Source organism: Sciurus carolinensis, chromosome 3 (genome assembly GCF_902686445.1).
Source record: "Sciurus carolinensis chromosome 3, mSciCar1.2, whole genome shotgun sequence".
Classification (NCBI taxonomy): Eukaryota; Metazoa; Chordata; class Mammalia; order Rodentia; family Sciuridae; genus Sciurus; species Sciurus carolinensis.
The window spans coordinates 138,435,728-138,579,906 of record NC_062215.1 but is presented as its reverse complement, the minus strand read 5'-3'; the positions used below and the strand labels follow the sequence as shown (position 1 = coordinate 138,579,906).

General features: G+C 38.7%; 2 protein-coding genes and 1 pseudogene across 4 annotated transcripts; 1 reads left to right on the top strand and 2 right to left on the bottom strand.

Moving 5' to 3' along the window:
- Positions 1-30,421: 30,421 nt before the first annotated feature.
- LOC124980831 (phosphoglycerate kinase 1-like) lies at positions 30,422-31,638 on the bottom strand (annotated as a pseudogene).
- A 13,695-nt stretch (positions 31,639-45,333) lies between these two features.
- Nemp2 (nuclear envelope integral membrane protein 2) lies at positions 45,334-73,478 on the top strand. Its single transcript, XM_047547313.1, has 9 exons — positions 45,334-45,632; positions 53,310-53,425; positions 56,261-56,489; positions 56,614-56,686; positions 57,820-57,913; positions 58,732-58,846; positions 66,865-67,090; positions 70,222-70,398; positions 71,294-73,478. The coding sequence occupies exons 1-9, from the start codon at positions 45,542-45,544 to the stop codon at positions 71,430-71,432; spliced, it is 1,260 nt and encodes a 419-aa protein (XP_047403269.1). The 5' UTR covers positions 45,334-45,541; the 3' UTR covers positions 71,433-73,478.
- Positions 73,479-78,623: 5,145 nt separating this feature from the next.
- Positions 78,624-143,646, bottom strand: Mfsd6 (major facilitator superfamily domain containing 6). 3 transcript variants are annotated; one of them, XM_047545846.1, is made up of 8 exons: positions 143,309-143,646; positions 124,755-126,366; positions 103,940-104,037; positions 85,742-85,903; positions 84,614-84,712; positions 82,773-83,053; positions 80,967-80,991; positions 80,683-80,826 (listed from the first exon to the last, which is right to left on the bottom strand). In XM_047545846.1, exons 2-8 carry the CDS (start codon positions 126,311-126,313, stop codon positions 80,816-80,818), a joined length of 2,235 nt encoding a protein of 744 aa, XP_047401802.1. In that variant the 5' UTR covers positions 126,314-126,366; positions 143,309-143,646; the 3' UTR covers positions 80,683-80,815. The 3 variants fall into 3 exon arrangements, with proteins under 3 accessions (XP_047401800.1, XP_047401801.1, XP_047401802.1); XM_047545844.1 differs by lacking the exon at positions 80,967-80,991 and having other exon boundaries at positions 78,624-80,826; positions 143,309-143,644; XM_047545845.1 differs by lacking the exons at positions 80,967-80,991; positions 143,309-143,646 and adding an exon at positions 142,754-142,889 and having other exon boundaries at positions 78,624-80,826.
- Between the last annotated feature and the right edge of the window lie 533 nt (positions 143,647-144,179).

The following is a 144,179-nucleotide window of genomic DNA, read 5'->3' as shown; positions in this document are numbered from 1 at the left end:
AACCAGACCTAGTCACATAGGCAGGAAGGAGAGATAAGAGGGTAGAGAACTGGAGAACAAAAGAGACCTCAACCTATAAAAGATGTAGGGTGCGCTCACTTCTTGGGACTTTAGAACGTCAGCCATGGTCGACTTCTCCCTCCCGGGAGAAGTCTGTATTGTTACTACTTTTAAGTAAAACCTGCTTAATATGCTTGCCCTGGCGTGCTTCTCTAGTGTTCAAACGTCAACATTAGAGGGAGCAGAACTTGTCACCGGTAAACAGCAGTATCACTTTCATCCTAATCATTACTCAGGAGGCAACTGAGAGGGAGTTGCATTCAGTGATGCAATTTTCTAAGTTGTGTGGATCAGGAGGTGAGGGAGGTAGAATTGGAAATACCATTGAGGAGGGCATTCCAGTGTTCCACAACACCAGATGCCCCTGGATGGCAGGGAGAACAGAAGGTTCATCAAATACCTTGACTATGAGCCCTCAGTTGAGTGGCTTTTGTGGTAAAAGACATACTATTTCCAGACTGCTGATGGTCCAGATAGCCAAAAACATAGCATGGATTAGTTTCAAGGGCCACAGATGGCTGATCAGACTGGAACAGAAACACTAAAATATGAAAAAGTGTTAGTAGCAGTTAGCCCTTGGATGTCCCTGAGAGGGAATCAAAAGTCAACTGTCGCTGATCTGCCATAGTGGGTGGAGTCAATGTCTCATATAGTGCACAAACATGTCAACTCTTGGTAATGGTTTCAAGTATAGCAGGTAGCAGTATCCTCTGCATCAGGAACATACAGACCTTTACTTTATGCCCAGCCTGTGATGGGTCTGTAGCATGGACCCAGGCAGCAATGGTGACAATCTGGGTGGTACTGGCTTGACCAGCAGCTTGAGTCTTGATCTAATAAGATCATGGACTCTTGCCATAGGTGTGATCTGAAGAGTTCCATCAGCAGCCACCATTTATTTCCAGAGTTTGTATCCCTAAACAGGGTTGTTTTTAATCTGTCAGTCTTTAGTTTCTAAGTGGCAAACCCAACAGCCAAGTCACTGGCAACAGCCCAACAATCAGTAAAAAACATAAGAAATGTTTGTCAAGGATAGTATTGACCAGAGCTAAGAGAACAGCCTTGAGTTCTGCCCACTGAGCAGAGCAACCTCATCCATTTTTAGTTTTGCATCCCTGACACTGAGGTTGAGCAACCACTGTGCCCAGTGATTGCTGCCACATTTCAGCTTAACCAATCAGGCTCAAGTGTATAGGGAAACCGTAAAGCCCTTGGTCCAAAGCAAAGGCATAGTGGGTGTTATGGTTTGGATGTGAGGTGTCCCCCAAAAAATCATGTATGAGACAATGTAAGAAGGTTCAGAGGAGAAATAATTGGGTTTTGAGAGTCTCAACCTAATCAGTGCACTAATCCCTGATGGGATTAACTGAGTGGTAACTGGAGGCCGGCAGGGTATGGCTGGAGGAGGTGGGAACTGGAGCGTGGTTTTGGAGTATATATATTTGTATCTGGAGAGTGAAGTCTCTCTCTGCTTCCTGATCACAATGATGTAAGCTGCTTCCCTCCACCACCCTCTTCCTCCATGATATTCAGCCTCATCTTGAGTCCCAAAGAATGGAGCCAGCCTTCTATGGACTAAGACCTCTGAAATCATGAGCGTTCAAATAAACTTTTCCTCCTCTATAATTGTGCTGGTCAGATCATTTAGTCACAGCAGCGAAATTGCTGACTAAAACAGTGGAGATAGAGTTTTCTAGCAAAGGCATAGGTACAATTCTTATATGTGAAAAATGGATGCTGCTGAGGCTGAGCTGGCTTGTTCTTGATTGTACCATTTCCATTTGATAAGTGAAATTTGTTTGGCCCTTCCTGACATGTTAGTCATTGAATTCAAGTTGACTCACCCCAAAATAGGCATGCCACACCAGAGAGTCACATGAATTCTGTGGTCAGGCATTCAACTTGACAAGATCTCACATTACTTTTTCAAAAGGGGTATTCCTGGTAGCTACATTAAGGAGGTAATAAGTCCAAAACCCCAAGGGGGGAATCTGAATAGAGGCTATCTATCTCCCTCTGCCAGAGGTTCCTTCCAATCAAAATCATCAGTCACAAAGACTTATAGATCAGAGGGGGTCAATAGAGTCATTGTACCCCAGAGTAGAGAATATGTTATAACTTGCAGGACAGCTTCCACTGAAGCCTTGGTTTAGGTCCTCCTGAAAAAATGGTGAATTTCAAGTTAGCTCACGAAGAAATCAAATAGAATCCCCAAGTGAGGTATATACTGTCTCTAATACTCAGAGTCATAAGATGGGCCTTCTTTTTGGTGATAGGGGTTAAAGAGCGTCTTTCTTGAATGCCAAAGAAATTAAGTGCTGTGAATACAGTCAAGTGCTTCTAAGAAACTTCACTCGACCAACAGACCCCTGATTTTGCTTTCTTTTTTTTGATGAATAATGAGTTATATTTTTTATTTTTTAAATTATTTTTTAGTTTTACAGACTGCATTTTGATTCATTGTATACAAATGGGATACATCTATTCATTTCTATGGTTAAACACAATGTAGATTCATACCATTCATGTAATCATACATGTACATAGGGTAATGATGTCTGTCTCATTCCACCATTTTTCATAACCCCGCCCCCTCCTCCCTCTCATTTCCCTCTGCATAATCTAAAGTTTCTCCATTCTTCTCTCACCTGCCACCCTCCCTTTATATATCATCATCTACTTATCAGGGAAAACATTCAGCCTTTTGGTTTTTTGGGATTGGCTTATTTCACTTAGCATGATATTCTTCAATTCCATCCATTTATCTGCAAATGCCATACTATTATTCTTCTTTATGGCTGAATAATATTCCATTGTGTATATGTACCACAGTTTCTTTATTCATTCATCTGTTGAAAGGCATTTAGGTTTGTTCCACAATCTAGCTATTGTGAACTGAGCTGTTATAAACATTGATGCGGCTGTGTTACTGTAGTATGCTGATTTTAAGTCTTTTGGGTATAAACCGAGGAGTGGGAAACTGGGTCAAAAGGTGGGTCCATTCCAAGTTTTCTGAGGATTTTCCACACTGCTTTCCGGAGTGGCTGCACCAATTTGCAACTCCAGCAGCAATGTAAAAGTGTGCCTTTTTCCCCACATCCATGCCAATATCTATTATTGTGTTCTTGATAATAGTCATTCTTATTGGAGTAAGATAAAATCTTAGAGTCGTTTTAATTTGCATTTCTCTAATTACTAGAGATGTTGAACACTTTTTCATATATTTATTAATTGCCTGTATGTTTTCTTCTGTAAGGTGTCTGTCCAGTTCCTTGGCCCATTTATTGATTGCAGACCCCTGATTTTTTTAGTGTTCATCAGCCACTTTGATAATGCCAGTGTGATAATTCCGTAGTTAGGGTAATTTGTCAATTTGCCAATGGACAAGAAAGACATCATCTATGTAATGAAAGCTTTTGACAGCAGAGAGTGGAGGTACACTCTAAATCCTGATGCTTACATTGGCAACTAATTCATTTGTTGTTCCCATAGCGCCAACTATTCCAGAGACTGATTGCAACTGAACCCATTTTGCAGACTGATGGCAAAATAATGACTGGCACTTAAACATCAAAACTCTTGAAGCAAGGCTGTTTAGTACTCCTCTAGGGCATTACTGAACTCCCCAGGCATTCACTAATGTTTATGTGTCCCATTCACATTTTCTACATGCAGTTCTCAGGCAAATACTTTCAGGCACTTATGGAGAGGCAAATACAAGCATCAATTCCTATTTAGGCTGAGATGTAGACTCAGCAACAGCAGAACACTGAATCGGCCCAGAGGTCTCCACCCACAAAGCTAGCTTACTTTTCTCACTTTGAACCCTGCCCAAATACCATTAGCTGAATCTACATGTCTTTTCTTTATGCAGATCCAGGTAGGTTCCTGTATCCAACAGTCAGAAAAGTTTTCTCTACATTATTCCCCAACATACTGAGATGACTATGTATGGTCTTCAATCCTCATTGGGAACAAGAAGACCTTCACCCATCTCTAATCATTTGTCCTTAATATGGATGAGGTCAGTAGAGGGGAAAGAGAGAGAGAGAGAATCATTTTTTTCATCCTCATTCAACAACCTTATAAACCCAATTAATGACCTGGATCCTAACCAAAGTCTCATATATAGTTTCCCACAGGAATTTTCCTCTTCCAGGAAAATCTCTGCAAGAAGGCCAAAGCTCCCTTTTGGCAGTCAGGACTCACTGTGAAAAACTTTTGAGTCCTTTTTCTGTCATCTTCAAATGGATTCAAAGTTAGCATTACAGATTGCAGGAGGAATTGAACTGTAAGAAATTCCAGCTGTTGCCGTTCTTCTATCCCTGATTTTCTAAGCAAACCAAAGTTGTAATGATTTGTCTGGATTTTGCCCACATTGGTAGAAAATTTCCCTCCTTTCATGCTTAGTCTAGATATGTATCCCTGTAACTTGTCTGAAAGAGAGTAGAGCCATCTGCCACCCAGGAAGAATCTCAATATTGGCTGTTAGATGGGGTAGATTTGAGGTTGACCTCTCAGTTAGTGAGGAAGTTCCCCGACCCAGAGAAGGGTTGGCAACAAGCAGGGCACTGTTTAGTCGACTATCTCTAAGTTTATTTCCTGATACTCAGCCTGTAATCACCTTTCCAATTTCTTCTAGTGAGCAGGTATTATGGTTTGGATCTTAAATGTCCTCCAAAAGCTCATGTGTTGAAGTCTTGGTCCCCAGCTGAAGGTGCTATTGTGAGGTGATGGAAACACTAAAGGTGGGCCCTGGTTTGAGGAAGTAGGTCAATGGGGGCATGCCCCGAAAGTACATCGGGAGCCAAGCTCGCCTCCCCACACCCCCACCTGTTTCTACTTCCCAACCGCCATGAGGTGAGCAGCTTTCCTTTGCCCAAGCACTTCTGCCATGATGTATTGCCTTGTCACTGGCTTAAAAGCATTAAACCAAGTGACCATGGCCAAAATAATGAATGAACCAAAATAGATCTTTCTTCCTTAGAAGTTACCTCAGATATTTTTGTCACAGTGATGGAAAGCTGACTCATATAACAGGCCAAACAGTATGTGGCAGTTTAGTTTCTATACCATTCAGTCAACTCACTGAGGATACCCATGGACTTCCCCTAAATCCTAATCACTGGCCTGTAAGGTACTCATCCTTGCTCTTCCCGAAAGCTGTATCTTTGTCAGCATCTCTTTATCATTGCCAAAATCACAAAAGGTCTGACTTTGACCCTGTTTGCAAACCAATAAGCTAACCTGCTATAGTTTTATGGATTCTGGTAAAGAACTCAAGATTCCTAGATGAGAGATGAAGAACAGCTTTATTACTCACATCAATAGCAATATTCAGAGTATCAGGGTTTTTGCCTCTGTTCTTCAAGTTCCAGTTCTAACAATTACTCAAAAGGATCAGGTGACATCTGTTCATGCAGTAGGTTGAGTTACAAGAGGAGAACCTGAGCTTCAGGAACCCAAATCTTTTATAATGATCAGTATGTATGCCACCTTTTTTGTCCAGGGAGAGACACTATCTCTAACTTTCAAGATTTTTCACTATACAAACATCCTCTTAAAAGACCAAAGGCAAGTCAGTGCTTTACTCACAGGATATGCAGAGTTATGAGAGATCAATGCAGAAATGTCTCCATTAGGAGGAATAAATGTCTAGGAAAGCCATGGGAATGGCATTCACATACCAGGTAACTGGGAGTTGAATGAGTATCTCATGGTTTTGTGAACGATATATAGAGAAGGGTTGGGAGCCTGTGATTACATTAATAAATGTCCAACCTTCCCCAAGAGGTTAAAATAAAAATCTCCATGAGAAGAGAGAGAACCTGAGAATTTTAGCCTCAGAATGGACAATAGAAGTCAAACCATGTTAAAAAAAAATTAAATTCTTGAGTTAGAGATAATTATTGAATCAGTATGATGAATATATGGGGCTTCCCTTTATTAGATACTTTATTTTTATGTGTTTAAAAATGTTTATAATAAAATTTAAAAATATTTTACTTAAATAATTTAAAATAGCAGAATTCTCCATTGAAGAAAAGATGCATAGGAAAAGAACCTCCATTGATTATGGTTGGTATGGACTGTTTCTCCTCCAGAAGACCTCAACTATAATAGAAAGAAGAAATTTACATAAGAATTATATCTGTAGATAACTGAAATGGCAATTTTAACTTTAGAAATACTTGATATATTTTAAATATAGTGAAAAGAAATGGGATGAAAGAATGCTGGACAATCACATTAAATTTCCCTGGATGAGTGCTGTGTCCAATATACTAGAAGGATCTAATGTATAAACCATACAGTGCTAAAGTTCCAGTGTTCACGAGAACAAGGAGAACACAGGTCTTGAAAGTATTTATAACAGATACTGCTTACATTTAAAAACAAAGAAAATCCAAATGAAACTGATAGAAAGGGACTCTACCATTCATTCTTCTGTTGAGTATCAAGCAAGTTTCTGCACTGTGCTAGGTGAGCATAACTAAAAAGAGATCAGACTTAGAATTCTTTTTTTAAATCATGTTCTTCAATATTTCTAAAATGTTATCTATATATTATTGCTAGTTCTTTCATTATTCAGGATTTGAATGCATTTTTGGAAAGGAAATACAGAATGAAATCTGAAAGGTGACAGGTACAGTTGGTACAGTTTTTAACTGATGAAGATAATATGAAGAAAGACTGTGTCAAGTTTAGAGTATGTATAGAAAATATCTGACAATTGTCTTCTAATGAAAAGACAGAGTCTAAGGCAAATTAGCCTAAACTGTGATAATAAAATCATCATCTCTAAATTGTTCATTTGAAACCCTCAAAATGGATTCCACTATTGACTTTGTTTCTCTGGTCCCCATTTTGTAGCTTTCCCTAAGACCACAGACCACTGACTGTCACTGGATCTGGAGGGGCTGAGGAGAGCTCAGAGTGCCCAGACTGCTCTGCAGCCTGAGTCCCACATCTCTGAAAGGCAGAGATGAGTGAATAAACTGTAAATCAGAAATTTTAACAGAAAGAGGAAAATCCCTTAGGGAGGTGATCCCTGAGAAAGGACATTATCATTACTCTTGGTGAGGTCCAGAGCTGCTGTATACCATTGCACTACTTGTAGCCTGCAAGGGGACCCAGCCAAGGACATGATGTGGGGGTGGGAGTGCCTGGCTGGAGCTAAAATCTAGCTCCCACTTTGCTTGCAGGGCCTTGCACCTGTCACATAGTTGTATCCATCTGAAAGAAGGAGCACCCGTTCCTAAATCAAGTGCTCAGAGAGGATGCCATTTCTTATCTGCATAAAAGCTATATGGACTAGCTTCAGCTCTGAAGTGGGAACATCCTCAAATCCTGCAATACTAAAACTCAGGGACATCCATTGAAATTCTATGAAAGTATTTTAAAGATAAATAAAAGATGGCATTACTTTATACAGTGGGTAGTAAACATATGGAACTCATTATCCTCAAGATGTTGCATAGTCCACAAATATAAATAGGATAAAGAAAGATTTAGATAAATTCTTGCTTGTTAGATTCATATGAGCTGCTAGCGCATTGTTAGAAACACACAGGGAACATGTCCAAATGCTTTCAGGGAAAATACCATGTTTGTCTTCAGAGTGCCTTGCAGTGTTGGGGCCGTGAACTGAACACAGCAAATCTCTGGCTATCCAGGTTTCTCAGGGAAATCAGCAGTCACAAAGACTAAGTTTTCCAAATAACTGGGAGTTAAATAGCTATATTTTAAGTATTTTTTTTATATTAGCAAATTGTGTAAAAACCTTTCCAAGTGGTGGTATGGGCTTTTGGGTGAACTTAAATGGAGTTTGCCAAACTAACCTTTTCTTGAACACTTGTAGTTGTCATGAGGAACACCCATTATTGGGTTGGACTGTGAGAGAATGACTTCTTAGGACCCTGGGTTTCAACTGAGATGCATGACACTAGTTAATCGTAATATGGTCCCAGGGATCTATGGTGGTTTCCCCTTTCATTTATTTCAGTGTTTGAACTAATTTCAAATAAAATTTTTGGTCTTCCCTTCATTCTTCAGGTCTCTGTTTTCACTACTGTGAATGGGCTTGTGGAACAAACCTTTCACTCTAATTTCTGCTCCCTCTTTGACCTCAGAGGAGGGGTCTCTTCTGTCATGTCATCTCAGTGTGTAACAGACCTTACCTTACTCCATTATAGCCCCCAGAGACCAGGCTGCATTTTTTACATGCTTAACTGAAGATTATACAGAAACGGAAGGGAAGCACACTTTGGTACCACTGCTGGACTTGGCTTCAGATGAGCTTACCGCTGAACCCAGGGAGGTTCAGACCCATCCTGAGTTCTCCTAGGGATATGCCTATTTATTTTCCATCCCTGCCCAGCTTGATTCAACCTGAGAAGTAACCAATGCTATCTAACTCTAACCTTCCATGAATGTTTTCCAACATGTCTCCACAGAGACATAAAATGATTGTGTGTGTGTGTGTGTGTGTGTGTGTGTGCACGAATGACAGGAACAGTGGTGCTCATCCAGCAGTCCATCTGCTCCTCCCTATGTCCCCATACTCTTGTAGGAATGTTGTGCTTTGTGACTAGTTCTGGCTGGAGGGACATGAATAGAAAGTGACTTGCATTATTTCTGGATCAAATCATAAAAAAAAAAAAAAAGAACTCTTGACTCCCAGAAGTCTTTCCTCACGCCACAATAAACACTCAAGTTTCTTAGCAAGATGATAGTTGCTTGATCAATGCGTGACTCTCAAGTGACTAAGTAGAGCAGAGGTCCCAAATATAGTCTGTGCAATATCCAATGACATCTTACTTTTGATGAAATAAAGTATAGGCATACTCAGTAGTGTGCTGATATAGCCTAACAACCAGCTCTAGAGGAGAGGGAGGGAGGCCCTGATTTGTAGCATTTGACTATTATTTTCTGGTATAAATACTTCCACCATGATCAATTTCAATTTACCGATGTGACCATATCTGGCATGAGAAGTTCCTGAAAACTTAACAACTTCTTATAAATCAATAAAAATAGACTGCAGCACAGCATCAAATATATATCACAACTATCTCCCCAATTTTTCTCATAGAACATGTCTTGCTTTTAAACACCAAATTAAAAGAACACATCTCTTTCAATATATCATTTGTTGGCTCTGTTTTAACAGGAATAGTGTATATTTTCTCCATATAAAAAAAACACAGTGGAATATTTTAAAAGAAGCAATACATGAGAGAAGAAATACAATTAGTAAACAGAATCATGTGCACATACTTTAAAAAGTGTACTTGGGTAAATCCCAGAGGCTCAGGAGGCTGAGGTAGGAGGATTGCAAGTTCAAGGCCAGCCTCAGCAACTTAGTGAGACACTGTGTCAAAATAAAAAATAAAAAGGGCTGAGGACATGTCTCGGTGGTTAAGTTCCCCTGAGTTCAATCCCCGGTATCAAAAAAAAGTATACTTGGTTAAAAAGGGTAAGTTTTTCTGTCACTGATACAACAAACATTGTAGTATATAAGAGTTAACAAAATTGTATCAATTTTTTGATGATCAGCAAACTTTGTTTAGTCATTTTCCATCATAACATGATAGTCTGTTATTTACATGTATCCATTTTACTATGCTTTAGTTACCATTTAAGAAATTTGTTGGTTTAAGGCTAAAGAGTTATGAAGTCTAATTTTTCTCATTTAAAATAGTGGGAAATAGAGTTCTAGTCAACTTTTTCCATGTAGAACATCTGGTTTTCAGTAATAGACTACTGACATTTTGTGAGAAATGTGATTATATAAATAACAAGACCTTGAGCTCTTATGAGCTTTAACGCATGAATTTAATGACACCTATTTTGCCACTCAGGGAACTTTTTGCATAATTCTTGGTTTTTACTTGTGCTCCAGATGGACAACACTGCTGGAGAGCTAAGTTGTGGATGTTTTGAAGCAAGAAATTCTTATATTCTTAGTATGGTTTAAAATATATGGTATAACATTAGTTACTATCTGTTCTGAGATGAGAAACAGGGTGGAATTCAATTATTTCTGATTCATTGAAGCAAAATAAATGAGTAACTGTTTGGAGAATGGTTAACAACCTTAGCTACTCCGTGTCCTCAAATGTCTTTCCTTTGAACCAAGATTTTCATCTGTAACCTTCTCAATCTGTCAGTTAGAATGAGACTGAGATCCTTCTTACCACTGTCCCCAACACTAACACTTCCTTCCATTTGTTTTATCCTGGTTATGTCAGTATAGAGGAATCAGAAGACCATGTAAGCAAGCCCTCCCACCACAAAATACTTTTCCTGTCACACAGTTTGCACATTTTGCTGATCAAATTTTCTCCCTCAGCCTCTTGGAAATCCAGAATCTTAAAAGAGCTCGTGGGAAAGGTCACCTCTTAAATTTCTTACCATCTGATTCTTTTAAGAAGATTAGGACAATTGGTTGAGATCAAAGCCTTGAGAGAAAAAAATCGAAGATCTCTCTTAGAAAAGGGCATGTTTTAGCAAGAGTGAGACAAGTAGGTAGGAACAGATGAAAACAGCTTTGTCTACTTGACAGTGTAGCCTGTAATTCCCAGGAAGCCACTAACATTTAACCCAGTAGACTGCATTATCGCCACTGTAGGGTGACCCCAATCCAGCCCAGGCAGATCTTTTACTTTCTCACATATGCCCCCAGACAGAGCAAAACAATTATTAATTGTTTAATGGCACCACAAAGCTCTCTCTCTGTGTTATTAATTTTGTGGTTCCATGAATGGGGACAGTATTATATCTCATCTCCCTGAGGCACTGTGTACCCCTGTCCAGGAAAATAAAGGTGAGTACCTTGAATTTCCTAATGTCTTTCATATCCAGACTTGCTTCTTTGAGTGACATGTGAACAGAGCACCATCAACTTCTCTTAGAAGTACAGAATCCCAGGCCTACTGAATCCGAATCTGCATTTTAAAAGATCCCCAGGTGATTCGAGTGTGATCTTCTAAGGATTGCGGTACCACCTCTCAAACAAACACCTAGCATGTGTCTAAACTGAATGGTTAACAAGCATCTGAAAGTTATTGATTACTGATGCGAAAACTCTAGCAATCTTAATACCACATAAAGTTGGACTGGATCTCACATAGCAATAGTCTGCTGAAATTCTTCCTAAATACACAATAAATGGTCATCCTCCCTCACTTGAGTATGTGTAATAACATAATATATACCACTTCCCATGGCAATTTCTTCTAGTTTTGAATGACTATAGTTAGTAGAAGTTTTTTCTCAAATTGAATTAAAATTTGTTACCCATTGGTCTTCATAATGATTTACTCATTGCAGTTATTAATTCCATACAATATTTCCCATAGCTGGTTGATGTGTCCTTTATTATTACTAGAAAAATCAGGAACCAAGGCACAGAAATCTTACAGTAGGGATCCAGAGGCCATCCAAAAGCACACAGAGAAGCCAAGACTAGAAAATATGTATTTATAATTTATAGCTCTGCTCACTAGACTTGCCAAGAAACACTGCTCTGTGACCAACACTATGATAATATGTAAGTAAAAACATCAGTCCCTGGGAAAGATCATGGATTAGGGTGTGGTAAAAATCCAGAAATTTCATCCCTCCCTTCACATTTGGCAAACATCCTGAGGTCAGATTGGAGGCCAGAAGCCACCATGGGGAGCTGATCTGTTCCCACAAAGGAGACTGGACTCCTGGCAGCTGGCAGTTTTCCTTTGTGAAAGTCCTTACCCCTTCTCTTTGCACTCTCTTTTCTCTCCACCCCCACACTCCACACCCTACTGCACGCACCCTCCCACTCCATCAATAAAACCCCTCCCTAACATACATTCTGCACACACATGCCCCCACAGCTTCCTCTGCAAACACACCCACACATCTCTCAGACACACACCCAGGCAGCACCAGGCTTTCTGTCTCCTGCTGTCATCCCTCACTCAGCCTTCTCAGAGCACCTTAACACTGTGTCTACCACCCAGTACTTCCTCTTCCCATTATCTCCTCTACTTCTGATTACTGTAATTTTCCTTTGCCTCATCTCATCCCAGCCCACTCCCCTTTGCTCCTTGGGCCTGGGAATGCTGGCACTGTAATCTTGTTCTGCACATTTGTAATCTGTCACAAGCAGGAAAGTCGTCAGCCTGCATGTGCCTGCCTGTTCTGCAGCAAGGCTAGGTGGAGGATGGGAAGGAGCTGGCAGGCAGTTCTATTTCTGGAGACTAGAAAAAAACCCTTGTTTTCCCTCCCTAAATTACTAAATGAACCATCCCAACCTTGCAGTAGTCACCACCATTCCTCCTTCCCCATAACTCAGTGGCAAGTTTCACCCTGTCCATTCTTCAGAGTCACAATGTTGTGTCTGTCTGCAGTGGGTCCCTCATATCCTGTCCATGATGACATGTCACTCAAGGCCAATAGATCCCAGAGAGGATATAAAGGACAATGAGAGGGTATAAGGCTCTATGTTTAACCAGACCTTAGATAATTTTAATATAGACAAATTCCCTGGACTCTATGAATTGACATATCCCTGAAAACAAAATACTGAATCAATAAAATAAAGGACCTTTGTTTTATAGTATCTCCACGCTCCATCATACATGATAGCTTCACAGGATTTAAAAAGTGATCTTGGGCAAATTATTTGCCACAGTTCTCTGAGTTTCTTGTTATTCCTTGGTGAGGTGAGTAATAGCTGAGATAAATAAATAATAACAGGGGTGCTTTATTCATTCCATGCTAAGAACACATGAATTTTTAATAACAGCTGCTATTTACATGAACTAAATATTAAGCATATTTCACAACAAATTACACTGGACACTAAACAAGCAAAATACTGTTTTTGCTCACTGAAAATTTACCATCTAAAAAAATCATATCAATGAAACAAAAAATATCTGTGAATAAGTGATCAGAAGCAGTTTGGTCATTTTCTTTTAATGTTAAGGTAAAGTTCAGTGAATTTCCACTTTCCAAATAAGATCCTAATGTCTTTTCAATTCTGTCTTCCATTTTTCCTACTAACATTGTATTCTACCCACTGAATTTATTGATTCCCAAACACAATCTGTGCTTTTCAACAGAACTTGAGGCCAGGGGTCTTGTCATTTCTGCATTCCATCCTTCACAGTTCCTAGTCCAATGCATTATGCATAATGTTGAATTTTCTGTGTAAACATTTGCTGAAGGCAAGCTTCAAGAGAACAAGGCTGTTAAGATTAGGGTGGAGTTAGAATTAGCAAAGATCATTGAATAAAGAGCAGGCATGTCCTTTTTCCCTACAGAGTGCTTACCTTATCCCTGTAGTAGGCCATCGCCCTTTAAGTATTCTTGTTCAACAGTGTTTTTCCGTTGCCATAACTGCCTAATAACATTAATGCATTTCACAGCTCTAGGATGTGCTTATTCAACCTCGCAAGTCCAGGCTTCACCTACCGCTGGTCTGGGTTATACCAGAGGCTAACAGGTTGCTATTACCACATGTATCCAAAACACACAGGAAACCAGTCAGTATGGCACAAGTAGAGACTGGCACCAACCCTCCCCCTGCTTAAACTAGTTAATCCAACCCTCACTGGGGACACACAAAGTTTTACATGTTTCATTGATTTCTTCTGTCCTTCAATTCATCTCTCTTATCTCTCCCATCCTCTTAAAGCTTAGCTGCATTTTGCTGCTTCCTGATTTATTTCACCTGAGTGTAATGTATTATCTTAGGGACTCTCCTTCCATCAAGGAAACTTAAAAGCTAATGCTAGGTCTAGAAATCATTGTTTCCAGTCATATGGTTCAGATCATTTTGAGTCTGGTAATAACAATATCCATGATTCAATAAGTTGTCAAAAACTTTCCATGGTAGTGAACGTTATAAAGAGTAAACCAAAAAAGTAAAAATAAAAAGGTAAACCAGAAACTCTTCACACTAATTGTAAATATAGGTCATTAAAATTTACAGATGATCCTTAGCATCCTTTTTAACCATGAATTTTAATTCCTGACTTTCCTTCAAGACTCACTTTTTTAAAAACTAGAATTATCTAAGAGAGCAATTTTAATTTGATCTCATCTCTTGACCACTTTTTATAATCAGAGGTACTAACAAGCTGTGGGATGGCTCATAAGAGAACAATGAAAGAGAAGAAAGGATTTTGAACACTCCATAAACGGGATAATCAGGTCATGAACAGATAAGAACTTGAAAAAATAATCAGATTTTTGTAACCTTTAGTATTTTGTTACAAGGAAATTATAGATTTAGCATTCTACACCAGATACTTTGGACTTTAAGGTCAAAATAACTGAGCAACTTTGCAGAGTTGGGGGTAGAATTGGGGTGGGAGGGAGGAAGAACAATTTGTTGGGGATGGTGAAAAACTGACATTCTGGGAGCCCTTGTAGAGAATGTCCAGAAAGTAGATTAGTAGAAGCTCAGGGCTGGGAGGTGGGTGGGGTGGCAAGGTGTATGGGGTGGCAAGGAGGTTGGGGGGTGATGGTTAAGCAGAATGGGGTTTCTTTTTGAAGTAATGAAAATGTTCTAAAATTGATCGTATGATGGATTCACATCTCTATGAATATACTAAAAGCCATTGAATTGCATGCCTTAAATGGGTGAATTGTATGATATGTGAATTATACCTCAATAAAGCTATTAAAAGACACAGAAAGAGGGACAGAGTCAGTAAATGTTGGAGTTGGAGCGTTTCCTGAATCTAATCTAACTCATTCTATCTGACTCGTCCCACTTCAATTTTGAAACCACTTTATCCTTTCATAAGCACATGAATCTCAACTGCTCCCCAGCGTATTAGAGCCAAGAAAAATGAAAAAGGTATTTGAGTTCACGAGCTTTCTGGAGAACAAGCAGGAGCTTGAATTGCAGGCTACTGTATCTTGGAATCAATTTATTTCTTTTTATCTTGCAACAAATTTAAGAAAATAGAGATTTTGTTGTAAGAATAAATGTAAGGTTCTTAAATTGTAAGAAATTCACAGTGTTGTAAATAACAATAATAATATAAGGCCATAAACTTCTAGCTTCCTAGCTGGATGACATGAGACAGAGCACTAACCTTCCCAAGCTTTGTTTTTCTCCTTTACAAAATGAAGGATCTTATAATACAGTTGTGCCCTACTGATATTCCTTAGGGAATATGTTTTAAGACCTCCAGTGGGTACCTAAAACTATGGACAGTATCAATCCCTATATGTTATGTTATATGTACATTCCTGTATGTTTATACTGTTATAAAATTACAGCATTACTACTCTCGTATTTGGAGGGCATTGTTAAGTAAAATAAGGTTTATTTCAACACGAGTACTGCAACACTGAGATAATCCCTCTGACACCTAAGACAGCTATGAAGTGACTAACAGGCAGGTTGTGCATAGTGCATGTATACACTGGACAAAATGATGATTCATGTCCTGGACAGGCAGAGGAGGATGGCACAAGATTTTTGTCACTCTACTTGTAACAGCACATGATTTAAAACGTATTAATTGTTTATTTTTGGAATTTTCCATTTGATATTTTTGGACCACAGACTGTGAAACTGCAGATAAGAAGAGACTACTCTGAACAAGATTATTCTGAAGATTAACAAATATGTACACAAATGCCTGGCACAAAGAGGGCATTGAATGAATGATCATTATTATTGTAAAGGATATATATTTGAAGTTTTATCACTGATTCAACATCTTATATACATTGTCATTAATCTTGAGAAAACCTGTAGCAGTCAGGGTAGGCTGGGTTATGTTGCAGTAACATAAAGTCCCAAAGTCTCAGCAGCTTCAAAAAACCAAAGATGGATTTCTCACTCAGTTTATAAATCCATCACAGGTTGGCTTGGGCTTCCGCTCTGTGCCATCCTTACTCTAGGACTTGGGTTTAAAGAATGGGTATTTTCTGGAAAATTTCCAGTCATGTGGCAAAGGGAAAAGAGAGTGACACAAACTTTTAAAACGTGCCTGGGAATGAAATATGATACTTTTGCTTCCATTTCATTGGCTAAAACAAGTCACAAGGGCATACCTATTTTCAAGTGGGCAGGGAATTGCATTCCTATCTTGTGCATAGAAGATGGGAAAAGAGGATATTTGTCAATGACCTTAATGATTACCACACAACTTTAAGATAGAAACATTTGTAATCTCAATTTTAAAATAAGGAATAAACAAGGAATCAGAGGTACAAGAAAAATAAGTACTTGCCTGCAGATATAGCTAAGAAGTGTCAACATAAAAGATTCAGACTCAAGTCCTGGGTTTCCCTATGTTATTTCCAGCCAGACTCTCAAAACTGAAAATATTTTACCTATAAGAATATCTAAGTATGTCTCCCAGCCCACATTAAAAAAAAAAAAAGTGCACTTTTCTGTTGGGAACAAATGGGTAACTGCCTTCTCAGAAACCAATTTGGAACAAAAAAAACATTAAGAATCATAAAATGTTCACACACCCTTTGACCTAGTAATCCTAGTTCTGGGAATTTATCCTAAGAGAATCATTCCCAAAAGATAAAACAAAAATTATGCTTATGAAAAGGTCTATTGTAACATTGTTTGTAAAACTGAAGAACTGGAAAGAATCTACTCCTTCAGTAACAGGAAAAATTAAGTGATTTATTGATTATACACTCAATGAATTACTGTAAAGCCAGTACTTAGTAATTATGAAGACCATAAAGTAATATTTTAAAGACAATACTCGATATAAAGTTAGATAAAAAACAAAATAAAAGTGTCTTACTATACTGCAACTATGTAATACATTTGAAAGGCAAGCAGTATATCAGAACCCACACCTCCAGTTTCAGCTGGTCACAGAGAAACCCAGCTACATTTCCAAGCCTCCCTTGAATCTATTGCCATATGACTGAATTCTTGCCAACAGAATATAAGCAGAAGGAATATGTGCAACTTTCTAGTTTTATCCATAAAAATTATGATGCACATGCTCATGAGTTATTTACCCCTTCCTTAAAGAAAACAGGAGTGACAGAAGCAGGTATGTCTTAGTTCCAATGATGAAAGCCTAAGTTATGGAAATGGGAAATTTTTTCTTTTCTTTAAACTTCCTTGATTCAATTTTTGATATCAAAAGGTGAGAATTGTTTTTACTACAGTTAATGAAATTATCACCAAGATTAATCGTAAATATTGGTTTTCTGTGCATGTGTGTGGGTGTGCTAGGGATTGAACCTAGGTCCTTCCTTGTGCATGCTAGGCATGGGTTCTGTCACTGAGTTACACCCCCAGACCCAAATATCATTTTTATAAAAGGAAAGTAGGAGATAGTGAAGGAAAACTTACAGGGTAAAAACAGAAAATAATTTTTAAAAAAGCACATGAAAATGACATTTTTGCTTTAGTTTGGGTACTTTATCATTTTGAAAACCCAGAAATCATTAAGGAGAATGACTGAGAAGGGTTATGGGCAAGGCATGCTGCAGTGTTGGGGTTAGAAAGACTAAGATCCTATAAAGACCTACAGAAGACTGTCAACCTGAATGTGTGTGTGTGTGTGTGTGTGTGTGTGTGTGTGTGTGACAGGGGGTTCTATTATCCGTGCATTGGTGCAGTCTATTAAAGTGAAGAAGTGTGAGAAAGGGAGGGAAAAGAAACAAACTAGTTTTTGTTCAATTTTACCAATGCCAAACTTCTTTCTCGTTCATAATGGTACTATAGAAGGTAAACATTTTAATAAGAGAAATGCAAATCAAAACTACCCTAAGATTCCATCTCACCCCAATTAGAATGGCATTATCAAGAATACAAGCAACAATAGGTGTTGGCGAGGATGTGGGGAGAAAGGTACACTCATACATTGCTGGTGGGGTTGCAAATTAGTGCAGCCACTTGGAAAGCAGTGTGGAGATTCCTTAGAAAACTTGGAATGGAACCACCATTTGACCCAGTTATCCCACTCCTTGGCCTATACCCAAAGGACTTAAAATCAACATACTACAGAGATGCAGCCACATCAATGTTCATAGCTGCTCAATTCACAATAGCCACATTGTGGAACCAACCTAGATGCCCCTCAATTGATGAATGGATAAAGAAACTGTGATATATATATATATATATATATATATATATACACAATGGAATATTACTCAGCCATAAAGAAGAAGAAAATTATGGCATTTGCAGGCAATGGATGAAATTGGAAAATATGCTAAGTGAGATAAGCCAATCTCAAAAAACCAAAGGACGAATGATCTCGCTGATAAGCGGATGATGACACATAATGGGGGGTGGGAGGGAGGCAAGAATGGAGGAAGGAGGGACTGTATAGAGGGAAGAGAGGGGTGGGAGGGGATGGGGAAAGGAAAAAAATAACCAAATGAATCAAACACCATTACCTATGTAAATGTATGATCACACAAATGGTATGTCTCTACTTCATGTACAGAGAAACAAGTTGTACCCCATTTGTTTACAATAAAAAATAAATAAAAAAAAGAAAGTAAACATTTATTAGCTCAAGTAAAGTCTTATGGTTTAACTGCACAAATCAAGTTTGTTTTGTTTTGTTTTTGTTTTTTGTTTTTGTTTCTTGCAGTGCTGGGGATCAATCCAGGACTTCATGAATGCTAGACAAGTGCTCTACCACAAAACTACATTCTTAGTTCCCTGGCGTTTTAAAATATCCACAAATGCAAAGCCAGAAAATATTGTATACTTGGAAATTATACTTATTTATACATTTATTTTTAATTGAAAAATATTAACTGTACATATTTATAGGGGTACAGTGTTATATTTCAGCACATGAATACATTGTGTAATAATCAACTCAGGTTAGGTTATCCACCATCTCAAAAATTTATCATTTCTTTGTGATTGGAAATTCTTAATAGAGACTCAGATTGTCATGGCTACCTGTAACTTTGAAGAAAAAAGATTTAATTAAAGAAAATATATTGGCCAAGTATGGTGGTGCATGCCTACAGTACCAGTGACTTGGGACGCTGAAGCAGAAAGATTCCCAGTTTGAGGCCACCCTCATGAACTTAGTGAGGCCCTAAGCAACTAGTGAGACTCTGTCTCAAAATAGAAAATAAAAAGGGCTGGGGATGTAGCTAAGAGGTGAAGCGACCCTGGATTCAATTCCCATAAATATCCCCTCCAATACTAATAGCTAACATTTGTTGAACACTTATGATTTGCCAGACACTATTCTAAATACTTTACATATATTAACTTATTTAGTTCTCCCAAAACCTATTATCACCGTCTTACAAAAAAGAAAACTAAGTCTTGGAGTATTTAAGTAATTTTCCTGATTCATACAGTTAATAAACTGGAAGCTGGGCAGGCAACCTCAGAATCTGAGTTTTTACTCCCTACTTGCACAGTGTTAAATATAATTTATTAAATCCAACAAAAATATGTAATTAAGATTCCAAAGAAGGAATTTGCTAAGTGGTCTTCCTTAATGCTTATGTTAGCCTAACAGTATATATAAAACACCCAATTGACAAGATGGGTTTTGTTTGAAGGAGATTACATGGCCGTTACTAAAACATGTGAAAACTGCTGGTTGCCTACCAGATATCCATCCTCCCCTTCTTTCTCCAATTAATAGAACTTCCATTTTAAGCTGGCCACGTTGCCACCTAGCTGAAGACCACAATTTGCAACCATGTTTGTAGCTTTATGTAGTCATGTAACTAAGTTCCACACACTGAGACCCAATGGAATCAGGAAGTCTCCCTGAAAGGAAAGGCACATTCTCTTCTCCTCCATCCTGCCCCTGGGGTGTGGATGAGCTGACTTGGCTCCCTGAGGAGGAGCCTCAGTCCTTAGCAATGCAAGGGCAAAAGCTGAAGTTGTCCAGGATCTGATGACAGTGAAGCTAGAGTTCTGTGTGCAGTATTGATCTCATTACTTAACTATTCTTTGGGAGTCTCTATTAAGTTACTTGTAGATGAACTTAATCCAAATCCATTCATAAATGTAACATTATGTGTTTTCTATTCAGATTTGGCAACATCAAAAAGTCATTTAAAGACATGTAAATTTAACTGCAGTCCTCCTTCCATCTCTATAGCTTCATCCACACCCACTCCCAGATACCAAAATCCATGAATGCTCAAGTTCTTTACAAAAAATGGCATAGTATTTGCATGTAACCTAGGCACAACTTTCCGTACCCTGTAAATCATCTCAGATTACTTATAACACCTGGCATAAATGCTATGCAAATACCTGTTATACTTTATTATTTAGGGAACAATGAAAAGGGAAAAAGAGTATGTACATACTCAATTTTTTTTTCTGAATATTTTGATCCATAGTTGGTTGAATCTGTGAACACCAAGGACTGACTGTACTTCTATTATTAATTTAGTAAGTAAATAACTGAAAAAGATCGCCTGAATGACTATGAATTCTTATGAATATCTGTTTTTTATGGTACCCATGTAAGGCAGTGCTCTACAATCTCTTCTATGGTATGACACTCAAAGGAAATTATAGTAATTATACATTTCTGGGTAAAAAAGTTTGGGTGTTTTTGGCCAGAGGCTGCTAGCCCAGGGGGCAGCCTACCCCCCAAGAGCTGTGGGGCTCAAGTTAACCTCCAATTCCTGACCCCCAACATTTCATTGATAGTTTGGCTGGGTACTGCATCCTAGGGTTAAAAATAATAATTGTGTGTACATATATATATATATATATATATATGTGATATATACAATTCTTAAGGCATTGCTCATTGCTTTCTCTAGTTCAATATTGAAGTTGGGAAGTCTGATGTATCTGATTTTTATTTTTGGCATAAGACTCATTCTTCTTTTCTTTTTATGGAAGCTTTTGCAATTCTGTCATTATTCCCAGTGCACTTCTCAGAGATGTGCCTTAGCGTGGGCCCATTTTTATTTGTTGTGCTGAGTTCTTGGTAGGCACTTTCAAATTTGATATGAAGATATATGGCCTCTAGTTCTGAGAAACTTCCTATATATTTTCCCCTCCATTTCTTCTGTTTTTTGAACTCCTTCTAGTCAGATTTTATACCTACGGCATTGATTCTCTAAGTTTCATATCTTTTTTTTTCCCCCTCACTGTTCATCTACTCATGTTTTGTATCTATTTTTTTTTTTGCGGGGGAGGAGGGGGTAACAGGGATTAACTCAGGGGCACTCAACCACTGAACCACATTCCCAGCCCTATTTTGTATTTTATTTAGAGACAGGGTTTCCTGAGTTGCTTAGCAGTTCGCTTTTACTGAGACTGGCTTTGAACTTGTGATCCTCCTGCCTTAGCCTCCAGAGCCGCTGGGTTTACAGGTTGTGCCACCGCGCGGCTTTTTTTTTTTTTTTTTTTTTTAAATCCATTTTTAGTCGATTTCCTTAACTTTATCTTTTGTTTCTACTGAAGTTTTAAAAATTATATTTTAGTTTCCAGGTGTTCTCTTTTTTCTTAATTGGTATTTTATTATGCATTCTGAGTTTATTTTATAAATACAAATTTCATATTTGAAGATAAAATAGCACTTAAACAGTGTTTTTCTATTCTCTATAGTTTCCCCCTTGTGTTCACTGAGTCCTCTCTTTTAGGTTAAAGGCGTGCCTTACACGCCTGGTGGTTCTTTTTGTCTATTCATGTTAACGATGACGCTAAACAGCTGAAGAGGACCTCTGTGTGGGTGGGTGGGGTTTGTAGAGTAATGGACATCCCTTTGCATGGTAAGGAAGAAAAATTTTGTCTCTTTTCTGGGTCAGTTTAGCCTTTTCAGAAGAAAACCATTCTCTAGTTTCCTGCCTGGGGAAGTGACTCCTGAATAATTTTATTAGTAAGGTTATTTTCCATCAAGTCCCAATCAATACACACCTCCATATATTTATACATATGAAAAAAGTTCCATGAAACAATATTTAATTTTTCTACATGTTAGTATGCTGACATTTTCTATATAGTCTATTGAATTTTATTTTCTTTCACGGTTGTGGTGGGCCTTGCGATGCCCCTCGGCAGTGAAGGGACTAGGCACCCCGGTCTGGGAGTGTTGTTGGGGTGCTGTGTTCAGTTGTTGGTCCCTTTGAGGATTGCCTCAATGCAGAGCTGCCTTGCCTACGGTCACACTTTCTGTGACCACATCCATCAAGGAGGATGGATTCGTTTTCTAGGGCTGCCATAAAAAATAGCACAGACTGGATGACTTAAGCAATAAAAATTTATTTTTTCACAGCTATGGTGGCTGTCAACAGGTTTAGTTTCTCCACAGGCCTCTCCCCTTGGCTTAGATAGCCAGCTTCTCATTGTGTTCTCACAGGGTCATTTTTTTTTTTTTTTTTTTTTTTTTTTTTTGGTGCTGGGGATCGAACCCAGGGCCTTGTGCTTGCAAGGCAAGCACTCTACCGACTGAGCTATCTCCCCAGCCCACAGGGCCATTTTTTGGTGCATGTGTTCTTTGTGCCACTGTGACTGACACCAGTCTTCTGGGATTAGGGCTCCCCCACCCAAAAGCTTCATTTTGACCATATTGCCTTTTTAAAGAATTTGTCTCCAAATAAGATTACATTCTGGGGTACTGGGTTTTAGGACTTCAACATAAGAGTTTTGGGGGACACAATTCTGTTCATAACAAGGGGTAAAAGCCTGGCCCTATTGGTCTCAATTGGGACAACTCTGGAGAGCCATCACACGGAACTGACATCACAGCTATGTTTTTCCCTTTGTTCAGTTCTACAGCTTTCCAGACATTGATCCCGGCGGTGTCCCCTAACAGATATTCTGAACTGTCTCAAAATGGGTTTCCTAGGGAACTTGATGCATGAAAATGTTGATTGTGACCCATTAAACTGATTTCATAATGCATTAATCATAACTTATTTCATAACTCACAGTTTGTAAAACGCTGGCCTAGGGGTTAATTGCCTGACAAACAGAGCTTTGACTGTGGTGGGGAGATAGCACAGAAAATCCAACCATTCCTGATGCACACTTACAGTCTATTTCACTGTTTATATCCCCTTATCTGATCCCTTCTTCTGTAAGGCCTGGTTTCTCAGCTGCCCAGATTTCCTGGGGCAGGTAGGAGTAGACTGGTTGCTGATTTTCTCTGCCTGGGGCACACGAATAGTAGGTTGTTCCATACAAGCTTTCAACTTACCTCAAACTTATGCCCACACCTCACCCCCTGTCTCTGCCAAAACTGATAACTCCAAATCCTGAGCTTTACTTTCAGGTTCTTCACTGTAAAATACCTTACTTATGCCTTCTATACATTTTAGGCTGCAGCTTTCTCCCCCATTAGCAATGTTAACCCTCCTCCATTCTCTTCTTAACAAATAGTTTGTATTAGTCCATTTTCTGCTGCTATAACAAAATAGCTGAGACTTATTAATGTATAAAAAAAGAGGTTTATTTAGCTCACAGTTCTGGAAGTTCAAGGCACGGTACTGGCTCTAAGACTCTATCACATCATGGCAGATGGCGATGGCATGAGAGCAGAAACAAGTGCGAGAGGGAGAGATCACATGATGAGACCTGAAGCCAGGGAGCAGGGAAGGGTCAGGTCCACTCATATTTTATAATAGCCCCTCCCATAAGAACTAGCTGGGGGTCCCATGAGCAGTACCTTAATTCCTTCTGAGGGCAGTACCCCCAAAGACACAATTGCCTCCCGTTAAGTTCCACCTCCTAAAAGTTCTACCACCTCCTAAGGTCGCTTTCCTGAAGACCAAGTTTCCAAAACATGAGCCCCTAGAGGGACATATGCAAACTAAGTTCAAACCACAGCATATTAATTGAACCATCTTACCTACTCATAACCCCTCTTCTGATCTCCATTAAGAAGAAAGGTATACTGTGCTCATTGCGTGATCCTTAGATAAAAGTTAATAATTTGAGACTTGGTGGCAGTCATATCACCTCTGCAGCTGTGCAATGGATCAGGAGGTATTCATTTCTTGCTTTCCTACCTCCTTTGCATCTTTTTAATAGGTGAAATTATTGAGGAACTTTGCTTTAGATGAAGATATAAAATTAAATCATATAGAGAGCTTTCTCAAAAGTCCTGATGAGCCAATAATAGTTTTAAGATTAAATTTATTACAAGAAAGTGATAAAATATATATAAATGAATCAAGTTTTATAAAAGTTAAAGGAAAGAGTAGTTATATTCAAATTAAAAAAAAAACTAGTAGAATAAAACTGGCTCTAAAGTTTAGGGCTAATGAGAAATTACCAGGGATATGAAACAATATTTAGGTATTGATCAAGTGCTACTACACATCAGGCACAGTGCTAGACCCTGGAGAGATTAATAAGGTGAAGAAATAGTCTCTGCCTTCCCTTGAAGACTTCACATTATGATTGAGAAAGAAAAAAAAAAAAAAAAAAGAAGACAAAAAATATAAATGTAAACACAAAACCAGTTGGGAAATTCTCAAAATCCATTATTTTGCTGTTTCCTCTTAAAGAGTAGATTTGTAATACATCAGAATTGATTCTGTTCACACCATGTGGCATATAATCTGAGCTCCTCAAAAAAGATAAAAATAGTTGCCATGAATGGGAAGAAACTCCAGCAACATCTTTCTAATCCTTCACATTTTAAATACTGAGAGGTTTCAGGACTGAATCTCTCATTCTGGAATGTCAGGCACAGCAACACCAGGGTGACTTGAAAGGCCAATCTGGTAGCCATAAAAGAAGCAGAGGCTGGCCAGGGCCTCCCCTGGGGCCAGCTCCACAGAGCTGGAAGGCTTTGGCAGGGTTCTGAGGAGTGGGCGGGTCCTTCTTTCTGGTGTTGGCTCTGGAATTACTCCGGCATAATACACAGCCAATTAATCTTGTCAGGCAGACTGTTGATGCCAGCTATAGCTCAGACACCATCATCACAAAAAACCATCCCGATGAGCCATTGTCTCAATCGGTGCAACCATTCACTTCAAAATGTGAGTAAAATGTTTTAATTTGGACAAAAAGATAGGGCATCTGTTCTCAATGAAAAAAGTTACGACACTCCAAGTGTATATACATTTTGGTTAGAGTTTTCAAAAATAGAAAATCCGATTCTTATGAGGGAGTTTTGGAAAAATAATCTAAGAATAAAATAACTGTTTATCAACTGCTCATTGTGCTTAAAGCTTGCTAATTAAGAATTTCTAAAAACCAATAATAGCTATTTAAAAAAAAAAAAAAAAAAAAAAAAAAAAAACACCTCCCCAGAACAGTCCTGCGCTTTGTTTGCCTAGCAGTGGGAGTGAGAAGACCTCCACCTGTGTGAGGGCGGGAGGAGGAGCGGTGGGTTGTGGGAGAGGCCGGAGAGGAGGTGAGTGGTGCGGTCCCTCCCGAGCCTGCGAGCCTGCGTGGGAGGAGGCTGGGCCGCTGAGTCAGCCGGAGGAGGAGGGCGGGCACCTGTGGGCAAGGAGTGGGCGACAGGCGAGAGCAGCAAAGCCACTTCGCCTGTGAATGTCTGAAGGAAATAGTCCCCAGGACAGTACAAAGAGCATCAGAAAACAAGTACCAATTCTAGTCAAAAAAAAAAAAAGGAAAGCAAAGCTCCGCTGACAAGGCCGTTTTCCAGATCGTCGTTTTGAATTTTTCACTTGTGTTTTTCAAACCTACGTATGTGGTTTTTAGCCTGATACTTGGTAGTGAACCTATTGACGGAGATCCTTTTAGCTTATGTGTTGTTGTAAGAGTTGCTTGTATAAACAAAAGTGGCCCAAGGCAGAGCAGGGGAATGAGGTGGGGACTCAACACTGAGGTAAACTTAAATTTCTTAAAAGAATCCCACTATTATGTATAATTATAATGCACCAATGAAAAAAAAATTTTTTTGAAGAATTCTAAGGGAGGAAAAAAAAAGCCTTAAAGCCTTGGGAAGAAAGGTACTTTCTTCGTTAGTCAAAGGCATTTATATATATATATATATATATATATATATATATATATATATATATACATATATATATATATATATATATATACATATATATATATATATATATTTTTTTTTTTTGTAACTATAAAGGGGATTTTTTTTTTTAAATCTGCATTTGAGTCTGAAATGGAAGCACAGACTAATAACATTAGGATGAAAAGGATTCGCAGAGAACATCTTGATGAATTTCCACAATTTTCAGATTAACTTAGACTCAGAGACCATAAAAGGACTTGGCCAAGGAGTGGGTTGGGGAGTCTAGAACAGCTTGATAGATCAATCCGTCAATCAATGGAAAAGCAACAGTGGATGAAATAAATGCAAGAGTGCCAGTCCTCACCCACAGCAGCCTCCTGGGATAAAAGGGGTGTGGGGGAAGCTTGGAAGTAGAAGCTGGGGAGTGTTCCTGACCCTCCTGGGCAGGCACAGCTGGACTCAGAATAGAAAGAGCCCTACTCTGGCACTACTGTTGATAGCCATGGACAGCTGGAGGGAGGCTGGGGTTGCCTTGTCTGTGTAACTTGGTGAGTTTCCTGGCTAGGAAATAGCCTTAGTAGATCAGAACTTCTTAAGGTGGCTCCTATTCCATTTCTATTGGTCTCAATCTGTCTTTCCCTTTGAGTTAATTCAGATCTGTGGAGCTTGCTTCTTGCTCAACTACCCAAAAAGGGAAAGGAATATTTAGATTTTCTCTTTTCAGTCAGCTAAGTGAATCCTAAGTCAAAGATTTGTTGTCTGTCTCTCCTCTTTTACCAACTTTCTTTACCCTTTTAAAAACTAACTAGTCAAGGGGCTAGGGATGTGGCTCAGTGGTAGAGCACTTGCCTAGTACATGTGAGGCACTGGGTTTGATCCCCAGTACCACATAAGAATAAATAAATAAAGTTATTGTGTCATCTACAACTAAAAAAAAATTTTTTTTAACTAACTAGTCATGTAAATGTTTTCTGTGCATTGAGGACAGTCAGTCAAGGGTAAGATGAAACAGTTGGGCAACAGTAACTACACAGTAAAATAAAAACTAAGATGCTCTTATTTTTAAAAAATAGTTGGTACCCTCTAAGACTCTTCCAGAGGCCACTAAAGTACAAATCTTTCTGCTCACAGTACAATTAAGTAACTGAATTCATGATGTGATGAAAATATCTGTGATATTAATTGAAATACTAGCATTTTGGCATTTATTTTGTAGTATATATGAACACTGATATTTGATTTTTTAAAAATATGCATATCTGATATTATGGACTGAATTATGTCCCTCCAAAATTGTTAATGTAGAAATCCTAACCTCCAGTACTTCTGAATGTGTTTGTATGTGGAGACAGGGCCTCCATAGAGGTAAGTAAGGTACAACGAGGTCATTGGGGTGGCTTATGACTAGTTTCCTTATAAGGAGAGGTGATTAGGACACTATTATGGTTTGATTCTGGAATATCCCATAAAGACTGCTTAGTCCCCAATACAGTAATGCTGAGGTGGGCCTTTTAACAAACAATTGGATCGTGACAGCTCTAACCTCATCAGTGGATTAATCCAACTGATGGATTAATAATTAGAATGAACTACTGGGGGGTAGTGGAAACTTTTGGCAGGTGGGGCATGGTTGAAGGAAGTAGATCACTGACAGTGTGCCCTTGGTGACTATATCTTGTTCCTAGCACCTCTTTCCTTTCTGGTGCCATAAACTGAGCAACTTTCCTCTGCCACACTCTCATCATGTTCTGCTTCATTCACCTCAGGCCCAAAGCAATGGAGCAAGCCAACCATGGGCTGAAACCTCTGAAAACATGAACCAACAATATTTTCCTCCTTTAAGTTGTTTGTGTCAAGTATTTTGATCACAGCAACAAAAAGTTCACTAACACAAAACAGATTGCATGGAAAAGATCATGTGAAGATGGAGAGAGAAAACAGCCATCTTTAACCCAAGGAGAGAAATTTCAGAAGAAACCAAACCTGCTGATACTTTGATCTTGGACTCCTAGCCTCTGGAATTGCAAGAATTGATGTCTGTTGTTAAAGCCACCAGTTCTGTGGTCCTTTATAATGGTAGCCTGAGCAGACGAAGGCACACATTCATTATTTGCTACACGTTGCTTTCAGGTACTCTCTGAGAGAAGGTTTAGCCAAGACAAAGATTTCCCTCTCTCACTTACTCAGTCTTCTCAGGTGGAATAGCTGGAGAAGAGGGTCCTATTTGAAATAAATTGTCCTATGGAAGGAGGGGCAGGCCATAAGGAATGAATAGTCCTGAGGGGAGCAGAGAGGCTCCAGTACAGGGAAAGGAGTGGGCAGGCGCCTGGGGGAGAAAGGGTAATTGAATCTGGGAAACTCCCCTTCCTGTAGCTGCCCAATATCATCATTTATTCCTCCAGAAGGAAGATTAAAAAGCTTCTTAATGAGTATAACTCTGCTCCATGTCAAATATTAATGCAGTATATAAATTCTCTCCAACAAATATAGTATTTCGGTATTTAAAAATAGCCTGGGGTATAAAAACTGCAATTTTTTTTCCTAATTCTACTCGGAACTCAGCCCATTAAGCTTAGAGTTTACAGGATTAAGTCAGAGTGACTAAACTTCCTATACATCTTGGGGACTACTTATGCCAATGAACAGAATTTAGAATAAATCTATGGCACTATTAAACAACAGACACATTTCACATTCTTTTCATAGGGAATTTAATGGCTATAAACTCCTTGCCCAAAGTAGGCTTTCAATAAATATTTCTAAATCTAAAATCCATAAGTACAAAGATTTAATTCAGATAGCCAGTTATTTTTTTTTAAGAAAGCAATCAATGATTAGGCAAACATCACATTTTCTTTAATTTTGGAATATAAATAATGCAAGAGTGTAATTTTCAAAAAGACTAGATGACTAATAAACAAACATTGAAAATGAAAGAAATGCATTGAAAATGAAAGAACAGTCAGACATCGAAACTAGTTCAGTGAGTGTGTGAACCAGGGGTAGAGGCAGTTTAAAAAAGGAAGAATTGTAATTTGGTGGTGGCTACTAGCCTGTAGACCATTAAGCTCATGATTTGCCTCTGCCTATAGCTTCCAGCCCTCTGAAGCATTCCTATCTCAGCAGTAGGAACTGTTCTTATCTGATGACTCTAGGACTCAGCAATTAAGACTCCCGACCCCTCATTTTGCCTGGAACTTCAGTGTCTGTACCTACAAGTGACACTCTGCCTGATGTCCTGAGTCTGTTTTGTTCTCTGCATACTGGAGTTGGTACCTGCCTTAATTCATGTACCATGAGAATGTATACAGCCTTGGAGATCTGGCTAGAACTGCCACCACCTTAGGATGGAGCTCCTGGCTCGCTCTCGCCATCCTCCTCTACAGAACAGCAGACCTGTTCTGAATCCCAGAGTAAAGTTTGCAATTCTGCAACGCTGACAGATTTCCTAGGTGCCAGGCACCTCCCTAGGGCAGCCAAACCTTCCCTGCTCCTGAGTAGTCTGTCAGGGGTTAGGTTACTCTTCTCTTCCCACCAGAAATTCTCATGAAGCAAGCTGACCTTTCTTAACATACATAAAAATAGCAGAAAAGGGAGTTTGTGAAGTTAAACGAGCTATCCCAAAACACACGTTTTGGAACTAAAAGTTTCAAAACTAAAAGTTCAGGAAAAGAATTTTCACATAAAAACAAGAAAACAGAAAAACATTGAGACCAAATCTCTTACAAAGTGATTTCTAAGTGAAAAACAAAAGACACTAAAACATCCCTACACCAAAGACGTGCTCACAGAACAAATCAAAACCATAACCCTTTATTTCAAAAGAATTTACATTAAGAAAATAATACATGATCTGAAAATAATAATCCAAACTTTAAAAACTCAGAAACAAGATGACAGAAATTTGAAAATAATTAGAAATAAAAGAAAAATCATTTCAGAAATGAAAATAAGCTGGAAGGAATAGAAGAGCAAACAAAATGAGACACATTGCACCTTAAGAGAAATAGAAGATAAAATGGAGATTTTTCTTTTTTTTCCAGTTTCAATGGACACTTTTATTGATTATTTAATAGATCATCAATTGCTTCTCCCTAAAACTGGCATTTCATCTTGTTTCCATGCCAAGTAGTGAACAGTAACAAACTAATCAAAATAAGATACTTCAAAAAGAAAACTAACACAGTTCACTTTAACAGGCAAAATATAAATAGATGCACTCCAGAATGCAGGATGGCTTAGTCACTAAGAAATTTAAATGGGATCTTGAAGAATATAGGCAATTCCAGGGTGCAGTAAAGATGAGCTGAGATGCTGTGCAACTGTTTAAGCGTTCCTGGTGCTACATATCTTCGCCACTAGCTGAATCTTGATGTGGGGAGAGGTTTTAGCTAATGCCAATGCTAAGATGACTTAGGGGCTGTGCGCAGGAACCAAAAGGCAGGAAAGTACTAAACATTGCTGAGAGCATCCACCCCCAGGAAGGACTTCACCTTCCAGGGGCTCCAAACTAGCACCACCACCAGTGCTCACATGGCTGACTTTATCCTCTGTGTTGCATTTGGCACAGCAAGTGGCCGTGTCTCCGCCACCTATGATGGTGATGCAGCCCTGGAAGGAGCTTTCACCACCTTGTCCACGAGTGCTTCGGTTCCCCCAGCAGAAGCTTCCCATTCAAGAACACCCACAGGTCCTTTCCATGCAATTTGCTTAGCCCGACTGACAGCCTCAGCATACTTCTTGCTGCTTTCAGGACCACAGTTCAAGCCCATCCAGCCAGCAGGTATGCCAGAGGCCACAGTGGCTTGGTCAGTCTTGGTATTCTCATCAAACTTGTCAGCAGTAACAAAATCAACAGGCAAAGTAATCTTCATGCCATTCTTTTCAGCTTTGGACATAAGGTCTTTGACAATCTTGGATCCCTCTTCATCAAACAGAAAAGTGCCAGTCTCCGTGTTGATGAGCACCATAGGAAGGTAAAAGCCATTCCACCATCAATAATCATCTCATTGACTTTGTCCAGCATATTATCGATCAGCTGGATCTTATCTGCAACTTTAGCTCTGCCTAAAATGGCCAGGAAAGGTTGCTCTGGGCTCTCCAAGACCCTTGGCAAAATAGTTCAACTCCTTCTTCATCAAAAAACCACCAACCTTCTGTGGAAGACTGACTCCCACCATGGGGCTGTGGGCTCGGTGTGCAGTGCTGAGAGCATCATTCACATAGACATCCCCCAGTTTGGAAAGTGAAGCTCAGAAAGCTTCTGCTTTGGCTGGCTCAGCTTTCACCTTGTTCCCAGAAGCATCTTTTCCCTCAATGTGAAAGCAGGATAACAGACCCAGCTGCTGGATTGGCACAAGCTTTCTCTACTTCTGGGCCCACACAGTCCTTCAAGAACAGAACATCCTTGCCCAGTAAAGATTTTAGTTCTACAGCAACTGGTTCTAAGGAGTACTTGTCAGACATGGGAACACCATCAAGCCAGCCCAGGTGGCTCATAAGGACAACTGACTTGGCTCTATTGTCCAAACAGAATTTGATGCTTGGGACAGCAGCCTTGATCCTCTGGTTGGTTCGTTATCTGATTATTCTTCATAGGAAAATTGAAGTCCACTCTCATAGCGACCCTCTTTCCCTTCATGTTCATCTTGTCAAGACTCAGTGACATTTTGGCAATAAGGCAAGGGTGAGAGGTTGGAGATCGAGAGAAGGATAATGCGACCGACATACTACCCAGACGCGTACAGAATCGAGATTTTTCAATAAAAGTTACAAAAAAAATTTGAGAGAAAGTGACATATATTGAAGACAGACAAAGAGATTCAACCTCAGATAACTGGAAACACAGGGCAAATAGATACCAAATATATTAAAAATAGATACCAAAATATATTAAAAATTTTCCCTAAATTAAAAAAATATGAAACTACATGTTGAAAAAACACACTGTGTAGCTGAGAATACTAATCTAGAACAACCAAAATCAAGATATACTTCCATAAAATGAACAAACTTTAAGGAAAAAGCAAGTATTTCATTGGGTATCAAGTCAAACCCAGCAAGTGACTTATAAGGATAAGAAAATTCAATTATCATCAGATTTCTTTTACAAAAATCTTTTAGGCCAGAAGAAAATGGAGTAACAGATTTAAGAGACTCAAGGAGGAAAATGTAAACCAACTTTAAAAGGTTAATGTAAAAGGCACATAACAATACTTATGAATATGCAAAATAAGAGAATATTGTTCTTATTAGCTCTTCTTGAAGAATTGTCTAGTGAATGAATTTCAAATAATTAGGATGATCAGACATCAAATATAACTGTTGGTATGTATTAAAGACAGGTTGTGTTAGTCAGCTTTTCATTACTGTGACAAAATACTTGAGAAAAACAACTTAAAGGAGGAATGGTTTATTCTGGCTCAAGGTTTCAAAAGTTTTAGTCCACAGCCAGCTGTGTCCATTGCTATGGGCCTGTGCTGAGGGAGAGCATCATGGTGAAGAAGATGTGGTAGAGCAGAGCTGCTCATCTCATGGCAGTCAGGAGCAGGGAGGCAGAAATAGAGATTCCACCTCCTACAGTTCCAATCACCTTCCAATGATGCATCAAATTATGAATCTATCATTTGGATTAGTCATTGATGAAGTCAGAGCCCTCATGACCCAGTCACCTTCAACACATGAGCTTCTGGGTGACATGCCAGGTTGAAACCACAATACAGGGTTACCTGAAGAACTAATACTAAAGACAGTTAAAAGAGCATAATACCCAAAGGCAGTGTTCTCACATAATTAAGTATAGTACAGCTATAACAAATGAGGTGAGAGAGGGACGAGCATATGAATAATATTTCAAGGTGTTCTTTGTAATTATGTTGTTGGTGATATTATGTGTATTGTTATTCTAAACCTGTTTTGTACATAATGTGGAGTAAAGCAAGTGAGCAATTATAAGATAGTCCATTTGCTATGTTTTGAATGTTTTTGTCTCCCCCAAATTCATGAATTAAATTCTTAACCCCTAAGGTGATGGTGTTAGGAGGTAGGACCTTGGGCATGGGCTGAGGGGGTGCAGTGGTGATTAGGTCATGAGAAGAGCCCTCATGGGATTAATACCCAGGGAAGCTCACTCATTTCTCCCACCAAGTGAGGACACAGTGAGAAAGAGCCATTTATGAGCCAGCAAGTGAACCTCAGCCAACATTGAATCTACTAGCATCTCGATCTTGGACTTTCCACCCTCCAGAACTATGAGGAAAATGTTTCTGTTATTTATAGACTACTCAGTTTGTGGTGTTTGGTATTTTGATATAGCAGTCTGAATAGACTAAAACACTATCATTTCCTATATCCTTTGGAACTGGGAATCTAAATATGAAGGCAAAGAGATTCAGAGGTAGTATTAAAAAAAAGCATAGTCCTGAATTTTAATTAGAAATATTGTGATCATTAGGAATTTTTCCTGTAAAATTACATCAGTATGTATACTTATCAGATGATGAATTTCCCAACTCTGCTACTGAAAAGTCCCAGAAACAATAATCAATTCAGTAGCACTAAGCATTAGCACCCAGATTGTGGTCTTGAAGTTATATTTCTCACTAACATAAATCAAGACTTTTGGAAACATGACCAATTCCATGTCTGGGTTGGGAGGCATATAATAAGCCTAGAACATCAGATATCAGATATTAAGAAAGTTAATAAAAATTACTAAGCCATGTCCCTTAAAAGGACTTAGAGGCCAACTTGGAGAGAACCCTTCTGACCAAAGAAAACGGTGTGTGCTAAATAATAATAATAATAATAATAATAATAATAATAATTTTAAAAGGTAATAACTGCATTGATTGAAACCTTACCAAGTATGTCAAAATCCATGAGTTAATGATTTTTTTTTTTTTGGAAGTACTGGGAATTGGACCCAGGTACACTGTACCACTGAGCTACATTCCCAGTCCTTTATATTTCTTTCAAGATAGTTTCACTAAGTTGTCCAGGTTGACCTCAAACTTGTGATCCTCTTGCCTCAACCTCCTGTGTAGCAGGAATTACACATGTGTGCCGCCACACTTGGCTAACAATAATATTTCTGAAAACACAAAGTATTGTTTAGCATCAGGGGATAAGAAACAAATTCATTATCTTGAAAACCAGTGGATAAGGAGAAAGAACCTAGCATTATCCTGCCTTTTCTATTTGAACTGTATCACTGGATGACCCAATGGTAGATGGTAGATGGGGAGATATGACTTCTTATAAAAGTATTCCAACTAATAAGTGAAAAAGTAATAGAATTTTAGTATCACCATCTTGCAACTGCTAATGAGTTAAAGGATCTAGACATCAACAGTCATAAAAACAGCCAGATTTGATATGCAACCTGAGGAAAGAACACACCAAACCTACAGTTTTATCCAAAGGGATAAAACCAAGTGTGATGAAGGAGAAGTTTGACATTGGGACTAGGTACATGGAGGGCTTCTGGAGTAGCTAGAAAATTCTGTCTCTTGACTTGAGTGTTTGCTAAGAGAATGTTGCTGTGCAATAGGTTATTAGAGTATACATTTATTTTATATGGCTTTGTAAATCTACTTATTCACAGTAGATGTAAAGATTAAAAGGAATAAAAATCTATTTAACATAAATGATAGCTGTCACAACAAAGTGAGAATTTCAACAAGATTTTCTCATGTGTATTACTCAAGACTGAAAGTACTGAAAAGTATGTACCGACAATATTTCCAGTGATTATTATATCTATAAAAAGAGAGTGAAAACTAGGAAAATACAATAAATAACCAGGTGAAATAGTGAAATGTAAGGAAGGAAGAGTAGCCTTTAAATCCTAAAACAAATCAAAAAAATTTTCAGTGCGTTTAGGTGAGTTATTTGCTCTAAAGTGGGCTTACATTTTACATAGAGGAATGCAGTTCTGTAAAGCCCTTATTACTTGGAAGGTCTTAATATCTGAAACTTGGGGCATAAAAATGTTCCTTCTGGTGATGTAGCTCAGTGGCATGTAGCCCTAGGTTCAATTCCAGCCCTGTTAAAAAAATAAATAAATAAATAAAAAACCCGAAAACAACAACAACAAAACTTGTCCGAACTGTAGGGTTGGAGTGTAGCTCCGTGGGAGAGTAGCAGCATGTGTGCTTAGCATGTGGAGGGCCCTAGGTTCATCATCAGCAACAACAACAACTAATTTCCTGGACCTATTCTAAACTTGTTTATTTCCAAGGGAAGATAAGAGTCTTATATATTTAGATGACTTGTTTAAGCAACATTGTTGGGCAAATTATCTCTAAGTATGTGAGGAGAAAAGGGTGCCACCAGAATCCTAATGCCAAGTTCTATGAACAGCATTTCCTTTCTTATGGTTAAGAGGGACAGATTCTAACCTGCAGAATGTAGGCCCAGAAAAGAAGTCTGCTTTCTCCCTCCTTTCTGCTTTTTGAGCTGGTGTCTTAATGGCTAATCCTGCCCATCACTCCAAGTGGCAAATTATCTGAACTCCCTCACATCAGACCACTAAGGTTAGTCACTGTTCATTCTACTTCATCTCTACTTTTTTTTCTGCCTTTTTCTCTTTCAGCCAATCCTATTGTCTTACCTCTTTAAGAATTATTATTACCCACTCTCCTTTGCCTAATTTTTCTTCTCTTTCATTATAAGAGTAGAAAATATTTGCTACTTAGGAAATAGAATATTCAAAATAAAGATGTTCTGCCAATCTACTAAAGATGATCAATAGAAGAAAAATATATAATTGGTGTAGAAACAACTCCCATCTTGAGTAATATGTAAATTTCAAAATAGATTGATTCCCAAGTATTTTATTTTTTTCGATGCTATTGTGAATGGGGTAGTTTTCCTAATTTCTCTTTCTGAAGATTCATCACTTATGTATAAAAATGCATTGGATTTATGAGCATTGATCTTGTAACCTGCTACTTTACTGAATTCACTTATGAGTTCTAAAAGTTTTCTGGTGGAATTTCCAGGTTCCTCTAAATATATAATCATGTCATCAGCGAACAGGGATAGTTTGAGTTCTTCTTTTCCTATTCGTATCCCTTTAATTTCTTTGGTTTGTCTGATTGCTCTGGCTAGAGTCTCAAGGACGATGTTGAATAGAAGCGGTGAAAGAGGGCATCCCTGCCTTGTTCCAGTTTTTAGGGGGAACGCTTTCAGTTTTTCACCATTTAGAATGATATTAGCCATGGGCTTAGCATAGATTGCCTTTATAATGTTTAGGAATGTTCCCACTACCCCAATTTTTTCTAGTGTTTTGAGCATGAAGGGATGCTGTATTTTATCGAATGCTTTTTCTGCATCTATTGAAATAATCATGTGATTCTTAACTTTAAGTCTTTTGATATGGTGAATGACATTTATTGATTTCCGAATGTTGAACCAACCTTGCATCCCTGGGATAAAACCCACTTGATCGTGGTGCACTATCTTTTTAATATATATTTGTATGCGATTTGCTAAAATTTTGTTGAGAATTTTTGCATCGATGTTCATTAAGGATATTGGTCTGAAATTTTCTTTCCTCGATGTGTCTCTGTCTGGTTTAGGTATCAGGGTGATATTGGCTTCATAGAACGAGTTTGGGAGGGTTCCCTCCTCTTCTATTTCGTGGAATAGTTTGAGGAGTATTGGAATGAGCTCTTCTTTAAAGGTTTTGTAGAACTCGGCTGAGAACCCATCTGGTCCTGGACTTTTCTTTGTTGGTAGGCTTTTGATGACCTCTTCTATTTCATTGCTTGAAATTGGTTTATTTAAATTGTGTATGTCCTCCTCGTTCAGTTTAGGTAATTCATATGTCTCTAGAAATTTGTTGATGTCTTCGAGGTTTTCTTTTTTGTTGGAGTATAGATTTTCGAAATAGCTTCTAATTATGTTTTGTATTTCACTCGTGTCTGTTGTGATGTTTCCTTGTTCATTCCGAATTTTAGTAATTTATCAAAGTTTAGAATAATAAGTAAAACTCATTTGTTAAGTCACCATAAAATTTCAGATTACCATTTTCACACATTTATGAAGTCTTTTGGGATCTGTCAAAAATATCGCCATAGTGATTTTTTTTCCCCATCTAATGCTATTCCAGTTTTTGTCTTCTACGAAAGCACTTCCCACCATATGCCAGATAACTCGTTCCATCACTCTGAGAAAGGGTACCTATCGGCTAGTAACTTGCCAATGGGACCAGCAAGGCAGTCTGCTGGAAAGGGTGAAGATGAGAATTTCCAAGAAAGGTTTCACTTTTCTATGCAAGATTTGGAAGCAGAGGTAGAACCCCCACATTTGGCCACAGTCAGAGGATCCAGGGTCAGCTCCTATGATAGTCTTTTGAAATTACAAACAAAAACTGAAAGACAAAGTTCAACAAACTGAGATTGGTGAAGGAGAAAGCTAAAAACACCCTGAATTCCTGGTGACATGCTTAAATTGCTGAATCGATTTCTTCTGGAACTTAACTTCTTTGTGACATAATAAGTGTTTCATTGCTTAAGACATTTTTAGTTTTAAGTTCTGTTGCTTGTAGCTGGAAACATCCTAGCAATACATATCCTAATAATATAGGTAGAATTATTGACCTTTGGTAAGTCACAGTAGGGGATGGGAAGTAACTGAAATGTACTAAATAATAATTATTATTCCTCGTTATCTAACTTTGGAGACTTTGCTTAGAATGTGAGCAAAAACATATCTCATTTCAACTACATAGGCTTAATAGGCAAAAGTGATTGATTGCATTAGCAAAAATTAAAAATATATTAGAATTATTTATACATTTCACTTGCCATGACCTGTTTTGAGACATGACTAAACTAGAAATTATAATTTTCGTTATAGAAACAGTTCAACAGATAGACTCTCTTATATCAGTTTTTTTTCATAAAATAAAATATTAGGAGTATCCAGTTTACAAATTTCTTTCCAACGGTTCCTTACATTTTCTTGGACATTGCATTCCTGTGATCAACACACATCCTAGATTTACAAGGAGTGAAAAATCCATATAACAACTCCAAAATATGCTTGGATCTAGCCAGATATAGAATACAAAGTGACATGAAACTGGAAATAAAGGCTAGTCTGAGAAAAGAAAAGGAAGAAAGAGGGAACATATAAACAAAAGAAAATGTGAGACTAGTATCTATCTACCAACCTTCACCCACCCCTTTTTAAAAATATTTGAGTTATTTCCAAAAACATGTGAATGAAAGTAGATTGAAGAATTTTCTGGATAGATTGTGACTACTAGAGATACTCTAAAGTGCATGACCAGAAACTGAAAGCTAGAAGAAAAAATTCCTGTTCTGTAATTAAATTGAAGTTCTCTTGAATCATACATAAATATTTTTCATTGTCAATAAAGACAGTTAAAGAATGTAAACTAAAAGGATATCTGCTATTTAAAGCTTCCTCTGAAAGAAAACATGATTTACCTTCTCTCTGTATAAATCCCTTCATTAGAAATCACCCCAGTGCGAAAAAACAAAAAACAAAACCACAAGCAGCAGGCACCACCACCACCACCAGATTGTATAGAATGGCTGATTAAGAAAAATGCTTCCTAAGGGTGAGCTGGTTGCAAAGAAAATTTTGGCAGAAGCTCCATAGGAATCAAGTGAAGTGAAAGAGCAGGGTTGGATGGTGTCCAGGCAAGGAATAAACAAGGTTCTGATGCTGGGGAAAATGTATTTATAGCGCAATCCTAAACTTACTTCAATTTAACCCTATTTCTTTCTCTTGATTTTAAATTCTGAAAAAAACAAATAACTAATGATCAATTTTCTGTACCCTAATTCCTTAAATGTATTTTTTCAAAACTGTAACTAGTCAACCTTTCTGATTTTTAGATTAAAAAGTTATATATTTCTTTCCCCTGCAACTTTTTAGCCATCAGTCTCCAATTACCAGTCCCTTGAATTTTTTTCCTTACCACTAAGTAGTCAAAAGACTGTTTGCCTCATCATAGATGTAGATTCCCAGGCCATAGAATAAAAATGCTTAGAAATAGAACTCCTGTCCAAAACAAAATTTGACAACTACTGCTTTAAAGAATTCTACATCTCTCAATTTATAGGAGTTGACCTTTTTTTTTTTTTTTTTTTTTTTTTTTTACGAAGGGCCCTGGCAATTTATTTTAGAGGATATATATTATATATAATATATATCTATGTATATATGTCATAAATGATTTATATAATAAAAGCTATTATATATCATATGTAATACATTATTATATATGTTATGTATATTCCATATGTATATATAGTTTTCAGTACTGGGGATTGAACCCAGTATGCTCTACCCAGCTATATCTCCAGCCCTCTTTTTTTTTTTTTGAGACAGGGTTTCAGTAAGTTCCCCAGTAAGCCTCAACCTTGCGATCCTTATCTCAGACTCCTGAGTAGCTGGGATTACAAGTATGTACCACCATTCACAACTTTATATTACCTATTTCTTAATAAATCATATTTATTCTACTCCTCAATATCATTCATTCATACTGAAAAAATATCTTTTAGTTTTGATATGACTCAGTTGTTATTAAAATTAGACAACTACTATATAAAAAGTCAATGCTAAAACATTTCCTAAATGAAATATGCTAAGAAAAACATGATTGAACAAGTCAACTTCTATTTTAATCCTTTTATTCTTTCCTTTTATTTAGAAGACTTGGGCAGTCTGTTATTGGTTGTGTTTATTTGTTTAGGAACAAATGATGATATACAGCCTCTGTAATCTTTATGGCATTAACTAGTACCATTGCGGTAATAGATTAAATCTTTATGAAAGAACACAAAAATAGAACTTTTCCTATTTTGTTCCAAATCATTTAATTAAATGTTCTAGCTAGAAACCAAGTAAAAGCTCCTAAATAATTTCTGACATAAGCTGAATTTTTCTTCTGATTCATAGCAACTGATTATAATCCTACAGCAGTTATAGAAAATTAATTAGTTATAAAGAACAAGAACTCTAGAAATAAAAATGAAAAGGCTGAAAATTGAATTGTCATCTTTTTATGCTGTATGAATATAGTCTGACAAAACCAAAGAACTTAGGTCACTAAAATAATATTTTAAGAGTATCTTTATTATACATGGGTTTGTCAATATAATATTATAATATGAATTATATTAACATACACATATAATGTTTTATTTGTGATTACAAGCTTGCCCAAACTGCTACCTGTTATTAAGCAAGAATCTTGTAAAGTTCAAATTTTAGTCCACGGTCCTAATACTTTTGAAGTACTTGGGACTTAGAATCTCTGGAGGATGTACCCTAGGAATCTGCACTTTTCTGAACATTTATTACTGCATACTACTGCCAGCATTCTGACAAGGATGCCAATGTCTTCCCTAGCTATGAGATGCAGATGCTCCAAGATGTCATATTTCATCCTTTCTTGGAATAGACACAAGGTATTTATTAGAGTCCACAATTATGATCCATAATCACAAGTGAGCAACTGATTAACTGATTCAAAGGGGATGAATTTTGTCCTTTAAAAAAATTTTTTTTGTAGTTATAGATAAACAGAATGCCTTTCTTTTATTTGCTTATTTTTAATTTGGTGCTAAGGATCTAACCCAGTGCTCCGCACATGCTGGGCAAGCGCGCTGCCACTGAGCTACAGCCCCAGCCCAAACTCTGTCTTTTTTAAACCACCTCTTTGATGTAGAAATGTGTGGGCTGGTGACAATATCCAGTCACAATTGTTTACATCATCCTGGAAAATTTAATGATGACTCCAACAGTTTCCATATCGAATCACTGATGGACAAATTTCATGTTTTCTAATGAAGATATAGAATGTACCTGTATAATATCCCAGAAGACTTTGAACAGAAGATTCTGCAGGTGCCCTGTTTGTGTAGATTTTTTTAAAATTTGGTTTTATTTAATCACTGTAGTTTCTCCTAGAGAAAGTTACATGAATTTTGGTGTATCTTAAAAACAACAGACAGCAAGAATAAATTTCTTACAGAAAGGAAGCAACTATACATGAGGGTGTCAACGAACCCCAGAGTCTCCCTAAATCTGACTACGGTCTTGATTCTCTCTTCCTGTATTTCTCCTCCTCCTTGGTGTCTTTTTTTGTGTCACCGTCATTGTCATCACAAAGCTTAGACATATTGTATACCTGTTAACATCTCTGATATTCTGGCTTAAGCATTCTGCAACTCTTCATATAGCTGAAATTTGACTTCAAAATCTTTATTAAAGATTTAGTATAGTGTTTTTCTAAACTGTGTTTAGTATGCTCAGAGATCTTATTTTAGAAAAAATATTATGGTTTAAATTTTGATGGAGTACAAACACAAGCCAAGTATTTCACCTAGAATTTCTAAATACCCTAGAAAGATTATTAGTGGAAACAACACAGAATTAGAAGGGTAAAACTAGCCAATCCTTGGGTTTGAACACTGGGTTGGGAAATTATACTAGCTTTGTATTAGCTATCTATTGCTGCTTAACAAATTAAATCTCAGGTGGAAATAATAAATGTGTATTTTCTCACGATTTTTGAGGGTTAGAAATCTAGGTGCAGAATAAATAGGTGGTTTTGGCTTAGGGTCTCTTATAAGTATGCAATCCAGATGTCAGCCAGGGCTGAGGCTCTGTTGGGAAATACCTACTTACACACTTAGGTTTTGCCACAGGGATGCCTTCTCCCAGTATGGTAGCTGACTTCCCCCAGTGCAAGAAATGGGGTGTGTGTGTGTGTGTGTGCATGAGAGAGAGAGAGAGAGAGAGAGAGAGAGAGAGAGAGAGAGAGAGAGAGAGAGCGCATGCACGCTATGCATTCAAGTTAGAAGCCACAATGTTTATAATCTAATCTTGGAAGTGACATCTAATCATTTCTTCCACATACTATTCATTAGGAGTGAGTCAATATTTCCAGCCCACACTCAAGGAGAGGGACTTATATAAGGGCATGGGAACCAAGAGGTGGAGGGGATCATTGAAAGTCATCTTAGAGGCTGCCTGTAACAAGTTTCTTTGCTGTAGGAATTTTAAATTACAGTTATTTGTCACTTAACAAGGACAAGTTCTGAGAAATATGTCATTTGGTGATTTTGTCATTGTGTGAACATCATAGAATGTATTTACACAAATCTAGATGGTAGAGCCTACTACATACCTAGGCTATATACTGTATACCTTTGTTTATGCAGTTTATTATTGACTAAAACATCACTATGCATCATATGATTATATTAAACATCTTCAGTATCACTGTGAACATAGTATAGTAAGTTACATTTTTCTAAGTATTTAAAGTCCTTCTATCTGTTTTCATGCTGCTGATTTATGTATGCACCTAGTGTTTAAGGACTTGCTGCCCAAGGTATGATCCTTGGACCAGAGAGTTTATTATAAACACAGACTCTCAGGTCCAACCTGGATTCACTGAATTATGAATAATAGTCCTTATCTTGGCATCTACCTTTAAATATTAATATAGTTACTCAACTTTCTTTTGATTGGTATTCATTTGGTATATCTTTCCCCAAACCTTTCTTTTTAACTTGCTTAAATTCTTATATTTCAGGGTTTCTTATAGACTATATTTTTACTTTTTTGTAGACTTGTACAAATACATTTAGCTGACAATGTCTGCCTTTTGATTGGGATTTTAAGGTCATTTGCATTTAATGTGATTATAAAAACAGTAGAATTTAAGTTTACCAACTTTTAAATTGTTTTCTATTTGTCAATTTATTCTCTAAACTTTAACCCCACATTCTTGCTTTCTTTGGGGTTATTTTTCCATTTTATCTTCACTATAAGTTGATGAATTACATTGCTTTTCAAAATAGTGTAGTGTAGTGTTTGCTCTAGGTTTTTAAAAATGTTTGCGACACATTTTATTTAATTATATCATAGAAAAGAGATTGCTTCCATGGTTTTTGATATCATAAATAATGCTGTGACTAATATTTCTTTCTTTGTTTCACCTACAATTGTGACTTTCTTCTTTTTAAGAATTTTCAAGAGAGGGATTACTGGTCAAATGCATGAATTTTTCAAGGATTTTGCCACATGTTGTTAAGTTATTCAACAGAAATGTTACACCAGTATATTCTCTCATAAGTTTTTCTGCTGGTTCTTCTCTCTGATCACAAACTAATCCTGGAGTACTGTTAAGGTGATTCTTAGGATATCAATAGTGCCTGTAAATGTTCAGGATTCTCTTTCCCTCTCTATTGTGCCCATAAGTTCTTGTGGGGAAGGTGCTTAAGTATGGAAAACCCTATTGGGCCTTGGCAGGTAGAAAGGGGCTAAGAAAGGTAAGGGAAGACACAGGGGGAGAATAAGGCAGCCTTGCCCATAACCTGCTCAATACATAGTAATGCTGCCCAGTATCTGGTTTCCCAGGCTGGCAGTCTTGTATCAAAGATGAGGCACAAAGCCTTCAGTATCAGTAACTTGAGGTTTAAATGTTGATCAGCATTCTGCCCTTAGACAAGTTACTTTGTTTCCTCTTTTTGTTGTATATTACTAATGTGGGTAATAAATTGGGAAGAATATATTTTGCTGATACTAAAATGCATTTTTCTCTCTTTTAACATTTCTGAAATAAGAATGTATTATGCAACCAGTGATTTTGAAGTTATTTACAACTGTGCATTGTTTTATACTCAAGCAGTATTGTTTTTTCTTAGTGGTTGTTGTAGGCAGAATTATAAAAATGACCCTCCAATCACACTTCCCCTTGTATAATCACCTCCTTTTGAGTGACTGGAACCTATCCAAGGGATGAAATGTCAATCCAATAATGACCTCATGCTCATTTCCTGATAAGCCTGTTGAAATCATCAGTGCCCTTAAAAGCAGTGAGTTTTTCTGGTTCGTGGGTAAAAAGGGAAGTCAGAAAGATTTATAGAACAGAGATTTGAAGAGATCAGAGTCTGTGTTAGTCAACTTTTCATTGCTGTGACTAAAATACCTAACAAGAACAACTAAGAGAAGGAAAAGTTTATTTTGGCTCATGGTTTCAGAGCATTCAGTTCATGGTTGGCTGACTCCATTCCTTTGGGCTGGAAGTGAGGAAGAACATCATGGCAGAAGAGCATCGCAGAGAAAAACTACTCAGTTCATGGCAACTGGAAGCAGAGAGAGCTAGTCTAAGGTTTACAATATACAGCTTCTACTTATTATAATCTAGCTTCATGCACTATGAATCATTTCATGTATAAGAACCTTACTATATCTTACATGCATCCTTTCATCCTTTGCAGTATTGTTGTCATACATTTTAATCAAAAAAATCTCACAATACATTGCAACTACTTTTGCTTTAGATAGTTGTCTTTGAAACTGATTAAAATAATTTCAAAGTTTTATTTCTTTTCATTTTTGTCATTTCTAGAGCTATTTATTTCTGTTTATAAATCCAAATTTCCATCTGCCATCATATTCCTTCTGTGGAAATAACTTCTTTTAACACTTCTTGTATTGAATGTCTGCTGGACATGGGAGAAAAGCAACATTTGTCTTCTTTTTTTTTTAGGATATTGTAGCTGGGTATAGAATTCTGGATCAACAGTATTTTAGCCACTTTGCATAGTGCCATACAAAATTAAACCAAATCAAAATGAATGTGGTTAGGTCAAAGTGCTGTCTTGCATGAAGTAAGTGCATACCTCACCGGGGTACTTTAGGATTAATGGACTGAATTAGGGACTCTGCTGTTTCTCTGGGTACAGATCCTAAGGATCAGACATTGTGAGAATTCAAGTAACAAGAAAACCACTCCCTGGAAGAGTCCCTTACAAGAAAATTTCTCAACTTTTTGAGTGCATATATCATATACACATGGTACCAAGGGTTTAAAGGCAGTTGGCTAAACCTTCCTTTAGGCCAGGGAAGCCTAGTCCACCCTGTTCGCACCTTTAGAAAAAAATGAAGCTTAAGTAATTTTAAGATGATTTCTGTCACAGTGGGTTCTCTAAGGACTCTCAGCAGAAGGCCAGAATTAAAGAAAATGACTTCTTGTTCCAGTTAAGTGTGGAATATTAAAGTACATTAATGGATTCCTAGGGTCTTGAAGATCTGTTCTTAACGACCAATCACAATTTATCTTTATATTCGTTTCTTAACACACTGAAAGGTAAAACAAAGAAACTGGCTTTTATTTATATAAAGGAGCTTGCTAGAGCCCTCCCCTTCCCGGGTAGTCACAACGGGCTCTGGGGCCCCCAATCCCGCAGGCCACGGATCAGGCTAGTTTTAGGAAAAACTCATGGACTAGAGGCCCTCCCTCGCAGCCCCGCCTCCCCGTGCCAGACGCCTAGGCGACAGCGGCGGGGGCGCCGGGCGCAGGGCGCAGGGCTGGGCGGCGGGCGCGCCGGCGGGCTCCGCGCGTGCCCGAGGGGGCGGGGCTCCGCCGCCGCCGCGTGCCGGCCCCCGCCCCCTCCCGCCCCCTCCCCAACCCCTCCGGCTCCGTCGGGGCCGCGCACCATTTCCGCCGCCCGGGGTGGAGCCCGCCCTCAAGGGCTGGGGCCGCGCGGAGCCGAGGCCGCGGCGGGATGCAGCCACCGTCGGGGCGGTGGTGGCTGCTGCTCTGGCTGCCGCCCCTGGCCACGCTGCCCGCGGGCGCCGAGGAGGAGGCGTTGTCAGGTAACCGCGGGCACATGCGGCGGGCGCGCGCTCGCGGCTCGAGGGCGCGCTCCCGCTGGGCGGGGTGGGCGCTCCTCCCTCGGCCTCGGGTCAGTCCGGGGAGCGGCCTGCACACGGACGGGGCCGGCTTTCCGCGTTCTCGGGCTTCCCTGCTGTCTCTGCTGCCAGTTGGACACGTGATTTGAGGAATAGAAGCAACCGCTTGGTTCAAATCCTGGTTCAGTTCCTCGCTTTACGGAAGCATCGGAAACTCGGTCACACAGCTAGTTACTGGCTCAGCTGGCCCTAGACTCCAGATTTTCTATACGGGGCTTTTTGTACAGTACATCAATTTATGTCAAAATCGTATTTATTGCCATTCCTTACTAGAGAAGGGAAGAGCTGCAGCTTTCGAATGGGACCGAAATCCCCCCAAGGTACAGTCGTGACCCTTGGTGAGTCACATGATTGGTTACATGTAAACACGGACACTGACACCTCACAAGATTATGGCAATGTTCAATGTATACCTGGTGCACAGGAAAAATAACTATTTGCCCCCATGAAGCCAGTTTTTTTCAAGTTCAGTATTATTATACTCGGTGGTAACCTCTCAATTTTATTAATCAAAGACACAGACATACATAAAGGGTTACCAAAGTTTCTGTTCTGCCTGCAGCGTTCAGGATGCCCACTGAGTTGGTTAAATTTGAGTCTTTAAGAAAATTGACTGCTTCTGTTACCATATACTGAGACTTGCCTTTGCAAACAGGCTTTAAATGTGAATGAGGAAGCATTCACTATCCTGCCCTGGATTAGACTGTCTAAGAACCATTGCTGGTCTGGGGTTGTAGCTCAGTGGTTAGGGTTAGTCCTGCCTAGCACGTGTGAGGCACTGGATTGATTCTCAGCATCACATTAAAATAAATAAATAAAGGTAATGTGTCCATCTACGATTAAAAAAAAAAAAAAACCATTGCAGTTCTAAAAGTCTTTGGTTTTATGAGGAACCCCAAGATGAAACAGCTGGTACAGTAAATATCCTTGTCCATGAGGGATACAATCCAAAACCCAGTGGATACCCAAAACCGGAAATAGTACTGTACCCTATGTACTGTGGTTTTTCCTATATATATACCCACCTATGTTAAGGTTTAAGTTATAAATTAGGCACAGTAAGAGAATAACAGTAATAACTAATAAATAAAACTGTTATAGGAACATACTGTAATAAAACTTATTTAAACATAAATTGTTTATTTCTGGAATTTTCTATTTATACCATTTCATAATTTCAGACCACTGTTGACTACAGGTAACTGAAGCCTCAGTAAGTGAAACCGCAGTTAAGGGGGAACTATTGTACTTCCTCCTGTAAAGTATGGCCTATCTATAACACAAGAAGCTTGGATTAGATGATATTTAAGGTTCCTTCCTATTGTGAAATTCTGTCTGTACACACACACCCGTCTATGGAATGGAGAATATTCAGACCGAACCCAGCTTTCTGTCACCCTGTTTGGAGGAAAGTCAGCGGCAGTTGGCACAGGAAGCACAGGGTTAGTTGTCTGGCTGAAAGGAAGAAAAACTTCAAGCCAAGAGTCATCTCTAATTTGTAACCAGTGGGTGAGGTTGCAAGAAGTCATGTGTTTCCTGCAATGAAGGTCAGGTCATAGAAATGGGTCTAGATTATACCAGCAAGTTAATTCAGATTCACAACTTTCACATTCATCTGTTAAAAGGAAAATCTGTACTGACAGTTAAAACCAAATCTTAATGTACATTAGCATCAGTTATTTTCAGTTTCATTCTCATTTTCTTAGATAAAAATCAAGATTTATACTGAAGTTTGAAAAACAAACTGGGTTAATAGAATAGAGAAATTACTTTTTTAACTACACCTTTGAAAATGTGAATTAAAAAAAAAAAAAGCCCCACAAAAAAATCCCAGCTCCATCTGGAACTTGAGTGCATTTGAGCTTTTTACTTTTTGTTTTTTATGCGCTCATCCTTCCCTTTTTTTGCCCCCCCTCCCCCCAAAAAAATAATACAGGCAAAATGGTAAAAATGGCAGCATAATGTACTTATGTATGTTATTATTCCATTGTAATTTCATTTGAGGATTTTTTTTTTCCATATGAGAACCATGGAAGGTTAAATTTTCAGGATAAACTTTGGTGAATTTTTTTTATATGTGAGGTGGTTTAAGATCTGCTAAGATTTGAGAAGTGTTTGTGTTTTTTATTTTTAGAATATTCTGTAAGTAGGTTTAAGGACAAGTTTCGACTGAATATTTTTACCATTATCTATGGACAAACTAATTAAATATATTTGTAGATATTTAGAAAAACTAATAAAGGACAAAAATATTAAGGAGTAGTTTGAAATTTAACTTGTTAAAACAGGTGATATGTAGCTGTCCCTTTTAAATATCAGAATGTACAGTAGTACCCCCTTATCTAGAGGGAATACTGTTCCAAGACTCCCAATAGATGCCTGAAACTGTAGAGATTACTGAACCCCATATTTGCTGCTTTCTTCCATATATAATACCTATAATAAAGTTTAATTTATGAGTTAGGCACAGAGATTAATGATAGCTACTAATAAAATAGAAAACTATTATAACTATACTGTAACAAAAGTTATTAATACTTATGATTTATTCCTGAAATTTTCCATTTAATATTTTTGGATTATGGTTGATCATAGGTAACTGAGACTTGAAAGTGATACCACACATACAGGAGGACCACTAATGTTCTAAAATTAGATTAGTTGAGTGTTTATAAATTGAGTGGTATTTAAAGTGAACTAAGGGATCTATCTCATTGGTTCACATAATCCTGACTTGAATCCTGTGCTAATGTAGGTATCTAACGCCTAGAAAACCTGTGGAGTACTGCTGGGAGTTAAGGAAGGCAGTGCTCCTTGCAGGATGTGGAGACCAGACTTGCCATAGGGAAGGATGACATTCAGTGTTGGTTCCACAAACCTTCCCAAGTTCTTGGGAGATGTGGCAGAGCTGGGTTAGCCCATGCTGTCAGACTTTCTCCTGATCTGAATCACGTTTGAGAAGTAAATATCTCCGTTATGGAGCACCTTCCAGGGTGGGGACCTATTTCAGTCTCAAGTGTAATCAGTGGCTCTCAGAGGCACATATTGTTCCCTTCTGAGTAAATGGTTATCATCACATTTTATTATTTAAATTCCTAGAAATTCTTTTTCTTTTCCTGGATCTCATTATAAGGAGAGTTTGTGTACATCTACTGCCAGGAGGTTCTGTTTTAGCAGAATAAACCAGCAAAGTCTCAGGCTGCACTGATGAAGGCACCTGCAGCAGCACGAGAGCCTTCAGTGTCAGGGCGTGATTGGTAATAGAGTTCAAATAAGTCAAAATGGCTATGTTTTCTGTTTCCTACCCTTAGACAGTGAAATGTCTCTAGAATAAGATTACAGTGGGGAGGAGAAACCTAAGAAAGACATAACCTTCGTAATCAATCTAAGGTGAAAGAATCTGGTCTCTCTCGTAATGCAGCAGGCCAGTTATGATAGTAACCTTGTCATTGCTACCGTCTCATGTCTGGTCTCGTTGGCCCATGGCTTATGGTTCACGTGAACTCACTTCAGGCTAGGCTTGTGTCTTCTTGTGGCTGAGTTTCTGGTCACTTAGCTGTTTAGACATTCTTGTGTGGGTTGACTAAGGTGCATTCACCTTAGGACATAGGTGATAAGAATGGAGGGCAGCCAGAGGACAACATGAAATGCTGATACTTTGTCTCTACTCTCTTGGGCATTGTGTGAATTCCACATCAGTTTCATCTTGATGGCCAGAGGCCACCTGAGAATTCCAGGGGAGGCAATATGCTTTTAAGTAATGTACTTTCCTAATCTGGTTGAAGGTGGAGGGAAAATTCAGAGCAAGTTCTTTTCTTCTAACCAGGGGGTCCCTTACACAGAGTATGCTGATGTATAGCATATGAAGAAAACAAAGCTAAGATTAATGCCACTTCTTGTTTCCCCTGCCCTTGAGTATCTGAAGAGAAGCAAGAAGAGAGTCCCTAACAAGAGGCTATTGAGGGTAAACAGGCTCAACCCTCTCCTTAAGGGTACACTGATGGTGACGTAGGTAGAGGGAGGTGTAGCCAATAGCTTCCAACAAGGCTGGAGAGGGTGTCCTGCTGCATCAGTAGGTTTCAACAGCAGGGCCTAGTGTACCTACTCCTATGGTGCTGATTGACACTGACCAAACTCCTAACCAAAATTGGTTGGACTTTCTCTGGCTGGGCTACGCCCATTCAAATAATTCTCTGATCCTCTCAAATTGCTACATACACACCCACCACAGATATTTAAGTACTATGGGATATAGTAATGAATGTACACTATCCCAAACTCCACAGGAAGACAGTATAAGCTAATAAATCTATATGAATTATGAAGACAGAATAAAGCAGAATCAGCAGAAAGCAGGTGGAAATGGTTGGGTATGCAAGATCAGACAGTGAATCAGACAGTCCTTCCTGAGAAGGTGATATTGGAGCAAATACATCAGTTGTTAGAAGGTAGAAGCTCAGCCAAGAGCTGGAGGAAGAAGGTTGCATGCAAATTAAACTTCAGGCAGGGGTGAACTGGCACCTAGAGGAGGACCAGTATGTTGATGTGGCTGGAGCAGCTGAGTGGGAGGGAGGTGGAGGAGAGAAGGTCATAGGGGTACTTCTGTCCCTGTAAGGGAGGTTGAATTTTATCATGATGTGATAGGAGATAAAATATCTAAATATTGTTTAGAAAATAGTTTGTGGAGGGAATCGGGGGGCACTTCTGGAAAGCAGGAGGCTGCTACTACTGTAACCCAAATGCAAGATAAAATGTGACGTGGATAACAGAAACATTTACTCCCAAATTCAAACTACTGCACTAAACTTAAATGGCATTGTGTTGATCTTGGTTAAAGAGCTACAAGTATCAAATGATTTAGAAGACAGTCTTAGGAGCATATGCAAAAAACTTAATTTTATGGTAGCACTTGTTTACAAAGCTCAGGCCCCACAACAGTTATTTTCTCAGACCTCTAACAGAAGGGATCTGTTCTTTGGGAATTGACTCAGCCCTTGAAGTAGTGGGCCTCACTAGGAGAAGAGTTGCAGGGAGGGGTCCTGGAGGCATCCCTAAGAAAAGTGCCCCTAGCAGTGAGCACATGTGATGTTGAAATAACTAGCTGGAAGTAAATACTCCTATAATATTCTGGGACTCCTGAGGCTTTGGACCTGAGACCTCAACTCCTTTCATCTGCCTTGCTGAATGTGCCCCTTTCCCAACAACAGTAGATCCTCTCTTATCTATTGAAGATTCTCAGTACAAAGTTCTTAACTCTGGCTGCTCAGTTTAACTCTTGGTTCCTGGTAAGAGATCCCACAGGAGGCTGTGCAGAAGCAGAACATGGGATGGGGAAAGCCAGTCCAGAGACCTGCATGCCCCTCTTCTGCTGCTCACAGGGTGAGGGCTTAAGTTCTTGCAGTTCTGTAGTGCCTTCCTGCCTCTGCCCAGCTGTTAGCCCTTCTTTGCCGCTGGATTGTTCATCCCCTGTCATCTCCTTGCCCAGGAGACAGATGCATCTCAGACGTGCTCAGGAATGTTTCAGCATGGGCTGCTCTGTGTGTTCTAGCATTGTCCTTTGGGCTCTTGTGTGCAGACAGATCATACAAGAATGTTATCCTGTATTTAACAGAGAACTTCTCAAGCTTCCTTCTTCCTTCAAGGTATTTTGAAACCTGGCTCTTAACCTGGATTCTTGAGTTTACAGCTCAGGCTCTCAAACTGTAAAATAGTTGATATATTTTAAAATTCATGCATTACATCAAAATATTAAGAATAAAATGAAAGAACATTATTGTCATGGGAATATTGTGGGTCCTCATGCAATTTTCCCACTTCATGTAGCCTCCTAAGAACACTACTATTTCAGGAGGCAGGACCTTGCCAGGGTCCTTTCCCCAAGTCTGTCTTCACCAACTTCATGGTTCAACTTTTAATGCTAAGGATATTTCAAACCAGGACAGGGAACAATCAGGGAACTCGAATAATAATTCAAGATTATTTCCTAATGGATATAATTGTTGACTAATTAGCTGGTTATCCACTCCTTCCCCAACTTTGGTTGTTCTACCTTCATTTTAGGTTTTTCTGTAGAAATAGCTGACCATACCTTCCTTAGAGGAGTTCAGGATTGTATGTAAGGCCCATTTCTTTGGGTACCCAAGAGTGTTTCCTATACATGTTTCTTATTTGGGAGATATTTCCTATTTGATACTCTGTCTTGGATTCAGAAGAATTTACTTTGTTTACATCCAAACAGCAGTGGTCACAGATGAATGACCCCCATTACTTTATTTATTTATTTTTCTTAGCACTTACCACCTTAACCTTCTATAATAGTCTTGTTTCTCTCCCTTCTCCTTCTTTCTCTCTCCCCCCTCACATTGTTATGTTGTATTATATATGTGTAATTTTTATATATGATATGCAACATATATTTGTGCACATGCATACTCTCACTTTAGTATCTATATCCATCTCCAGCCAAATTTCATGCTATGCTATGGACCTGCCTATTTTAACTTAAATCCACCAGTGAAAACTATATGTCCAGAATAGAACTCATCTCACATTCCTCTTACAAACTTGCTTCTCTTCTAGTATTTGTCTTCTGTGGAAAGGTCTTCACTATCTCTCCACTCACAAGAAGACTTCATATCAACTTATTCTCCTTCACCCAATGAACCTCCATAGCCTATTGGTTTCACTTCTTAAGAGCTGTTGAATCTGTTATTTCTCCCTCCTCACTTAGTTCAGAGCTCCAGTAGCAAGGCCTCTTCCTTGCTTCCTGCTGTTGTTGATGCCTGGAAATTTCATAGTGCCTTGCTATTGGTGCCTTAACCCTGCCTAACCCTTACTGAACTCTTTTTAGTTAAGTCCTTTTGATTGCCACCAGTTTCCTGCTGAGACTGATATGTACCTTAAATCTTTCAGTGCTCTGCTTTCAGGATGAATTCACATTCCTTATGTGATGGTGAGCACCGCTTGCCTCTCTAGCAGCAGGTGTTGAGATGTCTCCATGTATCTCTCTGCTCCATTCTTATTTCTTGTGCCATTATATCAGTTAGCTATCCCTTAACTGACCTACTCCTGTGATTTCCTACATATTTGCCACCCTCAGCCCCGACTGTCTTGTTGCCTCCAGTCATCCATTTGTATTTCACCTTTTCTGGGAAGCCACCCTTGACTCCTGGCCTCTGCCTTAGCACTGTAGACGTGCTTGCTTTCTGTGCCTGTGTAGTGCCCTCCATGTCATAAGAGTCTACTCTGGACTAGGATATTTTATGTCTGTCTCCTGCTAGGTCCTGAAGACCAAAGGACTAAAATTACCCTGTAGAACAATTTATTAGTCCCAGAATGTTAAAACTGTTACTATTTCTCTTTGAATAAATTTTTTTTTTTAAATAATGGGCAATTAAATGTTTAAGAAATTAGAGCTGGGTTGTTGCTCAGTGATGGAGCACTTGCCCAGGACCTGTGAGGCACTGGGTTCAATCCTTAGTACCACATAAAAGTAAATAAATAAAATAAAGGTATTGTGTTGACCTACAACTAAGAAAAAAATTTTTTAAAAAAGAGATTACACTTTTTTTAATTTCTCAGTTCCAAGATGTAAAGCTTTGAAAGAAATGGATTTTATTCAAACTTCTGAGTCAAAATGTTACTGCTACAATCAATATTTCCAAATGGAGTGGACATCTGTGTGGTCAACTGTGCAGGTAGGGGCCTACTTATAAATCATGTCTTAAGGATAGCGAATTGAAATGTCCCATTTCAAGAATAAAAACTACATCTCGTATGTCATATAGCTGAGTGTCAGGATGATACTGACTCGAAGATCACATAGAGTGGCTCAAGGAGCAGTGGTGTGGAAAGGGTATGTTAACTCCTCTGTCTACTTCATCAGCCCCTCCCTAGACCACTCCCAGTGAATATACCATCCAAACCAATATAGTGTGGAAGTTGTGATATTAAAAGGAGTCATCAGAGTAGTTTTATTGAGAAGGTAACATTAAGAAAGATTTCAATGAAGTGAGTTATCAAGAGGGTATCTGAGGAAAGAGTGTTCTAGGCTGAGGGGACAAGTAGAAAATTCTTATCAGGAGCCACATGATATTGATTTATACTAAAAATATACATAACACTTTTATCACTTGACTAAGGTGGTATTTGTCAGGGCCTTCCACTTTAAAATTACTATTTTCCTTTTATTAATGAGTGAGTTTTTTGAGGAGATAATTTGGGAGACTATGTAGATATTTTTTTCCTCATCAACTCTCTAGCCCCTAGTGATGCTTGCCTATCATCATCTTATTTATCAGATGATCTTCTAATTCCTTTATTCCTTTTATATTCATTGGCATTCTACAAGAGAAGAGTTTTCCCTCCTCCTATTTATTAATTTATTTATATCCAGGTATTCTCATGAATTGTCAAATTCATTCAGTAGACTATAATTCATTATTCTATTTTGATACTCAAATTGTCCTAGATATGGTGAGTAGGAGCTCTTTCAAACTAGCTCCAGTGTCTTTTTAACTTGTGCCTATCATTTCTTTGAGCAGTACATATTTTCTAGCAAACAAAATGTTTCAGGCTTATGTTGTAGTTTCCTAGACCCAACCCTGCAATCATAAATTTTTCCAGGGTGCATTCGGCACAAGGTGTGCCCATTACTACTAGAATATCACTGTCATGTGTATGCACCCATACCCATATCCCTCAACATACATCTGTTTCTACCTACCTGTCTACATAAAACTATGAGATATAAAACATGGAGATATCAGAACTCATGTGAGCAATTCAGGGGTTAGGTTTTCTCTTATAAACAACTTGCTCTGGAGAGAACTCAGGGGTTCCATGAGAGATCTGGCTTAACCCCATCCAAAGTCTTCTCTCCCATTGAGCTCCCATTAGGCCCCATCCCTTAAAGGTCTCACTGCTTCTCAGCACTACCACACTAGGGTCCCAGCCCCTGATACATGAACCCTGGTGAACACACTCAAGCCACATCCAGACTGTAGCAAGGTCCAAGAGATGAGCCTGGGCCAGTCTTACATTAGGAGGTCAGGAAGAAGGAGGGAGCTGGCAGAGAAGAAAGAAGGGACAATAAGTGAAGAGGGAAGTGCCTTGAAAGCCCTGAGAAGAAAGTGAAACAGGGAGAGGGAGTGGTCAACAGCATCAAGTGCTGATGGTGGGTCCAATAAGAGGGCTGCAAGTCAATTGGCAAGCAGCTGAGCCACATGGGGTCACTGGTGACCTTGTCAGGGCAGCCTGTTGGGGTGAAAGCCTGGTTGATGTAGGTTAAAGAGAGAATGGGAAGAGAGGAACAGGAGACTGCAGGCATAAGCAAAAGCAACTTTTAAAAGGAGTTGTATTGGAGTGAGAAGCAAAATAATGGATTGTTGAAAGGGAAAGTGAAGTCCATAGAAGGTTGTTTTTCTATTTTAAATGGGAAAAATAACAGCATGTGGTATGTTCATAGGAATGACCTAGTAGAGAGAGAAGTGCTGGTAAGATGTACTTGAGTAGGGTAAGGATAGATAGGAATCTGATGTACAAGTCAGGGGCTTGCCTTTAAGGGAGTGTATTAATTTCCTCTGGCAGAAATTTCCTCCCACATGGCCAGAAGCAGAGTATGTGCCCACAGAACCTGACAGATGGGTGAATAGGGGAATGGGAGCTGGTTGACATTCACTTCTTGTTTCTTCCATTTTTAGTGAAGTAGGAGTAGTGAGAATGAAGATGGGAAAGAGGGTGTGAGAATATTGAGGAGGGTGATGTGAAACCGTTTGTTGAGGAAGGTAGGAATGGAGAAGAATGTGTGGTGTGAATGACTTTAGGTCCCACTTCAAGTTCACTGTCATGTATTCAAAGGAAGACCATTTTGCATTTTCCCAGCATATTTGGTGGCACAAATCCAAGTGTGGAATAGGTGCATAGTTGGATTTTTCAGGTGAATATGACAAATCAAGAGGGATACAAAGGAGTTAAGGGTACGTGGAAGGGAATGACTTATGCATGGAATTTTGCTGGGTAAGAAGGGAGTGCATCAAGGGGGTGAGGTTCAGGAGGAAGATGTTCAGGTCTATATGCAGTCAGGGCACTAAAAGGGGCATGCTAGAAAGATAGCAGAATGGTCAGTCACTGGAGTGCATGAAACATAGCATATGGAGGGGCTACAGTTTGTTACAGACAGAACCAGAGTGTGACGTAAAAGTGATTAACTGAGGTGGAATGGAGGACAAGAGTATACATGAAATACGGTTCCAGGAGCTAAGCTCCCTTGTGTGTCTCTTGGTCACAATGACTTGCCAGAAGAGGGGAAGAAACATCTACTTTCAAAAATGCCTGTGGTCCAGTGTGTGTTTGGATTAAATGCAGATGTGTAAGATCAACCACTGGGATCCTGGGCTCAGTACATGACCATGTGCATCTGTGTGTACTTCCTTCAACCAATTTGGGTTCTCCTTACTCCTGTGCTAATGTTTTGGGGAAGCTTGTGAGATCTTACTTCTGTATTTATGAATTTGTTTGCTCTTATTTTATAGGTGAAAATTACCAGTCCGGGCCTATTCCGTATTGTATATATCACAGAGATGCGTAATTGCCAGTATCCAGAAACCATTCTGTCTTTTATCAAATGTGTCATTCATAAGTTTTGGGTACCAAAAGAATCTAATGAAATAACCATAATCAGTCCATACGGGGAGACCAAGTGCTTCTCTGTGAATCCTGTCAGGGAGATTTTTATTTATACAATAAGAGTGAATCGAAAGAGTAAGTTTGTTTATTATATTTGACTTTCTGGATTCAGTTTTTCTGAAGTGACTTGTTTCTTTTTTTTACCAACACTGCATTGACACAAAATGTTTTTTGTGTGTTTGTCTTTTTTTTATTCCAGTTGTTGATTTCAGACTTTTCCTCATGTTTGTGGCAGGCATTTTCCTTTTCTTTTATGCAAAGACCTTGAGTGAGTGAGTATTCATTTTTACATTCTTAACTTTGTGAATTAAACGGGGGATAGGTTTTTTTGACCCTATTGTAAATATTTCCACACCATTATGCATTTTTGTTTTTGCTTTAGGTTTTGCAAACAATAGGTCTGTAGATAGTGTTTGAAAAATCTTTAAAGACAGCAACAGTTACTTGTATAGCATGGTACGTGTAAAGTACAAAGTGCTTTTACATACCTTATTTTATGTGTTAACGTATTTTGCTAAATTTTCATCACAACTATGTGTACTCTGTGTATTCTCATTTTATCAATGAGAAAACCAACACCCATCATAATACAGCTGGTTCTTATCAGGGCCTGGATTCATACTCAGGTTTTCTGATGCCAGGTATCTCACTCTATTACGTTAGAGCTACTTCCTGGATTTGTGGCTCTGATACAGAAGGTTGAATATAACAAATATCTGACTCTTGGATAAGCATGTTATTCTGATATTTTCATTTCTTGCAGTTTCTCTTGTGAAAAAAGTGATTTCTTTCCAATATTTCATTTCTTAAGTTGCTCATACTAGTTAGTGTCCAACATTTTTCAAGCATTCTTACCATTGTTCATTTTTAAGCTTATTCTTACAGTTAAGCTTATCCTTATAATTAAGTATGCTTAGTGTCATCCACCAGCTTTATAAACCCGAAAACTCATATATAGCAAGAAGAGTAAAGCTTGGACTCTGAGGTGCTGGGCTACAATCCTGAATCTTGTAGTTAGCACATACTTACTCGGAAAGGTCTTCTAACTTCCTGATGCCTTTTTAGTTGCCTCCTCAATAAAACTTGGACATAGATAACTATAAATACATGTAAAGCCCTCAGATGAGTGCCTTCTACCTGGCAGGTGCTCAGTTCTTGTTGTCAGATCACATTCTGAATATGTAAAATAATTTGGACATCCTGTCTGAAGTTAATGGAAGGCTATTTACTGTAAATTGCAAGACTGATTTCAACTTTAACAATACATGATTTAATTAGAGTTGCCCTCTACATTTTTCTTTCTTAGTATTCTTCATGGCTACTGTTGCCATGTTTTAACATATTTTTCATATTGAAAGTCCTTTTGGCATTTAAATGACTTTTATCTATCTACTTGTCTTGACAGGAGCCCTGTTTTCTATTACTCTTCGGGGACTGTGCTGGGTGTTGTAATGACATTAGTCTTTGTACTGCTGTTGGTGAAAAGATACATTCCTAAGGTAGGCATGATATGTGTCATTGAATAAAAAATGGAAATCATATCTGATAGGTATGAAATACTAATCAGTTTATTAACATTATGACAGTTCCTAATTCAAACAATGTTTCTTCATGGCATTAACTGATTTTAACATATATTTTTTCTGGAGAGTTCATTTTTATTTATTACTTTATTACTCTTACCTAAGTATTAGGTTATGTTGTTATCTCTTTTGAGATCTTTTTATTTTCTAGGTAGTATGGGTGTGGTTGGTTGGTTGGTTTCATGAGTAACAGGGGACTAATTCTATATTGAGAGAAAATTTCATCTTGGCAGAACTTAAGAATCTCATGATGCTGAATCTTGGGGGCTTTGTTAATAGTATTGCTTCATCTGGGAATTTTTTCATTATTATTAGTTCTCCAACACACCTTCAAAAACATAATGCCCTGAACTTAGTTGAGGATAAGTAAATATTATTTCATGATAACAATGTTGCATGATGGTTAAAGTTTGCAAAAACAGCAATATTTTGAGATAAATTTATTCTTTTTAATAGTCTTTCTCCAATTTTAATGTACCTGCAAACCATTTGGGGAACTTGTTAAATTGCAGATTCTGTTTCAGCAGTCTGAGAGCCTAAATTTCCAATAAGCTCCATGTCATGCCAGTGCCGCTGTTGTGTGGAACATATTGAGTAGCAAGACTCTAGAGAGAATCTGAGATTGTCTTTAGCTCAGTTTGATATAGATGTTTCTAATACAAAGTGTTTGTTTTCTTCTATTTTTATGAGAGTAAATGAACCAAAAATATGTTGTTATTTTCTTTCATACACAGTATAGCACCTTTGGGGCTCTAATGGTTGGTTGTTGGTTTGCTTCAGTTTATGTTGTGTGCCAACTGATGGAAGATCTCAAATGGCTGTGGTATGGAAACGGAGCATATATGTTTGGTATGTAAAACTTAAAAACAGCACTTTCTATTATTGGTGAATCTGAAAATATAACTAGAAGCCTTCTTTTTACCTATGTTTTTCTCCAGCATCTGAATTTTCATTTTGAACTGAAGGAGGTACCATTAAAAATAATATCTTGTTCATTTTATTCCCATAGTTGGTGATTTATGTTCACTTTGATCCCATTTTAAACAGTTTTTCCTATAATTTTTCTTTAGTTTTCTATGATCAAAAGAGTAAAAAAAGGTAACTAAAAAGTACAAATAAAAAAATGTGGGCCCGCCTGACCCCCACACCGAGGTCGGACACCATCGCTGAGCCTGCCTGCCCGCCTACTGCTGAAGGACGCTGCACTTGCCTCTGTGCTGACTCAGCGCACCCTCGCTGGGACTCCCCAGCTTCTTTGGAGGCTGGTGCAGGTGTTTTGAATTATCCCGAGAGGGTGGCCATCATCATCGGAAGGGTGGCTTCCTTCCTGAGACACCTACACGAGACTGGAGGCCCTTTGACAAGACTCAGGATTCAAGAAGAGGAGGTATTGAGAGGCTCGGGACCAACTCAGAGCAGCTGGGTGAGTCTCTCCCACTGGGTGAGGCTCCCTGGAAGGGTCAGTAGTCCCAGAATGCAGCGAACTTCATGGACTAGAGTTACCCAATGAGACTCCCCTGCTGGAGCCGTGAACCCAGACAACTGGGAGCATTGTAGAGGAGGACCACCCAGCAAGAGGCTTCAGCGCATAGTGAGGGTCCCAGACCTGGGCAGTAGGTCCAGTCCCCAGGGAATGTTGTAGAGGAGGGCTGCCCACCGAGAGTCTCAATCACAGGGTGAGGCTCCCTGACCCAGGAGGTAGGTCCAGACCCTGGGAACGTCGCAGAGGAGGGCTGCCCAGACCAGGTTGGTTCTGGACCAAAGGGAACTTCTCAGAGGAGAGCTGCCCAGCGAGACACCCATACCGGGTGAGTCTTCCCCATGGGGCAAGGCTTCCTCACCAGGGTGGTAGAACCAGAGACAGAGGTCCAGACCAGCCATGCCCCAGCCCACTGTCTAGTCCCCCTTTTGACTGACCATCGGTCAACAAGTGGAGGTGCCTCTTCCCACCAGAAGGAAATATACCCCACCTGAAAGCCACCACCCCTAGAGGGGCAGCTTCCTTGTGTATCACTCATTATCAAGTTCCTCCAAGACTTCAGGCTACTGAAGGCTCGGAGGTGAGTTATTGGAAATCTACAGGGACACTCTAAGTCAATAGAGTTTCACTACTAGAGGGATAGACAGCTGATCAATATGAGAAAACAAGGGAAGAAAACAAACCTAGATGCTACATCAATAAAATCCAATGACAGTATGGCAGAAGAAATATCAGAAAGGGAATTCAGAATGTACATAACTAAAATGATCAGAGACACAAATGATGAGATGAAAGAGCAAATGCGGGCTTTGAATGATCGCACCACTTAACAGTTAAAAGAGCAAATGCAGGAAGCAAAAGATCATTTCAATAAAGAGTTAGAGATACTAAAAAAAAAAAAAAAAAAAAAAAAAAAAAAAGACAGAAATACTTGAAATGAAGGAAACAATAAACCAAATTAAAAACTCCATAGAAAGCATAACCAATAGGATAGAACACCTGGAAGACAGAACCTCAGATATTGAAGACAAAATATTTAATCTTGAAAACAAAATTGACCAAATAGAGCAGATGGTAAGAAATCATGAACAGAATCTATAAGAACTATGGGATATATGAAAAGGCCAAATTTAAGAATTATTGGGATTGAGGAAGGCTTAGAGAAACAAACCAAAGGAACAAACAATCTATTCAAATGAAATAATATCAGAAAATTTCCCACATCTGAAGAATGAAATGGAAAATCAAGAACAAGAGGCTTATAAGACTCCAAATATGCAAAATTACAATAGACCCACACCAAGGCACATTATAATGAAAATGCCTAACATACAAAATAAAGACAGAATTTTAAAGGCTGTGAGAGAAAAGAATCAAATTACATTCAGGAGGAAACCAACATGGATATTCAGCAAAATTTTCAACCGAGACCCTAAAAGCTAGAAGGGCCTAGAACAACATCTTTCAAGCTCTGAAAGAAAATGGATGCCAAACAAGAATCTTATACCCAGCAAAGCTTACTTTCAGATTTGATGATGAAATAAAATCCTTCCATGATAAACCAAAGCTAAAAGAATTTACAAAAAGAAAGCCGGCACTACAGAACATTCTCAGCAAAATATTCCATAAGGAAGAGATGAAATACAATGATGTAAATCAGCAAAGGGAGGAACTACCCTAAAGGAATAGCCAAATAAAGGAGAAACCAAGTCGTGTCAAAACACAAAAATGAGTCAAATGACTCGGAATACAAATCATATCTCAATAATAACCCTGAAAGTTAATGACCTGAACTCATCGATCAAAAGACATAGACTGACAGATTGGATTAAAAAGAAAGAGCCAACAATATGCTGCCTGCAAGAGACTCATCTCATAGAAAGAGATACTCACAGACTGAAGGTGAAAGGATGGGAAAAACATACCATGCACATGAACTCAGCAAAAAAGCTGGAGTATCCATCCTCATATCAGATAATGTGGACTTCAAGCCAGAGTTAGTCAGAAGGGATAAAGAAGAACATTTCATACTGCTTAAGGGAAGCATAAATCAGCAAGACATAACAGTCATAAATATCTATGTACCAAACAGTGGCTCATCCATGTACATCAAACAAATTCTTCTCAATTCCAGAAATCAAATAGACCACAACACAATAATACTAGGTGATATTAACACACCTCTCTCACCACTGGGCAGATCATCCAAACAAAAATTGAACAAAGAAACCATAGATCTTAATAACACAATCAATAATTTAGACTCAACGGACCTATATAGAATATACCATCCAACAAAGAGTGAATACACTTTCTTCTTAGCAGCACATGGATCCTTCTCTAAAATAGACCATATTCTATGCCACAAAGCTAATGTTAGCAAATAAAAGAAGATAGAGATACTACCTTGTATTCTATTAGATCATAATGGATTGAAATTAGAAATAAATGACAATAAAAAACAGAAACTACTCCAATACCTGGAGATTAAATAATACGCTATTGTATGATGAATGGATAACAGAAGACATCAGGAGGGAAATAAAAAAATTCTTAGAGGTAAACAAGTGCAAAAAAACAACATATCAAAATCTCTGGGACACTATGAAAGCATTACATAGAGAAAAATTTATTTCATGGAGCGCATTCAATAAAAGAAGGAAAAAAACAACAAATAAACGGCCTAACACTACAGCTCAAAGCCCTAGAAAAAGAACAGAGTAACACCAAAAGTAGTAGAAGACAGGAAATAGTTAAACTCAGAGCTGAAATCAATGAAATTGAAACAAAAGAAACAATTGAAAAAATTGACAAAATAGTTGGTTCTTTGAAAAAATAAATAAAATTGATAAACCCTTAGCCATACTAACAAAGAGAAGGAGAGAGAAAACTCAAATTACTAAAATTCGGAATGAACAAGGAAGTATCACAACAGACTTGAGTGAAATACAAAACATAATTAGAAGCTGTTTTGAAAATCTATACTCCAACAAAATAGAAAATCTTGACATTAACAGGTTTCTAGAGACATATGTATTACCTAAATTGAAACAGAGGACATACAATTTAAATAGATAAATTTCAAGTAATGAAATAGAAGAAGTTGTCAAAAGCCTACCAACAAAGTAAAGTCTGGGGCCAGATGGGTTCTCAGCCGAGTTCTACAAAACCTTTAAAGAAGAGCTCATTCCAATACTCCTCAAACTATTCCACGAAATAGAAGAGGAGGGAACCCTCCCAAACTCATTCTATGAAGCCAATATCACCCTGATACCTAAATCAGACAGGAACACATTGAGGAAAGAATATTTCAGACCAATATCCTTAATGAACATTGATGCAAAAATTCTCAACAAAATCTTAGCAAATCGCATACAAAAATATATTAAAAAGATAGTGAACCATGATCAAGTGGGTTTTATCCCAGGAATGTAAGGTTGGCTCAACATCCAGAAATCAATAAATGTAATTCACCATATCAACAGACTTAAAGTTAAGAATCACATGATTATTTCAATAGATGCAGAAAAAGCATTCGATAAAATACAGCATCCCTTCATGCTCAAAACACTAGAAAAAATAGGGATAGTGGGAACATTCCGTAACATTGTAAAGGCCATCTACACTAAACCCATGGCCAATATCATTCTAAATAATGAAAAACTGAAAGCATTCCCCCTAAAAACTGTAGCAAGGCAGGGATACCCTCTTTCACCACTTCTATTCAACATTGTCCTTGAAACTCTTGCCAGAGCAATTAGACAGACCAAAGAAATTAAAGGGATATGAATAGGAAAAGAAGAACTCAAACTATCCCTATTTGCTGATGAGATGAGTATATATTTAGAGGAACCAGGAATTTCCACCAGAAAACTTTTAGAACTCATAAGTGAATTCAGTAAAGTAGCAGGTTACAAGATCAGTGCTCATAAATCCAATGCATTTTTATACATAAGTGATGAATCTTCAGAAAGAGAAATTAGGAAAACTACCCCATTCACAATAGCATCGAAAAAAATAAAATACTTGGGAATCAATCTAACCAAAGAGGTAAAAGACCTCTACAATGAGAACTACAGAACACTAAAGAAAGAAATTAAAGAAAATCTTAGAAGATGAAAAGATCTCCCATGTTCTTGAATAGGCAGAATTAATATTGTCAAAATGGCCATACTACCAAAAGTGCTATACAGATTCAATGCAATTCCAATTAAAATTCCAATGACATACCTTACAGAAATAGAGCAATCATGAAATTCATCTGGAAGAATAAGAAACCCAGAATAACTAAAGCAATCCTTAGCAGGAAGAGTGAAGCAGGGGGTATTGCAATACCAGACCTTCAGCTATACTACAAAACAGTAGTAACAAAAACAGCATGGTATTGGCACCAAAATAGACAGGTAGATCAATGGTATAGAATAGAGGACATGGACACAAACCCTAATAAATACAATTTTCTCATACTAGACAAAGGGGCCAAAAATACGCAATGGAGAAAAGATAGCCTCTTCAACAAATGGTGCTAGGAAAACTGGAAATCCATATGCAGCAGAATGAAACTAAGCCCCTATCCCTCACCCTGCATAAAACTCAACTCAAAATGGATCAAGATTCCTGGAATCCAACAAGAGACCCTGCATCTTCTAAAAGAAAAAGTAGGTCCAAAGGTTCAACTAGTTGGCTTAGGATCAGACTTCCTTAACAGGACTCCCATAGCACAAGAAATAAAAGCAAGAATCAACAACTGGGATAGATTCAAAATAAAAAGCTTTCTCTCAGCAAAGGAAACTATCAGCAATATGAAGAGAGAGCCTACAGAGTGGGAGAAAATCTTTGCCACTCATACTTAAGATAGAGTACTAATTTCCAGAATCTATAAAGAACTCAAAAAACTCTACACCAAGAATACAAATAACCCAGTCAACAAATGGGCTAAGGAAATGAACAGACACTTCACGGAAGATGTACAAGCAATCAACAGATATATGAAAAAATGTTCAACATCTCTAGTAATTAGAGAAATGCAAATCAAAACTACCCTAAGATTCCATCTCACCCCAATTAGAATGGCGATTATCAAGAACACAAGCAACAATAGGTATTGGCGAGGATGTGGGGGAAAAGGTACACTCACACATTGCTGGTGTGGTTGCAAATTAGTGCAGCCACTCTGGAAAGCAGTGTGGAGATTCCTTAGAAAACTTGGAATGGAACCACCATTTGACCCAGCTATCCCACTCCTCGGCCTATACCCAAAGGACTTAAAATCAGCACACTACAGAGATGCAGCCACATCAGTGTTCATAGATGCTCAATTCACAATAGCCAGATTGTGGAACCAACCTAGATGTCCTTCAATTGATGAATGGATAAAGAAACTGTGGTATATATATACAATGGAATATTACTCAGCCATAAAGAATGATAAAATGATGCCATTTGCAGGCAAATGGATGAAATTGGAGAATATCATGCTAAGTGAGATAAGCCAATCTCAAAAAACCAAAGGACGAATGATCTCGCTAATAAGTGGATGATGACACATAATGGGGGTGTGGGAGGGGTTAGTGTTAGGGTTAGAGTTAGGTTAAGGAGTGGGGCAAGAATGGGGGAAGGAAGGACTGTATAGAGGGAAAAGAGGAGTGGGAGGGTTGGGGGGAAGGGAAAAAATAACAGAATGAATCAAACAACATTACCCTATGTAAATTTATGATTACACAAATGGTATGACTTTACGCCATGTACAAACAGAGAAACAACATGTATCCCATTTGTTTACAATAAAAAAAAAATTGTGGTATATATATATATACAATGGAATATTACTCAGCCATAAAGAAGAATAAAATGATGGCATTTGCAGGCAAATGGATGAAGTTGGAGAATATCATGCTAAGTGAGATAAGCCAATCTCAAAAAACCAAAGGATGAATGATCTTGCTGATAAGCGAATGATGACACATAATGGAGGATGGGATGGGGGCAAGAATGGAGGAAGGAGGGACTGTATAGAGGGAAAAGAGGGGTGGGAGGGATGGGGGGAAGAAATCCTAAATATAAATGACAAATGAAAAATTCACTTTTTGGAAACAAAATCTAAAAACAACACTCATTATCCTTGTTTCATGTTATAAAAAATATTTTTGTTTGTTTTTATTAGAAAATAATGGATAGTGGGAGAACCCTTAGCATCAAATTTCTCACCTGTTTACCACCCCTAAGACAAAAGCAATTAATATTTGTTTTACTTGAAATTTTTATGTTTTTAGCTCATTTTATTTATTAACATAATAATGTATTTTAAAAGTAAATCACAGATAATGTGGTAGGCTCCCCTAAATTCTTTTCTATTCATCTCTAAAACACAAAGGCATTTTTGAGGGACTGAACCCAGGACCTCGTTCAGGCTGACTAAGCCCTACCCTCAGTCCCACTCTTGAGTTTTTTAAAAAAAATTAATAATTACATAAAGTCATCTATTACCCAGGCCATGTTAAAATTGCCCAGTTAACCTGATGACTTGTTTATATAAACGAGGATGTAGTCCAGAACCACATTTTCTATCAGTTATGTTTATAAATCTATTTAAATCCATAAAAATTCCTGTTTTCATCACAGCTGTATGCTGAAGAGAGCAAGCTGGCTGTCCAATAAAATGTCCACTTTCTGGATTTATCTGATGACTCCTTTGAGGCATAATTTAACTTGATCCTCTCTCGCCCATATTTCCTATAAACTAGAAGTTAGATCTGGAGGTCTAGTTACATACAAATTAAATGCTTTTGGTGGGATACACAAAAGGCAGTGTACACTTCGCCTTGGATCATAATTGGAAACACAGTATTATATAGTTACACCATGGGCAGTGATGGACTAGATTAGGCAGGTGTCCATCTGATGCCTTCACCCTAAAATTACATTTTCCTTTTGTGGCTTGAAGATTAAAAATAGGGTTAATAACAGCCTGTGATATCTATGGTGACTTATTTCTGACCAAAGCAACCATGATAACATTTACCCATCTATGACATTGGGTTAAAACCAAACAAGCTTAATATATCACTATTATAATGACTGCACATCCTGTATTATTGGAAAAGTCAACCTCAGGACTAGAGATGTAGCTCAGTGGTAGCATGCTTACCTAGCATGCATGAGGCCCTGGGTTCCAGCACTGAAAAAAAAAAAAAAAAAAGTCAGGCTAATATCTTATGTGGAAGAAATAACTAGCTGTAGGGGCTCCCTCCCCCGCAACCTTCATTGGAAAAAAAATTAAAATTAAGATTTTTCACAAATCTTGCTTTTAAGTCAAGGCTCTGCCAGGATTTTTACATAATTTTTCAAATTCAGATTTACATTATTATACCTTCCTCTGCTTTTCCAGGCTATGTTTTGGTAGTTGGATTTTTTAGTTTTGTTGCCTGCTATAAACACGGACCTCTTGTTGATGAGAAGAGCAGAAGTCTTCTGATGTGGACCCTGCGGCTTTCCTCCCTGGTTCTAATCTATGCTGGTGTAGCTGTGCCTCAGTTTGCTTATGCAGTTATGATTCTCCTTGTGTCCTCCTGGAGTCTGCGCTATCTACTGAAAACATTCAGTTATGTGAAGTGGTATGTATCTTTTTTTTTTTTCCAAAAGTTTTACCTTTTGAGTTCTGATTTTGTTATTTGGGGGGAGTTTTTTTTTTTTTTTTTTTTTTTTTTTTTTTTGGCATGTGATATTTAATTTCCTAATTAACTACATTTAGTCTGGAGATTACACTTTTAGAGCAGAGGAGGATATAGAGCTCTAAGCATCTCATCCCATCTCCATTTCTTGTCTTCATCTTTCAGAGGTGTACTGCCAATTACAAAGTAATTAGAGCTCACTTGAAATTTACTAAAATCATTGGCAAAATTAACTTGGGTTCTGGGTTACTAAAAATTTCTACTTTTATTCTGCATTTCTTTTTTTTAGAGCCAAAGACTGCTTTAATGTATTATTTGTGTTTGTGAGATGAGAGTTAGGAAAAAGAAATGAATCATAAATAACTGAAAGGTGTTATTCAGTCCATTGTATTAAGGACTTTCTTAAGTTTTAGGTTAAGGCTTAAGGCTTTTCAAAGTACAGAAGGAAAGATGTGGTAACTTCTGTTGTCACAGCTTTTGTTATGTCTCTTCTCAGTCATGGAGTCTGAGCATCTGTTTTCGGGTCAGGTGCACAGATGGAGATGGTCCCCATATAGGCCTATGTCTCTGTGTCTTTTAAATGACAAAATAGAGTTTGCCCAAGGACTAATGGGATATAAAGAAAGTTCAGAAATGCTTTCCTGCAGGAAATATCACTGATCTGAATCTAAAATCATGAGCCCATATAGCTCAGTGAATTAGTGTGCAGGGCTTTCCTTATAAACAGAAAGCCCCATTTGGCATCATCATGAGGCAGCAACTTCCAGGGTAGTTGGTGAGGCGGGCAAGGACCAGATCAGGGACATTGCAGCCATGCCAAGGAATCTAGTCTGGTTCTGTACATAGTGGAGGAATTGACCAGCATGAAGTTTAGTTAGTCTCTCTGCTGCCCAACCTAAGGAGTTGTAAGTTCAAATGCTTAGGGCTCAGGTAGATACTATGCCAGACAGAGGTGAGGCAGTAGGGTGACCCTGAGGACAGTGTATCCTCAACAAAAAGGGATAGTTACCACTCAGCTTGAGTAAAAATATGGATTCTACATTGCCAAATCTTCTGATTTTCTAGAAATACTGGAAATGTTTGGGATTGGAATGTGATTTCTTATGATTTTTAAATGTTGACAGTTAATCTAATTAAAATATATCCAACAAACAAAATCAAACCAGAGGGTACTCATGCACCAGTGGGATGTGGCCCATGTGTCTTCTGGCACAGAGGGTGGATAAAAGGGGAGGTCCCTGTGGCAGGAAACCCATCCTCAGACATCACAGTGGCTAGGCAGGCACTGATGAGGTCAAGGAGTAGGCAATGAGACTGGACTGGAAGGGGAAGTTAATAGATGTTTACCAAAATTGGCCAAGAGGAAGGAGATTCTATGGTGACAGGTAGTTTATAGATCTGGTGACTGCATGTGTGGCAGTGTCACAGGGTTAAAATGCACCAGTGACAGGAAGCTGCCTACACAGAGCGGTGGAGGCAGAAAGGCAGCAGTTCTAGTGGAAGGGTTGACACTGAGTGGATCTCTCTGCTCATCTGCCCATGGCAGACAGCGTCTGGGATGACCAGAGGTCCCTCTGTCACTCCACATCCTCCAGGCCCTTGGCCCTTTGCCAGGCTTATGGCCTAAGGAACCCAGGATGGAATTCCTTCCTCCTTCCCTTTAACTGTCTACCTGCCCTGCCAAGAGCAAAGTGCATCCCATCACCTGCACAATGGTTCTTTCATACATTTGCTTTGTGTTCCATACTAATAAAAATGTACATCAGTCCATCAACTTTGAATTCTGCTAGTGAATTATTATATGAAGAATTAGGGAATAAAACTGGTACTTACAGGTTAAATAAATCAAATAATGCCTTGATTTTTGTATACTACTTTCTAGTTTCCAGAGTTGTTTACACATAGTTTAATAATAAATGGTAACTACTCTTTTGATTATCTTTATTAAATACTACTATAGGCCACTTACTATGTTAAGACCTTTTACTACCCAAAATATCTCATTTAATCTGTAGTGACTTCATGAGGTAGATGTTACTGCTCTTATTATTTCTATATGAGCAAGTGAGACTCAGAACTGGTAAGGAATTGCCCAGGTTCATGCAGTGAGTAACCTCAAAGCCAGGACTATGCCCTAGTCTTCTGGCTGAGTCCAGGATTTTTCCTCTGGGAAACCCGGCCAGGACTTCAGAAAAGGGGAAGGAAATTATGTCAGTGGTTCCTCAATCCAACCATCCACCATCAGATGATTTTTAAATGGTAAAAGATTTTTGAGATCCTAACCCTCAAGAAAATATGTTTTTTAAAACCTCCTGATAATTCTGATGTTCATTCAGATTTGGAAATCCCTGGTTAAATTAAATTTAAAAGTACCTCAAAACATTTTTAAAAACTAATTGATAAATATAAACATTTTTAAGAGCCTTATCATCATTATTCTTTTTATGAGAGTGGAAGATACCTAAGTTTTTAGATTCCTGCATTTTATGAGATTTGGGACTTTCCTGGTTGGACAAAGAAAATTCCAGTCATGAGCCTCTTGGCATGTTGTGAAAGAGCTAACATAAATTACTGTACATAAAAGACCTTTATATGATATTTGCTCTTTCTCTAGGATTAGTGAGAATCACCACCACTAGGTGGAAGTGATAACCCACAAATGTAGCTTCTTGGTCTAGAGAGTAAGTGGTGTGTCCCATGGGTCTCCTTAAAAGGACATCTCAAAGACTTGCTTCTGTCAATGTCCAAGAGAATCAGTAGGCTAAGCATAAATAAGCCAGACTTATAATTGTCTGATTGTGTGATTAGAATTCACCAAGAAAACGACAATTAGTGTCAGTGTCAGAAATTGCTTCTGAAGGACCTTAGGACATTATTTGAGAGTTCAGGAAGCAAGAAAGCAAACATCAGGCCCAAACCACATATTCTCTGTAGCTCAGTCATTAACGACAGTGGAGAGCAAGGTGTGATCTACGAGGCCTTAAGAAGGATTACTGTTCCTAAGAGATATAGTTTTATAAATCCTGAGGATTGACTTGGACAAGAATCTAGCAACAAGATGCCACATGTTTTAGGAAAATGAAGTTGTGGTTTGCACCAGGACCGCCGGTAGTTAAGTGTCTTACAGAAGAAGAATACAGGGAACAAGCTGATGCTGAAACGACCAGCGCCCTGGAGGAACTGCGCAGAGCCTGTCGCCGTCCTGACTTCCCATCCTGGCTGGCCGTCTCCAGGCTCCAGGCTCCTAAAAAGTAAGCTTTGCTCAGCTACTCTGGCCATGGCTTGGGTTCAAATTATTTTAAAATCTTTTAAAATCATTTTAAAATCATTTACAGGTGGCACACGCCTGTAATCCCAGTGGCTTGGGAGGCTGAGGCAGAAGGATTGCAAGTTCAAAGCCAAACTCAGCAACCTAGTGAGACCTTGTCTCCAAATAAAATACAAAAAGGGCTGGGGATGTAACTCAGTGATTAAGTGCCCTTGGGTTAAATCTCTGGCACAAAAAAAAAAAAAAAAAAAAAAAAAAAAAACCCAAAGAACAGTTTTGAGACAGGAACTTCAGTTTAGAAACAGAGTACTTCCATGGATCACTGATAATGTTGAAATTGGCAGCAATTTTCTTTTCTCAGTACTATGACTTTGCAATACAATTGCTATTGTCTGAATAAATATTGATTTGATGAGAGGTATTGACATTAAAATAATGAATAATAAATCTAAACTTATAAACAATAGGAAAGAGGGCTGGGGGGTGTAGCTCAGTCATAGAGCACTTGCCTACAGCACATAAGGCCCCAGGTTTGATCCCAGTACTAAAAAAAAAAGAGAGAGAGAGAGAGAGAGAGAGAGAGGAGAGAGAGAGGAGAGAGAGAGAGAGAACAGAAGAAATTAGCAACAGGAGTGCTTGTATTTGGCTGCCCTGGGTCCTCATGAGTCTGTCTACTTCTCTACCCTTTCCCGTGATAGCTCTCTCTAGAAGGATTGCATAAGTCATTTCCCTGTTTATACCCAGAGTGTCAATGCCATCCTTTAGTGACACAGAGTCAAATTTAATGAAGGGGACAAGTGGCAAGGGTGCATGTTGTCTTACAAATAAAACTTTCTGTCAGACCATTAACTTTATTTACAACAAAAAACACTTACTAGATTTGCAGACTTTGTTCTTGGAGCAAGCCACCTGTCACCTGAAGAAATCCATCTGCATGAAGAACAGTATGGCCTTGGTGGTGCTTTCTTGGAAGAGCAGCTCTTCAACCTACAGACTGACAGTGTACCTGCAAGTTGACTTCATTTTGTCAAGGAAGTGAGTAAAGGCCAAGGATTCAGTTAAAGTTGGGCAAAAGGGATCTAATGAACAGTGGAAAAATCAGGTGCTGTGGAGAATAGCCATACTGGAAAGGAAAACTAATCTATTTTGAAAAGAACTTATTTTCCTGTTAAGTCCTGCTATTTATTGTACTGTAGTTAGCAACCAAGATTCTGTGGCAATTCATTGCCACTTACCTTGAAATCTTTCATTAGAAACAAGGAAATCATGTTGTTCTTCAAGGGACCAATAAGTATGAACAGGTGACTTGTCAAAACCAAGGCACTAAATCCTTACTCCCCTCAACCTGGGCCAGAAGACTCTTATTCTTCCTATATTTCGTCAATATCAGTGACGGAAGAGACTTGAAATACGCTGGGCCTGTGCTTTCCAAAGTATAATCCACAGGATACTAACAAGTGTTTTAGTCGGTGAAAGGATTCTGAGGTTAACTAAGATTGAGACAAAGTTAAGCAAGTACATTGCAGGACTCTCAAGGCCTTTAATAATACTAATGCACATTGTGAATCTTCTAAACAAAGAGAAATTGTATAGCAGTTTCTGCTTTAATTGACCCCAGAACCCTTTTTTATGAGATTAATATTCCTTAGAACACATTTTTGGAAAATGCTAATGATGGTAGAAGTGAGGTTGGAGGAGGTTAAATAACTCATCTGAGTATTTGAGGCAGCCCTGGTAGAGCTCTGGTCCCCAGATGCCCTGACTCAGGTAGAAGACTTTTTCAGATGCAGACTTGGGGGCCATCTCCCTACAGCCTGGTTCTCACAATGTTGGCATCTTTTTAAAATAATGGCCAACAGCCTATTTAATAACTGTGATAAACATTTATTAAGATTATATTTTAAAGTTTTGATAAGATTTATATATATGTGTGGATTAGAAATTAGAATTACTTTCTGTATTTTTGTATGTTGAAATTGAAGGAGACCTTTTGTAACATTTCAAGACTCATATACATTTGTAATAATTTCTTACAAAAAGAGATTTGCAGTATTTTTTTTTACAGAGAGCAAATGTTTGTTTCTTGATTCATGATGTTTCACTCCAGAGTGAAATAAATAACTATAACTGAGCCTTGACCTTAAGGGAAGGATGCCAGAACAAGTCTGAGATTTGAACACAGCAAAACAATTTATGGGTTAAGATGTTGTTAAATTGATTCTCTAAATATTGAACTCAGACTTTTTACTGTGATGGGATTATCAGGAGGAGGTTAATGGGAGAGATACATAGAGAATTTTGTTACTGTCTCTTTAGTAAAGCTTTTCTAAATTGTCGAGTAAGAATGTGGCTATCCATTTGTAACTTTCTAGATTGATTTTCAAAAATGATATTTCCTCTGTGAGGCAGTATGTCAGTGTTTACAGGTCTGCTTTTGCCAGACATCTTTTACTATTAGGAGCTTTCTCTTAAAAAAACAAAAAAAACTAGATTCAACCTGTGCCTTTACATAGACTTTGATTTTTAAAACTAAAGAACATATCTTCCATTCTGTTTTATGAGGCAAGCACTCTACAAGTGAGCTATATCCCCACCCTTCCATTCTGTTTTATAACTGTAAGGGGGATCTAAAATAATTTTTGTTGTTTTAATCTGATTTTTATTTTTGTGTAATTATATTTAGTGGCGATATATTACAAATATATCAGATGTATCAATTCTTGTGCTCAGCTAGTTCACCTCCCAAGAGGCAGTTTTTATAGTACAAAAATGTGTGTGTGTGAATCACGAACATCTGCTGGGACTGCCAGGGCTCATCCTAGCTGGACAGCACTGGGCCCTGCCTGAGCCAGGTTGGAGAAAGGCTTCACCGGAAAGCAGCGGCTTCAAGTGGGCCAACAAGCCTGTGAACCATCACAATAAAAAACTGCTACAAAAGAGAAAAAGAACAATAATCTCCAGGATACTGTTCTTCATGTTCACTTTTAGAGGAAATTATGGATTTGTCAGTTTCTGTTTTGTGAGTACTGTGAGAAGCTAAACAATTAAAAGCATTACTGGTGATATTTTTGGTGTATTTATGTTATTGTCTTTTGATTTGGGTTTTATTTTAGCAGTGATCACAATTCTAATTTCCATAAAGCAATGTACATATTTTTCCTTCCTTGCCTTCCTCCCCTCCCATTTCTATCTCCTTTCCTCCATTTCTTTCTTTTTAAAGGTCTTTAAGCAGTTCAGATGACGGTTCAGTAAAATGGCCCTACTTTCACAGGTGGTTCAGAGTTGGTGTGCCATCACAGATGTGCAGTTACGGAGCATAACAGAACCTTTGTCATGTTCTTGATTACACTCATGCCTGAGGCCTCACAAAAGCTCACTGTTGTTAGCAAGTTGACTATTTGACACCAAATGGTGGGTGAGAAACACATGGGTGGCCATGCTTAAACAACCATTATCATCAAATGTTATTTTTGAAAGGTTTTAAAACATGTTTTACATGCCACAAAAAAAAAAAAAAAAAAAAAAACCTTTGTAAATCAGATGTCTAGTTTGCCAATAATACTTAGGGCTGAATTATTAGGGAGTGTCCATGTGACATTTAGGACAATATTTGAATTTATGACTTTTTATAAAACTTGGAAATTTGAGAGATTTTAGATTTTTAAGAGATTTGAAATAGGTGATGGATTACATCAATACATCTAAACATATGGATGAATTTAGATCCTGAAATGTCAAGAAAAAGAAATAGGATCTTTTCTGTGCATCATTATTCATCGAAATTAGAGAGATGTGATTTTTTTTTAGTTTTTTAAATAAATATTTTTGGACCAACTGAAAGTAGGATCCTATTCATAGATAACATTCTGGATGTAGGATTTTGATAAGGCCTGCAGTAAGGCAGAGATGTATTTTTGATGACCCCGGGAGCAAGCTGCCCTCTGAGTCCCTACTAGGTGGCATGACATTGATGAGTTCGCCATGACTCTAGGTGTGACTCTGGGCCTTCTTGATGCTGAAACCTGACTTTTGTCATTTCTCCATAAGAAGACCTAACTCCCATTAGCCAATTCATGTAATCAGTCCAGTGAGTGACTCACAGCACAAAATATTAACTGCTCTAAGGAGTGAAATATTTGACTTAATACGACCAGCAGATTTTCTCTCAGATTTTATAAAAGGTCAGATTATGAGAAAGTTGCTTTGTAAATAGAAGCAGAAGGCAATTTGTTATATAATTCACATGTTTAATATCATAAAGCCTAAGACTCAAAAGTACACACCCTGCCAGTGGACCAGCCTTGCTAATAAATCGTGACACCTGGTCTGCTGGCAAAGATCACCCCTTCCTTTGTCCAAACCCTGCCAGTGTTTTCCACTCTATGACTGCTGGTTTTCTAATCTATTGTTTTTTTGACCCTGTATCCCACCCACTTCTGACAGGCATGTTTTTACTTAGGTACATTATTGGTCTTTCTCTGGCTTAGGAGTTAAGTCATCTTTTAAAGGTAACTGTATATTTTTTGCTATGATCTCTCAATATGATACTGTAACCGGTCATCAGAGATTTGAGATGGGTATATATTTACCAGGATAAACTTGGAAGGTGCATTCAGTGGGATAGCTGCTCTGTTTATTAAATAATTTGGGAGATAGGTTTGGTTTTTAGATTTAGTCCCATTTTTTTCCCCCAAAGATACAGTTACCAGAAGGAGAAAAGAGAGGAGTATCAGTATTTATTGGAGACCCATCAGCACTAATAGGAATCTTCTATGTCTGTTCATTGTACAACTGAGAAAAGAGCCAGAGAAGGTAAGAAAAGGTTGCTGAAGTGACAGAATTTGAGCTCCAGTGTGTCTGTCTCCAGGGCCCATGCCCTTTCCACTTCCTCTGTTACTGTCTTAAAAAAAAAAAAAAAAAAAAAAAAAAAAAAAAAAAAAAAATTCAGGATTGGGGTTATAGTTCAGTGGTAGAATGCTTGATGCATATGCTAAGGCTCTGGGTTTGATCTCCAGCATGGAAAAACAAATCAAGAAAATATCCCCAAGGATAATGTATTTGAGCAATGACTACATCTATTGATGTTCTGAATTTGCCAATTTTTATCCCTTGTAGCTATGTATACTGTAGACTATCGTCCAACTTGGTGCTTCTCAAAGTGTCTAGGGTAATGGATCAGTTCCATGCACAGTTCATCACAAGTAATACTTATGTAAGATCCACCAAAAATAAGTTATTAGAAAAATGAAATCATCTTTTAAAAAAAGACATACAAAATATAAAGTCAATGACCATGTGCCAGGCTGTCACAACAATGTCAAATTTCTATTCACATTTTGAAATGCTTCTATTTTAGTCAGCTTTGCATCACTGACCAAAGTACCTAACAAGAACAGCTTAGAAGAAGGGAAGTTTGGGGTTTATGGTTTCAGAGGTGTCTTTCTATAATAAGAGAATCCACTGTTACAAGCCCAACATGAGGCAGGGCATCATGGCCCAAAGGGTGCAACAGAGAAAAGCAACTCACCTCATGGTGATTAGGAAGCAGAGAGAGGGGAGAAAAAAGGGGAATAGAGACAGGGTCACAATGAAGAACAGTCCTTCTAGGGCACAGCCCCAGTGACCCACCTCCTCCAGCCAAACTCCACCTGCCTATAGTAACCACGCAGTCTGGACTGATTAGGTACAGCTCTCACAAGTCAATCATTTCACCTCATTAATACAGAAAGGAGCTTTTGGGGGATACCTCATCTCCAAAGCATTAAAACTTCATTTCTATTTTGTCATGTACCAGAAATACTTCACTAGCACTGGTCTAGATGTTATTATTCTGAGACTCCATTGATCTTTTCAATGAACAAAAAATTCCTGACCTTTTCGAAATATAAGTTTACAATGTAAAAGAGTAGCATCTTCAGCTAATGGAGAAAGAGCATGGTACATAATTTTTAAAGCGATTATACAGGTTTTTTTGTTTGCTTTTGTTGATACCTCTTAGAAGAAAAAAATGAAAATTATGGAGCAAATGTATTATAACCTCCTCTCTGCAGACCTTGCATATTATGCAATTATCATTAGCTATTTTTCCCCATCCTCTTTAACTTGTGTTTGGTTAATTTTATCTTTTAACTAAATCATATCTCCAACATTGTGTTTATGATGTATATTGGCTCTGAAAGCTTTATTGTACAGCTCACCAGATATAGGTAAATATATTTAGCATGGTACTATATATAGTTTGGAGCAACAGAATGTGATTATAGATTTAAATGTCAACAAAATACTAAAAGCAAGTCCCTAGTTGGAGAAAGGAGACAGCACTCCTCCTGCCCAGACTCTCTACCACACAGCCATAATGGTGTTTTTAAGGAACATGCATTGTGTTAGGGATCACCTTTAAACATCAGAACAATCTATAAAGCAGACCTATTAAAATTACCCATTTTACAGAGGAGGGCCCTGAGGACCAGTTAAGCTATGTGTACATATGTTATATCTGCACTGGTAGAACTGGGACTTAATTCCAGTCATTCTGGATCCAGAGTCCATATTCCCAACTCTAGGTACCGTAAGGTCCCTGAATTGTCATGTAAAAACTGTGACTTTCTTAGAGCCACTATGGAGCAAGCAGTCCTGTGTTAGTTGCCCAAAGCAGATAGGAGCCAGGTGGCTGCCCATCAGGACTGCTTCACATTTCCAATCCCAGACAGCAGCACATCTCCAGTTACTCTTACAAGCCACAGCCTGTTCTGGCATAAAGTACACTACTTTCCAATTCAAGAAACATGCCCCCTTTCTCTCACCTATTTTGTCCCCATCCAAGAATCAATCTGTCTCCCAACTGTCTGATTCTTCGGAATTCTTGAATCAGGCATTAAAGCTTCACTAAAGTAACACAGGAGTGGTTTAGGGCTTCAGAGTGCCTTTGTCTTTTTCTAGTGCACCACAAGGCTAAAGAATTCCTGAATGGAAAATTACCTTTTTTCTTCCAGTCATCTGTCACAAGCATACTCTCATCTTAACAGAATAATATAATTTACGGTTAGCTTCTCATGCAGAAGTTGAGGAAACTGAGGCCCAAAGGTCTCCCAAAGGTGATCTCTTCCCGTTCTGTCCGATATGGTAGCCTTGAGTCATGTGAGGATAACACCTGCTTAATAACCACATGTGGTTCACAGCCACCACACCAGACTGCACAAATAGAATTTATCATCTTCCTATTAAGTTCTACTGGACGGTGCTACTGTATAATGCCACTGCCTCAGGATGTTGAGCTGTGGTCATATCCACCCTTCCTGGCTCCCATGGCTCTGCTCTGGAGAGTCTCCACCCATCTCTAGGTTTTCTCTGTAGTTGCCAAACCATCCAGAGCGTAAGGGTCTGGTGTGCTCATAATGAACAAAGCACCAGGAGTTTGAAGGTGCTGGATTTCTGGTTATTTGAGAATATCTAGGAATCCCATAGAAATGAAACCACACACATGTATGTTTCCGGCACATGTGGAATGGTTCAGGCCAGGGCTGCTTTATGGCTTGCTGTACCTTAACAAAAGCAGGAAAAGGCTTCCTCTCCCCTGGGATGGAGGGAGGTGCTGGGGGGACCAGGACTTTGACATTAGGAGGATCTGACTTTGAATCCCAACCCTGTGACCTTAATCCAAAAATTTAAGCTCTGTCGGCTTCAGAATCCTCATTTTCAAAGTGGGGACTGTGATACATACCATGTAGGGATTTTGTAAAATAACTCTTCAGCATACAGCAAGCACCCAATCACCATGGTGTAGCAGCTCCCCTTTTCCCAGATTCACTGCTTCACTCCAGACTGGCTGAGAGGAATATTGCTTAAACAGTGGCCCCAGCAGCCCCAGAAGTACTGAAAGAAAATCCATGGGATGCTTTCAGCCCACTGCTTCCTGTGACCATGGCAGGATTCACAGGCCAGTAAAGGAACGTAGGTTTTTCAGGAGGTGACTATCATTGCAATGTATTATAAGCTATTATGCTGCTTAAGGTTTTGTGGAATAGTTCAATAATTAGCAATCAGCCTCTCTGGATCCACATAAACTCAGCACCCTGGGGTAATTTGCTATTTCTATGATCACAGGAGAAAGAGAAAAAAATAAGTCATTAAGGCAGTGATTACCAGCCCGGGCTTTGTGACACCCTGAGTATTTCTAGGGATCTCAAGAGGGGTTATAAAATTCTCAAATCAAGATTTAATTTGAATTCACTTTAATGTGTTTTAAAGTGGCATATGGCACTTTGAGGACAGGAAGAAAAAAGTCACAAAGTCCACAAACTCATGAAGGTGTCAGCTCAAAAGGCTGGAAATTACTGCATTACGGGATCAATTCCCACAGTAAACATTTCATAACAAAGGTGTGTTGCATTTGGTCTCATTCATTACAGAGTAAAGGACTTTTACTTGTTTGGTCACATCTTTTATCATTTAAGAAATATTTAAAAATGGTTTTTATTTTTACTTCAACATGTCCACTGTGCATTTCCAAAACAGCAGGCTTTTCAAAGAAATAAATCAGAACTGTAAACACAAGATGCAATATAAGTTTGACTTCCTACAGTCGATTTCACAAATCTACATACTGTACATTCATACGTGAGGTTCAGCCTGTCACCCACTTCATTTCTGTAATTACACAAGCATAATAAATACATCTGATTTTAAAGGTCACTTAAAATGAGTCATGATAATTTACAGTACAGTACGTTTCAGTTCAAGTGCAAAAATAACTATTTGCTTAACTCTACTTCTTTATAAGCTATGTTTTGTGGTGAAGCTAGACATCCAAGTGTAGAATTTCTCCTCCCTAATGCAGTACTGAGCAGAGCCATGTCATGGGGAGGCCCTGGCTTAACATGGTCCCGTCTAACCAGAGGCTAAAGCGCCAGCTGGCTTCTAATTCTGTTCCTTCCTCTCGCCCATGCTCATCCACGGCTGTAATGCACAAGACAACTGCCCTTCATTCAGCTGAAGCAGCATCCCTCTCCCCGACCCTCCACTTTCATTTTTAGCAGCAAGCTTTATGTGTGATTCACTGAACTATTGTTCTGATGATAGCTATAATATGTACAGTCTCATACCCAAATCTAATTTGTCCAGTGTCTGACTATATCATCTTGGGGAAGAGGACACTGAGATTTGTTTCTTTAGTCATTAGAAAGTACCTCTTATTACCACCCTTCCCATTCCCAATTTTTATTTACCACCTCACAAACAAAACTGACCCACTAGTTAAGATTTTATAAATTGTATCCCTCCCCCAGGCACTTAAATCTTATACTGTTCTTTGTAAATAGTACTGTGTAATTAAAGGAACCCTTAGGAATTCAGTGATTTTTTGTTTGTTTGTTTTCCATAAGCTAATTAGAGCCCAAATCACTCTAAAATAGTAAATAGTGATGGAGGCTATTTCCAGTATAACATATTTAGTAAACCCTTACTGGGTAAGCCACAGGATACTGAGTTGGTTGGTTTCTTTGAAATATTCCCTCATTTCTAGTCAGTCTCAAAGCCCATTTAAAACAAAAGGCATTTTTAGCTCAACTTAGCTTGCAGTAGTCACTGACAGCTTTTGCTGCTCAAAGAACTATTTTCAATATATACCATACATATATAAAAATATATTTGCTGGAGATATGCAAAGCTTATGATGAAACTTAACTCTTTTTAAAATTTTAAACAAAAAAGTATAAATACTACTTTCATCTGGTTACTTTTTAATTCATCTCACAATTTTTTAAATGGTTCTCTTCTGGAGAAACAAAATTATAGATGTACTGTTTCTTTCCAGTGGGCATGAAGAACACAATAATTAGAATAAATAATCAGAGGAGGGAAATTATTCCAATATTCACCTTGAAACACTTGTGTTCCCTCCACTTAGTGTAACTGCTGGTTTCCAGCCTTACTGCATTGGCCTCTACCAAACAAGAACTGAAGTCCTCACTGAATGCCATTTCCCTTCAGCAACTCCAATGGGACTACGGAAGTTCACCTTTCTTGCCATATGTACTGTAGCTCGTGTGTGTGCGTGTGCGTGCGCGTGCGCACGTGTGCGTGTGTGTTTTCCATGTTAATGAGTTTAGATATTTAGAAGCATATGCGGTACTGGCTCCTCTGCAGGAGTGTGTTGGGGCCTGGCCGAGGAGCCCAATTCCATGCAGGGTGTGAGATGAACAGGACACCTTCAGCGTCCTCCGGTGGCAGGCCGAGTGTGCTGCTCCCCACTCTTCTCCGCACGCGGGTCCACAGTAGGGTGAACAGGGCTAATCTGAGTCTGAGATGCTGCTGCGTCAGGGGAGGACTGGTTTCTAGGTGGGTCAGAGTGAGTCTCATGAGGGACAGGCTGGACTCCACCAGCTGGAGAATTTTCCTGATTCTCACTGGTCCCCTGGAAGGAAGAAACAGAAAGAATGTAAAACCAACCCTTTATATATGTTTTCAAGTAAGACACAGCAAACATGGGGAGATCATCCTAAGGTGCCCATTTCAGGGACCAAGTAATAGAGGAATAAGGATAGAATGTCTTACCTTTCATTTCTTTTCCTATGTGCAACTGCCAGAGCCGCATGAAAAACACAAACACTATAAGCAGACATATCTTGTGGATAAAGGAACATTATTACCAAAACCCCTGTCACTACTAGGTAAACAGTTCATATCATCAAATATTTAATGACTCCCCAGTCACAGTAAATCACTGGACAAGTACCATGGAATATGCGAAATGCAGGCCACTTGCTGAGACCAGGGTGTTCAAGAGCCAGAGGTTTTGTCAATAGTAAGTTAATGAGGGTTTTTGCGCCTTGGAGGAGGCTGGGAAAATGGTGTTCTGTAATGACGAGTCTAATGTATATTTGGAATTTCAGATAATCACTAAAAGTTACATAAAATAGAACTTTCACGTAAAAAAGGGAAGTAAGTGCACTCATAACCAGTGGTAAGTAACAGTATATGAATTCACTCTAGTATGTTTTGGTAAAATGCCATATTGGTTTTCAGGTCAGGAAACATGATTTCTAAAAAGGTTTGCTTCCAATAGCTGAATACAAAAAAAAAAAAGTTTCATTTTTGTTAATTCTGAAATATAGGGGGGGAAAAGCCCTTAGCACAATGATTTCTTCATAAGAACTACACCAAACCTGCTAGTTCTTGTTAATCTCAACCCACCCAGAAAAAAAGAAAAAAAAATTAGTGCTGCATAACCCTTTATAGGCTTCTGTGAAAATGAGGCTGAGCACAGAGATGGCAATGCGGCACCCTAGGCGGCAGACTCACCCATTCTCCTGCTCCCCTCCATGCCCTGGTACAATTCCTCCTGTGCTCCTCCCACCCCAATGTCCAGTTCTGGACTGAGCCCCAGATTCATGTGAGTTTATTATCCTAATAGATAAATAAGGAGGATCATGCACAAACTGGCATGGATACAGTTATCGATAAACAGATTTGCATAAATTATAAAAAGATTTTATGTTTACAAAGTCAAAATACCGTTAATGAAGGTAATTCAACAGATTTTCTAAAAAGGAAATTACCCAAATTATCCTTTAAGTCTTTCTCCTTTTTTTTTTTTTTTCCTTCTGAGTCCTCGGAAGCTACTCTAAATATAGAGCTGACATAACTTATCAAAAGTAAGTGGGAGACATGAATCTAAAATGGGGCAAGAAAATTTATTCCTTTGGTCAAACTGTTCACAGAACTCATACTCACTTTCCAAAGTCTAGAAACGGCTTTTAGTTACACAATTATTAACTATATCAACAGGGTTTGACTTTTCTAAGGGGAGATGACTCTTCTTAGGGACAAGAACAATTGCACTTTCTATTTTTCAGGTGAGGATACTGCAGAACCACTGTCCCCTGAGTTATGGGTCCTGTCAGACACATACAGTGATTCAGGTTATTAGTTAATTAATTCAAAATTAATTCAACTTACTGCATTCCTATGATATGTCATATTCCCACTAGAATGCTGGAACTACAGAGATTAGTAAATACAGTCCCCGAAGCAAGAACAATATGTTCTTGCTGCAATGGTTACCTATCGACACTGAAATTTTAAAGGAGTATACAATGTTGAAATTGATTTAATTTCTTTCAAGAATTATCATCTTCTTTGTAAAGCCTTCCTGAACTCCATAAGGCAGACTTTTCCTTCTATGGGACCTTGTAAACATGCCCTAACAGTTATCAGTGTTGAAATTGTTTGCATGTCTGTTGTTTCCCACTGGGCTTTCGATAAACCTTTATGAGTGTTAAATGAATAATTAAAATGAGTGAGCCCACTTGAAGTGTCTCCAGTGAAGGTAATGTTATTAGTCCAATGGAGGAACAATACCTGTAAAGGCTGTATCTCAGAAGCGCGGTTGTCTCTAGTCAGTTGCATCATCTCTTTAATTTGGTAGAGTGCGTAGACAAAAGTCACCCAGGGGGAGGAGCTGACCCCCCAGGCTGGTTTGTTCACATCTTCCTGTTCTTCCTGGTGCTTGGTTTTCTTGGGTGGAAGTCTAGGCTCAATGCGTGGCATGACATCTTCTGTCTGTTGCTGTACCAAGTCGATGGTTGCTATGGGAACAGGACTGGAGGGAACAGGAATCCTTTCTGCCAACATTGTCTTGTCTGGAGAGAAAATGATATTTAAATTATTTTTCAGTTTTCTACATATTTAAATAAAGGTAAAAGAATAAAATAAGCCAGGTGCAGTGGTGTACACCTGTAATCCCAGCTATTTGAGAGTCTGTTTGAGACCAGAGGTTCAAGACCAGCTTGGGCAACAGAGTGATACTCTAGCTCAACTAAATAAATAAACAAACAAATAAATAAGTAAACTGACAATCCTATAATAACAGTTCACTTAATAACATTAATAAACTGTTTTTACCAAGGAATTATTTTTTTAAAAATGTGTTTAGTTATAGATATTTTTTAAAAAAGTTTATTTCTGTGGTGCTAAGGATTGAACCCAGTGCCCCATGCATTCGAGGCAAGCACTCTACCACTGAGCTACAACCCCTGTCCACCAAGGACTTCTTTATGTGGTGTACAACCTCTTTGCTTGGTCTTCTCATAAGACTTAATAGACATTAACTTATATTTATTTAAGAAATCTAGTTTTTAATTTAACTTAGATATAACATCTGTGGAGCACAGGTTACAGTGAATGTTGCCTTAGGTTCCCTTATAGGATTGTGATTTTAAAGGTAAACATCAAAACAACAGAAGCTACCTTGAAGCCTTTCACTGAAGGCTTGAACTGAGACTTGTGAGAGGTATGATCCAGATGAGATATAAAAGAACAAAAATGAGAAAACCTAGTATCAGTCTCTTTTTCTGAGTAATTCAAAGGGATTAGAACCATCTCTGAGGTTTCTGTAATAAGTGAGTTTTTGTCCTAACAGAAGTACTTCAGATAGTTGAGGCCAGGGCTCATGGAAGGATAGGACACCCAGCGAAGACTATCCCTGTGCAGTCAAGAAGCTGAGCAAGAGTATCTGTATTCTACTGGTTGGTCTTTTTCATTCAAAAGTTGATTTAACCAGTGGTGCATGCCTGTAGTCCCAGCTATGTGGGAGGCTGAGGAAGGAGGATCACAAATTTCAGGTCAGTCTGGGCCATTTAGCAGACCTAATCTCAAAATAAAAAGATCTGGGGACAGCTCAGCAGTAGAGCACCCCTAGGTTCAATCCCCAGTAGGATCTCCAGTACTGCTGCCTTTCCCACCCCGCCAAAAAAGGTTGATTTAAATTGTTCTCATCTATACATTATACTTGATGGAACAATTTTACTGGTTCAGGGAAAACTTCAAAATTTCAGGTTTCATTTTCTTCAAATGAAGTTTAGGCATAGAGATTAGTAACACTTCCTATCCCTAGTAGTACAGTTACTATATAGCCTTATATGTATTTGTCTATGAAATCCCTTTAGACTACCAAGGAAATTTAAAATCAGTACCATAAAACAAAACAAGAATACCCAAGCTACCTTATATAACTAATATTCTTTGTAGCAGAGCAGGAGGCTTCTAACATGGTACACATGGATTCACTGGTATACCACTAAGGAAATCTGTCCGGGTTGGCCCACTGTCCACGTTACTACTTCTGGGTCTCTGAGAGGCACATGTAGAATTCCTTATGGTTTGGACCATTAGCAATATCAATAAAGAATGGAAATGTCTACCTTCCTCCTCATCTGGCACTGCCAGCCACTGGATCAGGGCAAAGAGCAGGAGTATCACCAGACAGGCCATGCCAATTCCTCGGAAGGTTGCAGCAGCCCCTGTGAAAGCAAACAGAGCACTAGAGGGTAATTCCAGGAAATGCAGATAACCCTCCTCCAAAACTGTCAATGCTCTAAAGTTCAGGCAAAGGAAACACAGCTTTCAGTGAATCAGAGGACAGTGCCCTTCCACCAGCTTCACCTAATGGAAAAACACAGGGTTGGGTATCTGTCAGGAGTCCTTGGTGCCGGTACTGGTTCTGTTGTTGGTCAATTATAAAACTGCATTTATAAAGGACTGTCTTTGAGTGCCTTCCATTGCAACCTCTAATATTCAAGGGCACTCTCTTCTTTGTAAACAGTATTTACCCACCTATTAACAAACAGCCCTATTAATCTACAGTGGGATGGCAGAGCTTATATAATGCTGCAAATTCACATGTTCCTGAGCCCACCTCACAGATGACTGAGTAGTCAAGGTCCCTACAGCAGAATGATCCCATTTCCACCTTGGATATTTCATTTCTCCTTCCAACAAAGGAGATCTGATGAGGCAGACAGGCTGTGTTAATACAAATGTAGTGACATGACCAAAGTCAGTGTACAGTTAGACTTTCCTTTTCTTTTTAAATATTTTTTTAGTTGTAGATGGACACAATATCTTTATTTATTTTTATGGAGGATCAAGGCCAGTGCCTCACATGTGCAAGGCAAGTGCTCTACAACTGAGCTACAGCTCCAGCCCCTGAATTTTCTTTTAGCTTTATCATCATCAGGTTTGGGGTACCATATTTCAAACCAAAAACATAAGTGCTTATTCATTTGTTTGGCTCCTTTGAAGTATCTGTGCAGCATCTCATTAAACTGTTTGTCAGAGGAGTGTGCACAATTATAGGCTGGCTTTAATCATCTTAACAACCTAACCACATGCTTTAGAATTTTAACTAACATGAAATCTAGAAACAGAATACAAATACTGGAATTTAACTTCTGGCAATCTTCAGTAATAATTTAGTATTTTGCGTGAGGTATTGCTAGAAAATTATGTTTTCGCCAAAGGAAAAAAAAAAAGGAAAAAGAAAGTCTTACCAAAATAATTGACTAACACGCCTCCAATCATGGCACCACATCCTCTTCCCAATCCCAGGTGAAGGCCCTGCAGGATGCCCTGAGCAGACGTCCTCAGCTCCGGGGGAACAGCTGCACTGAGGTAAGAAATACATGCTGCCCAGATGGCTGCATGTGTCACTCCTGGAGAAGGAAAGAAACAGAAAAACAGGAGGCATCAAACGTCTGCTTACAACTCCTTCGGTTACCCCTTTTAGAATAGGAATTATTTAATTAGGCACCTATTTTAAACACATGCATTCACACACACACATGTATATTTTATGGTAAAGTAGACATAACATAAAGTTTATCATTTTAACCATTTTTATACATACGGTTCATGGAATTAAGTACACTCATAATGTTCTGCAATCATCAACACCATCCATCTCCAGAACTTTTTCACCTGAAATGAAAACTACCTTTCTTTAGCCTCTCTTCTCCAGCCCTTGGCAACCCCTCTTCTTTCTATTTGATGAATGTGACTATTCTGGGTACCTCATAACTGGAATCATACAATATTTGGCCTCTTTTTATCTGGCCTATTTCACTTAGCATAATGTCTTCAAGGTTTGTTTTTGGTACTGGGGACTGAACTAAGGGGCACTTAACCACTGACCACATCCCCAGCCTTTTTTATTTTTTATTTGGAGACAGGGTCTCACAAAGTTGCTTAGGGCCTTGCTAAACTGCTGAGGCTGGCTTTGAACTCATGATCCTCCTGCTTCAGCCTCCCCAGTCACTGAGATTACAGGTGTGCACCACCACACCCAGATGTGTTCAATTTTTAAACACTATTGTTCAATAGTGCTACTATGAACAGTGGTATGCAAGTACCTGTTTGAATCCCCGATTTCAATTATTTTGAATATACACAGCTCAAAGCAGAGCTGCTGGGTCACATGGTCAGATATTTAACATTCTGAGGAACCACTGAACTATTTTCCACAGTAGCTGCACCATTTACATTCCCATCAGATATGAACAAGAGATCCAATTTCTCTACCGCCTTAATTTTGGATTTTTTTTCCCTTAAATAATGGCCATCCTAATGAATGCGAAGCAGTATTTTGTTTCTGATTTGTATTACCCTAAAGACTAGGAATGCTAAGCATTAGTGATACTTATTAACCATTTGTGAATCTTCTTTGGAGAAATGGCTATTAGAGTCCTTTGTCCATTTTTTAATTAAGTTGATTTTTGTTGCTGAGTTGGAGGAGTTCTTTAAATATTTTGTGTATTCATACTTTAGTGGGCACCTACTCTGACATTAAGATTATTTCCAATTTTTCCCATTATAATTAGCACCATGATTCATAAAGCTTAAGATATAGCTTTTTATGTACCTTAGATTTTTACACTGGCTATAATTCTACAACTGAGGTTAATAGTTCAGAGGATATGACAGTTTTTATGCTTTTGAGTATATAGTTTTAGTTTTCCAAAAGAGAGTAGAGAAAATTTATAATGCCTCATAACAACTGTATTTTTATCTTCATTATCTGTTGGAGGGAGAAAGAAATAACAGGATTTTAAAAAGTAATTATTTTAATATATGGTAACTTTGTATTGTCTGAATTAAAATATTCAGAGACATTGCTTTAAATGTAACTTAGATACTATCACAATAGATTTTATAGCTAGAGGGATTGAGAAATCAGCTGGTTCTGCCTCCATCAAGTCCTGAGCTCCTTCCCTAAAAAACATTGGAGATAATACCTTCAGAAATTCTACCTATGTTTTAGACTATTAAACTAAAGAGTCATTGTTCTTTTAAGATGTGATCTAACTTTTGTCTGCTTCTAATTAGAATGGACCAACAGGGTCTAGATTTGCTCTCCTTCCTGACATAACTAAAAAGCTGTACAACATATATGAGACAATGGTTCCCAAGACACTGGGCATCAGCAACAAAAGCAGTAATCCCTAAGAGATGAGAAACAAAGGAGGAGCACCAACTCAATACTGGAGATAATCTGAGAGGTACTGGCATAGAGGAGAATCACTGAGTTGGAAGATTCTAGCCACAAGTCTTCAGAGACAAGGAAGCTAGTGTGCCAGAGAACACCAGAGAGGAGATAGCCTTTCAGAGAGAAAACTCCAGAGATCTACCGAGGGCTCCCAGCAGAGAAAGTTCAGCAAAAGCATGTGCAGAAATTGTTCAAAGCTAAGGAAAGAACAACCCAAGAGTGTAACAGAGAATAATTCTGGGAACCACATGAGGCTGGGAATAGTACCTGCTTCTACCAGCCAAGCTGGAAAACCTCAGGCTTTCTGGGACTCATCAAGTACTCAAGAGGGTCTTGTGTTTGTGTACAACAATAAGCCCTGAACACTACTCTAGTCTCACCTAAATAATCTTAAAAGCAAGACCCAAAAAGATGATGCTATTTCCAAGTAACTTAGCTATGTCCCAGAATAAAGCTGAAGCATTGTTTCTAGGAATATAAAAATATCCAGCGCTCAGAAAGGGAAAAGTCACAATGTGTGCCATACAATCAAAAATCACCAGGGATAAGCTTATTTAAGTAGACCCATAATGCAATAAATGCTATTTTTACTGGGCAAATTAGACTATACACCTTGTAGTTGACTAAGAAATATCTAAACAATTTTCCTATCCTTTTTATATGCTTCAGTCATCATTTTAACTGTTTTTTGTTTGTTTGTTTGTTTGTTTGTTTGTTTCCTAGTGCTGCAGATCAAACTCGGGCCTCATGCATGCTAGGCAAGCACTCCTCCACTGAGCTATATCCAAGTCCTAACCAGATTATTTTTCAGCTAAAAAGATGGACTAGATCATTAGTGGTAGCATGCACACTTAATTTCCAAAGAAGTCATAGTATTTATTTTATCTAGCTAAACAATTGCAATTACCTCTAGATAATGCTGTATTTCTCAGAATTGAATAATGTCTGAATAGAATCTTCATTGTGAAAGCTGATACAGAAGTACATAATGGGAAGAGTTTCATTTATATGATGTTATATTTCTTTCTTTTCAGATACATACATTTTTCATTAACACTAGAATAAAATTCAAACTATGCCAAGAAATAAAATTAATTTATTCAAGACTGATTTAATTTAACAGCAAAATCCAAATCAGTGATCCATCTTTAAGAAGTGGCTTCCCAAGACCTGAAACCATATCACAAAGTTGCAGGTTAATTGCAATCAATCATAGGATTTACAAGTAGACAAAGATGGGCCTCCGTGTGTATGTGACCACATTAAAATATATTTTTATAAAATATTAAATTTGATTATAATTTAGCTTAAATATATTTGATCTCCTTGATATTTTAGATTAAATATAATTCTTGAAGTTACTCTCAAGTGTGAAGGCTTTGGCATACAAAAATCTTGTAATAATAGGACCTCTCTCTCTTTACCCCTCTTCAAAATTCTAAGTGTTGTCTAAAACTTTGAGTCTTCTAATGTAATCAAAGCATTCTCCAGCAGGGTGACTCTAGTTTGAACTATTTTTACAGCTGATTGGCTGGTATTATGTGAAATTCTCTTGACTGAGACTTCTAGAATTTCCTTATTGTTTTCTTGATTAGATAATTGGGAACTACATCCTTTAAAGTAACTCAGGGCATTAGCTGAAGGGAAATATAGTAAGGCCTACAGTAAAAATGTCTTCTCTGGTACTGAAGACAGAAAAAAAAGGAAAGCTACTCCTCCTAGGTCCTCCAAAATCTTCTAGGGAAGATGTAAGGTTAGAATTGGTTTACTCTCAAAAAACTTATTTCTAAATATCATGACAATGGAAGAATCAATTAAGCCCACTCCACTTCCTAGAAAATAAAGTAGCAATACTAAGCAACCCACAGAAGAGACCAGTTAGTAATACCTCCTTAGTGGCAGTTGTGCGGCTGTAGTTCTTATGTTTAAGCTTAGGAATATGCAACTCTCCTGTAATCTTATTAGTAATCTCAGACTCTGGCTAATATTTTTATTACAACTGTGTTCTGGTCCTCTAATTTTAGAAGATAAAAAGCAACCTAGAAATCTAAAAATTTTCCATATTTAAAAAAAAATTGAGGAAGCCTTAGCAACTGTGCTACCTAAAACAACTCTCCTGTAAAATTTAGGAGGTAATTAGCTGTCATAAAGCAGGAAAATAAAATGTTTCTACTTTCTTTACTTTTTATTAGTGATCTGTGCAAAGGCAATAGATGATCATTCTTTATGCAATGAAAAAAGAACATCTGTGGCACAGGTAGATGTTTACACCAGAGGTACAACATTTTAAACCTTTAAGTATGAGATAATTATGTTGGAAGATCCAAATAGTGAAAATAAAAAGATGTTACCCCCTGACTGCTAAGAGTGAACATACAAATTGACACCTAGCAAATATAATATTGTTATGAGTAACAAATTTTTTTCATCAATAATATAGTATTATTACAACTTATTCCAAAAGGAATTGTGCTACTTTGCACAGATTATTTCCTTTATTCTTAGGTAGTATTTTTTTCTTCATTTACCAAATAGAAAACTAAGATACCGATAGATTAGAGTGCCTTGTTCAAGGTCACAGAGATAAGACAGTAGTGGAACATGATAAGCATCTTAAATATCCAAGTTCAGAACTTAAGTGCTTACATACTGCACTATATGTCCTCTTAACAACTATTTCAGTATTCCTCAGAAAAGGTAGCTGTCAGCTTTGAGAGGTTTTGTTGGAATTTCCAGCATGCCCAACAATCTACCGTCTTGGAAAAAGAAAAAAAAAAGCTATTCCTATTCCTTCTGCCTTCTTCCCTTCACTCCCTAAATAGCTGATATATTATATATATCATCAAGTCTTTAAATGCCCTAAATAACTCTTTACCTTATAATATTCAACACTGGCATCTGATTCTGCAATATGTATTTCAAAATTGTTCAATCTTGGTCCACAAGAGTGCTCTACGGCAATAAATGGCATGTATGAGCAAGAAAAAAAATCCTTTCATCTCAAGTAGACAGCTTCTTTTTGTTAAATGCTGCTTGGCTTGGGGGAAATCACATCATAATGGCTGGGAGGAGAGAGAACTGACAATCAAAGTACTGGGAACTAGAATTGTTATGTTTTGTTTTTCTCATTTCTGCCACTGATGTGTTGCTCACTGAACAAAATATAATTAACCCTTTAGCACTGGCTGTGACAAACCTTTTCTACTGACAAACCAAAGTTTACATTTCAAATTACTTCAATGTACTTCTCTAATGCAGGGATGAAAAATGCTTCTGAAAGATCAGCCTGGTGAACATCAGTAAGACTGCTCTTCCTAAGTAAAGGACTCCACTGGGCAAGCAGTAAGGAGTCTGTATCAATTAAGGTAATATGAGCTGTTGTAACAGATAAGCTCAGAATCATAGTGATTTCACACAATAGATATGTTCTTGCTCATGAATGAGGTCCAACCAGTAGGAGACAGGAGGAGTACCAGCTCTGTTCCATACACTCATTCAGGGATCCAGGCTGCAAAGACTCTCCACTCTTCAATGCCTGGTTACCCTAGGTTTCAATATCCAAAGGAGGGAGGAGAGGTGAGGTGAGCAGAGCAGATGGGTTAGGTTTAGAAGTGATAGACATCATTTTTGCTATCTCACTGGTTAGAACCAGTTTATCTGGTCAAACCTAACTGCAAGGGAAATTGTGAAATAAAATTTAGCTGTATGTGCACAGAGAAAGCCAAACAGCCAGTGAATTCTGGCACAGAGCCTGGCTTGCTATTATCCCTCTTAGACTTTCCAAAAATAGCAAAGGACCTGACAGAGTAATGTACCTAGCAGAGGTGGCATCGAACTTTGGTGTGTCTCTTGAAAGAGATTTTATATAAGACATGCAACAATTATTATTAAAGGCCAAAATTTCCATTTCTACCAATGCACAACTGCAAGAATCTCCTTCGTGTCTCTACTTAGCATTATCTGTTGATACTGCTGATGTCTATACTATGTGCCAGATACCCTGGTAGGTTCCAAGAATATGACATAGCTATGAAATATCTCCAGTCACCACAGAGCTTATAGTGCAGGAGGTGAAAAGGGTCAGGATTTACCTGAAGAAGCAGACTTAGCTCCTTGTGGAGAAGAGACCTACACAGCATCCAGCACAAAGCCTGACATCTAATGACAGTTGAACAAAAGGACAATGAACTGAGGCAGTGGTCTACATGCTGGCATATAAGAAAGAAAGCATTTATGGAGAAAAGGTATTCTAGATAAGGTTGGGCAGAACTTCCAAGTCCCATATTGAGTAAAAGTAGAAAATAAACAAATCTTTTCTATAAACTTTAGTTTGCAGGTTTAAAAAAAAAAAAAAGCAAGTTTCTAGAAAAGTCAATACCTGACGCAGCAATGTTTTTGGAGCTCTCATGAATTTTACATTATGCCTTTGGCACATTTCAAACAGGTGTCAGGAGACTATCACCCAAAACTGAGTGTTTAATGTCAAGACTTGGCAGCACTGTATACAACATGCTCATGCTTTCCACTTGAAGCCACACATGGGAGTTGATTTTATATCAAAGCCAGTAAAAAAATATCCCTTCCCCAAAGATAACTTTAAGAACAATGTGCATAAGTGGTCATGATTCCCCTATGCTTTGGTTACCAGGTCTCAGTTTCTAATTTATAGCCAGACTTTCACGCATAATTGCAGACTCACCTCTTAGAATAGAGTCTTTTCAATTATATTTCCCCTGGTACTTACGTTTGTTTGTTTGTAATTTGCCTTTTTGTTATTGTTTATTATTTGACATCTACTGGGCTCTATGTGTCATCCTGTGCTAAATACATTGCATGGATTAGTTTGTTTAGTACTCACATCAACCTCTTCTACTGTTCAAGAGTCTTAAACTTAGAAAAATTAAGCAGCTTGCCCAAAGACACAGAACTTACAGCCAGAGCAGCTGGAATTCAAACCCAGATGGTCTAATTCAAGCCTAGGAACTTTATGGTTTCCAGGTTATTGTGTATTTTGGTAAACTGCCTCAACAAACCTATAGAATGAGGTGGGAGTGTAAGTATGTAAGTGATTAACATACACCAATGTTTTTACAGATGTGCCACAGATGGAAAGATGTTATTCTAGAAAGTCTATGATATTGAAAATCTAGGATTTAAATTTAGTTTTCAAAATCTCTTCAGATATTTATAAATTTTGGGGTAGAACTTCATGTGCTATTCAGGATTAAAAACTGGAAGATACCAACTACAGTATTAGATACAGAAGACAATAAAATCAGTCACAAGCACTTCTAATGTATTTTTGTATAAGCATAACTCTTAGGAGAAATAAAAAGGTGTAAGACATGGACTTTATATTTAAGGGGATAAATGAAGAAAAATAAAACTAGTATTTGCAAAATAACTTGAGAGCTATTAAGTGCTAACCTATGCAACACAGTCCATAAATATGAGAATAATTCAGGAAAAAGGAGAGCTCAGTGAGGCATGCAGCTGCCAGAAAAGGATGACTGAACCAGAAGACATTTCATCAAATGGATGCTAACTGGACAAAATAATTTCTATTTTGAAGATGTTTTTGCAACTGTTTTAGTTTTAGGAACTGGAAAACATGGGTGACAAAGAATAAAATTACTCTACTAACCAGGCATGGTGGTATATGCCTCTAATCCCAGTGGCCCCAGAGGCTGAGGCAGGAGGATTGCAAGTTCAAAGCCAGGCTTAGCAACTGAGCAGGGCCCTCAGTAACTTAGCAAGATGCTGTCTCACAAGAAAAATAAAAAGGGGCTGAGGATGTGGTTAAGCACTGCTGCATTCGCTCCCCAGTACCAATAATAATAATAATAATAATAATAATTTCAAAGACTGATTAAAAATTAATTTTTTTTCCTTCCCCCACCCCTCCCACCCCTCTTTTCCCTCTATACAGTCCTTCCTTCCTCCATTCTTGCCACCCTCCTTAACCCTAACCCTAAACCTAACCCTAACCCTAACACTAACCCCTCCCACTCCCCATTATATGTCATCATCCGCTTAACAGTGAGATAATTTGTCCTTTGGTTTTTTGAGATTGGCTTATCTCACTTAGCATGATATTCTCCAATTTCATCCATTTGCCTGCAAATGCTATAATTTTATCATTCTTTATGGCTGAGCAATATTCCATTGTGTGTGTGTGTGTGTGTGTGTGTGTGTATATATGCGCCACAGTTTCTTTATCCATTCATCAATTGAAAGACATCTAGGTTGGTTCCACAATCTGGCTATTGTGAATTAAGCAGCTATGGACATTGATGTGACTGTATCTCTGTAGTATGCTGATTTTAAGTCCTTTGGGTATAGGCCAAGGAGTGGGATAGCTGGGTCAAATGGTGGTTCCATTCCAAGCTTTCTGAGGAATCTCCATACTGCTTTCCAGAGTGGCTGCACTAATTTGCAACCCCACCAGCAATGTATGAGTGTACCTTTTTCCCACATTCTTGCCAACACCTATTGTTGCTTGTGTTCTTGATAATCGCCATTCTAATTGGGGTGAGATGGAATCTTAGGGTAGTTTTGATTTGTATTTCTCTTATTACTAGAGATGTTGAACATTTTTTCATATATCTGTTGTTTGCTTGTACATCTTCTTCTGTGAAGTGTCTGTTCATTTCCTTAGCCCATTTGTTGATTGGATTATTTGTATTCTTGGTGTAGAGTTTTCTGAGTTCTTTATAGATTCTGGAAATTAGCGCTTTATCTCAAGTATGGTTGGCAAAGATATTCTCCCACTCTGTAGGCTCTCTCTTCACATTACTGATAGTTTCCTTTGCTGAGAGAAAGCTTTTTAGTTTGAATCTATCCCAGTTGTTGATTCTTGCTTTTATTTCTTGTGCTATGGGAGTCCTGTTAAGGAAGTCTGAGCCTAAGCCAACAAGTTGAAGATTTGGACCTACTTTTTCTTCTATAAGATTCAGGGTCTCTGGTCTGATTCCGAGGTCCTTGATCCATTTTGAGTTGAGTTTTATGCAGGGTGAGAGATAGGGGTTTAATTTCATTCTGTTGCATATGGTTTTCCAGTTTTCCCAGCACCATTTGTTGAAGAGGCTATCTTTTCTCCATTGCATATTTTTGGCCCCTTTGTCTAGTATGAGAAAATTGTATTTATTAGGGTTTGTGTCCATGTCCTCTATCTGTACCATTGATCTACCTGTCTATTTTGGTACCAATACCATGCCGTTTTTGTTACTATTGCTTTGTAGTAGAGTTGAAGATCTGGTATTGCAATACCCCCTGCTTCGCTCTGTCTACTGAGGATTGCTTTAGCTATTCTGGGTTTTTTATTCTTCCAGATGAATTTCATAATTGCTTGCTCTATTTCTGTAAAGTACGTCATTGGATTTTAATTGGAATTGCATTGAATCTGTATAGCACTTTTGTTCGTATGGCCATTTTGAAAATATTAATTCTGCCTATCCAAGAACATGGGAGATCTTTCCATCTTCTAAGGTTTTCTTGAATTTCTTTCTTTAGTGTTCTGTAGTTCTCATTGAAGAGGTCTTTCACCTCTTTTGTGAGATTGATTCCCAAGTATTTTATTTTTTTTTCGATGCTATTGTGAATGGGGTAGTTTTCCTAACTTCTCTTTCTGAAGATTCATCACTTATGTATAAAAATACACTGGATTTATGAGCATTGATCTTGTAACCTGCTACTTTACTGAATTCACTTATGAGTTCTAAAAGTTTTCTGGTGGAATTTCCAGGTTCCTCTAAATATATAATCATGTCATCAGCGAACAGGGATAGTTTGAGTTCTTCTTTTCCTATTCGTATCCCTTTAATTTCTTTGGTTTGTCTAATTGCTCTGGCTAGAGTTTCAAGGACAATGTTGAATAGAAGTGGTGAAAGAGGGTATCCCTGCCTTGCTACAGTTTTTAGGGGGAATGCTTTCAGTTTTTCACCATTTAGAATGATATTGGCCATGGGCTTAGTGTAGATGGCCTTTACAATGTTAAGGAATGTTCCCACTACCCCAATTTTTTCTAGTGTTTTGAGCATGAAGGGATGCTGTATTTTATCGAATGCTTTTTCTGCATCTTTCGAAATAATCGTGTGATTCTTAACTTTAAGTCTGTTGATATGGTGAATGACATTTATTGATTTCTGGATGTTGAACCAACCTTGCATCCCTGGGATAAAACCCACTTGATTGTGGTGCACTATCTTTTTAATATATTTTTGTATGCGATTTGCTAAAATTTTGTTGAGAATTTTTGTGTCAATGTTCATTAAGGATATTGGTCTGAAATTTTCTTTCCTCGATGTGTCTCTGTCTGGTTTAGGTATCAGGGTGATTGGCTTCATAGAATGAGTTTGGGAGGGTTCCCTCCTCTTCTATTTCATGGAATACTTTGAGGAGTATTGGAATGAGCTCTTCTTTAAAGGTTTTGTAGAACTCGGCTGAGAACCCATCTGGTCCCGGACTTTTCTTTGTTGGTAGGCTTTTGATGACCTCTTCTATTTCATTGCTTGAAATTGATTTATTTAAGTTGTGTATGTCCTCCTCGTTTAGTTTAGGTAATTCATATGTCTCTAGAAACTTGTTGATGTCTTTGAGGTTTTCTGTTTTGTTGGAGTATAGATTTTCAAAATAGCTTCTAATTATGTTTTGTATTTCACTCGTGTCTGTTGTGATATTTCCTTGTTCATTCCGAATTTTAGTAATTTGAGTTTTCTCCCTCTTTCTCTTTGTTAGTGTGGCTAAGGGTTTATCAATTTTGTTTATTTTTTCAAAGAACCAACTATTTATTTTGTTAATTTTTCCGATTGTTTCTTTTGTTTCAATTTCGTTGATTTCGGCTCTGATTTTAACTATTTCCTGTCTTCTACTACTTTTGGTGTTGGTCTGCTCTTCTTTTTCTAGGGCTTAGAGCTGTAGTGTTAAGTCGTTTATTTGTTGATTTCTACTTCTTTTGTTGAATGCGCCCCATGAAATAAATCTTCCTCTAAGTACTGCTTTCATAGTGTCCCAGAGATTTTGATATGATGTGTCTTTGTTTTTGTTTACTTCTAAGAATTTTTTTATTTCCCTCCTGATGTCTTCTGTTATCCATTCATCATATAATAGCGTATTATTTAATCTCCAGGTATTGGAGAAGTTTCTGTTTTTTATTCTGTCATTTATTTCTATTTTCAATCCATTATGATCTGATAGAATATAAGGTAGTATTTCTATCTTCTTGTATTTGCTAACAGTAGCTTTGTGGCATAAAATATGGTCTATTTTAGAGAGGGACCCATGTGCTGCTGAGAAGAAAGTGTATTCATTCTTTGTTGGATGGTATATTCTATATATGTCAGTTAATTCTAAATTGTTGATTGTGTTATTGAGATCTATGGTTTTTTTATTCAATTTTTGTCTGGAAAATCTATCCAGTAGTGAGAGAGATGTGTTAAAATCGCCTAGTATTATTGTGTTGTGGTCTATTTGATTTCTGGAATTGAGAAGGATTTGTTTGATGTACATGGATGAGCCAATGTTCAGGGCATAGATATTTATGATTGTTATGTCTTGCTGATTTATGCTTCCCTTAAGCAGTATGAAATGTCCTTCTTTATCCCTTCTGACTAGTTTTGGCTTGAAGTCCACATTATCTGAAATGAGGATGGATACTCCAGCTTTTTTGCTGTGTCTGTGTGCATGGTATGTTTTTTCCCATCCTTTCACCTTTAGTCTGTGGGTATCTCTTTCTATGAGATGAGTCTCTTGCAGGCAGCATATTTTGGATTTTTCTTTTTAATCCAATCTGTCAGTCTATGTCTTTTGATCGATGAGTTCAGGTCATTAACTTTCAGGGTTATTATTGAGATATGATTTGTATTCCCAGTCAATTGACTCATTTTTGTTTTTTGACATGATTTGGTTTCTCCTTTATTTGGCTATTCCTTTAGGCTGGTTCCTCCCGTTGCTGATTTGCATCGTTGTTTTTCATCTCTTCCTCATGGAAAATTTTACTGAGAATGTTCTGTAATGCTGGCTTTCTTTTTGTAAATTCCTTCAGCTTTTGTTTATCATGGAAGGATCTTATTTCGTCATCAAATCTGAAAGTAAGTTTTGCTGGGTATAATATTCTTGGTTGGAATCCGTTTTCTTTCAGGGTTTGATAAATGTTGTTCCAGGCCCTTCTAGCTTTTAGGGTCTGGATTGAAAAATCTGCTGATATTCTTATTGGTTTCCCCCTGAATGTAACTTGATTCTATTCTCTCACAGCCTTTAAAATTCTGTCTTTATTTTGTATGTTAGGTACTTTCATTATAATGTGCCTTGGTGTGGGTCTGTTGTAATTTTGTATATTTGGAGTCCTATAAGCCTCTTGTACCTGGTTTTCCATTTCATTCTTCAGATTTGGGAAATTTTCTGATATTATTTCATTGAATAGATTGTTCATTCCTTTGGTTTATATCTCTGTGCCTTCCTCAATCCCAATAATTCTTAAATTTGGCCTTTTCATGATATCCCATAATTCTTATAGATTCTGTTCATGATTTCCTACCATCTTCTCTGTTTGGTCAACTTTGGTTTCAAGGTTAAATATTTTGTCTTCAATGTCTGAGGTTCTGTCTTCCAGGTGTTCTATCGTATTGGTTATGCTTTCTATGGAGTTTTTAACTTGGTTTATTGTATCCTTCATTTCAATGATTTCTGTTTTTTTTTTTTTTTCAGTATCTCTAACTCTTTATTGAAATGATCTCTTGCTTCCCGTATTTGCTCTTTTAACTGTTGATCGGTGCAATCATTTAATGCCTGCATTTGCTCTTTCATCTCTTCCTTCAATGCCTGCATTTGCTCTTTCATCTCCTCGTTTGCTTCCCTATTTGTTTTAATTATGTACATTCTGAACTCCCTTTCTGACATTTCTCCTGCTGTGCTGTCATTGGGTTTTATTGATGTAGTATCTAGGTTTGTTTGGGACATTTTCTTCCCTTGTTTTCTCATATTGGTCAGATGTCAGTGGGACTCTGAGATGTTGCAGATTTCCTCTATTGGCTTCTAGTGTCCCTGTAGATTTCCAGTATATCACCTCCCAGCCTTCAGTAACCTGAAGTCTTGGAGGACTTGATAATGCAGTGTTTCCGAAGAAAGCTGCCCCTAGCCCGCTACTGGTTCCAGGGCTTGGAGCTAGCTCTGTGTGGAAAGGCTCTCACTGGGCGGTCTGCTCCAAGAAGCTGGCCGTGAAAGGAGCCTGCTGCTGGAGTGAGGGAGCAGGGCTGCTTGGGGAAGTCCCTGGCTGCCCTGTCCTGGTCCCTGAAGCTGCCTGCGGGCCGGAGCTCACCGCTGACTCCGGGACTTGGAGCTGGTTCTGTGCAGAAGGGCTCTCACTGGGGGGCCTGCTCCGAGAAGCTGGCCGTGTGGAAGGAGCCCGCCGCCGGAGGAAGTAGGGCCACCTGCGGAAGACTCTAGCTGTCCTGCCCTGCTCTGAGAAGCTGCCCCTGCCCAGGCCTGCCACCCGGGCCGAGCTTCACCTGATGGGGGAGACTCACCCCGTGGCTCTATTTTAGTCCGAGTCTCTCAATGCCTCCCCTTCTTGAATCCTGGGTTCTGGAGCGACAGGAGATGCAGTCACCCTCTAGTCCGCCATCTTGGATCGCTCCGTGCAAAGAGCCTGCCGCCAGAGGAAGCAGGGCTGCTTGGGGAAGTCTCTGGCTGCCCTGCCCTGGTCCCAGAGGCTGCCTGCAGGCCGGAGCTCACTGCTGGCTCCGGGACTTGTGGCTGGCTCTTTGTAGAAAGGCTCTCACTGGGCAGTCTGCTCCAAGAAGCTGGCCGTGAAAGGAGCCTGCTGCCGGAGGGAGCAGGGCTGCTTGGGGAAGTCCCTGGCTGCCCTGTCCTGGTCCCTGAAGCTGCCTGCAGGCCGGAGCTCGCCACTGGCTCTGGGACTTGGAGCTGGTTCCAAAAATTAATTCTAACATTAATACCAATGACTTTTGTGTGCCAATGATCACTTAACTTGGAGTATTTGTCTTAGGTATTCATGTAGCAAACTACTGTGTTTCAAGAGTTAAGTCAGACAGAAAATTTTCAACCTAGATAATAACAGATTGGAATCATGTCTAGAATTTCTACTATCAGATAAGGACTGTTTATTAATCCTCTTATAACTTTTCTATGTTCTTCCAGAATATAAGAGAAAGGAAAACATGGTTCTTACTTAGCTGAAGAGGCTGCTATAGAAACAAAATAAAGCTTCATAAATGTCAGCTCAGGCCCGCCTACTGGTGACATTAAAAAGCCACCTTTCATCAAAAACTAACCCAGCCCCCACTGGAAGAACATCCTACAGAGAGGAGTTGACCAGGACTTCACTTTCACCTCTCAACACTGAGGTCATTAATTCAAGTAACTAAAAGTGATCTCTTTAGTTAAGCAGCCCCTAGGCTGAAATACTCTCCTTAAATACATTTTATGACTTTTTTTTTTTTCTGCAGTGCTGGAGATTGAACCCAGGGCCTTGTGCTTGCAATTCTGCCAACTGAGCTAGATCCCCAGCCCTTTAAATACATTTTAATAGAATAATTTTGATCACGTTCATCTCTGAGTTTTGCAAAGATTTACTATAATTGATACCCACATAGGAAAGAAAGATAACAAATTTGAGCTTTATTTTTATCAAATGTTTACATTCTTGATCATAATCATAAATGTTCAAATGCTTCTTGTGCAAAAGTGAAGGTAAAAATTTCCATGAGTTTTTAAAATAAGATCTTGAGAAATAAATTAATTCTGCCACCTCTGGCAATTAGATCCAACGTTTTTAAAAAAATAAATTACAGACTCTTTATAGGCAGGAAATATGTCTTATGCCACTAGTTGCCTACTGGATAACATGTTAGCTATGAGTAGTAGCTGAATTGCTAAAAGGATGAGGCTACAAGATAACACTGGCTACTGAATGTGAAAAAGATCAGAGAAAGAAATGACCTCACATTTCCAAACGGTATCCAACGGTCTTACCCCAAATAGATACCTGCAAAGACTCTTCCCTATGGGACTAGAGAGGAGAAAATTTGCTTTGCAGAATGTTGACAGGATGATCAAGAACTTCAAGAAATCCAGGAAAACAAGGGATTTTCTACCATGGGTTTCATGGTAGAAAAGAGGAAGGGATGGGTAGCTGGTGACATGGAACACAGTACAGCTGTTGTCTCCTCCACTTCAGCTGCACATCAGGCAGTATTAGCTTTCATGTTGCTTTAAGGACTTTAATGTCATTTGGACAGATTATGTAAAGGCAGCAGAATTAAGACTCAAACAGACCTTTACAGTCAGAACTGAATCCTGTGATGCAAGACTGACTCCACATGGATGATCCACTGCTTTCCATGGGGTGAGCATGGGTCAAATAAAGGAAGGAATTTTGTTTTTGTACAGCCAAATACTCAGCATTGTCTGCCAAGGAATGAAATTATCTCCTCCAGTTTTAGAAACAATGAGCTCTGTGGAAACTGGTCACAGAGTCCTCTGTTGGAGTATGAGACTACGTACTTACAGATCTTCTTTTTCACTTGCTTCAATTAGTAACTTTTTTACGGCACAGGGGAGAATAAAATGAAATATGTAAGTATAAACTGTAGTTGGCTCCAGGAAGCAAATTCATGTTCAGATTTAGAACATGGCTGGTCCCCCAAATCCTGGGACGATACACCCAGAGGTATATACAGGTATTGTAAAAACATGGCCCAGGTCAGCAGCTTGGGATGACAACTCCATCAAGCCCTAGCCATGGCATACCACCTGTGTTCTCAAGACACTGCTCTGCTTTCCACTTCTATGCTTTGGCGTATAGTGCTCTTCCCTATCCCAGAATGCCCACTCTTCTTTAGGCCACCAGGTGAATTGTTACTGGCTCTTCAATCCCCAGCTTGTATGTGATTTCTTTAGGGAATTTTTCAATAAAATCCTCATCCACCCACTCTCTGCTTCACAAAGCTAATTATTTCCTCCACCAAACTCTTTGTCTGTTACCTAGCACATTTTCTGATTCCATCTAACACACTGTGTAGTAATTACCTGTTTACACATCTGGCTTCTGGAACAGATGGTGACACCTTGGGGTCTGAGTTAATTTTTTAAATTACATTTCTAGTATCCTACATGCTTCCTGGTTCTTAGTAGCCATTTAATACATTTGATAAATTAACAGGAAAAGAGTTTTTAAGTTTGAAATGGCATTTGTTTTTCCCTTATAAAATTCTACTGTTGCTCCTTTAACCATTTCATGAATGCTCTTTTTTCTTCAGTATCTTATGCAAACTGTCCTTTTCTATCTAATTCATGTTAAATTAAAAGGAGAAAAAAAAGTACATACACAATTATTACAATATATATTTTCATAGGCACACAAATCTTTTTATAGAGTCTGCACACTGTGACATACCAATAAACAAAGCCATTGCCAGACAAGACAGAATAGGAAACAGAAGTGAGAAATACTGAGGACTGGGTTGCATATACCTTATTATGGCAAGATTCTTTTGTTTTTTTTTGTTTTTTTTTTGGTACCTGGGATTGAATTCAGGGGCACTTGACCACTGAACTATATTCCTGCCCTATTTTGTATTTTATTTAGAGACAGGGTCTCACTGAGCTGCTTAGCACCTCGTTTTTGCGGAGGCTGGCTTTGAATTTGTCATCCTCCGGTCTTGGCCTCCTGAGCCACTGGAATTATAGGTGTGCACCACTGCACCCAGCCAAGATTCTTTCCTGTAGTTCATATTTTGTACTTTGTTATTCTTCAATGATATAATACTGAGATGTGTACCTCACCTAAGACCCTGCCAGAGTTCTAGTGATTAAAAATGATAATTCCTTATTATAAGCAAGAGAAAAGCACTTTTAAAGTTTTTTTTTTCTTCTCCTTTTTTTTTTGGTACAGTACTGGGGATTATACCCAGGTCCTCATGCTTGCTAGGTAACCACTATACCACTGAGCTATATCTCCTACCTTAAAGTATATATATTTTTTAAATTTTATAATTATAATTTAAATGTAAATATAAATTATATCTCTTTTGAATTGAAGTGTTCTTTTTTTCATTGCTATGGTGTAATCTGATGAATAAGCTTACTTTTTTTTTTGGTCCAGGGGATTGAATCCAGGGGCACTTAATCACTGAGCCACATCCCCAGCCCGGCCCTTTGAATGTTTAATTTAGAGACAGGTCTCACTGAATTGCTTAGGGCCTCACTAAATTGCTGAGACTGGCTTTGTACTCAGGATCCTTCCCAGTTGCTGGAATTACAGGTGTGCACCACCACACCTGGTACATTTTATACATACTATTTAGACATATAGTTGTGAATCTTTCATCTTAAATGATAAATATCATGACAAGAAATTAATTATGTTAAAATGCATTTACAACCTTCAAGTTAGGAAAAATGATAATGGCAAAAATTAATAAAGCTAATAAAATTATATGTAATCACATGCTGTTTAGTACAAATACTGATATAGTAACCTGGGCTGTCACAGCAGACGCAACTCCAAATGATCTAGTCGTGAGCCTATATTTTAATCACAATGCCAATCAATAAATAGGACAGTCAAGGTGCTAGCAGTGTTTTTCAGGATCTAGTCAGGTTATATGAACTAACATGGTAATGAGCCTCCTAGAAATTTTTCAGAGTTGTATCTTGATGGGAAACAGTGTGGTAAAGTCAGGGGAGGAACTAAGGTCAGGATATCTGAACAAAGATTTAGAAGGTTCATGGAAAAACAATAATGTGACTATAAAGTTTTAGTTATAAGCCATGAGATATAATAAAATAATGGAAGAGATCAAATAGTTATGACAGTATTTTTTTCAATAAACACAGTTAACCTAAAAAAAAAAAGCACCTAAATTTTTGAAAAATGAATGCTTTCACATTTTAAAATCACCTTACTAACAATTATACATTGGAGTATTTTCTAGAGTTCTTCTTTCTTTGTTTAGTCACAGGGTGTGGGTCAAATCCAGATTTGTTTGGCTCAGTGTGGTGCAGCACTCAGGGTAACTGAAAAGCCAACCCTTTGACGTCATCTCTTCCTTAACAACCATTTCAAAATCATATAAAACAGCAGTTCCACCCTTCCTTTGTAAAATCAGATGCTGAAGGCCACTGGGTTTTTCTACACTCATCTCTTGGTTAAGTAGATAAATAATTCTAATTATAGCAGTTAACTTACCTTGAAGAACTTCCATGGGGAGGACAGTCCAGGCATTTTCCAGGTAGGAAATATAAATATAGCGAGCTGTATTGCAGGCCAGGCCAATGTACAGAACCCTATAAAAAGCAAAGGAAAGTAAATTAAGCCCCAATACTAAATGTAAAACCTACAAATATTACTTACTTTTTACCCTCCCCAAACTATCCATCATTGAACAGACAGAATTCCAAACCTAGGGGAAGGAAAGCAAAAGGACAATTGAGGACTGCTTCTAACATATCTGCCCTCAGCCTTTCCCAAATGCTTAATGTAAAAGCGAACATCACCCTTCTGAAAACTTAATTAGTAACAGAGACGATGCTTTTTTAAGATAGCCTGGGCACACTCCCATCTTAATGACATTACTGGCCTCCTTCCAGGTGGTTGGAGGGTGAATATGCCCAGGATTATACCACTTACTTCACAATGATGGAGAAAGAACAGTATAAAAATTAGAACATGTGAACATGAATGTGGTCTCACTTATACCAAGGACATCAAGCGGCTTCACAGGGAGACTCTGAAGGTCAGTGAAAATGATCATCTATGATGAATAATAAACTAATTGGAAATCATATGTTTCTCCTAAAAGTTCAAGTGGTACATGTTTATTATTTTAAGAAATATCCATGACATCACATGCTTACAAAACTGATATATATTAATTTCTTAACTCTCCCATCCCCATCATTATTACTACAAAATATATAAGTAAAAACAAAATAAGCAAAGGTCTAAAGCAGTGCACCCAAGCATAAAGTTACACTCTCTCTCATTCTGAACTGGGCAGGCTGGTTTGGAAGCAAATGGTTGCTGCTTCTCTGTATGAAATAGCCTGATGTGAGTTTCTCTTTCTCATTTGTTTTTCATTTTCCTAACCTTAAGGATTTTCTTGTTTTCTGATGCCAACATGACAGTCAGTGGTATTTTCCTAATCCTGCTCTGCTAAATTTCTATTTTAAAATAATTTCTATAAAAACTGTTTTTTCCCTCCTTGAATCAAACACAGGAAGTGCTGTGCTCTCAGGTGCCCAGCCAGGATTGATTTTAATTAAATATGGAACAAAAGTATGGGGAAAAGACAAAAAAAAAAAAAATGCACTGGAGTTGAGGAAGGTTAGGAAATGGATATTAGAAAGGACTTAGGAGATCTCAGTGAATTATTAAAAAGGCCTGGGTCACTTAGTTCTATGGACATTATATTTTTTATACTTGTATTGTTTGATGAAATGTTATGTTTCATAAAAATTTTATTGAACATACTTGCTATCAATCCATCTATCAAGGTCTCTCAACTAGGTGAAAAAAAAAAGCCCACAGGAAATTAAAATACAAAATATACTACAGAAACACAAAACAAGGCACAAGTACCTCTCTATGCCTCCTTTTTAAGTTCTAAACCAACTCTAAGTTGGGCTAAGTGGATGTCCTCTTTTTAGCCTAACTCAGGGATCAGCAACATTTTCTAAGGGTCGTAAAGTCTATAGTTTAGGTTTCCTGGGTCACATGGTCTTTGTTACAACCACTCAGCTCTGTGCTCATGTGAAAGCAGCACAGATAATATGTCAATGAATGAGCCTGACTATACTCCAATAAAAATCTGAATTATGAACAATGAAATTTAAAGTTCATATAACTATGTCAAAAAAACTATTATTCTACTTGTGACTTTTTTCAACCATTTCAAAACGTAGAAATGATACCTAGTTCATGGGTCACACAAAAAGAGGCAGCAGGCCAGATCTGGCCCTTAGACCATAGACCTAACCCTGGCCTCACTTGTTAATTCTTAACCTTGGCTATGTATCAGGTTTACTCTGCTAACTGTTAAAAATAACAGATGTCAAGACCTACCCATCTCAATAAAGATCTCTATGGCTGAAACACAGCCTTGGTGCTTTTGGAAGCTCCCCAGGTTGTTCTGATAGTGAGTCAGCCAGGAGCACCACTGGTGTAACGCATTCCAACCTGTGTTCAGTAATACTTTCCCATAATCCTATAGTAAAACAAATTTGGTAATCCAACTTCCTAAGGTTCATATTGCCTATCTTCAACCTTTCTTTCAAACCTGACTCTGAATCAGAGTTGCCATGACAACTCTATGTGATCCAATGCAGACCATAATACAAAGCTTCTGGCCTAAAGTAACCCAAAGTCAATCAATCCACTTTAGGAGGTAGATGATGCTATACCTTCAAACCTCTACCCATGTGCAATTCAATCACTGATCCTTAGCTTCTGAGACTCTTTAAGTCTTAGACTGCCACCAAGAGCTTGCTATAGCCTTCACTTCTTTCCCACATTTCTAATGTCAAAATTGATATTAATTTAGTACCAAACAGGTGCTCTAAAAAAGAAAAGCAAAATAAGAAGTATTCACGGCAAGGTACTCTTATCTCTCTGACACTCAGTTTCCTCATATCTCAAGTAGGGATAATAGTATCTCTTCTACAAGCTTGTGGAGATACTTACAATACAAGGATTCACCCAAAATAATCACTCAATAAATGGTAGCATTTTCATTATTTTAGAGGAAAGTATCCAAGAACTTCCCTTTTGTTTTCTGAAAAAAACTTTATCCCAGAATTTCAAAAAAGAAGTCTTTTAGGGTTTGGATCTTAAATGTCCCTTAAAGTCTCACATGTCAAAGGTGTGGTCCCCAGCTGATAGTCCTATTGGGAGTTGGTGTAACCTTTAGGAGGCAGGGTCAGGTGGAAGGAAATTAGGTCATTGAAGTCATACCCTCAGAGGGAATGTTAGGACCTGGTCCCTTCCGTATTCTCTTTGCTTTCTGATTGCCATGAGATAGTTTTGCTCCATGGCACACTCCCTACCATGATATTTTGCCTTGTCACAGGCCCAGAGCAATAAGGACAAGCAACCATGGACTGAAACCTCGAAAACTGTGAGCCAAAGTAAATCTCTCCTGGTTTCTCCCCCACCTTCCTTCAGGGTTGGGGATTGAACTCTGAGCCTTATATGCTAGACCAATGTTCTATCACTGAGTTATATCCCCAGTCCAATCTTTCATCCTTTGGATTTGTTTATCTCAGATATTTTGTTACAGTGACAGAAAGCTGACTAATATAGAGCCCAGCATTCTTCCTCACCAAGAACTTTGGGGAAACCAGAGGCTTTAAGAAACTTGCAAGGATACAGTTACAAGCAGAAAGGAAGGCAGCATTCAGGTCTATGAAAAGGCAAAGATATAAAAATATATTTATTGAATAGTCACTGAAAAGTGGTAGCTTTAATATCTGAACTTAAGCTGCCACATTATTCCCTTTTATTGACTGAATTTTGCCCCAAATTCACAATTCCTAACCCCTAGTATCTCTCTGAATGTGCCTGTATTCAGAGATAGAGGTTTTGAAGAGGTAAGGTAAAAGGAGGTCATATTGGTGGCTCCTAATCCAATGTGACTCGTGTCTTCAGAAGAAAAGAATAGGAGACAGGCCGGGAAGACGCTGGAAGATAAGTCATGCGGAAATCAACAGAAATCTCAGAGGAAATCAACCCTGCTGACACCTTGATCTTGGACTTTTAGCCTCCAGAACTATGAGGTAATAGAGTCCTGCCTTTGAGACCACCCAGTTTGTGGTATTTTGTTATGGCAGCCCTAGAAAACTAATACATTCACTCTCACAAAAATAAGGATCTGCTGATAAAACGAAATTTATAATGTGTTTTAGTAGATCATCTTCTGGATAACCAAATTATTCTTTATGTTGAATGTAGAGTTCAAAGTCCCAGAATATCCCTGGGCACTAAAGTCTGGAAACACAGATGAACAGCCTGGAAAATGCTTCTCAGTAAGACACAGATACCTATTAAACATCTATGTGATAAAGGTCAGTAATAACGTCATTATTTTCCTTCTTCATAACAGGAAGTCAGTAATAAAAGTAGGCAAGATGCAAAGGCAATTTTAGAACAGGTGGCTGGTGTAAGTGAAGTTATCTACAAAGAGAACACAACTAGTAAGGGGGGTATAACTACACCATGGAAAACCTAAATCACTTGTTAGATATCTTGATTCTATATTTGTGCAAGATATAAAAGTAGGAAAAAAGTTGCTTATAAAATTCTAATTTCTTATACAACCACAGTTCAAAGAATTAGCAGTTTATACCTGATAATGAAACTAATACTTTTAAAAACAGTCTTTAAAAAATAGATAACAATTAATTGTAAAGTCATTCTGGAATTCTTACTAGAACATGGGTTAGCCATAATGCCCTATTTTTCTAAATTTAACCAACTGTATTGTGGCTGAATGCCCCCTAAGAACCATACAGAACTATAATGAGTATGAATTTCCTCAAAAAGCATTTATCAAGACACCACTATGTACTATACATTGTACTGAACCCAAGGGGAATAAAAATGAAGAGACTATCTTCCTTGCCAGAAGAAACAGACTAATGGGGAAAAAAAGACACATAAGCAAGAAGGTTAAGTAAAATATGCTAAGAATACATGGGAACACAAAGACAAGGCCCTTAGCTCACAGGAGTTCAGGGACACCTGGGTTAGAGCAGGTAGAGAAAAAAGATGGGGAATGCACCAGGGCAGAGAGAACAAAGTGAACAAGCATTAACTATTAAGCCACATGGGTCTATAGCCAGAGAGGGTGTTTTAAAGTTACAGGAAGGGTCATAATCTAAGGACTGATGAAGAGGTACTAGTGACTTTTCTAGTCCAGACCCATTCTTGAAGTTATTCCAGAGACAGCACAGGGTGTGAGCAGCAAAGAAAGGCCTAAGCAGGCCCACCCTACAGTGCTCGCCTGCCTCTTTCATGTGCATTCTCAGGGAATGGACAGAGGTTCATCACTGTGTTTCAATAAGCTGACAAGCAAATGAGGTATGATGCTGCCCCATGGCTCTCCAACCCAATGGGATCATTATCTGGATTTCTATTTTGTCTTTAAAATTATGCAACATCAAACTAAGTTAATATTTAATATTTAATATCTTCATAATATATTAGGAGGATGAATGTGAGTAAACCATGGATATCCAAGTCGTTTTAAAAAGTATGTGAGAGGGTGTGGTGGAGCATGCCTGTAATCCCAGTGGCTGGGGAGGCTGTGGCAGGAGGATCTCGAGTTCAAAGTCAGCCACAGCAAAAGTGAGATGCTAAGCAACTCAGTGAGACCCTGTCTCTAAATAAAATACAAAATAGGGCTGGGGATGTGGCTCAGTGGTCAAGTGCCCCTGAGTTCAATCCCTGGTACCGCCCCCAAAAAGGTACCTGAAATAACTAGTGTTGCCTTAATCATTTTCTTCCTATACAAAGAAACTGACAGCTTATGGAGACAGCTTAAGGAAAGCACTTGTTTTCTTCAAGAGCCATGTGGATCATACGAAAGCTTATATAATACAATGAGGCATATGGATTTAAAAAAACAACTGCCGATATACACAAGAGCTATTATAAATCATCCTTCCTTGCAGTCTATCTGGCACAATGCTCTGCCTAACTCCCTGTCCCTTGGCCCATGTGAGGACTCGTGAATGCCAAAAGGACCCACTGGCACACCGTGTCCTGCTCCTCCTCCTGACATCATTCAGCCCCATCTCATACAAGGCCTATGTCCTTTACCTGTCATCACTGCATCACAGGTTCTCCACCTACCATCGCCAGTGTGACTCTACATCTACAGCCTGACAGCATTCTCCCTGGAAGGTGCTATGATATCTCCATTTTATCCCCAGGGGCTGGCCCATAGCAGGCACTCAATAAAATATTCATGATCTGGAGGGAAATATGAATGCTTTAAATAAAACACCAATTAACAAATATGTACCAAACACACTCTGTGCTAAGTGCTAGGGGTACAGCGGTGAAAAAGATATAAACTATGCACATATTATACTTAAAATTACACGTGTGTTTATTTTAAGATTCCTAATTATGGTACAGGAATAAGTGATGAGTTTGTAAAAGGATGAATTGACTTAATTCATTCAAAAAAACCAGATGGACACATTTGGCAACATTTTTTACTTAAGTTAATAGCTATTATTGAAGATAAACATTGTAGCAGTTCAATGAAGAGCTGGCTATGGTTTGCTTTTGGGGGCATCCTGAAGCTCCATGCAGTGTGCAAAAAACAGATGACGGAGTTCGAGGAAAACCTAGCATGCAAGCCACAAAGTTCAGAGTCAATGGCATGCTCCTGGCACAACTGAAGGGATCACCAATAGAGTCCTCAGAGTCCACTGAGCTTCTATTACCAACAGGTGTTGCTGGCCACTGACCCATCCTTGTAAAACTCAGCATAAGAACCACAACATTTACAGAAGAATAAAAGAGAAACAACAGTCATCTAGTTATGTATGTTTTTTTGCATCTTCATTTGCTCCCTCTATTGATCCTGCTAGAAAAAGGTGAAAGTGAAGTCTGAGCCTCTGCTGCTCTTAATTCATTCTTTATTTTGCTACCTTCAGATATCTCCTCTCAAAATGACTGATAAGCTAAGAATATAATTATAGTCACCATCGGCATGGTCATTGCTGGTTCCCTGACATACTTACATCTCTTCACGATTCTTTTAATTTATGTTTTCTTAGGGTGTGTCCTTTTCCAGGTATAAAACTAAGTAGGTTGAAAAACAAATAAAACCTTTATTAATGGAACCCAACCACCTGGAAGACAGAATATGCTATTTTATTGTTATATTTTCCAATTAGATGAAAGTTGACTGAAAACACACACACACCAAGATTTTCTTTAAAAATCGTTAATGATAAGACCTAAGTACGCATACATGGACATTTGGCATAGCAATTAATCTGAAGAAGGTCTCAAGAGTTTCAGTTGCCACTAAGCTAAATCTGAGGGAACTAAATAAATTCATTAAAATTCAAGCTGAAGGAATATCATGACCAAATAAAAAGATGATAATAATCCCACTATTCCTGACTTTGGCCAGACCATGGAAGAAGTGAAAGGCACTACATTTTATGAGATCACCGACAAAAAAGGCACTCCAAAAAAAAAAATAATAAAATAAAAGCCAGAACAAGGAGGAAAAAGAAATAGTGTGTGGCAAATAAGACGATCTGGAAGAAATCCCTGAGGGAAGGGGTTTTTCTGCTAAAGAGGAGGTGGGACAAAGCAAGATCTAGATGCAGACAATATGGTAGAGGCTACTATCTCTCTTTTCAGCTGATACTGACCCTAGAGCTTCCTGGGACCTGCAGCACAGGCCTGGGTCAGCCTGCCCTACAGGAGATAGAGTTATTAGAAGGAAGAACCCAGGTTCTGGTCATGTCACTGGAGACCTAGTTAAAGTCGCACCTAAGGCCATGTGCTGGACTTCTCAATTAGACAATATATTCCCTATTTTTTTTTTTAAGCCTCTTTGAGTTAAGGTTTCTGCCACTTCAACTGAGTCCCAAATGACACAAAATCCTGGTTGCCCTGTGAGGTAGCAAGTTAAATATCACTAGAAGCAGTCAAGCAAAGGCCAGGTAACCATGGGTCAAGGATTAGAGGGAAGGGAAGATAAATAGGAATGGAGCTGGGCCCACATGACTGCATGAGTTTGCTAGGGCTGCCATAACAAATAGCACTCACTGGATGTTTTGAACAACAGTTCAATAGTCTCACAGTTCTGGGGCTAGAAGTCTAATATTAGGGTGTTAAGCAGGGATGGTTTCTGCTGAGGCCTCCCTCCTTGGCTTGAAGATGGCCATTTTCTCCCGTGTCATCACAAAGTCTTCCCTCTATGCCTGTCTGTGCCCTATCTCCTCTTCTCATAAGGTCATCAGTCATCATGGATTAAGGTCCAACCTAGTTACCTCATTTTAACTTAAACATTTCTTTGAAGACCGTAACTCTAAATACAGCCATACTGTGAGGTACTAGGGCTAAGGCAATAAAACTCAGCCCATAAAATGTTCCCCATGGTCACTTTTGATTCTAACATGTAGCAAAATTTAGTAAAGATATCAGTGTTTTCCCAAGAGTTATTTATTTACTCCATGGACGACCAGTCGAGGATGTGATGCCAGTGGCAGCTTCCCTGGGCCTCTGCAGTCACACACTCAAGCTGTATGTATCTTTACTGGAGGACTGTTAGGATTTTGCACACCTAATCTAGTCACATTTACTCATTTACTTTATCTGAGGGATTGCTATTTACTCTTCCAGTGGCTGATACAAGACGAAAGGCTTGTACAAACATGACTAATTAATACGTTTTCACAATGGGCAGCATTGTGATATTGCTGCTCTGGGCTGAGGTGGTGGAATTCAAGGCACCCTTGAAGTGGGCTCTGCTCAGAAGAGGTCACAGCTGTTTTCCTTATGAAATGTTCAAATAAGCATGTAAATACAAACTACAAGGCCTTGTGCAAATGTGTAAGCTACCATTAAATAAAATATTTCAGCAAGAGCAATCATGCCTTTTACAAGATCTACCTGAGCCATACGCAGAGAAGTGTCTGAGATCTGGGGGTCCCAACTTACATTCAGGTCAACTGACTTAAAAAATAAATTCTGTACAGTGATCCAAGAATTGCTGTGATAAATCACATCTCCTGTCACTGGCCAGACTGCTGTCACAGCATGGCATGGATAAGTTTGCATGGATGGCTTTGTGTACATTTTTGATTTATCAGCAAAAACCATTTGAAGCCTGAGTATTTGGGTAAGGGGTGAGAGTAGGCAGGGAGTGGGGAGGTCTGATGGATGTTTTTTTCACATACTAAAATCAAACAAAGTAGAAAATTAAGATTACTGGAGACAGAACTAGAAGTCATAGCATCACCTCCAACCCTCTCATTTTATAGGTCAAGGAAAGAGGCCATACAGTCAGTAAGCCAGTGGAAGATCCAGGTCCCTGTCCCCCTTGCCATACAGCACTCTATCAGAGGTAATAGCAATGTGCTATTTTCCTACTCCCAGGTAGGCCCCTATGCAGAAGACTGGCAGCATTAGTGTAGTTATACTTCTGGACACAGCTGTGCATTTGGATTAAGGATGCTGGCTGGATATGTTTGTGTTGGCTTTAGAAGATGGCTGACATTTTAAACTTTGATGAATCATTGCAAAGACTGGGCTAAGAGGAAACTAGAAAAGCAAGTGCCATGCAGCAGCTGTCTAATATCCTGGAGCTCAAAAGAAAAGCTCATCCAGAAATAAAATTATGTGTTATGAGATGAAATCAGTCAAAAGATCATTTCGGCTGAGGGAGTCACAGAAATCACAGGTGTCAACACTGAGGCAGGATGAAGGGTGGGCCAGAGTTTCCATCCCTACCTGCAGACCAAAAGGGGGCTGCATCTAGCAGGTAGACTTTGAGATGAAATAATCAAAGCTGACTGCTTGGCTGGAAAAGCAGCAGAAACCAGCGACAGTGCATACATACACACCGCCAAGAGGATGGTAAGAGGAGAGTGGAGGGAAGAGGCCACAGAAGGTGGCAGAGACAGGGCCTGATGGCAGTCTCCCTGACCACAGGCACAAGCTGTGTCAATCATCTAGGTCCTACGGGCCTCCAGAGCAGGCTGGGAAGTTCCTTGAGCTGGGTTCAGCCCTCATCCCACCAGGGGACTGAAAGGAGCCCTAATCTCTTCCATTCCCTGATTCCTGATGAGCTCCACATGACCCACTGTGAAGAATCTTAACTGCCCAAAGACCACACTGGTTTTGGGTCATCTCCTCTCTTCCTTGAACTTGCACTCATTTTCAAACTTAATGCGATTCCAACCACAATGCTAAATACATTCTCTGACTGAAGTACAATTTAAGCTGTGCATTTCCAAATTAAAAAAATAACGTAAGTACAATTACAGTAAACTCCTACCCTAAACCTGTCAATTAGTAAACCTTTATGATAAGAAATTCTGGTATATTATTTTGTTAAATAGAAACTCCAACAAAATAAATTTTGTTCAAAGCACTCCTGTCCCTCTTTTTTGTGATATTACAGAATTACAATCCTCATACCAACATTTCTATCACATACTCCTATTTTTTTTTTTTAACATTTTTCCAGTTAGTGCCTCATTTATTCCTGTGGATAATGTTCTGGAAGTAGGAAGGAGAACAGTAGTATCAATACTGTTTTATTGCTGAGGAAATCAAGGTCCTGAAAAGAGAACCAAATTTCCAGGGTATGCAGCTGAACACCACAGAACAGCACAGCTGGTCTTCTGCTGCCTGGTCCAGGCCTCTCCACCACTGGCAAACCCCCACCCCCACGCTGATCACAAGCCTTCAGGGAAATTTCAAAGGTGCTCTTTTTGTTATACATTAATGACCACTTTACCTTAAAATCTGTTTCACATAGATTTGCTATAATGTTCTACCTGTATTTGAAACATATTTTTATAACAAAAATTGCATTAACAGAGCCAAGAATGATATAATAGTAATGACTTAATAGTAATGAAACAGTCATAGTAATTAATCATAATTTGACTAATAGAAATTAAATAACATAAGTCTTCATCTACTTTGATGACACCAATGTTAGTATCTGATATATACATAAAAGACCAAGAGAATTATAAGCCAGAGAATCTGAGCCGACATCCCACTCTCCTCTCAGAAAGGTAGACTTTGGACCAATTATAGTAAATTGGTTCTTTCCTAGGCTTGAAGGGTGGATGTGCCCAACTCAGGTGTGCATGCTATGAGGAAGGCACACACAAGCAGAACGATTAAGGGTGATGACTGCTGGACTCACTCCTACATCATCCCGCTGGGTTAAGTCATGGGTTCCTATGCTAGTGTCCTCTGACTCTAAGAATGATTGGGAATCCCAAGGCTCTACACCCACTTTAGCCTCTCCTTGCTGACTCTCCATTTAGAGATGCATATTAGTTTTCTTGGGCTTCCACTGCAAGAAACCATAGACTGTGTGGCTTAAACAACAGACGATTATTTCCCAAATTTTCTGGAGCCTGAAAACCTGAGAACAGGGTACTAATATGGTTTCTGTTTTACACCATAAGAAAATCAGAGTAAACCAAGTGCTTGTCTTTCTGCATGTGCGTGAGATTCTTCTAGGCGAATTTTTATCTTAAAATGCAATTTTCCGGGCACAAGTAATGTTTATTTCAGCATCAACACGGACTGCTAAATTGGCCTCCACAGTGACTGCCTAGGTAATGAATGTGTCAGAGCATCTTTGCTTTTGTCCAGTGCACACCTTGACCACCACCTTGGCCTGTCAGGGGCCCTTGTTGGTTGTACTCTTGGGGCAGTCTGCAACCACAAAAACGAGGGCACAGGTGGTTATTCCTGCTCTGCTTAACTCAGTGAGTGTCTCAATCACCCAGTTACTGAAGGTGGAAGGGAAACCAAAAGTGACAGCACCAACTAAGCCCTGGGTCCATTTACACTGCCTTGCAACAATGGCCTTTGTTCTGAGCTATGAATAACCCAGTTACAAGTGGTGGTGTTGTAAGTCATCTTGGTAGTGATGTATTTCTTTGAAAAACTGTTCCTTCAAGGGACTACAAGGACCAAATTACTCACTTTCAACTCCTGATCATAACTTAATCTATTTTTGAGATTCCACGGCTTATAATTTGATAATAAGAATCTACACTTGAAATAGCTCTAAGAGGTTTTTCCTGTAAAAATGGGTATCAACATCTTTGAAGATGAAGTGTGAAAGGAATAGGAAAATAGAAATAAACCCACATATAAATACTAATAGCTACAATTACAATTATTCTGTATGTAAGCTATGACAGAGATGGAAGTTTATAGTCACCAAACCCTAAGAAATGACATTAAGGAGTATATAAACAGTTTGGTTTTTTTTAAAAAAAATTTAGTTATAGATGAACACAATAACTTTATTTTATTTATTTATTTGTATGTGGTGCTGAAGATTGAACCCAGTGCCTCACACATGCAAGGCAAGCACTCTGCCACTGAGCCACAACCCCATTTCCAACAGTTTGACTTTTGTATGGCTTCTTTTTATCACCAGATGTTTTCTTGATTTTGTGCTATAATGTGTACTACATGTATATGTCCTACATGTATTAACTGAAGATTTAGCAAGACAAGAATAATCCACAATTGCTTATATTTTAACAACTCCAAAGTTCACCAGTTTTCACAAAATGAAAAACAAAATCCAACAGTGATGAGCTCACACTGACCTATCCTCCCGTTTTCATCCAACCACTTGTGTCTAAGAGAAGACTGCCCATTGCACTTTGGGCCACCTTTTGACCCAGTTATCCCGCTCCTTGGTTTATACTCAAAGGACCTAAAATCAGCAAACTACAGCAACACAGCCACATCAATGTTTATAGCAGCTCAGTTCACAATAGCTAGATCATGGAACCAACCTAGATGCCCTTCAACAGATGAATGGATAAAGAAACTCAGGTATATATACACAATGGAATATTATTCAGCCATAAAGAATAATAATATTATGGCATTTGCAAATAAATGGATGGAATTGGAGAATATCATGCTAAGTGAAATAAGCCAAGCCCAAAAAACCAAAGGCCAAATGTACTCCCTGATAAGTGGAGGGTGATATATAATGAGGTAGGGGGTGGGGAATGAGAGAATAATGGGGGAACTTTAGAATATGTAGAAGGAAATGAGAGGGAGGGGGTATGAAAAATGGTGGAATGAGACAGACATCATCACCCTATGTACGTGTATGATTACACGAATGGTATGAATCTACATCATGTACAACCACAGAAATGAAATTATGTACCCCATTTGTGTACAATGAATCAAAATGCAGTCTGTAAAAAATTAAAAGCTAAATTAAAAAAAAAATCTTGTCACCAGCTTTGTGTTCTCTAACTAGAAAAGCTCTAAGCAGCTCCACTATAATATTGTGTTGACATAATAATTCTACCTCAGAGCCCCCTAAATGCAAGATAATTTTTATACTTTGTTGTAAAGACATCCTTTTATTTTTACTGTGCCTGTGAATCAGGGAGAGAGTTAGTGAGCATCTGTGCAGTTTCTTCTGAAGCACTCAGGACTGCATTCTACAGGAGGTCTCTTCAGGTTTGTGGTGATGGCTCACAACCTGCCTTAGTGGCTCGCACAGGTCAGCCATATGTTCAGAGAGCAGCGCACTGGGAGTCCCTAAATCCCTACCCACTAAGATCCTGGGCCCCCAAATTCCTTATCCCCTAAAACCTGGCTCATTATAAACTAGAACCAGTACAGTCTGTATGACTCTCTAGATTGTTGACATTTAAGCTCAACTTTAAAAACATAGTATAAATGCCAAATAGACCAGAGCCCATTATTTATTTCTTGTACTCCCACCAATGTCAGTGTGCTGGGCAGACCCAAAAGTATTAATAACTGTCCTGCTGCTATAGCTTTCCTATTTTTGGCCAACTTGTAATTTACAGTCCATAGGCTGTTTCATTAGCTTCTTTATAAAAGGAATGCATCCTCACCCCTCCTCAACTTTTGAAACATTGCTGGCATTGCCAAATAATTTTCTTTCAAACTTAGATCCTGGTGAGCCTCTGGGAAGATTTTACTACTGGTGCCTACCTCTCCCAGTTAGCTCTACCTTCCAGCTGGGTTATTTTTCAGGACGCTAAGGAGCTGAAGTGTTGGAACTACAGGAGTCAACAGAGTCCAATGCCTGTGCCTTTCTGATGGGCAGAATACTCTGCTCAAGAATCAAGAGTTCTGGGAGCACCTCCCAAACTGCAGCTTTGCCTCAGCCTGGCTTTTCTGTTGATAAGACAGCATGTTCTTCAGTTTATAGTAACTCTGTGATGATTAGAACTCAGATGACGCTCAGTGATTTTAATCTCAGCCTGATCCCAGGAAGCAGACCCTGTCACAGGACAGGAGAATCTTAGTCACTGAATGGTGGCAAAAGCAGTACCACTTTTGGAGAGTGTTATTGTGTGGGTTTTTTTTTTTTTTTAAACTTAATTCACAGAGAAATCTTTTAAATAATAAAATTTATACCCTTTTACTAATCAAGAGGGAGGCAGGATAACTTTATTTTTTCCTGGTACCAGTGTTAAATACATGCTCTATCTTCTTTGGCAAATTACCTGCCCACATGAAAAAGCAGACTGTTTTAAAATATCAGCTCTAATCCTTACAGCTGAAGGGAAAGGGTAAAAACAACCTTCCTTTTGTCCATACAGTCAGCCAGTTAAAGGAAGCATTAACTCCTTCCATACTACCATGTTATGAATAACTGTAAATTGTCCTGATGAAAAGAGAAGCATTTGAAATATTTTTCCAACTGACTCTGCAAATAAAATTTCCAAACCAAGATACCAGGAAAAGAGTCAGATCTTACATTCCAAATCATCCACCATAGGAAATAAATTACTTTCTCTTTCACGCATCTAGCATGATGCTAGTTATGTACCATCCTTGGAAGACCTGAAGAACCAGTTACTCAAACCGTCCTCTGTGTTCTATGGTTCTAAGAAACATCAGTTGAGGAAGTCTGGCAGCACAAAAGAAAACAATTCTACTCCTTTAAACTAGGCCTAATGTGTTTAAGGCGGGGGGGGGGGGGGTCGGTATTCTGGAAAAGGAGCATAAAACATATTTGAGTCTACTTTTTAGTATGTGAAATACATACATTCTACATTCTCTTAAACACTCTGATGAGTTAAAAATAACTTGCACTCAGGGTTATGTCAGGGTTATGGAATTCCACCACTACCACCACCAACAGCAGCAGTGGCTCCTGTTGCTACCTGCTAGTGCCTGATTTCACCGAGCTTTCATAAATTCTCATGAACTCTCTCTAGCAAGACTGCCCAATTAAGCAAGGAGCAGAGGCAGGATGGAAGCCAGGTCACAGCTGAAGGGTGGAAGGCTTAAAATGAGGGTCTGAACTATCTTATCTCTAAATCTATTTCAAGTTAGCATGTATTTATCAAAATACATAGTGTAAAAAAGAAAGAAACCATGAATATCACCTCTTTCCACCATGTGATTTTGAATAAAAAAATAGAATTTAAAACAGAACACAAACATTGTCTTTTATCAAACAACTGCTTTTGAAGGAACTGGGAGCTGCTTATATCATACTTGAATACTCACTTTCAAAACTATAACAATAGAGTGAACACATAATGATATAATTGTTAACCCCTATAGAAATGCTTGGCTGATAACCGATTTTAGGACTTGTTTACTGTGGTTTTACATTTTTTATGCTTCACCATACATTTTATACAATAAATGAAAAAACATGACAAAAATAAGATAGCTGAGTTATGTATGATGGTGACTTCAAAGAATCATGAAGTGTCCTTCACACAAAAAGCAAAGTCACTGTCACTCTCAGTCTGCACTCACCCTCCCAAGGTCTTGCGAGTGAACTCCCAACCCACTGCAAGAGAGCACTCATTCTTTCACATCCTAAAAACCCAAACTGGTGTCACTGTAGAGCTGACACTATGGCTCAGCTGTACTCTCATATATGACAAGAACAACCACATACTGAGTTTGAAGCCAAAGACACACACCACCCTGGCAGAGCAAACAGGTGTCACTGGGCCTCATTTGGCCAGTGCTAAGAGTCTTCATGGACCATTTCGTTAACTAGTCAGAATACATAAGATTACCAGTTTTTGACATGACACCATACAAATTCAAAAGATAAAAGTACTGATTAATGAGATGAGGTTAATCTTTCCTTTTTTTGATATTGGGGATTGAACTCAGGGGTACCCAACCACTGAGCAACATCCCTAGCCCTATTTTGTATTTTATTTACAGACAGGGTCTCACTGAGTTGCTTAGTGCCTCGTTAAGTTGCTGAGGCTGACTTTGAACTTGAGATCCACCTGCCTCAGTCTCCCAAGTCACTGGGATTACAGGTGTGCGCCACCACACCCAGCCTAGACTAGGTTAATATTTAATACCATCTTATGTTTTAAGGAGAATAAAACATTCTCTAATACAAAGGTCACACCAGTAGCATACTTCCAATTAAATATGATCCCATTTAATTTGTCAATCTACATTTGATAATCATTATAAATTGTTGGAAGGGGATCTCAATTTGACCAAGATGTTTTTTGAGGGGGAATGATGGTTATTTTGAAAACCTCAAACACATCCTGACTTGACAGCCCGAATGATTTGTACATTTATGATATTGCTCTGTCATGTATTTTTATTAACCTCAATGTAATATATCAGAAGACTGACAACAAAATAAAAATTAGCTAAATTCCTAATATTCACCAGTCACAGCTATAAACAATTGCCACATTTTACCTCATTTGGTCTTCATAAAAAAAAGGTGAGAAACAGTCATTAGTACTATGCCTATTTACAGATGACAAAACAGACCAAAATGTTCTGTAAACTGTTGATGGCCACATGGTTCCAAGGTGCAGATCTGGACCCAGAACCAGGCAAACCAGCTCTGAACTTATACTGGTAGCCAAACAGCACAATCCCCTGTAATGGTCAACATTCTCAAGCATAGTGATACTAGCTTTAAGCAATAAAGTACAGACCATTATTTCAACAAGATCAGAAACTTGGACTGCTACTGTGGAGACAACTGTAATTGATTTTCCTCAGCCCACTGCTTTTCTCAGCCCACAAGAGTTCCTTGTTGACCCTATACATGTTTGCAGTTCTAACCATCCCAAATCTGTATCCCCAATCCCAACCTCTCCATTAAGCTTCAGGCTTATGTCAGTGCAAGCCAACTGTCTGCCAGACATCTCCCATCTGACCCCTCTAGATGTTTCAACTTCAAATTAACCTACCACTCACTACAGATCATTATACTCCCCTCCTCCTAATTGTACATGTCTTTTCTGAATTTCCTATGAGATTTAATGAAACTACCACACCCAAGTTGGAGATGTGGGTCTCTCTCTCACCTCCTATTGCCAAACCACTCTATGAATTTTAACTCCCAATATATATCCTTTCCCTTGATTTCTGCTGCTGCTGCTGTAGTTCAGGCCTGTACCACATGTCGCTTGGGCTATTTTAAGAATATTCTCAATGAGCTCCCAGCTTCAAAGTTACCCTGCACACTTGCACATGAGAGTGAACGTCCCATATGAAAATCAATGGCCCTACCCTGCTTTGAGTCTTGCTATGATTCCCTACTGCCTCCAGAGAAAGTTCACTAACCCCAGCATCCATCTGGACTTCAACATATCCTTTATTTTCCATTCTCCTCCTCTTTAGTGCCTATTCACTGTATCCTATTAATCTGGGATTCTCTAGGTCTAAGTAATTGTTCAACTAAATTGAATAAATATGCAAGGTTTTGATTTTAAACAATATGGAATAATATTTGTGTCTCTACAACACATGTAATTTCAAATTTATAATGAAAATTAACTCATTCAAAACACTTTTTAATGGGGTAAAAATCTTTTTAAATAACTAATTTTCCCTTAAATTAGAAGGGAAAAAGTTGTTTAAGGCCCACCATCGTTTTTGTTTTTTCCTTGCAGTGTTTTGAACCCAGGACCTCCCACATGCTAGGTAAGCACTCTACAACTGACCGATATCCCCAGTCTTTTTTTAATTTTATTTTGAGGCAGGGTATTACTAAATTGCTCAGGCTGGCCTGGAATTTGCAATCCTCCTGGCTCAGCTTTCCAAGTAGTTGGGATTTCAAGCATGTAACATCACCCCTGGCTCGTTTTGTTTCTTAATCAATGGAGTTATTCTGTTTCTATGCTATTGTGTTTGTGAAAAAGACTTCTGACAACCTTGGATATTTACAATATTTATGGTAACTGCTGACTCCTAAAACTGTTAAGAGGATACTGAATACTGAAAAAATGTACGGAAGTATATAAAGGTCATAAATATATCTCCCTTTAAGATTCTATAAGGAATACATAAAAACTAATAAGTCTAGATCATTTCTCTTCCTCAATTTTTTTGAGGATTGAACCCTGGGTGTTCTACCAGTGAACTATATCCCTAGCCATATCAATATTTTAAGGAGTCTCACTAAGTTGCCCTAGGCTGGCTTTGAACTTGAGATCATCCAGTCTCTCAGCATTACAAGTGTGCACCACCAAGCCCAGCTTCCTCAACTTTTTAATGTATATTCTTCCAATTAAAAGTTTAAACTGTCACCACTACACATTTAAACCACCAAATCCCAACAATCACTACGTGACTGGGTTCCCAAAATTGGTATCAAGAGAAATACATCTGTTTCGCCCGAGTACAAATGCAGGCATAATCTTACTTTAGCCACCAGAATCTTTTAAATATATTTAAAATAATTAATATGATTTAGTGGATAGAATATTTGAAAGAGGCAAATGACCACATTTTAAAGGAATCCTAGCAGGTGCTTGGAAGCAACAAGGTGATCATAGGGGGCCACCTCCAGAAAATTACAATTAAGTGAACTGTAGGATTTTAAAGTAATGAGTGACTTACATTACTCAGGAAAGGAAGACAGAAGTGTAAGCTCAATAATTAACATTAATTCTTAGTGAAGCTACTAGGCAAAGGCAAAGGCTGGCGCTGGGGATAGTGGTCCACTGGTTAAGCACCCATAGGTTCAATCCCCAGTACCAAAAAAAGAAAAAGAAAAAAGTAAAGGCAAAGAACTGTCTTTTCTAGGTATGAGAAAAACTCAACAATATCTTTGAAAATAAAACCTATTTGTATATTCTGTACTTAGTGTGTTCAATTGATGCTACTAACTGATTAAATAATATGCTATCTAGGAATTCCCCTGATTGGTAACACCTAAATGGGCACTTTATTAGGAATAAATCACTGATTGACTGGGGAGGGATACTGGGGTGCTCTACCACTGAGCTATAGAACAATATTCCCAGCATCTTTATTTATTTATTTATTTTTTTAAGTTGAGTCTTGCTAAATTACCCAGACTGGCCTGCAATTTGCAATCCTGCTACCTCAGCCTCCTGTGTTGCTGGGATTACAGGTGTGTACCACCATGCCTGGCAGATTTTTTAAATCCTTTTAGAGGTATGATCCACACTCCTAGGTTGCAGAGAAGTATCTAATTCATCACGGTCAATCCACACAGCTCAGAGAATGTAAACATGGCCTGGACAAGGTTAAAGGATATTCCAATGAATCAGACATTATTACCCTATGTACATATGTAACTATATGACAGGTGGGATTCTACATCATGTATAACCAGAAGAATGAGAAATTATACTCTATTATATATGATGTGTCATTCTATTCTCATGTATAACTAATGAAAACAAAAACAAACAAACAAACAAAAAAACAATGAGAACAAGATATTCCAAGTCCTTAATATTATAAGGCTCTTTTTAAAAAAGGTCCCACTGGTTGTGCTTCAGGGACTTTGTGTCCGTCTGGAAACCATCCACACTGCGCCTTTGTTTAGTGACAACAAAGAGGTCAAAGGATTTGAGAAAGAAGGAACAGGACACAGCCTCCCAAAGGAAAACCAAACCACACAAGGAAAAATATTCACAACCGTTTGCGGAAAAGAATGATTCTAGGTTGGAACTTTAAATGAGAGAATATTTTCTTCAGTTAAAAAGGAAATGAAAAAAATAAATATCAATATTTTCCAAACCTTGTCACTGTTTCTTTTTAATTTCTTACAGAAAGAGCAGGTTTAAATATCATCATGTACACACACACACAGTTGCTTTCTTTTGGTTATAGTAACTTGGAATTTTAGGGACAGCTCAAGGCAAAGTGGTTCAAGTGTAGCTGGCTCCACATTTTGGCATCAATGATAGAGCAGAAGAACCTACAAATTGCAAGGTGTGGTTCAATCAGCTTTAGGTAAACATTAATGGTGACAAACACTATAAAATAAAGAAACTACAGGAATTCATAGTTTTTTGGGTTTTTTTTTTTTTTTTTTTTGACTAAAAGGAAATCACGGAAGATTTTTAAATAGTCCATGTTTCCATGGCAAAGATACAAAGATTCATGTAACAATTAGGTAAAAAGTTATGTAAGGATTTCCTCTGTGTAACATCTTGGATTAGGGATTATAGTGGGTCATGTCACAATTTTATTAAATATAATGGTTATTATTTTTACAGCTCTGGACCTCAGTGGGCTAGGCAAATGCTCTACCACTGAGCTACATTCCCGGCCCTGGTTATCTTTATACATACATATTCAAGCTCTACCTGTGTAACATTAAGTGGCTGAGAATAAATGAAGGCTGGAAAAATAATCTATTTTATCCAGAAACCTTTCTTTCTAAATGTTTGAATCGGGTGGATTCTTTAAGGTCCATGGAACAATACAGCTCACTGAAAACACTTATTTGAATGTCTCTTAGCACATACCTAAATAGCCTATTAATCTTTCCAGAGTGGTGGGCAAGGGGAGGCAGTCATTTTATGTTTGTTTGCCTGCTTGCTGGTAATAATCCAGCAAGATTATTCCTTCCTTGCTTCTTTTTTGTTTGTTTGTTTTATTTTGTTTTTTTGATACCAGGGATTGAACTCAGGGGCCCTCAACCACTGAGCCACATCCCCAGCCCTATTTTGTATTTTATTTAGAGACAGGGTCTCACTGAGTTGCTTAGCGCCTCACTAAATTTCAGAGGCTGGCTTTGAACTTGAGATCCTCCTGCCTCAGCCTCCCAAACCACTGGGATTACAGGTGTGCACCACCACACCTGGCCCCTTGCTTCCTTTTGTTTCTATTTTAAGGAGGAAGAGCAATAGATAGCCTCATTGCCACCCCAATTCTACCCCTTACAAAAATTATATTACCTTAAATATGCTAAAAGGAGCTCTTAACTATCAAAATGACGAAGCTCCACTGCTGAGGGGATCAACAGTAAGCATTTTCTTACCTGATGTGGCCAATCAATTCGATAAGCTTGTGACTAAAAAAATAAGCTGTCAGCTCAGCCACGTGACTCAGAACTGAACAAACCCCGAAGAGGGTTGTAGTTCCATTCAGGTCTTCTAAATGCCAGTAGAGAAAGGTGAACACGAAACCATATCCAAAACCCATGAACCAAGCCACAAACAACACTGAGCCGTACTGCACGCTGCAGAGCAGTTTGATTAAGTCCCAAAAGTTGAAAGTCTGCGAGTGGCTTGTGGTGGTGGGCGTCTCCTCAGAGGACTCTGTGGAGTTGTTCCTTTCCACCTGAGGGATCTCTACCTCTTTGCCTTTGCTATCACTGTTTGTGAAGTGGTTGTAGCGGAACCGGAACTGGGTAGCAACAATCAAGGCCATGGTCATGAGAACTCCAAAGACGATGAAGACGATCTGGTAGTTCCGGTACTCCGGGGGCTTACACCCCTTGCCGTCCACAAGCACTTCCATGTGGGTATAGTCAATCCCGATGCCCACAGAGAGCATCGCCAGGCCCCAGCCCAGGGAACCCCACATACGCTGCAGTCCATAGCGGTCTCGGTGCTTTCCCAGATACTGGAGTGTTACTGTGTCTACAATCGTGACAGAAGAGGCACTGAAAAATTCTCCGATTATGACAACCACCAAGATCACCAAGAATATAGCTTCAACTTCTTGCTGATCATAAACAAGAGTGACTTGGTCAGAAGGTAAAGATTTGGTGGTAGTGATAATAGCAGTGGTTGTCTCCCTGGTTACATTCCCTGTGGGGATAAGGGTTGCTGTGCTTGCATTCAAGGTCGAGTCCATAACAAGGTCAGTGATTTCATCTGTCTGGGGCTGCAGAGTGGGTTCATGGGTCTTGGTTGAAGCTGTTGTAAAGATATCAGCATCTGAGATGTTGGGCACCATTTCTAACATTGGTGGTCCACTGGAAGGAGACAGGTCCCTTTTCTCACGCATTTTTGGTGATATAGTAAGGGAAAAGAGAGCAGAGGAATTTGTTGGCAAGATGGTTAACAGGTGACTAGCATTGGTGGGGCGAGCTGTTGGGGGAATCTTTGGTACACATCTCAAGGTAGCAGGTTTGACAAACCCGATGCCCAGGTTGAATAAAATCCAACACAAAAGAGAAAAGAGAAGGACAATTTTGCCTTTCTTGAAGCGGTCTGCAACCACACCCCAAAAGGGGGCACTGCAGAATTCAATGAAGTATCTAATACCGACTAACAGTCCACTCTGGCTTGGTGACATTCCCAGCTGTTTGTAATACACAGGCAAAAGTGGGTAAAGAGAGCCATAGGCAGAGTAAAAGAAAAAATAGAAAACCTTGGAAATGAGAAGATCGTTGTTTATTTTAACACAATGTTTCTCTATCCAGTCTATTTCCTCCTCAGGAATAGCAGAGGTTTCTGTGGAGGAAGGCGTTTCATTTGAAGGTGGTTCTGGTTCCCTGGAAATTCCATTGAAGGGATCAGCAAGCACATATTTTCTCTTCTGCTCCTCCTCATCATCAGTTAAGATAGCTACTTTATCATCTGCCGCCATGGCTCACCACCACCATCAGAAGGTTTAAGACCTTCAAAATCTTGACTGTTGATCTGTAAAGTAAAATGTAAAAGACAGCTTAGTCATGAAAATCATAACATGGAAGCATAGGACTTCATCTTGCAGGAAGATGAGTTTCAAATTGGAGATAACTTCATAACTGGAGAGAGAACTAGCATTTATTACTTACAGCCATACAATACTGGTAAAGAAAGACAGCTTTAAAAATTTAAATACTCTTCCTGGCCACTGACTCATTACATCTTTCAGTGGCAGGTTTATAGCTCAGATTTATTCTCAATCTTTTAGCTGATTCTCAGGGAAAATGTACAAACAATAGAGATTATGTTTAAACCAAATACAGGGGGCTAAAAATAAACACTATTTATAGTTTCTTGGTTTTTACTATCACTTGGTTGAAAAAAACCACTGCATTTTGGAGTCTAAAATTCTTCAGTAATTAAAGGTAGTTAAAAACTTCAGTTTATACAGAAAAACAAACAAATGCTTAATCACCAGGACAAACACAAAGAGATCAAAGGAGCCAACTGTGCTTTTGTGATGGGTGTTGGTTACAAGGACCATGAGAAGACATTCCAGTAAGGAAGCAGTATTCCCATTGCTTATGTTACCAACATCACTCCTGATGTGTTTTAATGGACTGCCTGTAAGGGAACATCAGCAAAAAAATAGGTCATAACATTCATTGAGGGCTGGAAGTAGACATTTATTGAGGACTGGTTTGGTAGTAGAGTGCTTGCCTAACATGCACGAGGCCCTGGGTTTAGACCTCAGCACCATTAATCAATCACCCAACCAACCATAGCATAGCATATTCAATCTCCTGTTTAAAAAAGAACTTTGTGCCAGGTAATGTTTAAAGATCTTTACATGCATTAATTCACATCCATCCCAACAGGCCTATCATTTTGTCCATTTTACAGATGAGAAAAATGAAGTCTAATGAGTTTAATTAATAATTGGCAAGGCCCAGATTTAAACCTTGAGATTATGGCTTCAGGACACATTGACTATTATGTACAAAATGCCAAGTGACACATTTTAGATAACAAAATATTATTAATCCTTTTTAGGAGACAGGGTGTTTCATATGAAATATCAGCAATATACAATGGTATAAATTTATAGGAACTGTGTCATAGCACATCAAAATTTCCACTTTCTTCTGATAGACAAATGGTCAATTATTCAAAAGGTCTTGCTTTACCACAAGTTGTGTCCTCTAGTTGCAATGAACACATCTGACCTAGAAAGCATACACACTAAATTCTTGTTAATTCCTTTTACTTTCTCTACTAGAGAAATACCAATTTCGCCTGCCGTCCCTTGTAACAATCTTGCCTTCTCTTTTCCCAAATGAATTAAGTCTGAAAATCTTCCAGAATTATGCATGTAAACATTTTTGAATGTCTACAAAGTTCTTCTGCATAACAGAAACACAACTTAATGAGGTCGGTATAATTAAGTCCATTTATCTTGTTCTCAAAAGTGAGTTGTCAGGGCTGGGATTGTAGCTTAGTGGTGGAGCGCTTGCCTAGCATGTGTGAGGCGCTGGGTTCAATCCTCAGCACCACATAAAAATAAATAAATAAAATAAAGGCATTGTGTTCACCTACAACTAAAAAAAAATTTTTTAAAGTGAGTTGTCAAGTAGTTACTAGCTTTGAAAATGTTCCTGCATTTTGGGGGGGGGCGGTTCTTCAATTGAGGTAAAGTTCACATAACATAAACTTAACCATTTGAAAATGAACAGTTCAGGGGCATTTAGTATATTCACAGTTTTGTACAGTCACCACCTGTATCCAGTTGCCAAATCTTGATTTTCTTTATTGTAAAAGGAAAACCTCTCCAACCTAAGAAAACGTGAAGGAAAGCAAAGTCCAGCTTCTGTCCAGCTGTGAGAGACAAGTTCTTCCACACTCTAGGGTGACGTTGCTTCCAGCTTCCATTATCAATGCCTCCACCTTCCCAGTTCAGCAGCTCCAATTCCATTTCATTACCTCAAAATGAGAAGTAATTCCTCTTTGAACTATTTCCCAGTTTGTTTTATTTCTTGAGCTCAGAACCAAAAGAATCAAATTCGTACAGTTATATGACATTTCTGGGTGAATCGGGCAGATTAAGCACATCTAATTTGGCTCCTTCCCTAAACCCAACTAATAGGAAAACACACGCACGCGTGCGCGCACACACACACGCTCACTCAGAGTCATAACCCGAGCTAGAAAGAGTGAAAGGGCATAGAAGAGCAACGAAATAAAGATATTTTACATATGTGATTTTTCACAAAACTGATCTCTCATTTTTCCCTTTCTCAGGTTGTGCTCTAACACACCTGACATGGGATAAATCAAGAAGGTAAGACACAGAATGCAGCAAATAAGAGACAGAACGAGGAAGACAGGCAAAGGGAGCAAAGGGATGGCAGTGACTGGAGATCCCAGATGACAGCTATGTGCCAGACAGACCATCGACTGAATGACACTGGTGTGGACCACCAACACACCTGAGCAGGCCCTAGGGGGAAATTTAGACAATGGGTCATGGGTTCAGGGATGAATCAGTGGTAAGTACAGAGAAAAAAAGAGAAAAATTGCACAAGGAAACAAAAAGTTGCACGAGAAAAGTAATCATAGTCACCACACGTCTCCACTGTGACTACAGTCACACTATAAAAACAGTGAACACTGAACAACCCCAATCACCCGCACTACACAGGGCAGACGGGAAATGAGATGGCTGGGCAGGTAAAGCTCTAAGGGCAGGAAAGGGAGTCAACTCCACATTTTCCACAGTAGGAAGACAACAGATAATCCTCACATCCAAACGTCAAGAAACAGGAATATCAAAACAATCCCCTAACAGGTAGAAAGTAGTTCCTGGGAGGAGAAACCAGAAGGGAAGGCACAGAAGTCTGAAGGGCTTTTTGTTTTTTAACAAACCTTGTAAACTGGCTCATTTTTAAAAACATTTGTGCACGCATAACTCCCATTTTAAAAAAAACAAAACAATGAATTGTACATTTCAAAAGCTAGAAATATACTGAAAGTTTTCACCATAAAGAAATGATAAATGAGATAGATATGCTCGACCTGATTTAAACATTAGGCAATGTACACAGGTATCAAAATGCCACAATGTACCCATTGACAGGTAAATGTTTGTGTTGTTATGGGTCAGTTAAAAATAAATTTAATTTAAAAAAGAAAAAGGAAAAAGAAATATGCAGCCATATGAGCTATGGCTCTGCAAGAGACAATAATTTAAACCAGTTACTAGTACCTTTCCATCAATGACTAAAAATACTTTTCAAAATTGTACAGACTATCTGACTACATGAATTCCAATCAGGGGCCCTTCAGTGGCCTTTAATTATCCCTCATCAATCAATTGCTGAGACTTTACCAAGTAGGTCAGAGAAGGACACAAAGTCCTCTTAAGAGGCATAATTCCTTGAACCATTCAAGTTATGATGAACTGAGTTCCAAATGCTCATATGAAGCTGCAAGATATCTTATGTTAGGAAGTTAGTTTATACCTTGATGAGTGACATTCTCTCAAACCAATCTCTCCTATTTTATTCAATTTGGCCATCATAGGGTTATTCAAGGTTTCTGTAGTTACAGAAGTCCAGATGTTAAGTAGTTCTAAAAAGTACCAACAATTGCAAAGTAATGTCCTGTAATACAATGTTCAGTACTTTTTACATGAAAGTCACACTCAGTAACTTTTATATGAACTTCAAATCCAAAAATACAAAGAAAAACTCTTGAGTTTAAATTCAGGACATTCATTTTTAGACTCGATATTTTCATGTCATATTTAGATTTTGATGAAAAAGAATCAAAACAAGGAGAAATTATTATAAACAGTAATAAAGAGTAACTACAGTCACCTGTACAATCATAGGATCAAGGACAAAAGAAACAAATATTTAATAAGATTAAAATATGTCCCAAAGTAGTGCATCTTTTGCTGAATCTAATCAAAAAATTTAACTCGTGTCAGGTGCAGATAAAGCAAGTATAAGGAGTGGTAAAATATTTATGTGCCAAACAAGATCCTTAACATGTTTACAAAGTGAGAGCAGATAATAGGTTGATATAGGTTGAATATCTGTGTTCCCCCCAAAATTCCTAAGTGTACCAAGGTAGGACCTTAGATTTAAAAAAGGTCTTGAAGGTGGGATCCTCATGATGGGATTAATGCCATTATAGAAGAGGAAGATAGATCTCTCTTTCCACATCACTTGCTAAGAAAAGGTCATGTGAGGACACAGTGAGAAGGCAGACATCAAACAAGTCAGGAAATAGGCCTTTACCAGGAACCAAGTCACTGGCACCTTGATCTTCAACTTCTTAGTCTTAGCACTGTGAGAACAAATTGTTGTTCAAGCCACATAGTCCATGTAAGGTGTTTTGTTAGAGCAACTTGAGCAGACTGAAATGGTGATCAATCAACATGAATCCATTCAACTAGTATTTATTTTAAACTTCTGATCGTGAAGCTTAAAAAAAAAACTTAAAAGACATTTCAAATTATATTCAGAAACTTATGAACTTCTCTGGGAAATCTCTATTGCCAATTTGCAGTTAATCCTAATTGGTAAGAGGAACTTTTGTTTATTTTCTAGAAAACCAGAAAAGTTTTCTCATCCAGCACACTTGAATGATATTAATCAACACCACCACTGTGAAGATAGAATACAGCCTTATAAAACCTGGGAAGTCATCCTACCAGTACCTACAATGAGTCATTCAAATAGCAGGTATTTCTGAATTATTGATAAGAGACAATAAAATCATTCTTGTTAAATTTGATAGCTTTCTTCATTAAGTATTTAAATGAATAAGGACTCGAACATGTATTGTTATCCATAAATATATGAGTATAGAAATGGATTAAACTTTTGAAGAAAAGAAACCCCTTAGGCCTGAATACATTATCTGGAATAATAACTGCAAAGATCAGACTGACAGACATGATGATAATGTGTGCTATGACACAGCAGTAAGGTAACAGTGGTATAGAGGACGCAATCCCTGGGTAACAGAGAAGGGACATTCCCCTTGTGCTTCTGCCATCATAACTCAATGTTGCCCATGACTGAAGCTGCAACACAGGGAAGCCTACTTCTTGAACCCTAGGAGCTAGCTCTACCTTGCCAACTGTTACTGACCCTTCTCAATGTCTAGGAACAGTGTAAGTCCCAGACAGGGCTCTAACCACTACTGTAACTCATTATCAGCACAGACTATGAGAAATTACTGTAAATGAGCCTTAGAGTCCTGGCATTTACATACAACATTCTTGAACATTTAGTTCAACCCCTCGCATTTTCTAGAACACAGTTTTCTTCAGAGGTACAGCATGCAATATCAACCCCACAGATCTTTATTTAAATCAGGATTACTTTAGCATCTGCTAGACATTTGGTTGATGACATGAAAAAAAAAATTAAAAATTGGCTTTGTAACAGTCACACAGGGTACAAGGACATCAAAGTGTACAAGTGGCTATTTTGGAATCTTCCTCTTCCTCCCAGGCATTGTGACAAGGCTTCTTTATGGTTGAGACAAACTGTGAGAGGCAGAACTGGTCCTACTCCTATGAGTCCAGTTCTCAGCTTGAGCCCTCCAGGCACTTGGTGCTTCCCCCAGACTCCCCACAGCTGCTACCAACAGCACTGCACTGGGACTGAACCTCCTCCCAGAAACAGAACCGGCCACACTTGTCACTCCTGGCTCCTAGTCATACTTGTCTACTAGATGATAGACAGATCTATAGACAAACATAATGGTTGCTCCATTGTGAAAATATATTTATATTTCAAGAGGGACTTGGTGCACTATTTTGCCATCATTATTAATACTAACTACAACATAACACTTAACACTTACTATGGGCTTAACAGATATTAACTCATTTAATTCTCACCACAGTTTTCTGGGGTGGGTACAGTTACTTTGCTTCTTTACAGGTGAGAAAACGGAGGCACAGAAAAGGCAAATAACTAGCCCATGTTTACTCTGGAAACAAGTAGAAGAACTGGGATTCAAATCCATACAGTCTATTAGGTAGAGAGGTCAAATACTTGGTCTTGGGCCCCAAAGACTTGCTTTATAGTAGACAAAATGAATCCAAAATAGAGGAAAACATCAAAGGATGTGGAAAAAGTTAAATCACTAGTAAGAGGAATAATGAAAGAAGCCAGTCACACAGCACTGCATAATTAAGGAACAACAGCAAAAAGGCACTGCAGACCATGGGAACTTCTGGAGATGAGTAAAGATCCCATACTTCAGACAGGGGTTGGCACAGAACGAGGAACTTAGACTGAACATGAACGATGGAAAAGGATTTACCTTAGGCAAATACGAGTGGGGAAACTATTCCATGGTGGGGAATGAGAGGAAATAGAGCCTCAGATTCATGTTAAGGCTGAGGGCATCTGAGGCTACCAGACAGCCACAGATTACAGAGGGACTGACTAGACTATCAGGCTGAGAGAGGATTCAACACAAAACACAGTGTTAGTAACTTACACTGAAAATAAAGACATTCTTTTTTTTTTTTTAACCTAACAGCTATAAATGTAGCAATAACCCTTAGATAGGCATATGCCCCTTGGTGACCCACAGTTCATATGGCAAAGACCATGCAGCCTCTGCTCTCAAGTCCAGTGGTGAGAGACATGAGGGTAAACAACCACAACATACCGTGTCAAGTGTTGAACCAGGAATGAACACTGGTGCGGAAGTCCCTGGGGTGGGGTCTTGAGGAAGCCTTACAGGATGTGTAGAGCAGCCCAGAAGAGGAGCAGTGTGCTGACACAGAGACCTGTATAAATGCTGAGGGGTTCCTAAGAGGTGTAAGAGAGACTGGCAGAGACTAGCTGTGAGGCTCTGGAGAAGCATCTAACATCTCAAAGTGAGTCTCCTCACCTACAGAGGAGGCTCATCAGAACACCCTTCAATCAGGGCAGCTGTGAGGGTGAAAGCACATCATGCGTGTTGAACTCTTAGCATAGTGCCTGATAAACACTGAGAACCTCTAGGTATTATTTTTTTTGAGAACAATGTGGAGCCACCGAAGTGAATGAAGCAGGAGAATAGCATGGCCACATTTATAGAAAACAGATCACAGGGTTTGGCTACTGCAGGGCCTACTAAGGATGCCCTGACATTCAAACTCTTATTTTAGTGTGTGGTCTTAATCACAAAGGCAAGAAAAACTCCCTTGATGGTATTGTATCAGAACAAAGAGAACTTTGTGGACTGTATTTAGTGCAACCTTTTATAACATCTGGGAGGTAGAATGAACTTGCAACTATCCTCACTCCTTCTTCTGGAGCATACTCTCATACCTGAGCCAGTATCTCATTTATAAAGTAAGTTTATCACTATCTTTTTACAGATATCTCTTACCACCCAAAGAGATTATAAACTCATTGAGAGAGAAATTGAGTACTTTGCATATTGCACTTTACTTCTGTAAGCTCTCAACAATTATTGGTAATTTTTGCAAGCACCTGATGACAATATATGTGTAAGATTTTTATTAAAGTTTAAAGTTTTCAGGGCTGGGGAGATAGCTCAGAAAAGTTTAATGTTTTCAGAGATTAATTTTAGGAAATAGAGGAGAAAGAAGTTTCAATGGCTCTCCTGTTCTTGATACATCAGTGCCTCCTTGAGTTCCCTTTTCCTCATCATAAAATGGGGATTTAAAAAAAAAAAACCAAGTAAATTGACTCATAGATAGGTTCTGGGGTTTAAATGAAACAATTTATAAAAAACATTGTATTAATTCAAAAGCAACATATGAACATTTGGTGGTAGAGTGGTCATTGTGGTTTTATTCCAGGATATGCTATTTATTTTGCAATTATTCCAAAAGCAATCTCCCAAGGGAGTGTTCTAAAATTCTTTGGCACCATCCCTGAACTAGCTTAGCATTTGAACCATCAATGCTCACAGAGTTGTGCTCTTGTCTATCTCCCGGTCCATATCCCAGAACGAGGTGGGGGCACTGGCTTGCTAGAGAGCAGACTGTTGTGTTATGGTTGGAATGATAATTGAGTTTCTCTAGGCCAGAAATACCTACTCATTTAAAATATACACATCTGTAGAAGCATTTTACTTACACTTGTAACATCACAAATCTGAAAGAAAGGAGTTGAAACCTTCTCTAACATTTCCATTCAATTTGTTGAAAGAGTAAAAAGGAATGAATTGTTTTCATCTCTTAAGACTGAAAGATAGCTTTTAAGCATAACAGTGGTTTTAGGAATAAAAGCCAAGTGGATTTTCACTTTCATTTTGTGGAAAGAAACAATTAAATGTCAATCTTAAAAACTATAATTTGGATCCTTTACAAAGGAACGAAACATTCTTATCTATTTATTTTAGGTTTTTGATTAAATATTGTATCAATATAGCACAGTTTAAAACATAAATCTGAAGCAGGCCCCAGACTCACATTTCTTTCTACTTTCAAATAAACTTCCTGTCTTAAAACAAGCCCAGCCTGAGGAACAAATAACATTTCCTATTACAGCATGAAAAAAAGTGTTTTACAGAAGATACTTACGTCGAGGCTGAGTAGTTAACTCAGTGGTAGAGCACTTGCCTAGCACGTGAGACCCTAGGTTCAATCGCCACGACCACAAAAAAGGGAAAGTATTTATATCTTGTGAATTTCTCTAGCCAAAAAAAACCTCAACAGATGTTCAAGATAGGAAGTGAAGTAAAATAAATTAAATTTGTGGCTTACTGTGCATTTATTTGTGAAGATGGAATACAATGTAGGGATTTAAGGGGGTCACAGAAGCTTTTATGAAAGTAGAAGCAATGCATTTCCATCCCTTCCTAAACAAAGATCAATAGCCAAGTAGGCAATGAAACTGCTTTTTTATGATAACCAAACAAACAGGCAGGGTTTCCAAAATTCATTGTACTTCAGTTGCTGAAGCTTAGAAACCATTTCCCCATTGAAATAATATTACAAATAGTAGGAGTGCTCAAGTTACTGAATTAACAGTGTTAAGAACCTAAAGGTTACAGACTGCATAATTTGTAAGAGGAAATTCTTTCTACTTTTCCATCTGGGATGCCTCCAACACATCTCTCCAAAGCATCTCCACCCAGAGTTTGAGGATCCTACTCCTTCCCTTCCAACTGTGAGTCACAGCAGAGGGCATGGCAGTGGGCATGGGGTCACCAGCCACTTGTTTCCTCCAGGGCAACAGTAGCAACCTGTGGCAGACATGAGTTGTTGCCAGGGATCTCTGAAAGTCCTAAAAAAGCGCGTTCTATTTGTTTTCAAATGTTTATTCACGCTACCATCATACATTCATTTCTCTAATAAATGTTAATGCAAATCTTATTATCTTTTTACCATCATGTACTTTCTCAGGGGAACCTAGAAGAGCAACTATGATCACATGGGAAATCTACAGAATTCTGTCTTCAAACTCCTTACAGGTAATCAGACAGGTAAGAGATTAGGAGAAAAAGGGAGAAGGATGGAACCTAATCAGCACCATCACCAGTCACAGCAAAACTAGGAGTCACAGCAAGTTCACAAAGACGATCTAAAAGCTGTCTCTACTATTGAATTTCTTGTTATTTTAAAGAATATAAATTTGTTTCTTTTCCGGTAAACTAACATGGAAAACCTTTGATTTCTTGTCTTTTCATAATATAAAATGAAGAATTTTTTAAAGGTTGGTAATTGAAATTGAAAACTGTTATTTAAGGTTTTATAGGAAGATCTTCCTCCATCAATGTTTGCTGTATTTTAAAAGCAAAAGCAATTTATATAGGATGTATATAAATGTTTTTTAAAGAGACAAATTACAATTCCATCGAATGATTTTAGGGGCTATTTTTAAAAGGTTATGTGAATCCCTCTTTCATACACAAATACACAATTTTTTCCCTCAAATTTTTTCAGAAAAGGACTGACTTCAAAATACAATTTGTATAGGGTTATGGGTCAAGGAACATAAAATACTAGGAATATAGAAAACTCAGACTGTGGAAAAATAGGAATTGTAATGAGAAATAAAACCTAACTCCAAGTATTAGTAACACAACACTAGGATATAGTACTACCCTACATATTATGATAATACTGTATTTATGATTGGTCCTTAATAAATGCTTATTCAATAAAAGATGCATCTTATTACTTGGTTCTTCTGGTACTAGACACTGAGGAAGTTAAGAGGTTTAAGGAAAGCATAATCTACCCATAGGACAAGTCATTTTATACTGAAATGTACAGGAGCTTTCTTCTCAGACGCATCTGTTATAAATTTACCATTTAAATCAGAATATAGACTTCCAAGTTTAAAAAACATTTTTCTATGTTTGTCCTTTACCTTCACTCCCTAAATGCACACTAGTCTAAGAAAAAAATTTATATCCTTAGCACCTTCTAGTATGTGTAATCTAAAATTGTTTTTGTTTATTATGCTGTTAGAGTTCTGATAAATTGAGAGGTGACATGTGCTATCAATTCTAATAACGTAATTACTTTTAGAAAAATGTTTTATTACCAACCACTAAATAAAAAATATACTTCAACATACATGCCGTACTGGTACTTTTAAAAATGAAAATATTCAATGCTGATGAGGATGAAGATTGACAGCCATCTTCATTCACTAAGAACAGAAGTATAAACTTTCTAGGAAGCAAAGATTTAAGGTAAAGATATTTACCTTAAGAACCTTAAAGTTACAGACCTGTAAAAATCAAAACTGAAACTAAGTGAGTAATCAATAATATGGGCAATTATATTAATTTTGGTAGATCCAGATGAGATCTGGATATAAAATCTCATATCCATATGATGGAAAAATAGAAATTACACAGAAAATGTATCACACTAAGTAAAAAAAGCAGGACACAAACCTCCATTTACAGTTACAGTTTATATCTGTAAATTTATGCACTTCATATGAAACATTTTTTTAAAAATCTTGAAGAAAATAATTTAAAAATGTTACTAGGGGGCTGAGGAGATAGCTCAGTCAGTAGAGTGCTTGCCTTGCAAGCACAAAGCCCTGGATTCAATCCCCAGCACCTCAAAAAAAAAAAAAAAAAAAAAAAAAAAAAAGTTACTAGGGCTTATCTCTGTATAGTAAAATTAGAACTTATGTTAATTTTTTTTCTTATACTGGGCTGGACTTTTCTTCAGTGAGCACTTCTTTCTTTTAAAATGCATATTTTAAAAGGCATTGTTAAAGATAAGACATCTGAGTGACAACTGGGACATCATTTATCCTACAGTTCCTGCCTAAAGTGTAATTACCCACCAAAGCCTTGTGCTTCCCAGTAGAAATGATTGAAAGGGACAGTTACAAGGGCTCTGAACTTTGCAAAAATATTACACCTTTGATAGGAAGACTCTATATGGAAAATAAAATGTGTGTCATTTTTACCCTTTTGAAAATACAACGAAGTCTTTGACTTAAGCTTTCTTACAAAGGTGAATTGGGGGCACAATTTTTCATTAAACACAATTCCACAGACAACATTTTGAAAGAGAATTAAGAGGCACTCATAATAGCTAAAGAATCGTGACTCTCCTGGGTCAAGTCATATTTATCAAAACAGTGCATTTCTTAAAAGTTCCAACAAGTGTGCAAGTCACTTTGTATGGTCTCGCTTTATGTGTTTAGTGTGGGGCTTCCTGCATGGCTCTATATGAATGGATTCTCATTTTCCTTGGATCCCAGCACACTCTATCTGAACCTCTGTCCCTAAAAGTGACCAAAACAGTTATTAGAAAAGAATGTGCAACACAGGTCACAGGAACCCACTCCTCCAAGGCAAGTCTTCCCTCTTTACCCCATGTGGCAAAGGGGCTCAGGGTGCATTTAGTGCAGGGGCTTATTGAAGTTGATGCTGCTGGCCATGTGGAAAGTGGAAGGCACCTGACTTCATTGCTCTAATAATCCCACATAGGTAGCCAACCACTAGTCCAGACTCGTTACTCACTTTCCCTTGGCATGGTTAACCCGCAAATCAGGCTTGTTCAGGCAGCACCGGTTCCTCTTTCTAATTCTCCTTTTTATCCTCCACAAAGCCACACCAGAACTCCCTCTGCCCACAGCTGACTCATGGTGCTCCTGTTTCCCCCTCTTTCCCCAGTGTCACTCTTGGTCTCAGATCAAAACACTATTAAACACTTTTTCAGTGTCATTCAAAGTTGGACTTTTCTGTTTTCTTTTTGTAGAACGTTTCCTGAATTAGTCTCCCACTCTCAAACATACCTCAGAACAAGTGTCAAGAAACGTGTCCCTGACCTCCTTAATTCAACCCTTTCCACATCTCTTGAAATACGGCTTTTCTAACAGGCTGAACGTCATTCATCTTTGCCCTATTCTCTCTTATTCCACCCCTAACCCCACATCTAAAATACAGCAGGACCACAAGGTCATAAGATAATATAGAGCTCTCATTTACATTCCCAAATGTTAACTTGCCTTCAACACAATCATCAGTACTTCCGTGGCTCAGGTACACTTGGGACGAACTGGATGGAGGCAGATGGCTGCTCCTCTGAATACACAAAACAACTGGCTGGCAGGCTTAGTTTCTGTTGGTGCCGAGTAGGGGTGTATGTGTGTTCTTTAGAGACACAAACCAGCAGCCAGAAATGTAATGTCTATTAGAGATACACATTAACACATATCACCTAAACTCCAGATTTAGTTGTTATACATTTTTTAAAGAAAGTTTTGTTTTGGCTTCTGCACCCACAAATCAAACATCACTTGTCTTAGAAAATGACTACATTGCCTGGCCAATGAATTTGAGACAGTGCCATTTTACAAAACAGTTGATATTTTCCAAATATAGAAAACCAAACACAGCTACAAAGCAAAGGTTACTCAATTCAGCAATGGAGCTAGGTACTGGATAACTTGTCAGTCAAGATTTAGGAAAACAAATCAAACTGATACAAATCCCTTTCACCCCCAAAATGCCAGTATAGTAAATGCCCATAGACTGTGTTGTGTGTGTGTGTGTTTTCCCTCTCCCCTCTGAGGGCCCTGGGATTTGAACAGGGGTCCTTGCAAATGCTAGGCGACTGCTCTCTGACACGAGCCCCATAGATAGTTAATGTTGGGTAACTAACCACTGAGGAATTTTAAACCCAAATGGAACACTCTTGGTGGAGACACTAAGGTGTTTTCATTGTCCCACAGAGAATTCATGTCAGATGCATATATGCTTTTCCTAGGCATCCAAAACTCTGCGCCCTGGGAAATGCCATGGTAGTTCTACTTGAGGAAGAAAGTTTTACACAAAATGGTTCCATGCTAGGGTAGAACTGTACACTTGACTAAACAGCTTCCTCAATCAAGGAAAACCTTAAAATGTTAGATAGCACCCCAAATTGTCAATATCTGCTCTGCAAAATAAGTTTCTTTCTCAGGATTACCTACCACATTTATAATGAACAAAGTTTATTCAGATTTCCTTCACATATAAAATACGAGAATCTTCTGGAAAGTCTGAATATATTTGGTTCTAGATTTCTAAGTTCAAACAGGGAAAAGTATGAATTTTTAAGGATTCTAAGCATTGATTTTTGTTAATTTTAAATAGAACTGAGCAGAATTGTGGGATTGTATTAAATAAATATATATGCATCAGACTAGATTAACTTGATAACTTGCTGCTCCTGAAGTTATGTTGCTAAAATTACACCTAGTCACCTGGATTGCTGGTCTCATAAGATGATTGATTCTTCCAACTCCTACCTTCCATCAGGTCAGGTTGTTCTGTAAGGAACAATAATGTTCCTATGCTTGTAGCCACCAGGCAAGACCAGAAGAAAGGAATTCTTAAACCTTAGTCTAACAGATGAACTGCAGTGTGCAGCAGAGCATTCATACAGAGGAGGAAAACTGGGAGCTGTAGAATATGCTACAGTTTAGAAAAAGTAAAAAGAAGTTATCCAAGACTTTTCACTCTTTGGCCCCACATCACACCTTCAGTTCCAAGACCACCAATGTTCACTCTCATCTCCTGAGACTCATTTCACTTGCATAAATTACAGATTTAGGCACACTTAATTTCCTCTTACTTTGGATTTTTATAAAGTGAATTGATTGTATTCTTCTTTTGTTTCCCTTAATTTATATATATAAGAAAAGAACATATGATTATTTAAAAATTAATTATTATTTATTGTAAAACCCAAATCTAACTTTATAAGTAAAAAGGAGAAAACACCCGATCCTACTTGCTTAAAGTAGCCACTCTTGACAGTTTTGGGACAAGGAGATACACACACACACACACACACACACACACACACATATATATACATACATACACACACACCCCTGTATGCAGGTTTAAGTAAATGTGTATAAACCTCTTCAACCTGCTTTATCACTTAATATATCTTGATTTTTTTTTCCATGCCAGGGTAACAAAGTGACTAGTAGACATGCATTTGCTGTATTTCTCCCTTTCCCCATAATCAAGCATTAATGAAAAAATAAAATAAAAATAAATAAAAATTTAAAAAGAATTAATGAATATGAAAAGAAGAAAAAAACCCTACCGGCTTAATACTAAATTTTTCTCTAGCAAAATTAGTTGTTACCTTGACTACAGTTTAAAAACAGAACAAATGGGAAAACACACATGCTCTAATAAATTTCCATTATAAATATGTAGATTATCCTACATGGACATTACTATATATACTATATGTATGTTGAAATGAAGTTAATCTTCAAAGGCAAGAAAAAAAAGGAATTTTCAAAGACAAGAAAAAAAGGAAAGCATTTGTCTAGGTGGTGAGGTTTAATGGTCCTGAGCAGGAGAGACACCAAGTGGAAATTTCCTGCACTCTGGAACCAGGAAACACAGGGTCTAAAACTAACTACATCTCTGTAGTGTAGAATTACTTAACTTTTTTGAGTTTCCTTTTCATCATGTACAAAATTAGAGAAAGACATTTTACACAGATATAGAAATAAATTGTGTTAAGATGGTGTGCTGAATATCAGAGCTCGAAAGTGCCTTATTGCTGGCTGTGGTGGCACATGCCTGCAATCCCTGTGACTCAGGAGGCTGAGGCAGAAGGATCATAAGTTCAAAGTCAGCCTCAGCAACTTAGTGAGCTCCTAAGAAACTGAGACCCTGTCTCAAAATAAAAAATAAGAAGGGCTGGGTTGGTGGTACAGTGTTTAAGTATTCCTGGGTTCAATCCTTGGTACTGGGGGGAAAAAAGTGCCTTACTCCTGTTAATAATCTAGAAATTCAGAAATTATACATGATGAAATTGACAATCCAATATGCACACCACCAAATGCCTGCAAACCTTGCTCTATTTTATTTTTTGTTTCAGTTTGTCTTCATGATTTTATATTTACCTTATTCGTATAGACACAGAAGGTACCTTAAAATAAATTATTATAAACATGCTTAGTCACTTTAACGAAACTATTATTGAAATATTCTTCTATTCCTCCAGAGCAGCAACTTGCACTGGGTTCATTAACAATGTTCCAACCTTTTCCCAAGCAATGCTTAATTTCACTTAAAAGTTGTGATAAATACCCTCCAACCTACGACTAAATAACTGAAAACATTCCCCTTGTCTGTCAGTGACAAAGTGTCAAAAGCCAAGCTTTCCATTGAGGACTTTAACTTCTCCTTTTGTTTAACAAGGCAGACGAAAAGATACATACCCCTTTAGTTGGCTAATGCCCAGGTCTTGGGGAAGAGATGTTCTGCTCATATCTGGGATCTATCAAATATTCATCTCCTTTTATAACATGCTGTTAGTCCACCCACTCTTTACATTCATCTACACCAAAAAGGTTAGATTTACATAATATCATGAACTTCTAGAAAAGGCAAAGGAAAATTTGACCATTATACTACTCAAACATCTTTTTATCACATGTGAGAGAAAACTAAGACCCAGAACCCAAGGGCACCAAACTATTTGGATTTGAGCTTCGACTCTTCTACAACTGATAGGCCAGGTATCATAGGTTCCAGTAGCACTGTGAGATACTTACTATTTTTTGATCAAAGGAAATGTTTGTTGTTCCTAATGCGTGTGGGAGGAGCAAAATACATCCTGTGCCTGCTTTAAGGGTAATTAATCCACCTGTGTGTGTCCACGTGGGGAGGGGATAAAAGCGGGGGTGCGTTTGGAACTGCTTTACTCTCCTACCTAAATTTACAGGTAGATTACTGGGTATGGAATAAATAAGACCCAGGAGAACTAGCAATCCCCATTACCATCTCAAAAAGGCTTCAGGAACAAACTACCAAGTTCAAGTAAAAAGTAGGAGGTGTAGAATTTCTTCTAGGTAGCAGGCCTGAGGACGACGCTTGTATTTTTTTTTTTTTTTTCCGCGTCTGCATTCACCTGGGGAGGTTGACAATATCAATTTCCTCCTTCTGCCAAAGCTGGGGCAAGTCCTTGTCACTGGGGCTGTGGGGAGGTTCTCATCTCTGCCTGTCTCCCAGGGATGTTTATGACAAGGACGGGAGTGGGGCCGGGCCGAGAAGGGCCTGGACGCCGGGGCCCACCCTCGTCCCCCACCTTCGGCAGCAGCTGCTGGCGTCCCGCGAGGGCTCCCTGGGCAGCGCCTTTGTTTTCCCGACTCCAATTACGTTTGCGGAAGTGCTGCGGGCGCACGGGGGGCGCTGCCGGCAGCCGCCCCCAGCGCCCTACGAAGATGACAACAGACACCCGAGCCCAGGGAGGGCGGGAGCGAGCGGCGGGCTACCGGGCTGGGAGCGGGGCCACCCACGCGCGCTCCGTCGGGCCCCTTCCCAAACCCCCTCCCCGACAGCAGGTGTGCGCGGCGGAGGGTCCCCGCCCTCCCGAGCGGCGCGTCCCCGCGGGGGAGGCCAGGGCGGGGCTGCCGGGCCTCCCCCGCCGAGCGCGCCCCCTCCCCGCGCACCCGCACCGACTCACCTGCGGCGGCGGCGGCGCTCAGCTGCGCGGGGCGCGGGGAGCCCAGTCCCCGGGGCGCGGGGCGGCAGCTCCGGGCGCCCGGGCGGCGGCTGTCGGGGCGGCGCGCACCATCGCGGGCGAGTCGCTCGCTCCTCGGGGGCTGCGGCGGGCGGGGTGGGGCGGGGCGCGGCGCGGCGGAGGGATGCGGGCTGGGTGGGGCGACCGACAGCGGCGGCCGAGCGCGCCGCCCGAGCGACCTTCTCAGCTGCTCCTCTTCTTGGGGCCGGGGCCTCTCGGTCGCCGCAGTCGTTCACTCCCGGTTGGACCCGATTCAGGGCCGAGCGCCGAGGACAGTCCGCCAGGTGCAGCGCTCCGCCTCCTGCGGCGGCGGCGGCGGATGCGTCGGCCGCCTCCTCCCGGCCTCCCGCCCGCCCTGGCGGTCCCGAGGGACCTGGGACCCGACCCCGTTGGGAAGCGCACTGAGCAGGGGAAAGCGGACGGCGAGGCTCCAGCACCCACCCCCGCCCCGATCGCCACCACCACCACCCACCCACCCACACAGTCTTCTGGCCGAGGACCCTTTTTCCCTAGGCTAAAAATTCAGGCCGCGGCGAGGATGAGGACTTGAGGTGGAGAATAGAGGACCGTCTGACCTGGAGACGGTTCTAACCATCAGTTATTGAGCACTTATTAAGTGCTAACACTGAAAATGCTCTATCGCAGTGTCACAAGTCACAATCTTAATCGTCCTCAGTTGACTCGGAGAGAAGGGAGGGAAAGAACGTGGTGAGTTTTACTAACTCACTGAGGTTAAAATACCCTCCTAGTGAGGCACTGCGGGGTATCTGGCGCTTTTTTTGAAGAGTTGATCCTGTGTGTCGCACTAAAAAGG

What these genes read in the sequence shown, in the direction of transcription:
- Nemp2 (XM_047547313.1), top strand. Translation starts at nt 45,542, where the DNA reads ATGCAGCCACCGTCGGGGCGGTGGTGGCTGCTGCTCTGGCTGCCGCCC. An exon ending in CGAGGAGGAGGCGTTGTCAG is followed by an intron (nt 45,633 to 53,309) that starts GTAACCGCGGGC and finishes TTAATTTCTCAG; the next exon opens with TTCCAAGATGTAAAGCTTTG. An exon ending in CTGTGTGGTCAACTGTGCAG is followed by an intron (nt 53,426 to 56,260) that starts GTAGGGGCCTAC and finishes CTTATTTTATAG; the next exon opens with GTGAAAATTACCAGTCCGGG.
- Mfsd6 (XM_047545844.1), bottom strand. Translation starts at nt 126,313, where the DNA reads ATGGCGGCAGATGATAAAGTAGCTATCTTAACTGATGATGAGGAGGAG. An exon ending in GAATTGATTGGCCACATCAG is followed by an intron (nt 104,038 to 124,754) that starts GTAAGAAAATGC and finishes TGCTTTTTATAG; the next exon opens with GGTTCTGTACATTGGCCTGG. An exon ending in CGTGTTAGTCAATTATTTTG is followed by an intron (nt 84,713 to 85,741) that starts GTAAGACTTTCT and finishes TTGCTTTCACAG; the next exon opens with GGGCTGCTGCAACCTTCCGA.